This window comes from Nematostella vectensis, chromosome 2, assembly GCF_932526225.1.
Source record: "Nematostella vectensis chromosome 2, jaNemVect1.1, whole genome shotgun sequence".
In the NCBI taxonomy this organism is placed as follows: domain Eukaryota; kingdom Metazoa; phylum Cnidaria; class Anthozoa; order Actiniaria; family Edwardsiidae; genus Nematostella; species Nematostella vectensis.
The window spans coordinates 11,593,821-11,716,367 of NC_064035.1; the positions used below are offsets into that span (position 1 = coordinate 11,593,821).

The 122,547-nt window shown below is 39.5% G+C and overlaps 8 protein-coding genes across 31 annotated transcripts; 4 read left to right on the forward strand and 4 right to left on the reverse strand.

The window, feature by feature from the left end:
* Positions 1 to 2,497: 2,497 nt before the first annotated feature.
* Positions 2,498 to 16,539, forward strand: LOC5521114 (solute carrier family 23 member 1). Of its 3 annotated transcripts, none has more exons than XM_048724242.1 (12): positions 2,498 to 2,635; positions 5,608 to 5,700; positions 6,347 to 6,508; positions 7,301 to 7,458; positions 8,411 to 8,576; positions 9,639 to 9,795; positions 10,324 to 10,348; positions 10,441 to 10,561; positions 11,907 to 12,063; positions 13,005 to 13,258; positions 13,574 to 13,847; positions 14,080 to 16,539. In XM_048724242.1, exons 1-12 carry the CDS (start codon positions 2,633 to 2,635, stop codon positions 14,427 to 14,429), a joined length of 1,920 nt encoding a protein of 639 aa, XP_048580199.1. In that variant the 5' UTR covers positions 2,498 to 2,632; the 3' UTR covers positions 14,430 to 16,539. The 3 variants fall into 3 exon arrangements, with proteins under 3 accessions (XP_048580199.1, XP_048580200.1, XP_032222438.1); XM_048724243.1 differs by having other exon boundaries at positions 5,618 to 5,700; XM_032366547.2 differs by lacking the exon at positions 2,498 to 2,635 and adding an exon at positions 4,845 to 4,893 and having other exon boundaries at positions 5,618 to 5,700.
* Positions 16,540 to 17,375: 836 nt separating this feature from the next.
* On the forward strand, positions 17,376 to 36,542 carry LOC116604293 (ankyrin-1). 3 transcript variants are annotated; one of them, XM_048724140.1, is made up of 12 exons: positions 17,376 to 17,455; positions 17,535 to 17,641; positions 17,779 to 17,883; positions 19,210 to 19,305; positions 19,481 to 19,585; positions 22,080 to 22,172; positions 22,527 to 22,610; positions 22,793 to 22,876; positions 23,052 to 23,088; positions 32,088 to 32,169; positions 33,385 to 33,486; positions 34,314 to 36,542. In XM_048724140.1, exons 1-12 carry the CDS (start codon positions 17,452 to 17,454, stop codon positions 34,333 to 34,335), a joined length of 921 nt encoding a protein of 306 aa, XP_048580097.1. In that variant the 5' UTR covers positions 17,376 to 17,451; the 3' UTR covers positions 34,336 to 36,542. The 3 variants fall into 3 exon arrangements, with proteins under 3 accessions (XP_048580097.1, XP_048580098.1, XP_048580099.1); XM_048724141.1 differs by lacking the exon at positions 22,793 to 22,876; XM_048724142.1 differs by lacking the exon at positions 22,527 to 22,610.
* Positions 36,543 to 39,330: 2,788 nt separating this feature from the next.
* On the reverse strand, positions 39,331 to 65,428 carry LOC5500758 (gamma-aminobutyric acid receptor subunit beta-4). Of its 17 annotated transcripts, none has more exons than XM_048723420.1 (11): positions 65,374 to 65,428; positions 63,901 to 63,953; positions 48,375 to 48,463; positions 45,163 to 45,245; positions 44,812 to 44,879; positions 43,780 to 43,997; positions 43,341 to 43,423; positions 42,618 to 42,764; positions 41,729 to 41,943; positions 41,381 to 41,554; positions 39,331 to 40,804 (listed from the first exon to the last, which is right to left on the reverse strand). In XM_048723420.1, the coding sequence occupies exons 1-11, from the start codon at positions 65,411 to 65,413 to the stop codon at positions 40,514 to 40,516; spliced, it is 1,461 nt and encodes a 486-aa protein (XP_048579377.1). In that variant the 5' UTR covers positions 65,414 to 65,428; the 3' UTR covers positions 39,331 to 40,513. The 17 variants fall into 17 exon arrangements, with proteins under 17 accessions (XP_048579377.1, XP_048579375.1, XP_048579382.1 ...); XM_048723418.1 differs by having other exon boundaries at positions 45,163 to 45,248; XM_048723425.1 differs by lacking the exons at positions 63,901 to 63,953; positions 65,374 to 65,428 and adding exons at positions 57,979 to 58,026; positions 58,235 to 58,331.
* Positions 65,429 to 69,113: 3,685 nt separating this feature from the next.
* On the reverse strand, positions 69,114 to 76,877 carry LOC5521125 (tRNA (adenine(58)-N(1))-methyltransferase catalytic subunit TRMT61A). Its single transcript, XM_032366306.2, has 10 exons — positions 76,727 to 76,877; positions 75,824 to 75,931; positions 75,413 to 75,584; positions 72,063 to 72,165; positions 71,159 to 71,256; positions 70,706 to 70,764; positions 70,538 to 70,625; positions 70,200 to 70,279; positions 70,053 to 70,115; positions 69,114 to 69,351 (listed from the first exon to the last, which is right to left on the reverse strand). The coding sequence occupies exons 1-10, from the start codon at positions 76,784 to 76,786 to the stop codon at positions 69,148 to 69,150; spliced, it is 1,035 nt and encodes a 344-aa protein (XP_032222197.2). The 5' UTR covers positions 76,787 to 76,877; the 3' UTR covers positions 69,114 to 69,147.
* LOC5521122 (ribosome biogenesis protein WDR12 homolog) lies at positions 76,824 to 85,987 on the forward strand. The gene is made up of 15 exons (XM_032366305.2): positions 76,824 to 76,967; positions 77,188 to 77,282; positions 77,834 to 77,955; positions 78,613 to 78,719; positions 80,245 to 80,294; positions 80,517 to 80,582; positions 80,737 to 80,795; positions 82,179 to 82,274; positions 82,725 to 82,770; positions 82,865 to 82,956; positions 83,358 to 83,498; positions 83,821 to 83,926; positions 84,367 to 84,499; positions 85,237 to 85,309; positions 85,637 to 85,987. Exons 1-15 carry the CDS (start codon positions 76,918 to 76,920, stop codon positions 85,745 to 85,747), a joined length of 1,347 nt encoding a protein of 448 aa, XP_032222196.2. The 5' UTR covers positions 76,824 to 76,917; the 3' UTR covers positions 85,748 to 85,987.
* A 467-nt stretch (positions 85,988 to 86,454) lies between these two features.
* Positions 86,455 to 100,257, reverse strand: LOC5521118 (ATP-dependent translocase ABCB1). 3 transcript variants are annotated; one of them, XM_048723438.1, is made up of 27 exons: positions 99,850 to 100,257; positions 99,507 to 99,591; positions 98,888 to 99,249; positions 98,465 to 98,636; positions 98,064 to 98,163; positions 97,930 to 97,954; positions 97,453 to 97,569; positions 97,320 to 97,377; positions 96,362 to 96,586; positions 95,716 to 95,841; positions 94,370 to 94,573; positions 94,047 to 94,217; positions 93,046 to 93,207; positions 92,558 to 92,615; positions 92,324 to 92,466; positions 91,575 to 91,739; positions 91,397 to 91,504; positions 91,197 to 91,274; positions 91,038 to 91,121; positions 90,477 to 90,677; positions 90,175 to 90,275; positions 89,951 to 90,091; positions 89,495 to 89,651; positions 88,999 to 89,196; positions 88,352 to 88,558; positions 87,876 to 88,022; positions 86,455 to 87,146 (listed from the first exon to the last, which is right to left on the reverse strand). In XM_048723438.1, the coding sequence occupies exons 1-27, from the start codon at positions 99,948 to 99,950 to the stop codon at positions 86,934 to 86,936; spliced, it is 3,909 nt and encodes a 1,302-aa protein (XP_048579395.1). In that variant the 5' UTR covers positions 99,951 to 100,257; the 3' UTR covers positions 86,455 to 86,933. The 3 variants fall into 3 exon arrangements, with proteins under 3 accessions (XP_048579395.1, XP_048579394.1, XP_048579396.1); XM_048723437.1 differs by lacking the exon at positions 97,930 to 97,954 and having other exon boundaries at positions 98,039 to 98,163; XM_048723439.1 differs by lacking the exons at positions 97,930 to 97,954; positions 98,064 to 98,163; positions 98,465 to 98,636; ... (1 more) ...; positions 99,507 to 99,591; positions 99,850 to 100,257 and adding an exon at positions 97,821 to 97,903.
* Positions 100,258 to 102,407: 2,150 nt separating this feature from the next.
* Positions 102,408 to 106,450, reverse strand: LOC5514018 (EGF-like repeat and discoidin I-like domain-containing protein 3). The gene is made up of 4 exons (XM_001634219.3): positions 106,117 to 106,450; positions 104,897 to 105,008; positions 104,254 to 104,591; positions 102,408 to 103,424 (listed from the first exon to the last, which is right to left on the reverse strand). The coding sequence occupies exons 1-4, from the start codon at positions 106,423 to 106,425 to the stop codon at positions 103,281 to 103,283; spliced, it is 903 nt and encodes a 300-aa protein (XP_001634269.3). The 5' UTR covers positions 106,426 to 106,450; the 3' UTR covers positions 102,408 to 103,280.
* Positions 106,451 to 109,304: 2,854 nt separating this feature from the next.
* On the forward strand, positions 109,305 to 121,542 carry LOC5514013 (tRNA-dihydrouridine(47) synthase [NAD(P)(+)]-like). 2 transcript variants are annotated; one of them, XM_048721150.1, is made up of 15 exons: positions 109,305 to 109,556; positions 110,256 to 110,877; positions 111,334 to 111,375; positions 111,494 to 111,583; positions 112,990 to 113,052; positions 114,043 to 114,159; positions 114,509 to 114,574; positions 114,882 to 114,998; positions 115,298 to 115,394; positions 116,093 to 116,171; positions 116,993 to 117,040; positions 119,772 to 119,859; positions 120,531 to 120,583; positions 120,829 to 120,957; positions 121,185 to 121,542. In XM_048721150.1, the coding sequence occupies exons 1-15, from the start codon at positions 109,441 to 109,443 to the stop codon at positions 121,267 to 121,269; spliced, it is 1,812 nt and encodes a 603-aa protein (XP_048577107.1). In that variant the 5' UTR covers positions 109,305 to 109,440; the 3' UTR covers positions 121,270 to 121,542. The 2 variants fall into 2 exon arrangements, with proteins under 2 accessions (XP_048577107.1, XP_048577114.1); XM_048721157.1 differs by having other exon boundaries at positions 109,413 to 109,710.
* The last annotated feature ends 1,005 nt before the right edge of the window (positions 121,543 to 122,547 follow it).

Consider the following 122,547-nt stretch of genomic DNA (forward strand, 5'->3'; position numbering starts at 1 on the left):
AGGTTTATTACAGAGTTTGTATGAGCGTACAGAGTTTGTATGAGCGTACAGAGTTTGTATGAGCGAACAGAGTTTGTATGAGCGAACAGAGTTTGTATGAGCGTACAGAGTTTGTATGAGCGTACAGAGTTTGTATGAGCGAACAGAGTTTGTATGAGCGTACAGAGTTTGTATGAGCGTACAGAGTTTGTATGAGCGAACAGAGTTTGTATGAGCGTACAGAGTTTGTATGAGCGAACAGAGTTTGTATGAGCGAACAGAGTTTGTATGAGCGAACAGAGTTTGTATGAGCGTACAGAGTTTGTATGAGCGAACAGAGTTTGTATGAGCGTACAGAGTTTGTATGAGCGAACAAATCTCATTGAAATAAATATGCTGATTTGAAAATAAAACAGTAGCTTTACGTTGCTGCTTCTCAAACCCGCTATTATTTGCCATTTTAAGCTGTTTTAGCCGCTGCAAATTTTTCCCGGGCTACCTGTTAGTTCTCCTGTAAGTAATCTAATCGTTTTTGACAAGTTTGTCTTTTCCCACAGTCCCCCCCCTGCCTGTGTTCTAATTTATTGTTTGTTGTTGTTTTGCATGTATGTGTTTCACACAGTTCTCTATCCAAGTTTGAAAATAATAGGACAAATACGCAGTAAGATTCTAAATGTTTTGTATAAAAAAAAAGCTAAACAACTAAGAGAGGTATTATTTGTAATATTTGTAATATTTGCCAAAATTGCGTGTATATCGAGATGTTTTTCACACTTGGTGAATTATTATACTACCCTGGTTCCAGAGCCTCGAACTTCTCCCTATTTAGTGGCCAGCGAGCTCGAGGCTATAGAAACAGGGTATTGTTGTACCGAATATCGTCATAAATATCGAGATTTCCACCGATATATTTTTCTTAATTTTGCCGGCGCCGGACAAGAATAGCGTTATATCGGGGGTCCCACTGTACATACGACGTTTTTTCTTTAACCTAAATGAGCTAAGACATAAAAAACGGCCAAGGCTGCAAATGAGTCGTCCCCAAAAAACACTCCCAGTAAATAAGCGACTACGAATAGTTTAAAAGGCATCATTTTAAAGGCTTTAAATGCTTTAGATAGCCTATGGTTCCAACCTTTTAGTAAAAACCGGTACATAAGATGTTTTTTTTTAAATCTTTTTATTCTCCATTTTTACTTAGCAAAAATCATGATGAATAACCCTAACCACATTTTGTTCGAAACTAATTACATGAGTAGGACACCAACTTCACCACTAACATCTCGTTAAAATACCGTAACGGACATAACAGTTCACGTTTGGTCTCTGTTAGTACTTGATTCGCAATCATAACGTGAATATCAACAGCGATAATTGACATAGTTACACAAAATAAACGGATTTACGGTTTCCTCCCTGATGTGCACGGATAATATAATCACTTCCCGCCAAATTTCACCGCCCTTTACTATGCGTTTTTCGTGGAGGGAACGTTATAATCACTGCCCCGGTCCATATCTCATTATCCCAGTTGTTAAATAGGCAGCTTTTATATGGGGTTGCGTTGCGCTGTTGGTTGTCAAGGTTAAACAATCTTTGGTATTAGAGGTACGTTTCGATAGTATGTCAGTATTACCGCTGTATAATTAGGATCGGAATACAAGAGGTTACTGCTTGGGTTATTCCTAATCAGCCGCTCAGTGCAATGCGAATCAAAGGTGCGCTGAACGCACGGTATTGACATTAAAGATGTAGTGGCGGAGCATCCACTTGGCACTGCAGGGGGTCCACTCTTCGAGAAATCATTGACCCGCCCTTTATTACTTAAGATAACAACGCGACAAAAGAGGTACAAAAAATGTGATTCACTATTTTTCCAAACCCAGTATAAGGATTTTTATTATTAGCCAACGCAACCATGAAGAATAAAGGATTTTCTTGAAATCGCTTTCGATCGTCCAGATGACTGTAAGGGATTAAAGGACCGGCTATCTGACGGTTCCTTAACAACCCTTCCCCCCACCACCACCACTACCACCCCCTAAAAAGATTTTAAATAATTGAAAAATATGAAAAATAAATAAATATTTAAAAAATAGAAATTAAATAAATAAAATGCCGAATAATGATAATTAATGAAAAGAAATCGAGCGAGCGAGCCTCAATCTCTAAAACAGTGAAGAAGTCTTTGGCTAAAAGGAAAAGCGATATTTCAGAGGGAGGAAAAATAAACAGTAAAATGTAACGAGCCTCCCAGTCACATATCCATCGGTCTCGAAGGGTTTGTCTCGCGCGTTGAACTTTTCATTATTTTCACATCAGTGATAGCTATGAAATACAAGGGATGCGCGCGCTTAAGGGGGGGGGGGATGCATATCTTTATCCTCAACTTGAAAGTTCTCTAGAACCGCAGCTGTTGAGGGTTTTTTTGGTATTTCCGCCTCAATTACACGGCAAACCACCTGCTAAGTTTGTTAAGAGGCGATATATGATAAGGCAAAATTATTTGCAGCCCAATTTGGCAAGTAATTGATTATTAGTTATTACGTCACTCAGTCCGGTTTGCCTTATAAGTCCGCCGTCCTCCTGGCTCTTTCACTCACACGGTGACCACTCGACGCCCGTGCGAGACGACCCACAGCTCCAGCTATGCATGGTAAGTAAGGAGACAACCTCACTTTATGAAGTATTATTTGGATTATCAATATAAACTAGTTAACCGGGCTGGCGGCAATATTTTGAACATATCAATTTCATTGCTTTGTGTTTTGTCATATTGACAAACAAATTCAAACTTATCACTCGTTATCGAGTCACCTTAATTTTCTGGAAACTAGAAAAAAAGCTGTGCGGAATTGCGCTTATATGAGCAAAAAAAAAAACAATTTAAAAAAATGCATTTTCTGTTACACTTGTTTAGCATATTTCCATATCATGCGATGTCTTTATTTTGGTGTGATTCGAGCATACAAACCCGGATTGATGACGAGTAGCCGTTTTGACTAGCAATTTAGTAACCATGCCACGCATGCTTTCAATGAGTTTGGTCATTTGAAAAAATGAATACTCTAAAACTTGCCACTTGCAGTACGGTCATGGCTTTAGGTCCAACGTTGAATATCCATCGGAAAGATTGCTTTAACTTTGTTATCTATTGTGAGCACGTCTTCTTTTTTTTACAATAATTCAGTCGTTCGCCCGAAATGTTTAAATGTTATTAACACTAAATCGAACCATTGAGCATTTTGTAAATCGATTAAATGTTTTTTTGTTTACTGTTTTCTCGAGAATCCAATCAAAAATAACTGCCTATCCATTTCACTCTCAAGGACCTTGCTGAAACCCTCGTGTTATTTGTAAATGAGCAGGCCATTCGAAAATATATGTTGGCGCGCGCGGTTATACATTATCATAAATTAGGCGGTATTTTATCTCGCGCGTACCTCTACTCAGACGCAAATAGTAAAGGTCAGCTTGCAGCAAATTGTACGCATTTCCCAGGTCTATTAAGTTTAGTTTCTTGTAATGGGTTCCAAATGCTGGTATGCCATCACATTTATTCATATTAAATAAAAATATGAAAAAAGATATGGATAAAACCAGGCCCCCTCTTTGCGTCGTCGTATGAATTCATGTTCCGATGCAAAGAAAACGTTTATGTTGTATATTCTACTGAATGACATGACAGAGCAAGGTTGTAGGCCCGTACACGCGTAAATATAACCAATACGTGTATGTATACGCTATGTGGCCTCGTGTGACTACTGGGCCCGAAAATTTCAGATCTTCCAGATCTAAAAACATTTTCCATTGACTAATTGAGTAACTGTGGTATGCAGAATTAAATTGTTCCTGAGGTATCGGACCTACAGGGTTATTTTGCTTTTTTAATATGGGGAGGGAAAAATCTTTTTTTTTTTTAACCTTTTTAATCAATCTGTTAAGGTTGTTAACTATTTCCTTCTCACGTAAATCAGATTAAATCTACACGAATTTTTTTTTATATAAGAACCTTTTTTATAATAACGTCCAGCCTGAGATTTTACCAAATTTAAAGAACATGCTAAGAACATGCCGAGGCTCAGATATCAGAAAAATATTGCTTTTTATGCGTTCTAAAATTCAGAATCAAATTGTGCTCATAATAACACTCTTATATATTATTGCTATTGATCATTTTTAAAATTCTCTTCCTAATAATATTTCATTGGGTATTATACCCTAAAATTTAAGAACATCGTTAAGAACATATTCATCCTTAAAATGCTCCAAAAATATAAGAACGGCCCAGCCTCAACTGAAAATTTGACGTTCTTATAAAACTAAGGTTGTAATTGTCTAATTTAGCACGCATAACTTGGGTTTGTCACACACCCCTCCTGGTCACAGTGCCTGCTCTACAGACGAGAATATCTGATTTCTCAGGTAGACCAAGCGGTGTAGGGGTACTGAACAAGAATCTTTTCTTATATTGAGGACGGGACGTCATATTATTCTTCCTTTGTAAAATCCCTATCAACTTAAAATCAGCCTTGTTTGCTGTCTAAATATATCCTTTTAGATCCTACTATAGAGACATGTATCCCAAGAAAAAAGGAAGCGGTACAAGTTTGATAACAATAGCTTTGACTGTTCCATATTTTCGTGCTTATTCGTATCAAAACCGGGATTTCTTAATAGCCCAATGCTTTTGAATTGGCAAACTCAAGTTTTAAGAAACTGTCGAACACAATCAGCCATTCCCGCCGGCAACTTTGGTGTAACCCGCAGTTAAAAGGTTAAAGGTTTCGCGGGAAAATTATACTCTTTTTATGCTAAACGTTATTCTTTTTAAAAGTGAAGTCGAAGATTATTTTAAAACCTTGCCGGTCGGACATCATATGAAAAGGAGCAACGTTGAGATCTGCAACGAAGGTTAGCTAATGTTAGATCTTTAGTTTCTCTGCGATATACCACGATACAAAAACCCACATTTTGTCAGCTAATAAATCGTTCTGAAGTCAAGAGGTAATCCATAGAAAATCTTTGCTATGTCATGCTGTGCGTCTTAATGTGTTTTTTTGGGGGGGCCTAACTGGGTAACCTGCTAATGTAATATTGCATACTAGCTCCTTAAAAGTTAACTACGACTGCCTATTTATAAGATTTATAAATATTTGAATAAATTGTTGCTATATACCAAAATTACGTAAATGTCGAGCGTAGAATAAATAACAAAGAAATAGAGAGTGAAATTTAGATTTACCATTATGTGTGATTTTTTCTTGTGACCTATTCATGTATATCAATATTCAACATCGCGAATTAAAATAGTGACGGTTATTTCCCAAACTATAACTGGACTGATCTAGGGCCAAGAAAAACAATTTCAAGTATATATTTGCGTTAATGAATATGAAACAGTTAGATTAAACGCTGACCTTTACAATGGTATTGGTATTACAATGAATTTTTTTTAAAACACATATACCTATTATATGAGCAGCCTTTCTTCATTTTATGGCAGAAAAATCTAACGTTCTGGTTCATAAGTTAACAAGCGCTGCCTATAATACCACCTATGATATACAATCTATAAACCACCTGTTTTCTCCATTCATTCATTAATTCACTCAAGGTATGTTAAAGATCCTTTTAGTTCCAGTGTCTGACGAAGTCTGCAACGGGGACGCTCCCTGCGCGATGGCAAAGGAAACAATTGGGGCATCGAAACTAGGGAAGGTACGAGACCACCTATTCCAAATAAGGATGTATCCGAGAAGCTGTGTAATGCGCATGCTCCATTGGTAACAAAACAGGGCCGTAGCAGGGGCATTTTTTCAAAATGACCAGTAGGGCATCCTTGGATGCCAGTAGGGGCGTGGCTGTCTCCCCCCAATATTTTTTTAATGTTTCGATATTTTGCCCCCCCCCCCCCCCCCCACAATCTTACGTGGCCTGCTACGGCTCTGTCAAACAAATACGCAAAACGTAAATAAAAGCAACTCCAGGTTTAGAAAGTTGTAGGCGTTCTTGCTTGCGTTCTTGCATGTTTTATTCATATTAAACAATAAACAAAAGCCCTAAGAAGTTCAAAAGCGTTTCTTGGGGAAAAAAGTCAGGTAAAATTCAAACTGGATAGGAATTCCTTGTTCCGTTATGTATTCGTAGACCCGGCGGTCCGCAGTAGCTGATGGCTTTATCAAAGATAAAAGTCTTTTTCGAAGTTCGGGCTACCTGGATCTGTTTTCAAATGGGGTATAATGAAAATGCATTTCTTGCATTTATATCTCTAGACACATGCGTGAATAGTCCATACCAGCAAAATAGAAAATTAAACATCTAAACTTCAGGTTCAGGTTTTCCTTGTTTGTATTTTTTTCATTAGATTTCCCACAGTGACAATAAAGATGTTCTCGCTAAGGAGGAGCTTGTTCCGCAAGGAAAGACCAAGAAGCAGCTGGCGAAGGAGCGAAGGAAAGCCTTGGGGTTGGCCTACGCCGTTGATGAGAACCCACCCTGGTACATCTGCTTAATACTTGGATTCCAGGTAAACAACCCACAATGCCTTATTTTGAAATCCGTTTTCTTAATACTTTGTCGTGCTTCCTCTTCTTCTTCCCTTACCCTTCGACCACCTTCAGCCCACTTTCCTTCTTTTTTCCCTTTATTCCCCATTCCCCAACTTCCACCTCTTTTATTTCTATACTTAATTAAACTTTCTTATGTCCTTGATGTCGTTTGCAGGCACTTTTTCACTTTCTCTTGTACTCTTCAAATTCTTCGATTCCCCTGTCTATTGAATTTTTATACTTTTCTATATAAAACATATGACTGCGCATCCCCCCTCTCAGCCAATACTGGGTACGTGCCTGGTCCTCTTGTTTCCATCTCGTTCTTCCTACTCTCCCCCTGCCTCTTCCTTCCTCCTCCTCCTTCCCATGGCGTACCCAGGATTCGATCACGGAGGATGGGCAGTGTAATATGGAAAATTGATAGTTTTTGTCGATCCTTCAATAAGAATGACCCATTTTTAGGGGGTACGTGCCTGCTTCCCCGCTCAACCCGCCCTTCTGCTCCCCCTTTTTATCTCTCCCTCTCTTCCCACCTCATCCCCCTTGCTCCTCTTCCTCCTACCCCTTTCCCCTTGTCTTTCTGTCCCTCTCTCTTTCCCTCATCCCCCCACTGCTAGATCCCACATTTCCACCTTATCCCTCGTTCTTCATCCCTCCTTCTCTCCCCTTTCCGCTCCTTCGCCCTCTCTCCCCCTTCTACAACCGTATGCCAGCTCCAGTAACATAATGGTTATCCGATCTCTGTGTATTTGTTTGTTATTTCGTAGCACTATATGACCATGGTGGGCGGAACACTCTCTCAGCCTTTTATCCTCAGTGTTCCCATGTGTTTCTCCAATAACCCTCTGGCCATCGCTGAGGTTCTTTGCACCATGTTTTTTGTCTCGGGGATTGCAACTATCATTCAAGCTACCTTTGGTGTACGGTAAGATCGAGATTACCGGGAATAGATTCGCCTCCTGGGAAAAAGTTATCTTACAGTCAGGGTATGCTTGGTGGTGGGTTGGAAAGACTTAACATATATACAACAGGGCCGTTAGCAGGGGGTGGGGCACTGGGGGCATGTGCCCCTTCAATATTTCCAAAAATTAAAAGGAAATGACCAGAAAAGGCGTGACTGTGCCCTTTAATATTTTCTTGATGTTTCTGTATTGTGTCCCTCCAATCATACGTGGCCTGTTACGGCTCTGTACCATATGGAAAAAGTCAAATATTTGGCAATCCTTAATCAAGGAATGACCCACTTTCTGGCGATCGAGTGGGGGTTGGGGCGAGGGGGAATGTTTGACGCGCCTGAAATACGCACACCCCAATATTGTGTTTGTCCACAGGTAGCCCAAGCTCTATCAGTGAGTAATTTAGAATTATTTCTTTCTATAGTGGATGTGATAGAGGGAATTCTAAATTTCACCGAACAGCGCAAAAGTGGCCCCAAATGCGCTCTAAACCGCTTAAACGTGGAAATAATAGACAACTACAAGTACTACATCAAGTTGGATTGAATTTATTACATTTTTATGGAAGACTCCTAGCATAAAGTAACAACTCCATATGTTCTCTCTATTAACGGTCAATAAGCCGGTCGGTTCAAATTACTCATTGACAGCTTGGGCTACCTGTGGTTTGTCGCCAGCGGCTAGAGGATGCTTGATTTTTTGTGGCAAAATTTAAAATCCTACGCTTGGTTCAAATGTGGAAACAATTCAACTTGTGTGTTGCAAATCTGCAAGCTGCTATCGAATGTTGAGACGCTAATATTTCAGTAAAAATTCATAATCACCGGCATAATATGTTTAATTACCCATCGTATATTTAGAAAAAAAGCTTCTGTGTTTTTCTCTTAATCTATTTTTACGAGTACTTTGTGTCTTTTGCAGTCTGCCTATTGTCCAAGGAGGAACGTTTTCATTTCTTGCTCCTATCTTTGCTATTCTCTCTTTGCCGAAATGGCAATGCCATCCAGTTGCTATGCCAACGAACAGCACGCTGAGCAATGGCACGTTGGAATTTGGTGAGGTTGACTGGAAAAGCAGGATGAGAGAGGTGAGCTAGACATTTTCTTTTCGACTTGCCCTACTAGTTTACGACTTGCCTTCTACACTCCTAGTTTACGACTTGCCTTCTACACTCCTAGTTTACGACTCGTCTTCTACACTCCTAGTTTACGACTTGCCTTCTACACTCCTAGTTTACGACTCGCCTTCTACACTCCTAGTTTACGACTTGCCTTATACACTCCTAGTTTACGACTCGCCCTCTTTCCCTTCTAGTAAACGACTTGCCTTCTACACTCCTAGTTTACGACTTGCCTTCTACACTACTAGTTTACGACTTGCCCTCTCGCACTACAAAGTTGACGATATGCCCTCTTGGACCACTAGTTTACGACTTGCCGTCTTGCATTACAACTTGACGATATGCCCTCTTGGACCACTAGTTTACGACTTGCCCTCTTGCATTACAAGTTGACGATATGCCCTAGCTCTTACACTACTAGTTTACGACTTGCCCCTTTGCCCTCTTGCTCTAATAGTTATACGACTTGCCCCTTTGCCCTCTTGCTCTAATAGTTATACGACTTGCCCCTTTGCCCTCTTGCTCTAATAGTTATACGACTTGCTCTCTTGCACATCTAGTTTACGATATGCCCTCCTCTTACACTACTACGACTCGCCTTCTTATACGACTCACTCTCTTGCACTACTTGTTTACGACTCGCCCTCTTTCCCTTCTAGTAAACGACTTGTCCTCTCGCACTACTAGTTTACGACTCGCTCTTTTGCACTACCAGTTTACGACTCGCCCTCTTTCCCTTCTAGTAAACGACTTGTCCTCTCGCACTACTAGTTTACGACTCACTCTCTTGCACTACTAGTTTACGACTCGCCCTCTTTCCCTTCTAGTAAACGACTTGTCCTCTCGCACTACTAGTTTACGACTCGCTCTCTTGCACTACTAGTTTACGACTCGCTCTCTTTCCCTTCTAGTAAACGACTTGTCCTCTCGCACTTCTAGTTTACGACTCGCTCTCTTGAACTACTAGTTACTACTCCTATATGCCCGGTCTTGCACTTCTATTTTGCGATATGCCTTTTGCATTTGCAGATCCAAGGAGCTATTATGGTGTCTTCCTTGTTCCAAATCGTGATTGGCTTCTCGGGAGTGCTGGGGGTTTTGCTCAAGTTCATAGGACCAATCACGATCGCCCCTACAATAGCTCTAATTGGCTTGTCCCTTTTCCACGTTGCCGCTGAACATGCTGGTAAGAATATCCTACGTGATGCAAGCACATACTTGTAGTGTCACATGTCGTAATACAAGTAACGGGTTAAGCGTCACGTAAGGACATGCATATTTCACGTGTCTAGGCGTCACGTGATACATGTAAGGACATACTTTTCACGTGTCTTAGCGTCACGTAAAACATATAAGGACATGCATATTTCACGTGTCTAGGCGTCACGTAATACATGTAAAGACAAGCATTTCATGTGTCTAAGCGTCACGTGATACATGTAAGGACATACTTTTCACGTGTCTAAGCGTCGCGTAATACAATCATGTAAGGACATAGTTTTCACGTGTCTTAGCGTCACGTAATACATATAAGGACATGCATATTTCACGTGTCTTAGCGTCACGTAATACATATAAGGACATGCATATTTCACGTGTCTAGGCGCCACGAGTCATACATTGATGACAAACTTGTCACGTGTCCAAGGCTCTCTTACCATGTGAAGTTATCAATTTGCTGGCATAATAAAATGCTTCACTTGTTTTTTAATAGGAAGCCACTGGGGAATATCTATAATGTGAGTTTGAGTTTGCATTTTTTTTTTATTCTTTTTCTCTGACGCGTTCGGAAACAGGAACTTGTTGTAATAACCACGCCCCTTTTCTACAGGACGATAGCACTTATCACCCTCTTCTCCCAGTTCCTCTCCAACACCAAGATTCCATTCCCGTCATACAGTCCTACAGCAGGCTTTCGATTGGGAAAGTACCCCGTCTTTCGACTTTTCCCAGTAAGTGCACAATACTTCTCACATAACCCAGATCTATACACTTCGAGCTGCTATGGCAACCAATGTTTTGGAGGACATTGGAGTGTTAAATAGTGTACCGACGACAAGAGCGGGCATATCTCGCCTGAATCTTACTTGTGCGCTCTAAATCATCGATCATCTGCTATTGTTGTAAATCACCTTAGCCATCGTTGTATCATGAATCACTTGCACTATGATCGTTCGAGGTCATCTTTAGCTTTTGCTGTATTATGGGTCATCTGCCTTTTTAGCGGAGCTCCCACGCGCTGCGTGAGCGGAGCCCCATATTACCTAAGAAAAAGTGGTATATAAGAAAATATGGTAACAAACATTGGTAACCCATCGACTCGAGTTTTGGTGTTATGAAAACATTCATATCTCGTGAAAGAAACATTGTGTAACAACCAAACTTGGTAGGTGTCATGTATGTGTCAAGGGGGGTGCCAAGATATGGTCAGGTGATGCGCGACGTCATCGATTACGTCACTTTAAGCAAAACTATCCCGATGTCATATCTATATTCATATCTCCTAAACGAAACATCATATGACAACCAAACTTGGTATGTGTCATGTATGTGTCAAGGGAGGTGCATCAATTTAGTCACGTGATTGTGACGTCTTCAATGACGTCACTAGAAGAAAAACTATGCTAACGTCATCAAATAAAACATATTTGTATTTCACGAAGGAAACATAGTATTGCAACCAAACTCGGTAGGTGTCATGTTGGTATTAAGGAGGATGCAACAATATGGTCACGTGTTGTGTTACGTCATCGATGACGTCACTAAAAGCACAACTATTCTTAAACTATTAAACAAAAATATTCATATCTAATCAACGAAACATCATATGACAAACAATCTTGGTATGTTTCATGAAGGTGTCTAGTGGGTTGCACCAATATGGTCACGTGATTGTGACGCTATCAGTGACGTAACTAGAAGCAAAAATATGCTGACGTCATCAAAATAGAAAAAAATATCTATATTTAACATCGTATGACAACCAACCTCGGAAGGTGTCACGTATGTTTTAAGTGGGGTGCAATGAGATGGTCACGTGACGTCGTCGATGACGTCACTAAAAGTAAAACTACCCTGACGCCGAAGCATCGTATTTCAGCTAAACTTGTGTGGTGTGTGTTATGTGGGGGGAACGGGGTTTAACAAACTGGGCGCGTGATCTGTGAAATCGTTGAAATCGTCAAAAACAGAAATATGATAATAATAATTAAAATTATTAAGCGAAAATAAGCAAAGAATTGGTCGTTTGGAGCTGCGCTTTTAGGCAATGCCTAAATCTATATATTATCTTTATAGATCATCTTAGCTATTGCTGTATCATGGATCATCTGCGCTATTATCACGGTTGCTGGCGGTTTCCCCGACGATCCTTCTAATCCGGGCTATAAGGCACGCACAGACGCGCGAACCATCGTGCTGTCTCAAGCCGAATGGTTCCGATTCCCTCTTCCAGGTGAGGGCGTCATCGTACGAGATTAAAACCTCAAAGCGCGATAATAACACGATAACAGCATGATAATAACACGAGCCTGCGCAATAAACATAGTAGTGGAAGAATCCTTTTATTGACAGAAAGATTTTTAAAATAGATATATATGGGAGCTAGCAATTCCACACTTCCGAAAAACCCTCACCCCTGAACAATCGACCTAACATTGTCATTTGTTGCTCAAACATATGGGTTGATTTTCGACATATATGGTGTAATGTGTGAATGTTTAACGAAACCCGACAAACTTGCCTGAAGTAAAAAAAAATTCGAGTAAGCGAAGACCATGGAAAGAGGTCTGATGAAGTCATAATAGAGGATGACAATTTGTCAGGGCCGACTACTAGTTTGTGTTATATCATATTCATTACTTTGAGTCAACTATACGAACATTGCTTTATGGGTATAAAAAATGAGTTGACACTCGTAGTTAAAACGAATTCAAGTAGGATAGTCTTACAATGTGCCTCTAACACATGGTTTTCAGGACACGGATTTTAGCATTGATACACCTGTTGCACCCGCGAATCAGTGTATTATAACCCGCGATGGTTCTTGGGTAACGTATAAAATTCTGAATCCTGGTCTCTGAATGCCGTGTGAAAGTTAAGAGGTACATAACCAAGAATGCTGAAACTTTCTAAGCCTGTGTTTGTTTTTATTTACGCTTATTTTATTGTTTATTTGATACCCATGAAGCACTGCGGGTTACGCGGACACAGATTCTCTCCTCTTGCAACCTCATTTGGAATAGGTGTATGGTATTCATCATGCAACTCGTGTAACAACATATAGATTTTAAGAGTACATCCTTATTTGAAAAAGGTCTTACAGGATTCAGACAGATTTTGTAAATCCTGGTATTCTATCAATATTAAATTACTGACTCCGTTTGTTATTGACAGCGCAATGGGGAACGCCCACCGTCAGTGCCGCAGGGGTGTTTGGGATGCTGGCCGGTGTCTTGGCATCAATCATCGAGTCCGTGGGTGACTACTACGCATGCGCTAGATTATCCGGCGCACCCCCTCCCCCTAAGCATGCCATCAATCGCGGGATCGGTGTGGAGGGCATTGGGTGTCTTATCACCGGACTGTGGGGGAGTGGTAACGGAACTACGTCATACAGTGAAAATATTGGGGCCATTGGTATCACAAAGGTATGACAAAATGTTGCTGAGACTTTCAGCTGTTTTTCTCCATCACATAAGTGGCCAAACCTACTGCAACTTATGTATTCAGTGAAATATGAGCGTTTGGAGAAAATTGCTTAAAAAATGAATCATATTTTTTATGTAATGTTAGGGCACGCTAGGTGCTGCCTTATTTCCCATCGCTGATGTCTCGCCATGCTCTAGGCTGGCAGCATAACCACGCGTCACTTCCTCGTTTACTCGTGCTCTTGATTGTTTTATTACGCCACTACAACTTCTCCCTCTCTTATTATCTACCGCTTATGTGTGGTAATTACCTAGGTTGGAAGTCTACGCGTCATCCAATACGGTGGGCTTGTCATGATGTTGGTTGGAGTTGTCGGTAAAGTGGGAGCTCTCTTTACAACTGTTCCCGATCCTATTGTCGGAGGTCTCTTTGTAGTCATGTTTGGAATGATTGCATGTGTCGGAATCTCCAACCTGCAGTTTGTTGATCTCAACTCATCAAGGAATCTGTTTGTCGTCGGTTTCTCGTTGCTGCTTGGCATGGCCCTACCGTATTATCTCAACAATCATCCAGGCGCCATAGACACCGGTACATAGCATTATTTTGGTTATTAGGCTTATGGCTCTAAGTTTTTATTCCAAAAAAATCACCTGTGCATTTTTTTTGTATAGGCCCTAAAAGTGTCGAGAGGTAATTAACCTTGATCACAATATTGTTAAAAGTACTAATAAAACAACTAAATCAAAGAAACGTATTTGAGCAATCTTGTACTATGTGTTCTATTGTGTATTTATTTATAACTGGACATATCCCCCGACAGGTGTGAATGAGTTGGACCAGATCATCACTGTACTCCTCAAGACCAGCATGGCCGTGGGTGGGCTCACCGCCCTTCTCCTAGACAACATCATTCCTGGCACACCCGAGGAGCGAGGCTTACTGGTGTGGCGCGCGGTGCAGGACACAGAGACCGAGGCGAAAGACGCAGAGAAAGCCCTTGAACTGGCTTCCATTCACATCTACGATCTACCATTTTGCCTCAAGTATCTTAGCAAGTACACGTTTGCCAAGTACATCCCATTTTTGCCCTACTACTCTCCTAAAGAGGAACATAGGAATAGTTTACCGTTAGGTAGACTCAACGGGGGGTCTGGGGAAGATGACTTGTAGGCAGCAAAAGGAGGACAACTCGCGTTGCCCATAATGCATTGCTTGCCGAGCATTTTGTATGGTATTTACATCAATCAAACTTGTTTTTATATCGATCAATCTTGTTTCTATATCAATCAATCTTTGTTTCATATCAATCGATCTAGTTTTTATATCAATCCATCTTATTTTTATATAAATCAATTATGTTTCTACTTTTCTATATCAATCAATCTTGTTTTTATATCAATCGATCTAGTTTTTACATCAATCCATCTTGTTTTTATATCAATCAATCCTGTTTCTATAACAATCAATCTTGTTTTCATATCCATCGATCTAGTTTTTATATCAATCCATCTTTTTTTACATCAATTTATCTTGTTTCTATATCAACCAATCTTGTTTTTATACCAATCAATCTTGTTTTAATATCAATCAATCTCGTTTCACTCAACCATACAATGCATTCTGGAAAGGACGAGCTTGCCCCCTTTAAAAAAATTTATAACATAAAACTTATTTACGCAGCATGTTGCACGGGTAGTGGTTTTTGAGCTTAGAGTTTTCTTTTCTTTATTTATTAGTGGATTTTCTCTCGAAAGGACAAAGGGCAAAGAGAAAATAAGGAATGTAAAGTACCAAACCACCTTTTTCTCCCTTTTCCTCCTGTTCCTCTACGATCACACATCTCCTGTATTTAGATGGCGTATTGTTTAATGCAATTTTAATGTAATCGCACATAACCAAGAGCCCTTAGGGGCGATTGTAAAAGCGTCCCAAAACATGCTTCAATATACTTGTATGTAAGAGGGATCCCTTAAACTTTAAAACGTATTTAATAATGTACAATTCCATACGCTATGGAGGCCATCTTTGGCGCAAATAACTAATAAGTTGTGTAACTGCAGGCAGGAGTAGGTTATTGTCCCTCACTGCCTATTCGCCATTTTTACGTTGCGCGGGGGATTGGGTCGAGTCGATAAACGAACAGCATGCTGGGATGATTTTAGCAGGGTCCTGACACTTCAGTGAAGGGGGGGGGGGGGGTCCAAATCCCATTTTCCGGCCGTTATTTTGGCAAAATCCCGGTCCTGATATGTAAAATTCCGGTGGCTATACTGTATTACAATGTTTGGTTATATTATACACTGTATATGCAGCAAAATTTCCCTTAAAAGAGGGCCTAAATTAGAAGAGATTGGGAGTTTTAGGAAGTGAAATCCGCTCAGTAGTAAGGTTTGAGGATTGATGCTATTATAAAGCTCTTAAAATGCGAAAAATAATATAGATTAACAAATTTCTATAGCATAAGAAAGAAGAGATTTGAAAAATCCCGTTCACGTTGAAGCATGTTGATTCCCGTTCCCGGTAGACAAATCCCCTTCCCGGTAGACAAATCCCCTTCCCGGTAGACAAATCACCTTCCCGGTAGACAAATCCCCTTCCCGGTAGACAAATCCCCTTCCCGGTAGACAAATCCCCTTCCCGGTAACCCTAATCCCGTTTTTCCAGGCCAAAATAAGCCGAATCCCGGCTCCCGTTTTACTCCTTCAGGACCCTCTTTTAGGGGACGAAAATTCAACATGGCGTCGAACGATATGCCAATGTTGATGTTGTGATGCTTTTATTCAGCATCACATCAACTTGTTTACGACGCTCCACCAAACTTGTCCCAGCGTGCTGTTCGCTAATCAACTCGACCCAATCCCCCATTCAAAGTAAGAATGGCAAATATTATACTAATGAACTTTTTTAGATTTCCTTTTAAGTTTCTTTTTTGTCATTTCTACCTACGCCTTACCTACGTTCGTACAAACGGAAAATATATAATATAATACACCAAAAACTGGAATTCGACTCTGCCAAATTTTCACCTTTAATAAGATTTCTTCAGGGCAGACTGAAGAAGTCTTATTAAAGAAGAAAACTTGGTAGAGTGGAACTCCAGTTTTTGGTGTCTGGTGTACTGTATTCGTTCCCTTATTTTTCTCGTTGCTTCTTACTTTTTACGAGATTAGACTGTTTATATTTTATTTATCTATGGGCGCTTTTTAAGGTGAAGGGAGCATAGCTATGTGTGTATTATAGTGAAATAAAGTAGATAAGAATAAAAAAAACATTTCTATTTTTTACTGGAATATCAAAGGACGCTGGGACATTGACCGACCTTCTCACCCCCTACCTTCCCCACTCGCCGTGTCTGACATTTTCTTTCACTAATCAAATGAGACTGAAGGATAAGAAGAAGCAAGGGTTCTGAAGCCCAAATGGGTGGGGGGGGGGGGGGCGTTTTTGTCAACTTTTGTTCCCCGCTCCCGCCTCTCCTAGTGACCCAAATCCCGCTTCCTTGTCTAAGTTTAGGGTGAATCCCATAACCCCTGTGTCCCTGGCATGTGTTGTATTAATGAGAATTTGTGATAGCTTTACGGTGTCCCACTATTTCATGCGAATCAATGCAGGGTGAGGAAGTGGGGGTATCCATAAAAACAAACGAGGGCTATCGTCGGCAAATCAATTTTAACTAATTTTGTTTAAGGAATAGCACCTTGGATGTGGTCAACAGCAATTCATGCCCCTTGAAGATAGCACATTAGGTGTGGTCGAAAGAAATTAGCACCGTTTAGCACATCTCAATTTGTACAAAGAAATATAATGTACATAGGTGTAGTCTGAAAAAAAAATTATGTCTAGTCTAGCGTCTAGACTCGTCTAGGGTGACGAATCCAGAACGGCTATCTAGACAACTGCCTTGCCAACTAGACAAACCCCCAATCTTTGCATTTTGGATCACTTTTATCAGGAATTATTTGCCGCATTTGAATTTGCCCAGACTTAGCCTTAAAACCAAACTGAAACATAAATCACGAAATCAAATACCAGAGAAATATGTCCGTCCCAGCCATCTGCGACACGGGGCTCCTGTATGAAAACATGATAAGGCCTGGGTATGAGCACACCGCTGACCCAAAAAAAATCGAAATTACCTTCATTTCCCGGCATAAATCATAAAGAAGAAGTTAGTCTCCTAGAAACTAAACTCATGGGTATTTATTTTCCAGATGATAGGTATTTTCTTAAGTCGAATATATTCTTAATGATTTTCTTTTTCCTATTCCTTTATAGCCAGTAATCGCGAATGGCAAAAAGGTTTTATAGCTGCTATCCAAGAAGGTGATTTGAATAGTGTCCAAGAAGCATGTCAGGGAGATGTTACAGGAGCATTGAATACGGTAAGATAGTAGATAGACTCCAAGTATTGTCCAGCAGACCAGAAACTACACATGCCATTTTTTTTCTTATTGTATATAACATATAGAAACAAGCAATGTCCGAAGTTGTGACAATCATATATTTTTTTGTTTCGCAGCTTGGATTCCGTGCATTGCATTTTTTGGCGGAGGGGAAAAAATTTAGTCCAGAGGTATTTGAGTGGCTTTGCGACAAGGGCTGTGATATCAATGCAAGCACTAAAGTAAGTTCAATTTAAATTATTTCATTGACACTGTTCTTTTTTAAACAGTCACTAAAACTTGAAGTTTTGAGGTTTCAGTCCCGAAGCAACCTTTAAAATATAGGAGGGGCACAATATTTAAACATTAAGAAAATATTTGAGGCACAGCCACGCCCCTACTGGTCATTTCCTTGTGGTTTTTCAAAATATTGGGGTAGGGGGGTGGGGGGGGGCATGTACCCCCAGTACCCTTCCCCCTGCTACGTTCCCAGGTGTTCAGTTCACTGTTGCCATGGTTAGGCTATGGTTAAAGTTTCAGTCAACTGAACCCAGCTTGATCTTGGTTGACTTTTTGTGCAGTTGCACAAGCACACTCTACCTTTGATGTCAATAGCAAATAATCAAGGAGTCAATCCTTGTGTCGCAGGTTGCAATTGTCATGGGATCTAAAATGATTCTCAAACAAATAAGGATGACAATTGACTCCTTGCTAATAGGATATTCCTGCTATAAGTACACACACTTGTTTTTATTCAGAAATGCTGAGGCCGGCTACCACACCTACCAGATTGTATAGTTTGACGAATCTAATACAGTAACAGACATGCTGTGTGCGTGTGCATTTCGGCTGGAATTGCCTATTGGGTTTTGACATCTCAACTATGGTATCTAAAGTGAGGGTACAATATGAACCAGGATCAACCTGGGTTCAGAGTTAACTGAGACCTCGGTTGGCATCCAAGTGTAACCATGGCATATGTATTCCAGAGGGGATGGTTTTAGTAAAAATGTACTCAGCACTTTTCCCATCTTTTATTATTAATATTTTACCTGGTGTGTAGCTCTGTAGCTTCTTTCTTTGAAAAATTGTCTTGGAGCCCCATAAAATTATACTCAAATTGATTTTGCTACTTAATCACTCATTGAATAGGATATATATATTGAGTAGCAAAGCATTTGATAGATGAGAAAACAATTTTTTGGAAATGAAAAGATTTATGGAAGATTTTAAGGAATTAATTCAGAAGAAATACTGCTCATTTTCAAGCCAATCGATTGGCAGTTTAACCTCACAAGTAACAAATCCCTGTTATATTAGGATTTTAATATAAAAATTTCAGGATTAATGATTTATCTAGGCCTAAAATTATGTAAATTTTGGGGTGGCTCTCTGATGTGACTGCCACAGTATTCTTAGTGCAAGACCTTCCCGTAATGTATACTGTGTAGATAGAAGAATGTATTTCTTGTTTCATCTCTCTCTTTTATCTGCATATTTGTTCCCTTCTCTAAATATTATTTTCGCCTTTTTTAACTTGTCATTATGTTGTGTTTGTTTATTAACAGAAGGGTAAAACATCCTTGCATTTAGCAGCAGAGTCTGGGAATACAGAAATGGTGATGCAATTATTGCAAAAATGTGCTGATGTGAATAAAACTGATGTAAGCTTCTGATTACAGTGGGATAATATAACATTATTTTGCAATTATACCAAGCAGCTGTTTGTTATATCTTAACACATTAACCACACTATTTACCACATCTCCTACCATCTTTTACCAAAATCTAGCTGTTGCACAGTTGTGTTATTTACCAGTTTCTTCTCTTATGTTATAGGAGTATGGTAACAATGCCTTGCATTTTGCTGCAAAGAGTGGTGAAGCAAAAGTTCTATGCGAACTCTTAATCAAATGTCATCATCAAGTCAATACAACAAATGAGGTATTTCATTTCATTGTTGAACATTTGTCTTTGTCAAGGTCTCATGTGCTGATAAAAAAAGTATTTTTTTTATATTAAGCCCCCATATCAGACATAATCTTTGCTTTGCTGTATAGTAACAAAAATTTATTTTATTCTATTTGGTTTTATGGGTAGGTGTGTGTGGGCTGTATCCTCTGCCATAGGCAAGGATGTGTTTATCAATGCCAGGCAAATGGTTCATAAGTTTAAAAGAAGGACCTGCAGTATAAAAGGGGTAACCTGGTTGGAGTCGTCATTAGCCCTAGACAATTACAAATCTCTGTAAACATAGAAAAACTAGAGCCCAAGATTGCTTTAATCATTCCTTAGTTAAAAAGAGTGTTATGTAAGCATGGGGCATGACAGAGAGCTAGGGTGTATGGAATTCATTTTCTCCAACAACAACAACAACAACAACAAAAACAACAACAACAGCAACAACAACAACAACAACAAATATGTGACATTTCACACGAAAACCAAACTCGCGAGTTTGCTGTTTCACAGAATATAAATGAAAAATTGTGCTGGTGTAACGGAAAATATGCGCTGGCGTAACAGAAAGCACCCAAACCCAGAAGAAAAGTTTGCGCACACGTTTTATGATGAGATATAGTTCAAAACCAGTCTTCACTTGTTTGAATGAGAAAATGAAATGACATGATTGAACAACCTTCTGTCCAGTTCTCAGAGATGATTTTGCACTGTTAATGCTTTTGCAATTTTGTTGTTTTTATACATTATTTCAAACTTGATATTAAACACAACAAAATCTAGTGGGAATGAAAACCTTGCATCTTTGACAGTGATCAGTGGTTTATACCTTGTTTAAACCTGTTTAACCCATTGACTCCTGGCTATTTTTTAGCTGAATTTACAAAAAACAGACAGAAAACAGATACCACCCCCAAACACTGCTTTTCCCAGCCAGCGGTATTCTAGCTTTCCAACAGTGCTTTGCAGTCCCATTTTTAATCCCTTTTTTGCTGTGCTGATACGAGCACAAATTGATGACTGCTTGTATTTTTCATGTTTTTCAGAGAGGTTATTCTGCTTTTTTTTCCTTGTATGATTTGAAATTTGTCAAAAACCTGGGCTATTTTTTGGATGACGATTTATCCCTTAGACTGATGCCTGAGTACTGTATCTTCTTCTTGTGTGTCTTTATTTTGTATTTATGAATTTTTTGGGTTGTGGGTACTTCTCAAGGCTGGTACAGACCATGAGGGGTCAATGTGTTATGGTCAGGGTTATAAATCAGCTCAGCCTGTCAGCTGGTACAGTATTTTCCAGCCTTAGTCCCGGTTTTCTCAATACCACTTTTCCTGGGAGTGAATATAAATATATCTGCATCAATTTACCAGAATCCAAAGTTTGTGTTATTATCATGAGAGCTTACAAAACCTTTGAACGATAACAATCGATACGAACGATATATATATATATATATACCTATGCTTTCGCAATCATAAGTCCAGTATGAGAACCAACAAGAAAACATGTGAAGTCGCCAAGCACTTCAACTGCAGCAAGCATAATTTGAGTGATTTTGATTTCATTGTAATTAAAACAATAGCTAGGCAGGATCTGATTGGTCTAGACAGTGTTCTTCTCAATAGAGAAGCATACTGGATGATGCAATTATTTACTTTGGCTCCCCATGGTCTAAATAAACGCAGGGAGTATAAGTCGAAGAATCGAATTCATTTCAATAACACATAGCTTTATCAACAATTTGTAATCGCCATTAAAATGATGTAATTTAAGTACACTATCTTTAAAGAATTCACAAGTTGTAAGTATGTAAGGTTGTAATTTTTAGCCCATTGTATTTTTTAGCTTTTTAACTTATTTTATACTGAAAAAGGCCGAAGGGCCGAAACGTTTAGAAATTTTTAATAATGTTGGGAATCGTAGCATCTTTCTTCACACTACTATATTTATATTTTCGCTACTGAGCCCTGGTATCTTGGATCCTTTTAGATAGACTGGCTGTTGGCTGACTATATATATATATATATATATATATATATATATATATATATATATATATATATATATAGTGTTGGTTTGAGAAAAATACAAACTACATAGGTTTCCCTACAGGTCTGTTTCGTGGTTGCCCACTCATCAGGGGCAAAGTTTTTTTGCAAATCCCCTGATGAGTGGGCAACCACGAAACAGACCTGTAGGGAAACCTATGTAGTTTGTATTTTTCTCAAACCAACACTATACACCGCTCTACTTTCGAGTATTGAGCACTTTCTATGAAAGCCTTCAACCATCATTTTATATATATATATATATATATATATATAAATATATATATATATATATCCAGTATAAAACTTCAAATATTCAGAAAATTGCATCTTTTTTTTTTCTTGATGTTATCTGGTCAGTCTGGTCATCTTATCTGGAAAATATTAATTTTAGTTGCTAACACCTATTTGGTATTTTTTGGAAATTTCAGGATAGTGAAACACCTATGTTTTGGGCTGTCAAGTCCCTGAATAAAGAAAGTGTCAGGATATTAAGAAGTTATGATGCAAATGCAGATAAAAAAGTAAGTGTTATATACCTATTTCAAATAAGGTTGCATTTGAGCATCTATGTGTTATAACCCTTAATGGCTCATGGGAAATGTTAAATGGCTGAATCCTGGTCTTCTTGAACCATGCCATTGTTTACAGACACAAAAACAAGAATGCTACAAATTTCATGACCTGGATTTGTTTTTATTTACCCTCACATGTATCCTCATTTATTTGATACCCATGGTTCATGAAGCACTGTGGGCTGCGACTCATGGATTCTCTGAGTGCATTATTTGAAATAGGTGAATGTGTGTTATTTGCCTTTTATGCATGTTGTAATTTTTATTCAAGTGCATTAAATTATTTACATATTTCTCTCATAGTCTCTGTTGAAAGCAAAAACTGAAAACAGGCAGGATATCACGGAGATCCTTAAGTCCCCACCACCCCCTCGGCAGACAATTCAGGTATTTGTTTTTTTCCATTGTACTGTATGTTACCTGCATTTTTTACATTTTTGGCTGATCTAGAAAAAGACATCAGAGATAAGTCTCTTATAGTAAAAGAGGTGAATGTGTGTTATTTGCCTTTTATGCATGTTGTAATTTTTATTCAAGTGCATTTAATTTTTAACATATTTCTCTCATAGTCTCTGTTGAAAGCAAAAACTGAAAACAGGCAGGATATCACGGAGATCCTTGAGTCCCCACCACCTCCTCAGCAGACAATTCAGGTATTTGTTTTTTTCCATTGTACTGTATGTTACCTGCATTTTTTACATTTTTGGCTGATCTAGAAAAAGACATCAGAGATAAGTCTCTTATAGTAAAAGAGCATTGAGTCTTAATACTTTGTTACTATTAATAAACAGGTTTCTTTATTCTAGATGAAATGATTTTTATTTACAGAATCCAGTTTATCAAGGACCTGTGGCCATTGACCCAGGTATGTAAGATTCCAAACTAGTCTTATGGAAAAATCACCACTTAAAAGGCAGAGTGCAGAACAGGGTGGCAGTAGCGGATCTAAGGGGGGGGGGGGGGGGCTTAGAAGGGGGGGGGGGGGGGGTAAGTGTCCCTTTGGCTGCCTGTATTGTATGGAGGTAAAATAATGACAATCCTGGGTGGGGAAATGCTGAAATGGACTAGAGCCTTCAAAGAGTGGTTGTTGATTTTTCTACAGCATGCTTTAAAATTCTCTACATTTTGTAAAATATTGGTTAGATAAGGTAAACTAGAATAGTTAGGGTTATCTTTATGTGACCTATAGGTTGTCAGTGTGAATTCCAATTATTGCCAAATGGCAGTTCTATGGCCGAAAGGTGTTTATTGGAAGTAATCATTTGTAAAAGTAAAGGTCTGAAGCGATATCAGAACAATATTTTAATTATGTTAAACTGATAGTTGTACTGTATGTTTCATTTAATATGTTTCTGAATTCGGAACAAATATTATGATGTCCATCGGTCCTTTCGATCTTAGAACTACCATTTGTCAGTCACCATTTGCCGTTTGCAGTGACAACGTTTTTTTTTTAAAAAGGTGTATGTGTTTTGTATGTATTTTGCAATAGGTGTATACAGTACTGACGGAAAGTAATGCAAAAGAAATTGGCCGAAGTTCACCGAATTACGTCCTTTTGTTTTCAATCCGTAATTTCGGATGTTTTCGCCGAAGTTCGGTTACGGTATTTTTGGCTGTTTAAACCAGCCGAAATTTCGGCATACGAATTTCGGCGAAGTTTTAGGGCTATTGTTTTCGATTTTCGTTTGAAGTGAGCTCTTAATCTGTACACCGTACTTTCCTAAGGCCGAGACAGCATTCGAAGGCTCTATGTTATTTAGGAGAACAGACACATGGGATCATCGAACAACACACGATTTGCGCTTCAAGGCAAGTAAATTTAACTTAACGCAGGTCAAAAAGGCTAAAAACGTTTAAGCGTGGAAAATTTACTTCTTCGTATCGTTAATGTTAGCTTTATCATCGAAGCTCCACACACACGCGATCATCGAACAACACATGTGACATAAGAAATATGTTAACCCATTGACTCCTGGCTTTTTTTGAGCTGAATTTTCAAAAAACAGACTGAAAACAGATACCTCCCCCCCTATTCTGAGTTTTATACAGCCCGTCAAAGTCAAACACAGCTGCACCTAGTCAGCGGTATCCAAGCTTTCCAACAGTGCTTTGCGGTCCCCACTTTTAATCCCTCGTCGTTGTGCTGAAGCGAGCACAAGTTGATGGTTGCTTGTATTTTTCATAAAAATACAGCTATGAGCATATTAGGAGAGCGTCTCAGGACATCATGAAGTCTTTTGGGGCATAATTGAGTGCTTTGCTTATGGATATTTGCAAGCAAAGGTGGATTCATGATGATTTTTTCTTGTTTGGCTTTGCCTGGATGAGAAAATAATTTTCTAATGAATCACCACAGCTCTCCTAAATGATGTCTTTTCTGAAACCAAATTGATTCCAAAATTGTTTACACTGCTATTCTGGGTCTGTATGACCTGGAATTGATTTGTTTGGCTTTGGGGTGAAAAGACCATCTGACTTTGGGGAGAGAAGTGTTGACTGGCCCTCCCCTCGTGAATTTTCCCCTGGATCTCCCAGAATGCTTTGCAATCCGTAAAGACATCTTCGTGGTTGTACAAGCCTTCAAGTAGTGGACATTGTGTTTTGAGGCCATGGGAATGTACCTGGAGGATCAGAATAAAGGTATCTATTTGTGTCTTGAGCTGTGTTTGCTGATCTCTCTCCCTTGTGTGGTATTTTGAGCGTTTTATTGAGAGGGGTGATTCTGCTTTTCTCTCCTTGTTCGATTTGAGATTTGTCAAAGAACCTGTGCTATTATTTGGCTTAAGAGTAGATGCCAACACCTTGGTTGTATGCATATCTGCAAGACCATTTATCCCTTAGACTGATGCCTGAGTATCTTTATCTTGTTGTGTTTATTTTGCATTTATGAATTTTTTGGGTTGTGGGTACTTCCCAAAGCCGGTACAGGCCGGTTGAGGGGTCAATGTGTTAAGCATGGAAAATAGATTTCATTCGTATAAAAATTGTTCGGAGTTTGATGTTTACATGTGTATGTGACCGCGGAAAGCATGTCGCTTTTGCGTAGTCCAGACAATGGAAATGTCACGCATCTCAAGATCTTTACATTCATCTCGCTGTTCTAAAGCTTTATTATAACAATCATGTAATGTTAGCCTAAAGTATTTTGGTTTCCCCTATTCTAAAAGCTATCATACAGCTCGATGATATTTGCAAAACGCGGCTTGATATTTTCATGATATTTTTAGAACTCGCGGGAAGACCCGGGGAACAATAATAATAATAACTTTATTCCAATAAATACCAATACAGGTATATTAGGATAATATTTAAAGTAGGTTGGCTTATATGCCTATCCACTATTCATAATATTTAATTACAGTCATGCGTCATGCAATGGCGTCTAACGTTAGCTTCTGATAATTTTTTTTCTAGTTTAAAATTTGTCTTGATCTTGCAATAAGTGCGTAGCTTTCCACTATTTTGATTTAACTGTGCCTGTGTTTTCCAAAATGTTGCATAACTTTTATATAGTACTTTCTTAATATATTTTCCTAGGGTATGAATTTGTTGGCCTTCAACATCTATTTCCTGTAGTGTCTTTAAATCACACCAAGCAAATAGGGAATTGATAAACCTTACAGGGACATTAGATGTTGAAGAAAGGCTGATCTTCGCCGTTTCCCCCACTAAGGTGTTTTCATATATCCTACTTTTTATTCGGCACCAATATTTTGCCACCAGGGAAGAAATTTGTACTATTAGTGGGGCTTTTCCCAGTTCTCCATATATAGTTAAATTTGTAGTTTTTGAGTGGACTCCTAGTATACGCTTGAAAAACTTCAGTTGTAGTTTTTCGAAAGGGTGTCTACAAAACGAAGACCTAAAACCTAATACCTAAAACCTGTGACCCCAAAAGCTACGACCCCTAAAGCTACGACCCCCCCCCCCCCAAATTCAGTTATTATTTAGTCTACCTTTTGTTTCCCAAATGGCTACACAGCGCGAAAGGTTCATATGGAATCAGTGATCCTAATGAGGTAATTCAGCAAATTTTGTTGTGCTTTTCATGGAGGAAATATTCTCATGTGCGCGCCAATGTCAATGAACAATTTTAATCGTCGTTTATTATTTGTCCCATTAAAAATTGTAGTTGCACTCATTTTTCAGACACGCTCCTTTGCCCGAAAAATTATCCCCAAAACTCTCCCGGTAACCTAACAGACCCGGCAATTACCGGTTATTTAGAAAAATGCCCCCAGAGAAGTTTTCGAACTCCCTGGCGAGGAAGAGCGTTTATCAAAACAAAGCTTTTGCGTAGCGTGCCGATACGGGTTCCCGACATAATTTCCAAAGTTTAAGTTGTCTGTAGACAACTTGCACCCCAAAAATTGCTGTGGCATCGACATTTTTCGAAAGAAAGACAAAGAACAAGTAAATAAAGTATCATTTCGTAAAAAAAACTTGTAATAATTTCGCAAAGCTGTTTATATTTTTAGGCGCACTGTGACAGCTAAATGTCAAATCATTTGACAGAGATGAAACCTGATTGGTTGGAAGGAAATCCGATAAAATGATGTAAGCCTTGATTGGCCCACTTTTTCCGGGCAGTGGAATGGTTTTCTCTGTGATGAAAACTTTCTACATCTCGACACAACTAGAACATGAAGCGATTGTTGCGGACCAAAAACTAATACTTTAGATTTTTTCATATTAACTGTGAGCTTCCATTTATCTGCGTACATTTTTAGTTTCTGGAGGCAATTTTCGTCGAGTCGAAGAGTCGGATAGTATAACCAAATCATCAGCATAGAGGAAACAGTAAAGTTTTGATGTATTACCGAGTTTTACTGGGCCGCACGATGAAGAGAATATTTCTGGAATATCATTGATGAAGATGTTGAAAAGGGTTGGGCTTAGGTTGCATCCCTGTTTCACCCCAACGTAAGAAGAAAAGGAAGGCGTTATACCCTGGTCTAGCTAACTGATGATCTAACATCTGAATACATACTTTGTAAAAGGGTGATAAATCTTCCGCTTCACGCGCGGCTTTCGGGTTATTGATTATAAAATCGATCAACTCGAACTGAGAATTGGAAAAAGAAGTGTCATGGAGTGTTCGGTCCTGTTAGTTTCTTCATAAAGAAATATACCCGCAAATATACAAGAACAACGGTATTCTCAAGTCATTACGACCAGAGTGAAGTTAGTTCCTTATTCGCAGTTCCTTTTTCGTCTGTTTCCTTATTCGCTCAGTTCCTTATTCAAATCCGGGGGGGGGTACTTACATGATACCTTTTAATTCGAGTTGAAACAGTATTTAGGCATAACAGTTTATTCAGAACAAGTCCAACAGCATTTTCTTCGGGTAAATTTGGATGCTTTAACGTGCTCGCTGCTAAGCGGAGCTGTGAACATGAGACTCTATCTGCTACAAAAGGTCAAATTACGCTATGCGTGCAATCGCTTTCACAAATGAATCTAGCAAAAAAGAGGAAATCTACCTCTCATCTAATAAATGTATTTATATCTTGGGCTCTCTTTCCAAACGCATTAATATATTTAGAGGATAAATATTCACGCTTTACTTGACTACGTACGCGTGTAGAAGGAAACCACAATTTGACAGATAGTGCTTGTTGTCAATTAACACCTTGGCTACCAGATAAGGCCCTGTCAAAACAAATAGATTAGGGCCGAGACACGAATAGGGAACTGTTCCTTATTCAAGTTAGTTTTCGCGAATAAGGAAATGGAATCTCCCAACGTCCGATTTCGTTTTACCACTTATCCGAATAAAGAATAGACTATGAAGAGGATTGTCAGTGTTTGCTCATCATTTCTCAATAAAGGAAATGAAATTTCATAACGCCCGATTTCGCTTTAACGACTCCTTTCGAAAGAGTTCTCGAAAAAGCAAATGGTATTTCATAACTCCCGATCTCGTTTTAACTACTTATCCGAATAAGGAATAGACTAAAAAGAGGGTCGTTAGTGTTTTCTAAACATTTCTCGAATAAAGAAATGGAATTTCATAGCGCCCGATCTCGTTTTAACTACTTATCCGAATAAGGAATAGACTAAAAAGATGGTCGTTAGTGTTTTCTAAACATTTCTCGGATAAGGAAATGGTATTTCATAACGCCTGATTTCGTTTTAACTACTTATCCGAATAAGGAATAGACTAAAAAGAGGGTCGTTTGTGTTTCCTAAACATTTCTCGAATAAGGAAATGGAATCTCCCATTGTCCGATTTCGTTTTACCACTTATCCGAATAAGGAATAAACTATGAAGAGGATTGTCAGTGTTTGCTCATCATTTCTCAATAAAGGAAATGAAATTTCATAACTCCCGATTTCGCTTTAACTACTCCTTTCGAAAGAGTTCTCGAAAAAGGAAATGGTATTTCATAACTCCCGATCTCGTTTTAACTACTTATCCGAATAAGGAATAGACTAAAAAGAGGGTTTTTTATATTTTCTAAACATTTCTCGAATAAGGAAATGGAATCTCATAACGCCCGATCTCGTTTTAACTACTTATCCGAATAAGGAATATACTAAAAAGAGGGTCGTTAGTGTTTTCTAAACATTTCTCGAAAAAGGAAATGGTATTTCATAACGCCTGATTTCTTTTTAAATATTTATTCGAATAAGGAATCTACTTTAAAGAGGATTGTTAGTATTTTCTCACAATTTGTTTAGAGGAGTATATTCGCGCTTTAGTTGACTACGTAAGTATGTCGTGTGAATTTGACCTTGCTAACAAAACCACAATTTGATAGATAGTGCTTGTTGTCAATTAACACCTTGGCTACTAGATAAGGCTCTGACAAAACAAATAGATTAGTGCAGTGACACGAATAGGGAACTGTTCCTTATTCAAGTTAGTTTTCGCGAATAAGGAAATGGAATCTCCCAACGTCCGATTTCGTTTTACCACTTATCCGAATAAGGAATAGACTATGAAGAGGATTGTCAGTGTTTGCTCATCATTTCTCAATAAAGGAAATGAATTTTCATAACGCCCTTTTTCGCTTTAACGACTCCTTTCGAAAAAGTTCTCGAAAAAGGAAATGGTATTTCATAACTCCCGATCTCGTTTTAACTACTTATCCGAATAAGGAATAGACTAAAAAGAGGGTCGTTAGTGTTTTCTAAACATTTCTCGAATAAGGAAATGGTATTTCATAACGCCTGATTTCGTTTTAACTACTTATCCGAATAAGGAATAGACTAAAAAGAGGGCCGTTTGTGTTTTCTAAACATTTCTCGAAAAGGAAAAAGGTATTTCATAACGCCTGATTTCCTTTTTTCTAAAGCGCGAATATACTCCTCTAAACAAATTGTGAGAAAATACTAACAATCCTCTTTAAAGTAGATTCCTTATTCGAATAAATATTTAAAAAGAAATCAGGCGTTATGAAATACCATTTCCTTTTTCGAGAAATGTTTAGAAAACACTAACGACCCTCTTTTTAGTATATTCCTTATTCGGATAAGTAGTTAAAACGAGATCGGGCGTTATGAGATTCCATTTCCTTATTCGAGAAATGTTTAGAAAATATAAAAAACCCTCTTTTTAGTCTATTCCTTATTCGGATAAGTAGTTAAAACGAGATCGGGAGTTATGAATAACCATTTCCTTTTTCGAGAACTCTTTCGAAAGGAGTAGTTAAAGCGAAATCGGGAGTTATGAAATTTCATTTCCTTTATTGAGAAATGATGAGCAAACACTGACAATCCTCTTCATAGTTTATTCCTTATTCGGATAAGTGGTAAAACGAAATCGGACGTTGGGAGATTCCATTTCCTTATTCGAGAAATGTTTAGGAAACACAAACGACCCTCTTTTTAGTCTATTCCTTATTCGGATAAGTAGTTAAAACGAAATCAGGCGTTATGAAATACCATTTCCTTATCCGAGAAATGTTTAGAAAACACTAACGACCCTCTTTTTAGTCTATTCCTTATTCGGATAAGTAGTTAAAACGAGATCGGGCGCTTTAAAATTCCATTTCTTTATTCGAGAAATGTTTAGAAAACACTAACGACCCTCTTTTTAGTCTATTCCTTATTCGGATAAGTAGTTAAAACGAGATCGGGAGTTATGAAATACCATTTCCTTTTTCGAGAACTCTTTCGAAAGGAGTCGTTAAAGCGAAATCGGGCGTTATGAAATTTCATTTCCTTTATTGAGAAATGATGAGCAAACACTGACAATCCTCTTCATAGTCTATTCCTTATTCTGATAAGTGGTAAAACGAAATCGGACGTTGGGAGATTCCATTTCCTTATTCGAGAAATGTTTAGGAAACACAAACGACCCTCTTTTTAGTCTATTCCTTATTCGGATAAGTAGTTAAAACGAAATCAGGCGTTATGAAATACCATTTCCTTATCCGAGAAATGTTTAGAAAACACTAACGACCCTCTTTTTAGTCTATTCCTTATTCGGATAAGTAGTTAAAACGAGATCGGGCGCTTTAAAATTCCATTTCTTTATTCGAGAAATGTTTAGAAAACACTAACGACCCTCTTTTTAGTCTATTCCTTATTCGGATAAGTAGTTAAAACGAGATCGGGAGTTATGAAATACCATTTCCTTTTTCGAGAACTCTTTCGAAAGGAGTCGTTAAAGCGAAATCGGGCGTTATGAAATTTCATTTCCTTTATTGAGAAATGATGAGCAAACACTGACAATCCTCTTCATAGTCTATTCCTTATTCTGATAAGTGGTAAAACGAAATCGGACGTTGGGAGATTCCATTTCCTTATTCGCGAAAACTAACTTAAATAAGGAACAGTTCCCTATTCGTGTCACTGCACTAATCTATTTGTTTTGACAGAGCCTTATCTGGTAGCCAAGGTGTTAATTGACAACAAGCACTATCTGTCAAATTGTGGTTTCCTTCTGCACGCTTACGTAGTCAAGTAAAGCGTGAATATTTCTCCTCTAAATATATTAATGCGTTTGGAAAGAGAGCCCAAGATATAAATACATTTATTAGATGAGAGGTAGATTTCCTCTCTTTTGCTAGATTCATTTGTGAAAGCGATTGCACGCATAGCGTAATTTGACCTTTTGTAGCAGATAGAGTCTCATGTTCACAGCTCCGCTTAGCAGCGAGCACGTTAAAGCATCCAAATTTACCCGACGAAAATGCTGTTGGACTTGTTCTGAATAAACTGTTATGCCTAAATACTGTTTCAACTCGAAGTAAAAGGTATCATGTAAGTAACCCCCCGGATTTGAATAAGGAACTGAGCGAACAAGGAAACAGACGAAAAAGGAACTGCGAATAAGGAACTAACTTCACTCTGGTGTGATTACGTGTTTTGATTTCCCTTCGTTCAATGTACGGTATCCCTCCCTGCTAATAATGATAAAACCCTGTGTCGCTCTGCCAACAAACATTTAGTATCTGTACATTCTCTAGATTTTCTGCTGTACATATTAGCCCATCCGAAATTTGGGAAGGTGAAATACGGAGAAATTCGGCTAGAATGCGTTTGCCTTAGAATCGTCGCTCAGTCGAAAATCGCCGAAGATCGGGAGCGTGTAAAACAAAAGAATTTCGGCCGTGCCGAAATTTGCCGAAGTTCGGGTGTAGGTAATTCAGCGAACTTCGGCCAATTTCTTTTGCATTACTTTCCGTCAGTACTGTACTTTATGCTGTGTAGCATGCCAATAGAACCAAGGGTAAACCCCTCACTAGTTTGACTAGTCCTCACCTAAACCCATTGGTTCGTTAGTGACTGAGTATATCTTTGGTACTATACCCACAAGGTTACTCCTTCACTGACCATTAAAAAAGTTCAAATTTATCCAACAAACATTAATAATTTAAGGGAATTCCTTTACATTTTATATTGCTGCAGCAATAGCCCCTGGTACAGTCATCTACATTACTGTGACGGGCAATGCTACAGCAGCTATCGGAGCTAACGCCAGTGTCAGCATGTAAGTAGGAGAATTCCTCTTTTGTCTTCAATACTCCTTCTTTAGCTTTCCTGTACGGTGCTTATTAGGGGGTGGTGGCGCTTATTGTCTCTTCATTGTATGATCATCAAATGGATCCTATTGTCTTTTTTCTGTACATGCCAGCGTGTCATACATTGTATGATCATCAAATGGATTCTATTGTCTTTTTCTGTGCATGTTAGCGTGTCATACATTGTATGGTTATCAAATGGATCCTATTGTCTTTTTCTATGCATGAAGCGTGTTATACATTGTATGATCATCAAATGGGCCCTATTGTCTGTTCCTGTGCATGCCAGCATGCCATACATTGTATGATCATCAAATGGATCCTATTGTCTTTTTCTGTGCATGCCAGTGTGTCATACATTATATGATCATCAAATGAATCTTATTGTCTTTCTCTGTGCATGCCAGCATGTCATACATTGTATGATCATCAAATGGATCCTATTGTCTGTTCCTGTGCATGCTAGTGTGTCATACATTGTATGATCATCAAATGGACCCTATTGTCTTTTTCTATGCATGCCAGCGTGTCATACATTATATGATCATCAAATGAATCTTATTGTCTTTCTCTGTGCATGCTAGCGTGTCATACATTGCATGATCATCAAATGGATCCTATTGTCTGTTCCTGTGCATGCTAGTGTGTCATACATTATATGAGAATCAAATGGATTCTATTGTCTTTTTCTGTACATGTCAGCGTGTCATACATTCTATGATCATCGAATGGATCCTATTGCCTACTTCTGTGCTATTGTCCCTCATTGGCGAGATTATAAAGAAGGACGGTTTTTGCTTAAAGAAAGGTGTCTATGAGACATCTTTTTTATATTTGTTGGCTTTGTACTTTTGATGGGAAGGAAACTTACACTCTCGTCCAAAAAAAAAACTGTCTCATTCCATGAGTGTTTCAAAAGATGGCATTTCCCAAATTTTCAAATAGTGGTTAATCTACTAGATTACTGTAAATTTACTAGAGGGGGTAAGGGGCTTGTGGCAGGAGACCATGGCTGCCATAACTGGACTCATTACATGTTGTACTTGTACTGCGAGGAAGGGCTTCCCTCCACATTCTACTGTTATGGGTCTGAAAACAGAGAGGATACCGAAGTAGGGGCTGTATTTTAGGTACAGTGCTACCTTATATCCTGCTGATATTGTGCTATATTGTGATCATCAAAGGTCATCGTCTGAAGATAGAACAAGCAGAGATGAGAAAGACACTGCAGCTGTCGATGACACTGTTTCTCGTCGACCTTTACCCTCAGCACCGCCAGAACCTAGGTACAGTGACGACTGAAATTGTAGCCTCCTCCCACTGACCCAAAGCCTGCCCAAGCGACAGAGCAAAAAAAGGCAAGTTTTCCCAAAATAAGGTCTGGTTAACTTTGACAAGCTTGAATTTTTGCATAGAGGTTCCTTGTTATGTAAACCAACATATCAAAAAGTGTTTTTTTTCTTATGGATTCATCTTCGAGATATGAGACTTAAAGTGCAATTTTCAAATGTTTAAAGTATGTATTCGTTTTTAGGGAGAAGTCGGTCTCTGATCAGAAATAAAGCCAACTTTGCTCGCTATAATATCTAAATTTAATATCTTCTAAATTTCTTTAAAATTTGAAATTTAGCTTTTGGTCAGAGGAAATCCTTGTATGCGGAAATTTGAGCTTATATATTGAGAACTCGAAAATTTCATGCCATTTTTTTGCTCTGTCTCCCAAGCCCATGTGAGTCAACCTAAAAGGCTGGCGCAGCGATATCTTAAAGTTAATAGGAATTGAAGTGAAATGTATTGCAGGTTGTCAGCAGAACTTTAGCATTTTAGTCAATTTACCGCCAACTTATGCCGGGAGTTAATGATGTGTTTTGTTTAGTTATGAGTCAACAGGAATTGGCCCCTCCCCAATTGTAGGCGGGTCCATATTGTTTTCAGGATACTTTGGGAGAAGGTAACTCTAGGTATCGTCTAGGTCTAGTGAAAGGAAGTGCAAAAATGATTGGAATGTTGTCAATCATTGTGGTCACGCATAAAGATTGTCATGCGCACTAGCACGGCAAGCATGTAGTGCGTTACCTCCGAAGTCAATAATAATCGTATAATCATCATGAAGGTCACGGCAAGTCCAAGAGTAACCCACTGGCATGCCTGCGCTGGAAGGTCCTCCTTCGAACACCCATTGGCTGAGAACCTATTTAAACGAAACTAGATCTTGCACGCAGGGTTGACTGGGATACCTGAGATCTTGCCCTCAATGTGCTATCACATCAGGGTTAAATTTATTTTAACACCCAAAGTGAGTCCTATTGTATTAACAATGTAATTTTATTGAAATGTAAGTAACAAGTAAACAACAACATTTATTTATTTAGAATATCCAAATGGCTGGTTACTAATGTTTTGTTGGTTGATCTTTATAAGTACAGGGGAGTATTTCTAGAGTGCCTTTTTACTAGAGATTTTATAATAATTTCTGTCAAACCCCCAGAAATAAGGTAGAGACATCCCTTTTTGGGAACTTATGCACTAGTCATTTGAAACCCCCCACCCCCATGGGGTTAACGTGGGGGTTTAGAACACTTTTGAACAAGAAGCTGTCCCGAGGGGGTGGGGCAATTGACAGTTTTTTAATTTGTCCCCACCCTGGGGGTTTGGGAAAAGTGAATAGTGTCACAAATGTCATGTAAGTTTCTGGCTTGAACTTTTTTATCTTTTGTAGCAAGCAATTCCATGTATCAGCGTGTGGCCAGCTGCACGGCGAAATGTGCAAAAACGCTTATGAATGATAACTAATGCGAGATGAACATGATTTATTTTTTCCATCTTTTAGGTAACTGTTATTTTCATAGTTATTGGTACAAATGTACTCGCTGAAGTGTACTGGCTTTGAAAGATAAAGGCTTATTTTAGATGACTTGTTGTCGGATAGTTGCCCATAGCATCCTGAGGGGTAGGGGCATTTGACTCGAGGGGTGGGGGCTTTTCTCTGTTTTGTACAGGGTCGAAGTCTAATCCCCCCACCCTTCCAAAGGACCGTGGGGGTTTCAATGACAAAGATTATATTATGTAAAACCATATAAGCATAAATCAAACAGAAAGGACGAAATTATTATTTTTGAAGTTCCTTTTTGAGAGAAGCAACCATCATTTTCCTGGTTCTAAAAGAAGTGTTTAGGCTGCACAGATAAAATATGGAGATGTGACTTAGAGTAATCAATCCAAATAACCAGTTATTCGTGTTGGCAGAGTCGTGTTCTATTTCTTTGTGAACCTGACTCACAGAGTAATGTCAGTCTTATTGGGATCAAGACATACTTCGGTTGAGTCACTTATTGAACTTCGTACAGCGTACAGGAGTTCTGGAATCTTGTCGAATTGTGGTTCGAATTTCATACGGCGATTTGCTGTTTTCCGAAGTTGCCAGTGAAGTTTGCTTAAATAAATCAGTTGATAGATATATAAGTTGCCTTCACGCTCAAATTTGGCAATCTGTCGGCCAAATTAGATTCGGTAAATACTCTAGTGTCGGTCTACCTGTGGAAATGGGCCAGCCTCCGCCAGGGTCTTCGTCAGCTAGACGCCATATTGAAAATTACCCAGAAGACCCTGGGGACGACGTTGTTGCATTTTATGACTGGGCTACCACAGGTATCCCAGTAACTAAACGTTTTTCGGGGTGCCAGTGAAGGTCTCTCGATTGGGCTTGCCGTCATAAGAGAGCATACAAAAGGGATGCGGTACGATACCCCACTTTATCTTAAAATTTACTTGTGTAAAGTAGCTATTGTAACAGCGATCAAGTAAACCCGGTCCTGTCCCCACATCTCGTCTCTGTCGTTGTTACAGAAAGCTCAATAATATACATTTGTACCACATTGCAATGAACAAATAAGAAACATAAAAGTTACATAATATTTTATCAGTGAACCTTGATAGAGACAAAGTTCGGACCCTTTAATTAGGCCTCTTTTAGGCAAGCTAAAATTTTTATAGAAAACGTATGATACTTTTTCGCATTTATTTTGCCCCAGAAACTGTCCTTAAAAACGAGATGTCCTTATTGAACAGGTTTCTTTAAAGAGGTTTTACTGTGTAGTATTCCATTTTTTGCACGATGAAACGCTTTTTCTGCTCTTGGGCGGAGTTTACTACATGCGATTTTCCAGGAGAGATATGCTTGTTTGGCATATTAAACCATAAAAGCAGATTTTGGCAGACGCTTTATTACGTAGTCTTCTTTACAGCCGCTCGTAGTGGGAACTTTGGGTGACTCCGACACGAGCGGCTACGAAGACTATTTATTACGCGCATCGGAGATTAAAGAAGGCATATTACAACCAAATAAGAGGAAAGTTCGTTGTTTATTTTCAGAATTTAGGCTAAAAACTAAAACATGTAATGATGTCATGAAAAAAAAACTGACACCATAGTTAAAGGATTAGGGTGTTTCAGTGCTAAATAAGCTTAAGTTACGGTTCATGTTCACCCTATAAAGAAAAATTTTGCATACAATTTTGCATACACATTTGAAATAAAATAGCTCTTTAATGGAATATGATATGGATAAAACGTAATACCATTTTGATGAATTACAACGCTGATGTAAATAGGGCTTTTTGCGTTATTCTAGGCCCGCGGTTAAGGTACTAACATTTTCGCTAAAGACAACAGTATGGTTCAGCGCATTTCGGCTTCTAACTAAAATGAAAAAAATCTCGTGGAAGGAAAAGCCATGTAATATGATTAATATTTAATGAAATGCTCCGTGTAAGAACTAGGCAACCAAACAGTATGTGCACAACATGACAAGGGATATTTTGATAATTTTGGTTATAGGTTTATAGGTTACAGCTTTTTTATGTGGGGAATATAATGACTTCTTCAAGCTATTGTTTTTGCTTGCTTCCACTAGTAAGCTTTATAAGTAAACGATATGCACGTTTTACACAATTTGTTCAAAATCTTACGTATCTTGAGTATTTTAAGCCTGCCTTCAATGTGTTTTTCTTGCCTAGGCGCGTACTCAGGATTGGCTGAGGAGAGTTGCGCAGTTATAGGTACAATATGGCAAAATTTGAAGATTCCTTAACCCATTGACTCCTGGCTATTTTTGAGCTGAATTTACAAAAAACAGACTGAAAACAGATACCTCCCCCCCTATTCTGAGTTTTATACAGCCCGTCAAAGTCAAACACAGCTGCACCTAGTCAGCGGTATCCAAGCTTTCCAGCAGTGCTTTGCGGTCCCCACTTTTAATCCCTCGTCGTTGTGCTGAAGCGAGCACAAGTTGATGGTTGCTTGTATTTTTCATCATAAATACAGCTATGAGCATATTAGGAGAGTGTCTCAGGAAATCATGAAGTCTTTTGGGGCATAATTGAGTGCTTTGCTTATGGATATTTGCAAGCAAAGGTGGATTCATGATGATTTTTTCTTGTTTGGCTTTGCCTGGATGAGAAAATAAGCTGATCTCTCTCCCTTGTGTTGTATTTTGAGCGTTTTATTGAGAGGGGTGATTCTGCTTTTCTTTCCTTGTTCGATTTGAAATTTGTCAAAGAACCTGTGCTATTATTTGGCTTAAGAGTAGTTGCCAACACCTTGGTTGGATGCATATCTTCAAGACCATTTATCCCTTAGACTGATGCCTGAGTATCTTCATCTTGTTGTGTTTAGTTTGCATATATGAATTTTTTGGGTTGTGGATACTTCCCAAAGCCGGTACAGGCCAGTTGAGGGATCAATGTGTTAATAAGAAATGACCCACTTTTTGGCCGCCAAGGGGGGGGGGGGGGGGGGGGGAAGGTGCGCGCACCCTGTGTACGCGCCTGCTGCATATTTAGTATTAAAACCTATGGTTGCTTTTTGCCGCATGACAATAGGACTTTGCCTAGTTCTTGTATGGATGATTACTTAAATATGTTTGAAGGCCAAGCCTGATATGTTTAGAGTGTCTTTGTTTTTTAATATCTTGATCATTACATTAAAAAGAATTATCCATCCTGGCACCATATTTTGGTATTTTTATAGGGCAAACCTGGGAATTTTTGGAATTGGGATCCCCTAAATAATTCCCAACGTGAGAGGAAACTGCTTCCTTCTTGAACTTCAAAATAAATAAATAAACGTTTTTGTCCTTGCTTGGTGCTACTAATTGGTAAAGAACTATTTTTTTATTAAAAAAAAAAACACCGCTTTCGCTCCTCGGGCGTGCATGCTCTTCTTCCCAATTTCAAGCAAACATCTTTATAGTGCGACCCTCCGGGCCCATAACTCTTTGCGATGCGCGCGTGAAATCGAGGTCCGGCGACAAACGTCGCTATCTTGTTTTTTCTCCTGACCTGCGCGCGTCGCAAGGAGTTTTGGGAAAACATGGAGAAGGTGAATTAGCTTGCCTGGTTTGCAGTTTTAATTGGCACTCTGAAGGGGATTCCATCGTGTTTTGATGTACACGCCATTTCTTTGCAACGCTGGTAAGCTAGTGACGTTGATGTCAATCAGCACGTTTCTCGCATCCTTATTTGCTTGAATCACAAAACTGTTTTTTTTTTATGAGGCTACCTAAAAAATAATTTATTTCCTCAGGAAGAAAAGTAGATTTTTCACGTTACATGTTATTGCAAAGATCACATCAGTAAAAAAAATTCTTGACTAAGAACCTTTTCCGAATTTTTGATAACCAGCTATGGATAGCCATCTCATACATTTCCAGATGTTTAAATTTTTTGTACATTAAACAACATCTTTCGACAAGCCAATTATATTTACAAACTGACTTTCACCAGAAAAATGTTAAATATTTTGGAGCGTGTGACACTCTTTTCTACCAAATCCACTTGGAGCCCAAATTAAACTGCCTTTCTCGGGCACGCACGACTTCGTAATTGTGGAGAAAGTGGTAAATTTATAAAAATATCTTTTTGTGTTTTCTCTCCTGTCTGTGCGTGTACCTTCGGAGGATCCAATGGATCCGGTTTCTCAAAAAGGCCGACAAAGGGTGTGGTAGGGGGTCGGGGAGGGGTACAAGTAAGGGGTTAAGGGGTAAAACTTTGGCGTGACTTTTATGCATAAAGTAAATGTTACACCGATACACACTAGTTTTAAATACTTGACGTAGGTATGAAACGATTGCGTCGACAAAATGAACTTTAATCTCGCGTTGCGTTTTTACTAACAATTTTTTGACAAAAAGGCGTTGGTGCATTGTACCACCACCGTGCAGTTTTCATCCTCGGGGACCCAAGGCGTCGCGGAGATCGGGCAAACAGGGAACGCGCGAGAAGGAAAAAAGGAGTGAAAGCTGAGCGAGCAAAGACATGATCTGATATTGTGCCCAAGTTTCTCCCTGCTCGCGTAACCCTTCGCAGACTCAAGGCAAAATCTGATCGTGTGACTTTTACCAAACCGAGTAGGATTTGTTATTAAGGTGTTTGTAAAGTGTTACTACGCGCGAGGTCTGTTGTTTTTCTGGTTAACAAGGAGCGCTCTGATTGGTCTAATTTTAATTGAATTATAATGAGACCAATCAGAGAGCGAGTTAGCTGCAGTTTTTAGAAATAGCTTTTACAGAGCAGTTGCCCAGGGCTTCTTTCAGCCTGTTTCTTTATCGCTCCGCGCTCCCCGAGGATGTGCAATTTTTTTAAATATCCATCTCTTTTAGGAATAAAAAAGGTTGCTCATGACAATTCATGTGTCGTAGCCGGCAGTGGTTCATGTGTAGAGTATAAATGGCTAAAATCTTCTCACTGAATGTAATACAGGCCCATTATCGGATTCCAACTTCCATGGCCACCGTCCTGCTGTCTAGAGCAACCAACACCTTTTGTGGGGTCTGATGAGCATTTTTTTACGTTTATTTTCTTAATAATTTAATTCCCATTAAGCAATGCGGGTTACGACGGGTTATTCGAGTGCAACCTTTTGGAATAGGTGTATCACGCTTTTGCTATTTGTCTAAAAACTAGGGTCTGTATCCAGATGAATCACCAAACCTTGTCCTAAACGGCTTATGTTTCAGTATGAGACACGCCATACAGAAACATCAGGCACAACGTATGCAGGCCGTTTGCATGCAAAAAATTGACAGCGTTTTCAGTTGACCTTTGGGAGCGCCAGCAAAGACGCTGGATCCTCGGGAATGCAGTTAACTGCAAATCCACCATTAAAGGAGTGACGGCTAGCCTGAAGAATACCACACGAATCTCCTGTTTGCGCACGGTTCTCCTGATCTCAAACCTCTAAGGGATCCACGAAGAGTTTTAAATTCCATGCGCAGACTGGATGCGCAGATTATAATGTAAATATAGCCCCTTAAAATCAAGACCCAAAAATTTGATCAAATGACATGACCGAAAACCAATAGACAGCATTAAATATTACAAACGACCCAGGAAATAGCACGAGAGCATACTCGTCTACGTGTTGGACGAACGCTTCGTTGAGGAGAGTGCGCTTGATGGGCTCGCAGCGAATGCTGGGTTCCTGCGGTGATTGACATCTGATTTTACGGTGCCTTGGTGCCGCGTGCCGTCCATTCATCTCAACAACGACGTCATTCTCGTGGGGCATATCCATCAGCGCGATTTGGGTATTTCGATCCCCGTCGTACTGGTACAATGGAATGGACATGGACATTAGGCGGTGACCAAAAAAAAAAAACTATGTTAGAGGGACTAGCTAGAGGGATGAGATCAGACAGATTGACAGGCAGACAGACAGGAATGGACGGACAGATAGACAGGAATGGACGGACAGATAGACGGGCAGACAGACAGGAATGGACGGACAGATAGACGGGCAGAAAGACAGGAATAGACGGACAGATAGACGGGCAGACAGACAGGAATGGACGGACAGATAGACGGGCAGACAGACAGGAATGGACGGACAGATAGACGGGCAGACAGACAGGAATGGACGGACAGATAGACGGACAGACAGGAATGGACGGACAGATAGACGGGCAGACAGACAGGAATGGACGGACAGATAGACGGGCAGGCAGACAGGAATGGACGGACAGATTGACAGGCAGACAGATAAACGGGGGAACAGACGGGCAGACAGAGGGAGGAATAAAGAGTGGTCAGACAGGGAAGGACAGACAGAGAGATATACAGACGGACAGACAGAGATGCGGACAGAAAGATAGACAGGAATGGACAGACAGAGACAATCTCTCACCTGCTCATCGAAGGGGTGGGATTTCCCCCGGGATTTGCTCAGCTCTTCCTTTGCCTTGTTATACTTTTTGTAGGACTTTGTAAGCCATAGCACCAGGGAATATTCAACCAACGTAGCAAACACGAAAAGAAAGCAGCCAATCAAATATTTATCGATAGTCTTTACGTAGTTTACCTGTGAAAAAACAATACAAAGCATGAATTTAATGTAATGCCTTACTGTTTAAAAGGATTTACATTAATGCTGAAAGCGAGCATCTGATAAATAAGAGACCAGCTGACAACGTGTTCCTTGAAACAACCAATCTTTGGCTTTCAGCGTGTAACCATTTGTTATCATCGGTGTTACCTTGGGCATGGAGTTATTGAGCATGTTGAGAATAGTGACGACGGTCAGGACAGAGGTCACTCCCAGTGTAATACGCGCAGGCGCCTGTTCCTTTGGCAACAGGAACGACACCCACGACACTACTACGATGAGCGCGCACGGGCCGTACACGTGGATAACGAAGTAACTGTACATGCGCTCGAACGTGAACAACGCTTTGATGCCAGACCAGTTCCCTGGAATCACAAAACACAACTCACTGCGAGGTTCATTAGCTCCGTAATGTTGGTCAGCGTAGACAACTCGTTCTCTTCTTTACCCCGACCCTGCTTCCCCTTCGCCATAGGGCACATACACACACACGACTCCAACATCCGATAAAATAAATAGGTAACAAGGATTCTAAAAGCGGCTCCTTGCATGCATAAAGTTTCAAACCGGCTCTCTCGATCAGTTGAAAATAGTAATTTATCGCGAAGAAAGGTAAAGGCCACGTGATTACTAAGATAAGCCATCTCGGTGATCGCTTAGCCCTGTGTAGTTGAGAGCTGAGGACCTTTTCTACCAATGCAAGATAACCCTAGAACCTTAATTCTGCCATAGCAAACAATGGTATTCTAGTGATGATGAGTCTAGTTTATGGCCAGTCTTAACTTGGAGTTTTCACCTCGTGTTTTAGAGAAAAAATGCTGTATCAGACAAAGTCCATTTCAGAGTACATTTCACGTCTGGCCTTTTTATTCCATACCATCCTCGGGGACCCAGGGCGTCGCAGAGATCGGACGGAAATACTCTTTCTCGCGCGCTCCCTGGGTGCCCGATCTCCGCGACGCCCTGGGTCCCCGAGGATGGTTCCATACACAAGGATAAGCTTACGCAATAGACTTGCAATTGTTTCTATGCCCTTTACCTACTACATATTCGTTGTGAAGGGTACTCAAGTGCACACGAGCGAGCTTGTACTGTGGCAGCATTTTCAAGCTTTCGGGGACGAAGCCCAGGCCATCCCCGTCCTCAATCTCCCATTTAAACACGATATGGTCTGAACTGTAACCGTCTGTTGAATATAGGATACAATAGAACAATACGGTAATCTAGCCAATCTTGTTTTAAGCCTTACGAGCCGGCTTCTACACTTCTCAATAAAAAAGTAATTGTTATTGCTAATATTGGAAAATACAACGGTCGGATATTTGATTGAAAATGTATTTTATTTTTTGGTGTTTCTGACTCGGTATCGCGCGGGAGCGTAGAATGATTGGCCTTCTTTAAAAGAAAACTGCATAAAACCTGACCCTCGAAGACTAGGTGACATCACAATTGCTCTCTCGGCGTGGTTTTCACGCCCAAGAAATACATAGGTCTATTTGCTAGAGCATACAAACTCTCTGTGGTAGCTTATTGGACAACTCTTGCTTGTAGTTACAGCTTTTCAGATTCGTATGGCTTGTTATTGACTGTTTCCAAGGGAGGGGGAAGTTATGTGAGGGGAAATTCGCAATGCCTAGGACAATGCTTTGGATGGGAGAGGAATGAGGGTTTCGGAGATGGTTTAATTTTTTTCGCTTTCTAGACATAAGATATGTTATAAATACGCCAGTAATACGAGTATACGAGTACTGGTTGAACTTACAGCTTTCCAATGTAAGAGGACAATGTTGAGTGTCCATCGGGAACTTGCGTAAATTCATGGGGCACGAGGCGCGTATTGTAACCCTAAAATAATGACACAAATGTAACTGAGACAACATTTAGATATAAGGGATGCATTTAAGACGTTCAGGGGGAGTTGAAATACTCTGATAACACTTTGCAAAACGGGCAGAGATTTGATGCAGGCCTATCAAGGTAATAAACACAACCTCCTCCCTTCTCCTGTACCCCTCTACCTGGCATTGTGCTGTAAACCTCTCACCTTTTCCCCTGTATATGGAGCCATTGTATTGTACACGCCCATCCGACAGTATCAGCTCCCCCCTTTTTCCCTGTGTGCCCTCTTGTTCTTGATATTGTATAGTACTCGCCCATCTGACTGCATCACCTCCCCCTGCCCACTACAAACATTACTGTACCTGGCATTGTACTGAACTTGCCCGTCCGGCTGTATCATCACCATCATGTTGTCCTTGGTAACCTTGTGGAAGCTTCCTTGTTTTGCGTTGACAAAGTAAGAATCTGGAAGCCAAATCTTGTCCATGACGGTGTTACTCAGGAACATGGTGGTGTTAAGGTCATGGCTTAGCCTCTCATCGACCCACGACTGACGAAGAAAGATATCCAGAGTGTAGTCCTGCAATGAACGAGCCATTAAAACACAGAACATACATATTATAACAGGGCCATAGCAGGGGGTAGGGCAATGGGGGCACGTGCCCTCCAACCCCCCCCCCCCCCTCACTCCCAAATATTAAAAAATGTATATAAGGAGGGGCGTGGCTGTGTCCCCTAATAATAATGTTTTCTTGCGATGTTGCTGTGTCGTACCGCACAAATAATACGAGGTCTTCTACGGCTATGCATAAAAGCCCACTTTGACACACGAGCCATGAGAACACATAACAGAAATAAATAAACCCTACTTTAACACCACGGTTAACGAAGAAAAATATCCAGGGTGTAGTCTTGCAAATGAGCGAGCCATTAAAATACATAAATAAAGAAAGAAATATGAAGCCCCTTTGTGTGACCTCAAGTTACAAGTCGCCCCATGACAGGTTCTCCAATAGGGTTCTGATTCCGGAAAGTGTGTGGATTCCAGATAAAAGTGGGTTTTTACCCGTTGATTCCGAATTCCATTTTTGTTCTAATAAATTTTATAATCATTTTTGTATTCCGGATTCCAGCTTAAGTCTTGGATTCCCGGATCCTAGTGAGTGGATCCCGGATTCCAGTAGCAAGGATTCCTGATTCTAAGTCTCATTTTTTCATGGATTCCGATTACCTGTCATGGGGCGATACAAGAGCAGCTTACAACAGAGGGTTGGAGTTTAACGTAGCTAAACTGTATTTTTATCATTGAAATTATAAAGGCAAAACTTCAGATGCATTGGCTTTAATGTATTTCTTTTATGTAAGCAAAAGTAAAACGATGCGGTTATACCCACCATATCGACGACATTGATAGTATCAATGGATAAAACCCAGAATCCAACCGTCACGATCACTGGACCGGCTTGAAAACATGAAGGACACATAATAAACATTTATTTTGTGCTATCTCATCTGATTAAAACCAAATACCTAACAAAATAGAGAATTTGTATTTATTTTCACGTATTTTTGTTTGGGAAACAAAATCATTAGCAGATGTTTAAAAGATACCCTGTCTTATCACGGTAAGAACACATTAGCAAAATGGACTGAGGTTATCTGGGATACGTCTGATGGGGGTTGGCATATTATGAAGTGTAGTTATGAGATCTGGAGGTGGCCGTTAAAGTAATCAATGATCCTACCTCCGTAATTAGGGCGAAGGCGTTTGTCATACTTTTCAGCTGTTAAGATGCTATCGAGAATCCTTGATACTGTTTGATTACTGCTACTAGACAAAAAATCAAAAGTAGGCAAATGAGTAAAGAACAGATCTTATTAGTCTAGGACAGGCCCGTAGACATGGTTTGCTGAGGAAGGGGACAAGTCTGATTGGAAATCTATAAAACCTACTTGATTCTGAGCGCTGGAAGGATATCCTGAGATGCTAGGGATGTCATCCTAAGATGCTACTGATGTCATCCTAAGATGATAGGGATGTCATCCTAAGATGATAGGGATGTCATCCTAAGATGATAGGGATTTCATCCTAAGATGATAGGGTATCATCCTAAGATGATAGGGATATTATCCTAAGATGATAGGGTTATATCATAAGATGGACGGATATCATCCTAAGATGATAGGGATGTCATCCTAAGATGATAGGGATTTCATCCTAAGCTGGTTGGGATATCATCCTAAGATGATAGGTTTGTCATCCCAAGATGATAGTGATGTCATCCTAAGATGATAGTGATGTCATCCTAAGATGAAAGGGATGTCATCCTAAGATGAAAGGGATGTCATCCTAAGATGATAGGGATGTCATCCTAAGATGATAGGGTATCATCCTAAGATGATAGGGATATTATCCTAAGATGATAGGGATGTCATCCTAAGATGATAGGGATGTCATCCTAAGATGATAGGGATATCATCCTCAGATGATAGGGATATCATCCCAAGTTGAAAGAGATATCATCCTAAGATGATAGGGTTGTCATCCTAAGATGATAGGGATGTCATCCTAAGATGCTTCTGATGTCATCCTAAGATGATAGGGATATCATCCTAAGATGCTAGTGATGTCATCCTAAGATGATAGGCATGTCATCCTAAGATGCTAGTAATGTCATCCTAAGATAATAGGGATGTCATCCTAAGATGATAGGGATGTCATCCTAAGATGATAGGGATGTCATCCTAAGATGATAGGGATGTCATCCTAAGATGCTAGGGATGTCATCCTCAGATGATAGAGATATCATCCTAAGATGATAGGGTTGTCATCCTAAGATGATAGGGATGTCATCCTAAGATGCTACTGATTTCATCCTAAGATGATAGGGATATCATCCTAAGATGCTAGTGATGTCATCCTAAGATGATAGGCATGTCATCCTAAGATGCTAGTAATGTCATCCTAAGATGATAGGGATGTCATCCTAAGATGATAGAGATGTCATCCTAAGATGATAGGGATGTCATCCTAAGCTGGTTGGGATATCATCCTAAGATGATAGGGATACCATCCTAAGATGATAGGGATGTCATCCCAAGATGATAGGGATGTCATCCTAAGATGATAGGGATGTCATCCTAAGATGATAGGGATGTCATCCCAAGATGATAGGGATGTCATCCTAAGATGATAGGGATGTCATCCTAAGATGCTAGTGATGTCATCCTAAGATGCTAGGGATATCATCCTAAGATGATAGGGATGTCATCCTAAGATGATAGGGATATCATCCTAAATGATAGGGATGTCATCCTAAGATGATAGGGATATCATCCTAAGATGATAGGGATGTCATCCTAAGATGATAGGGATATCATCCTAAGATGATAGGGATGTCATCCTAAGATGATAGGGATGTCATCCTAAGATGCTAGTGATGTCATCCTAAGATGATAGGGATATCATCCTAAATGATAGGGATGTCATCCTAAGATGATAGGGATATCATCCTAAATGATAGGGATGTCATCCCAAGATGATAGGGATATCATCCTAAGATGATAGGGATGTCATCCTAAGATGATAGGGATGTCATCCTAAGATGCTAGTGATGTCATCCTAAGATGATAGGGATATCATCCTAAGATGATAGGGATGTCATCCTAAGATGCTAGTGATGTCATCCTAAGATGATAGGGATGTCATCCTAAGATGATAGGGATGTCATCCTAAGATGATAGGGATTTCATCCTAAGATGATAGGGATGTCATCCTAAGATGATAGGGATGTCATCCTAAGATGATAGTGATGTCATCCTAAGATGATAGGGTTGTCATCCTAAGATGATAGGGTTGTCATCCTAAGATGATAGGGTTGTCATCCTGAGATGATAGACATGTCATCCTAAGGTGCTAGTAATGTCATCCTAAGATGATAGGGTTATATCATAAGATGGACGGATATCATCCTAAGATGATAGGGATATCATCCTAAGATGATAGGGATATCATCCTAAGATGATAGGGTTATCGTCCTAAGATGATAGGGTTGTCATGCTGAGATGATAGACATGTCATCCTAAGGTGCTAGTAATGTCATCCTAAGATGATAGGGTTATATCATAAGATGGACGGATATCATCCTAAGATGATAGGGATGTCATCCTAAGACAATAAAAGGTCGCGCTACAAAGATTTCGGGTTTATTATTGTAGTATAGATAAAAACGTAATACACATTTCTTATAGCATCTTGTCATGTCCTTACGGGCCAAACATTTTTAAGGTAAAAGATTTTTTCGAGGCACACAAAAAAGAAATAAGCCCCGGAAGCTTGTAAGAGCTTTTACGCTAGTGGCTCGTCTAGCGACGAGTGGTAGGGGGAGGGAGAAAGGTGTTTTTGTAAGTACGATTGGTACTTCTTTAACCTCAAGGTCAATAGACTAAATGACGATCTATGTCCTCACTAACGAGGGGTTGTTATCAAGAGGGGGTTCTAAGAGATAATATTTAGTTTACTGGTGCGTGATGAGACTGATGAGACGTCTTAGTTTGCTAATAGTGCATCTTTTATATGAATACTTAACACAATATAATTAGTCATATAAGTTCTAAAAAAACTGAACTATATTGTTTAATCTTCACAATCAGGATCTCCACTTATCCTTCAAACTCAATATGGCAACTTTGTCAAAACAAATGATAACCAAACAGGTGACTGTAAATATTTCGGCAGAACATTTCTTAGTAACACGACACAGTGAAAGCCTACATTTAAAATTTAGTTGGGCTAAAATCTTGATAATCGTAAACCTAGAATATTTTTCATATTTTAGCAACGGTGGTCAAAACAAATTCCTGTCTAAAAAATCTTATTTCTTCATGATCCTATTTTGATTTTGTCAGAATTTAATGCACTACTAAATAGTTATGATAAATGCTGTGTACAACTTACTTTGGACTAGGATTACTGTAGCATTCCACCATATAGAACAATCCAAGGAGTAGGATTAATTTCATTTTGTCGCCTTTAAAAATCCATTCCTGCAAGAAATAACGTGTTTTTGACATACGGCAAGCCATGACTGTGGGTTTGCGAGCTGCCTTGCGATTTTCCTTGAACTTTATAAGACGACAAGTAACAAGCCGCCAACAGAGAAACGTGTGGAGGTGATAAACAGCACTTTGCACTTAAAATTGGCAGGTTTACTTTTATGAAGCCGCAATGGGTGGAAGAATTGACCATTTTTTAATAATTCACAACGCCTCGGACCTCCTGGATTACTCGGGGTTGTAAATAAACACAAGACAACCATTTATATAGATACAATATTCACCAGCGCTATTTAGTTCAATAGCTGTTTATTTTGCCGTATATCATTTAAGCTGTAAATCTGTTGGTAAAAAGTAAATTGAAATTATGTGATAACTGGCGGATGTGGACAATTAGGTTGGCAAACAATCTAACAGGGTGACGTTATCGTATCGGTACCTGGACCGCCTAATGGAATTAAAACGTTAACGCTAATATCATTAAGTGGCTTTTCATAAGCTCTAAAACGGTACACTTCAAAATAATAATTCAATTTAAAAAATGTATCCAATATAAACATACTTTAATTCTTGATAAACCGAAATTTATAATTTTGTTTTGCCAGTAAATACATTTTTTTTTTAACAAAAAAGTCGTAATTGGTTGTTACGTACAAAGACGACAAACACATACAAAGCACATACAAAAAATGTTTATAGTAACATACAGGTTTTGGAAGTAAACGCACCCGATATTCATGGAACACTCTTTCGACTTTGTGGTTTTGGTAAATCGTACCATCGAAACTTAATACAGTCCTTGAACATAAACCTTTTTAAGCCCAGGAATTTGTCATTCAGCCCTTTAAAGCAAAGGTTAATCTTCAGAAAACTAGCGTGACCCTTTTAACAGTAATCGGAAGTCGTCTCGTGCTACATACCAGCAACAGGCCTGGAAATAAAAAAAAACGGAGAAAGAGAAGTTGAAGGATATAGTTTAACCCGCTTGTGGATAATAAAATAGATGAAAATAAAATGCGGGTTCAATATAACGTACTGTATTTTTTTTTTCAATTAAAATAATGGCAAGATGAACCGCTAACAAGGGCCTCCCACCTTATGAGAAGAATTATAGCGTTAACACACAGAAGTCCCCCAGATAACCCGTAAATGACTTGCAAGCATTCACGGGTTAAAAGTGGAACACAAGTTAAATAACTTACAATAAAGCATAGCTTTTGTGTAGGAATTTTTTTGTAAAGGAAAACTGTTCAGTTGTTTGAATGCTACTATGACATCTGCTTCTCAGTATTGTTTTTATCAAGCAGGTTTTTGTGATAAGAAAAATAATAAAGATTCACAAACCTTCGAGCACAAAGAGATCCTAAATGAGATACGGCGTAAGACACGCACGCAGGCTCCCGGCTAAAAACGTTGATTATTGTGTTGGCGCGGAATAGGATTTGCGATCCTAATTTTACTTGTTAAGATAAGTCAAACATTTTCGAGCCAATAAGGTTGTTTTCGCGGTGTTTTTTTTCAAAACCGCATTTCATAACAATTCCAAGGAGTGGAAAATTGCTCATAATATTTTATGTAATAAGGAAAAAGCTTTCCATGCGATGTGGTAAAGGACACCTTAGTACACACATAAAAGTTTGGCTAAACGTGAAAAAATAATAAATAAAAACTTCATTCACTGCTTGAGGAAAGATGGCACAAAGAATTTAGATGAGATTGTACTCCCCATGTTTTATTAGCATAGTGGCGCTATGTAGGGGGTGTCAGTAAATAATGCATAATTATAGACCACTAAAATCAGAATCAGAATTCGGAGAGAGAGGAAGTTGAAACAATAACGATATACATATACTATTTTATGAAGATTTGTTCAACCAAGTTCTTATCCAAAATGGTATACACATCGAAGTATGAGTAGGATGACATACACTATTACAAAATGGATAATTATCGCTTTAATATGAAAATAATGGGAATTGTTGTTAGAATGGAAAGCCGTTGTAACGAACTTGCTCGGAAACTGCGGACATCGCCTGTACGTGTAACTATGGATGTGGAGGTATATCTAAAAGTCCAACGTTCGAAAAGATGGTTATAGCTTGATAGAGAATATCTGAAGGATTATACATTATATTCAATATAAAAATCTATAAACCAAGATAGATCGCGAGTGAGTTTAAAATACAAATTCGTTTAGGAAAAATAAAAGCTGAAAGTCTAAGCAAATTTGCTCGTTTATATAGTGCGACAGGAGCTTCCGTTTCCGTGGCCACCAATATAAAGTTTCAAAAAAGTTCGCGCGACAATTTTTGTAGGGCGCGACACGAAAATGCTTTTCAAGTATCCGAGAACAAGATTTGGCGCGTGCCACAATTCGAGGTGGCTAAACAAGTCGCACGCTTCACGTCGCACGCTTCACGTCGCACGCTTCACGTCGCACGCTTCACGTCGTCCGCTACATGTCGTCCGCTACACGTCGCACGCTTCACGTCGCACGCTTCACGTCGTCCGCTACACGTCGTCCGCTTCACGTCGTCCGCTACACGTCGTCCGCTTCACGTCGTCCGCTACACGTCGTCCGCTTCACGTCGTCCGCTACATGTCGTCCGCTTCACGTCGTCCGCTACACGTCGTCCGCTTCACGTCGTCCGCTACATGTCGTCCGCTTCACGTCGTCCGCTACATGTCGTCCGCTACATGTCGTCCTCTACATGTCGTCCGCTACATGTCGTCCGCTACATGTCGTCCGCTACATGTCGTCCGCTACATGTCGTCCGCTACATGTCGTCCGCTACATGTCGTCCGCTTCATGTCGTCCGCTACATGTCGTCCGCTTCATGTCGTGCGCTACATGTCGTCCGCTACATGTCGTCCGCTACATGTCGTCCGCTACATGTCGTCCGCTACATGTCGTCCGCTACATGTCGTCCGCTACATGTCGTCCGCTGCATGTCGTCCGCTGCATGTCGTCCGCTTCACGTCGTCCGCTACATGTCGTCCGCTACATGTCGTCCGCTACATGTCGTCCGCTACATGTCGTCCGCTACATGTCGTCCGCTACATGTCGTCCGCTACATGTCGTCCGCTACATGTCGTCCGCTACATGTCGCACGCTACATGTCGTCCGCTACATGTCGTCCGCTACATGTCGTCCGCTACATGTCGTCCGCTACATGTCGTCCGCTTCATGTCGTCCGCTACATGTCGTCCGCTACATGTCGTCCGCTACATGTCGTCCGCTACATGTCGTCCGCTACATGTCGTCCGCTACATGTCGTCCGCTACATGTCGCACGCTTCATGTCGTCCGCTACATGTCGCACGCTTCATGTCGTCCGCTACATGTCGTCCGCTACATGTCGCACGCTTCATGTCGTCCGCTACATGTCTCGAACGCTTCGTGTGGACGCGGAATTTTTTTAAAAAGGGAACAAAAGGGTTGCGTTTTCAAACGAAAACGGATACGTGGGGAAGGGTCTTCACCCTATTCAGACCGGGCTTTTGGAGGCTTCCTCTGACCTGGGGGGGGGGTGGGGGGGGGGGGGGGGGGTGGGGGGGGCTTTTTCGGCCCCGCATCCGTAACTTTTGAACTATTGGAGTTATTATTTTCAATAAATCACTATCTGACAAAAAGGACCAAAATGATATATTGTGTTGCCATAGCAATACAATATGACGTCATTTAAGGACATATTGTTATAAATAATCTATCTTTCGAAAACTTTGCATAGAACATCCAAAATCCAAATAAGTCATTATAATCAGTTCGTATTCAAAAAGCGACTGATATTCTTAGAAAAAAATGTCTTGTGACGTCACGATGGCGTCACTTAAGTAATAAGCAGAAACGGGCAATATTTCTGTTTTTTAGATGTGTATTTCTGTATGTCTTTTTTCGATAATCTTATTATCTTGCAGTAGACATATATTATTAGTGACACTGTTTCTATGACAACAATATATGACACCTGTGACGTCATTGATTGGCATGCTACCTTTAGTATAGCCAGGGGCTCATAAGTAGGGGCAATCATCTGTACATATCAAACATATTCCCCACATATAGTGTCCTTCGTATGTATTGCCTTATATGGGCATTGATGCCCATATTTAGAAAAGCTAAAGTTTTCCCGTTCCCGGTTCTCCAAAAAACATGGTGAAAAATGCTGGATTCCTGTCAATTTGAGACTCGCGGCCAAAATTTGTTAGATCGCTTGGTCAAATCTTTTTCTCAATGATCTTGAAAAGCCCTTAGACCCAGGCCTCCAAGAGGTCGGCCGAGTGGGTATGAAGGTCACCCAAATATTGATATGTATATAAATGTCACAGCGTTTCCTAGGATCAGGCTATTTTTAGACGCGCGCGCACGAACGGGCCAATCAGTTACGTTGACGTTGGTCGCGCGCGCGAGTGACGTGAGGCTGCACGCGCAAATTGCAGTTGGGAAGAATATATTTTTATCGATCATCCGTCGGTTTTGTTTGTTTATCAAAAGAATTGCAAGCTAGAATTCAAAGTCATAGGTAGGGTTGGATTCATATTAAAGAAGAGAGCAACAAAAAGTCAAAGTACCGAAGAGAGAACATAGCTTTTTGTCTGAGACTACGCGTGCAGTTGAGCTCAGCCAAAACGTCAACACAAAATTTGAATCTGATAGGCTCATCCGCGCGTATAAAAATAGCCTGATCCGCCTGATCGCCTGATTCTAGGAAACGCCGTGACACCTATATAGTACCAGAACATGGGGAAGTTGATTGCACCTACTTATGAGCCCCTGGTATAGCATAATTTTGCAACTGGACTCTTAATAAACACATTGACCCCTCAACCGGCCTGTGCCGGCTTTGGGAAGTACCCACAACCCAAAAAATTCATAAATTCAAAATAAACACAACAAGATGAAGATACTCAGGCATCAGTCTAAGGGATAAATGGTCTTGCAGATATGATTCCAACCAAGGTTTTGGCATCTACTCTTAAGCCAAATAATAGCACAGGTTCTTTGACAAATCTCAAATCGAACAAGGAGAGAAAAGCAGAATCACCCCTCTCAATAAAACGCTCAAAATACCACACAAGGGAGAGAGATCAGCAAACACAGCTCAAGACACAAATAGATACCTTTATTCTGATCCTCCAGGTACATTTCCTTGGCCTCAAAACACAATGTCCATTCCTTGAAGGATTGTACAACCACGAAAATATCTTTACGTATTGCAAAGCATTCTGGGAGATCCAGGGGAAAATTCACGAGGGGAGGGCCAGTCAACACTCCTCTCCCCAAAGTCAGATGTTTTTTTTATAATTCTTTTCACCCCGAAGCCAAACAAATCAATTCCAGCTCATACAGACCCAAAATAGCAGTGTAAACAATTTTGATATCAATTTGGTTTCAGACAAGACAGCATTTAGGAGAGCTGTGGTGATTCATTAGAAAACTATTTTCTCATCCGGGCAAAGCCAAACAAGAAAAAATCATCATGAATCCACCTTTGCTTGCAAATATCCATAAGCAAAGCACTCAATTATGCCCCAAAAGACTTCATGATGTCCTGAGACACTCTCCTAATATGCTCATAGCTGTATTTTTTTATGAAAAATACAAGCAACCATCAACTTGTGCTGGCTTCAGCACAACGACGAGGGATTAAAATTGGGAACCGCAAAGCACTGTTGGAAAGCTTGGATACTGCTGACTAGGTGCAGCTGTGTTTGACTTTGACGGGCTGTATAAAACTCAGGATAGTGTGGGGGGGTATCTGTTTTCAGTCTGTTTTTTGTAAATTCAGCTCCAAAAAAGCCAGGAGTTAATGGGTTAAAGTAATAATTTAAAAATATTTCCCAAATAATGTTTTTTTTCTACTTTTTATTAAAAATAGAGGAATATAAAGAGGATTTTTCCAAATTTAGATGTTAGTTTAAAAAAAAAAACACAATTTTTCGCTAATTATGTGACATCAACATCCGCCATCTTGGATCCGCCATCTTGAATCCGCCATCTTGGATTTAAGGAAAGTTATTTATTTTAATTAATAAAAACTGAGTGGTAAAATCTGAAGCTTCTGGACAATATTTAATATTCGTTTCAAGTTTTATTAATGATTTCAGGTAGATATGAATGTTTTTTTTTTATATTTCTACAAGCACTATTTCGAGAAGGTCAAAAATTGACAAAAAACACCTCCCCTCCCCCCCTGACATAGGGATGTAAATTTTTATTGTCTTTTTTTTCAAAACTTGTTATAAAACGTTTATATGACATGGATTTACGTTGAGCACGTCGTATTAATAGTTGATCTTAACGACTTAAAGCGTTTTGCCTAATTTTCATCAAACCTATGTCTCAAAACTTGGTTGCTAAGGTTACCAGGTTACACATATCAAAATTTTGTTTATAACAAACTGATCACAGATAAATTTCAGGAAAAGTCATCAAATTTCAATGCTCTAGCCCTACTAGGTCAAAAATTATTACCGGTCTGAATAGGGTTAAAAGGCTAGTTCTCACGTGCGACGTAAGCGTAAGCTGAGACGGAGGCGTGAGAGTCTTAAGTCGCGTGAAAACCGGATCGACGTAAGCATAAGCGGAACATTAGCATAAATTAACCAAACTCGTCGAGGAGATATTGGCATTTGACTACGAGCTGAACATGCGTTAAAACTTGCGCTTACGTCGAGCCGGTTCTCACGCGACATAAGTATCTTACGCTTCCATCTCCGCTTACGCTTACGTCACTCGTCTTTAGATGCGAGAATCGCCTCGCCTTTAGATGCGAGAATCTCCGTCGTGATCTTATGCGCGCTAAAGCTTGCAGTCGTGCTCATCACTGAAGTTTCTGTGAATCAGGAGCGACTTGGAGAAATTCTGTGGTAAAACAAGCGGCGATTTTGACGGCTATTGTACTGCAACTTCTTGCAATTTTTGGGCCTTCCTGCATCACCTTAAAATGCTCCAAAAATAAGAACGGCTCAGCCTTAAAGATGGACCTGCGGTATTAAATACCCATAATGTGCTGCACCTGCGGTATAAAAGGCCGTGCCTATGGGCAGATGGCGATTCACTCAAACCGTCAAGTAGTGCAGAGCTTAGTTCAGAACTGGGACTCTCTTTGCGCTCGACATTCTGGCTAGCGTGAAAAAGGGTCCAGTATTTATTGCATGCGCATGCGCGAAACTACACCACATATATGCGGTGTGGCGTGGCTGCCTAGTTCAAGATGGCCGCGAAAGGGACGAGCGAGGGTTTATTTCAGAAATGCTGCTCGTTCGGGTTAATACTTGATTGTCAATCTTTTCTGGGAACGTGACAGATGGTAATTGAAGTCTGAAAACGATATGTTATTTTCACGCGCGCGCTTTGTACAATAGCGCTATTTTAAACGAGCGTGCGCTGGTTCGAAATTTTATTTTCAATCACATTTTATCTCGTTGTTATAGAAAACAAATCCCAAGCAGGTCGCTGATATTCCTCACATGTATAAAACATTCTTTTTAACTTAGCAATGATCTATTTTCGGAGCTCTGCACTCGACAAGTAAATGTCGAGAGCAAAGAGTCCCATAGTCTGGGATATGCAGAGCTCTACTTACTTTCTCTCCTGTGTCATAAACACTGGAAATTGTCGAAGAAATAATAAGGGACACACATTCTACACACTTTCTACAAACAATCCCCGATCTTTTTGTGGTGAAAAAAGAAACAAATCTATAATATAAATGGATTTATTTTGAATTTTTGCGCGCGAAAAAATGCCGGCGTCTTTGCAAGTTTTTTAAAAATGCCTCAGCCACATTGACCTAAACAATGCGCACGGTTTCTGCGCAGTCGAGAAATTTGAAATCAAAATTTGCTGAACGAAGACTTGTTCTCACTCCTAGTCTTTTTTGTTTTCGTCCCGCTTGTTTTGAGCAGAATTACTTGAACTTCGTTCGTTTAAAATTTCAAATCGTGAATCTTGAATCTTGAAAAAGGCGCCTTAATACGGCAAAAAAAAAAAAAACACGCAAAAAGTAAACATAAACACAACACTAGACTACACACGTCTTTTCAACAAGTTCTTTTTTATTTTTTACTAATTTTGTTTTTCGCCCTATGTTTAACGTAAAATCAATAGGGACTAATAAAGAGCTTGGGCTACCTGTGACTGAAGTTCTTATAAAAAAGTTTTCAAAGAAAAAAAACACAGACCAAAATTTTGAATCGTGATAATTAAAATAAACAAATTTCGAAATAGTACCGATCCACAGGCTTAGTACACACTAAATTGATCATATCATATCCCCAGAATCTAGATTGGTTTGAACACTTGAAACACGCGAGACGGCGCCTTATTTTTGAAGATTTTTGCAGCATTTTAAGGCTGAAAATGTTCTCTTAAATTTTAGTGTATATAAAAATGTAGCACCCAATAAATAATTAGTAAGAGAATTACACTAACGATCGATAGCAATGATATTGAAGGTTGTTATTATGAGGCACAATTTGATTCTGTATTTTAGAACACATCACACCGGCAATATTTTGCTGCAATCAGAGCCTCGACATGGTCTAAGCATGTTCTTAAAATTTCAGGATAGACGTTCTTATAAAAAGGTTTTATAAAACAAAGAGTATATGGTACAATATTAAATGCTACACGGCACATAGCCTGCGTAGCAAGCGTTTTTGTGGAGTTTCAACGGACATAAAGAACAAAACCAAGTATGACCTCTTTTTGCGCTCGCCCCATTTTTCGCGCGGCCATACCTTCGCTCGCTCACCGTCGGAGCCTGAACCGCTGGCACCTCCATAAAAACCCATCTCCCCACCCCCCCCCCCCCCCCCCCCCTCCTCCCCTACGCTTTCTGGGGGTAACCGGAACCTGGTTTGGCTACAGAAAGGGTATAGAAATATAGAACATAGAAAGACGCACACAAACGACGTCTTCCTAGTAAATCAATTCATTTTTTTAAGATCTTCAATCTAGCAAAAAATGAACGTTATTTTACTTGTTTCTTTTATAAAATATCCAAGAATAAATAAAAGAATAATAAGGCAAAAGAATGGGGTTCGAAATTTACCCTCCACCACCACACCACTCTTAAAACATTCCTGTCCAACTAACAAGGAACCTAGTAACTTATATGTGTTTGGGTTCCGTGTTATACCTCAAATCAAAGATGCAAGAAGTTTGTAATTTGATAAAAACATCTACATAAAAGCACCCCAAACACTTATTTGACCGTATATTGCGGTCTTTATTTTGGCTTCTTCAAGGCAGACCCTAAGACTCGAAAAACTTAATATCCCTCCCCCCCCCCCAGCTATAAATTAGACTCCTGAAATTTTGGTCTTGGAATATTTGTCAAAACAACAAAATCGTTTGCATATAACTGCTTTAACAGCTGAAGTCAAAACTATATAGAGATCCTAATAGGCCCTTAGGCGACAAACGAGAGAAAAGAATCAACGAACGGCAGAAGTTATAAGACGCAAAAATAAATTTGTCTTAATGAAAAATTGTCTTACCTGAAATCTCAAAATCATCAGCTCGGATTATGATCAGGTATCAAGCGTCTACCACCGGAAATAGACCGAGGGAAATATGTCAAGAGCTTTGTTTTATATAGGGAGGGGTTTCCTCATATTAAAAGAAGCCGACTGGGAATGTCGACATAAATACAACCGATGACAATTAATACTTTATAATCAATTAACAAATTTATCGAACGATATTTACCTAATGTTTTGTATATTTTTTAACAGAATCTAACAATATGCTCACCTCAGATGCTGGATTTCACTGTATCAAACACCCTGCCCATTCTTATCCGTTGCCGCTATCTTTTTCTGAGCAGAATGGTAACCGAATGCTAAAATTCATAAGATCATGAGATCGAGGGCTTTGCCTCAGTTTCGACTTCGAGTCACATAACATTAACAATACCATACTCGACAAAGTGACAACTTATAAATATATAATCGCGATTTAAATTATTCTTCCCTTTTGTGGCTTACTTTGCATGGCTTTAAATACACACTTTAATATTTTTAATGATGAAAATTGAAAAAAAAAAGCTGTTGAGAAATATCTTATCCCTGTGTTACAGGGCACGCTATGAGGAACAGCAAAAACAAAAAACACCATCTTTGTGCAAATCGGTAATTCCTCTCAACAGGGTGTAAATGGGTTCTAAATACCTTTTTACTTACTCATCGTACAAACAAATCGTACAAATAGAAAAAAAAACCAGATTTATCGAAAATAAATAGCAGTTTCCCCTCCCCATTGTTTTTATACTTTCTGTTTAAAAATCGGTGGTGGTACTAATTAGTTGGTTTGCATTACAAAAAGAAAGGAATAGAATTCATCAAGACCAAAATGAAAGTATAATTGCACTTAGGATTTTTTGATTTTCTATAAATCTCTCTTTATATACATATGCGTGTATGGGTGTACTACAAGCTTCCCTTTTAAAATTATTTGAACTCGGGCAAAAATAGCATATCTGGGTTGACAACATATTTGATCTGGTTTTATTGTTTACATTTAACGTGGCAGAATTCATCGCTGTTGTTTGCTATCTAGGGAATATCATGTACGTTTATACGGAAACTCACCCTGCGATTGTGCTAATGATTTAACTGTAATTCTAGAAGAGAGTCTTAGAGTATGTTGGCCGTGCGCATTGGCAAGTCTCCCGGTCTAGTCAATCGTTAAAAATCGCTACCTATTCGGCAATCAATTGGTAAATCGATAAAAATTAGTTAAAGCAGATTGATTTTTATCGACTTTATCATAAAAAACCGACCGCACTTTAAAAAAAGTTAACAATTTTTATCGATTTCTCATAGTTAAATAGAGAGAAATAAAATGATCAAGACATTAAAAATCTGACCTCGTTTAACTATTTCCAATACTAAGGTTGTTTATCCGGTATTTAATCTGCTTTCCCGCCCCCTTCCCCTCGTTTTTCATTTTTACTCAAAATCCAAGACGGCGGCTACAAGTCGTTCGAGTCTGGTTTTCCGGGTAATTGCCTGCATTGCAGGCTAAAGGTCATTTTTTTTCTAGCCTGCTTGCAGGCGGTACTCGGTTATCATCGCGGAAAACCCTCTCCGTTCGATGATCGGGCGCCGGTACTCGGTTATCATCGCGAAAACCCTCTCCGTTCAATGATCGGGCGCCGGTACTCGGTTATCATCGCGAAATCCCTCTCCGTCCGATGATCGGGCGCCGGTACTCAGCCATATTGTATTCTAAGCCGCACTTTTGTGCTCGCCCCCAGGAACCGTGCGGCTTAGAATAAAATATGGCGCCCGATCATCGAACGGAGAGTGTTTTCCGCGATGATAACCGAGTACCGCAGGGTTTTCCGCGATGATAACCGAGTACCGCCTGCAAGCAGGCTATTTTTTTTCTCATGTCTCCTTCGTCATTTGCCTTTTTTGACTATCTGTGGATTAGAAAAAACGTTAAAAATCGATAAATAAATAAAAAATCGCTATTATCGATTATCGGATATATCGATAAAAATCGGTTGTTTTTAACAATTTTGCGATTATATACCTATTGAAAAATGTTTGTCATTTGACAAATGCCGATTGGCAAATGGCATTTTCAACAGAATGCCGGATAATATGGATAAGTCATACGATGTTTATCTCTGGCGCAGTTTGAGTTCATTTATATTTTTTTGGAGTTCATTTTACAACTTTAACTGAATTGGTACCCATAAGTCCTAAGTCTTGGAACTGTCAATTGTTATTGGCCGTTTGCACTGAATTTTTTTTAATTTAGGTGGACATTTAGCCAAATAAGTCACGTGAACTAAGCCAAGCTACGATATAACCAAGGAGGGTATTCAAGAATTTAGATTAGCAAACACGTATTAAAGTCGGCGACCTTCATCGAAACGCAATGCTTCAGTTAAATGTGTTGAAGGTTTATTGACGAACAGGTCGACGTATGAAAACCCATAATTCAAGCAGGAAATAATTTTGCCTCAATTGCTCGTGAGACGCGAGTTCGTACGACCGACGTCCGCACAATGTGCTTTCGGCCTCGCCGGATAGTGAGCTAAGTGAACACGTGAAATTTTCCTAACCGTGAATTTTTCCTAACCGCTTTACGGACAGGGTGTCCGGATAAGGTGTTCGCCTTGACGGACACCGTTATTATTGTATGATTTGTACAAAATTGCAGATGGAATCCTGTAGTAGTATAGCCAGAGCTGACTTAATTAATAGTATTTTCATAGACAGATTCATAATACATAACATTTATTAAACAATTATTGGATGAGGTTATAGTGATATCCATTGTTGCCCGCATTGTTGCCTTCAGATCAGCATTTATCGCTGATCCAGAATTGCTAGATCTGTTTGTTCACAATGCTGAGAAGTACGTTTCCACTTGCTTTGGCCAGACGAGCAAAACGACGACAACAATGTTGACCGCTGTCGGCCCTGTTTTCATTGGACCTTATTTCCTTGTTTATTGCGCAAGCGCGACGACAAGCTGTCATTTGTCATGGCCTTCGTTATTCGAGCAAGTTAGACAAATCCTAAATTCGGTTGCATCGGCTTACAATAGCTTTGGCATTTATACCGATTAAATTTGGCAAGCCAAAGATGCAGTTTTGGTTTTTCATGACAAATTTTTTTTTGTAAATTTTATCGTATGATACATAAAGAAAGAGGAAAATAAACTGCGTCAAACATTTCCCACTCACAGTACTTTATGTACTTTTGCCTTTCTCTGCTAACCCTAACAACGCCCTCCTCGAGGATGGACGATAAAGCTCTCAATGCTTCCCACCTCGATATTTTGTTTGATGTTATCAGAACATGCTTGTGGCTACATAGTTACATGATAAATAAAAAAGCGGACCAAACCCGAGCAAAGCCAGTAATTACAACGAAGCTGTGCGACACGGCTGCCCCATTGGCCGAAAATGTAGGAAGGTTTGCACTTAATGAATGCAGTGTACTTTTATGTGTTGTTTATTGGTTGTTTCAGGCAAGAAGGAACATTGATTAGTTTTACTGGTGTTATCAATGATAAATGATTAATGCCTTCATTACTATGTAGCTGACTTTGATTTGATAGAAGAATAAAATCTTCAAACTATGCTAAACAAAAACGATTTCGACGGTGATGAGGTTGGCACTGTCAACACTACGAGAAATGCGAAATCAATGGCATTCATTTTAAACCAAAATGTGAAATGGCGAAAAAATGTTTTGTGGTGGTTTAACGTTAAGAAAATATTAAATAGAAAAGTATAACTATGTAATTAATACAACAACAACAACAAAAACAACAACAACAATAAAACGTATAAAAACACTAAGCATTATCAGCTGTTTGTGTAGATCCATAAAAAGTGAAAGTTTAAAGGCTTACCTTACACAAATACAAGACCTGACTAGTTGTAAAATAGAGAATGAGTCGCGAGTTAGTGAAGATTCAGAACTGGAAAATCAGCGAGCAAGGATTAATAGCGGATGGAAAATCCCCTTATGGTGATCTGACAAAAATCGTCATGTGACTCATCGTTTCAGAATGAATTGGCCTAATCTCTGGCCACTCCTACAGACCCTGCTGTTTTACTCTAACGAGTTTCAACAAACCAACTCGCCATTTTGCGTTTTGTTGCACCGAAGTTCGTGCAGGAATCTATAAAAGTTGAAGCTTTTTGTTCCCGATGTTTGTTCGGGTAAGTATTTTTCATTGAACCAGGGATGATCCCATGTTAAGCTTCCTAGGAAATTTCGAAGAGCTCCATAACGCGCAAATTTAACTGCTCAAGTCAATCATCCAATGTTAAATTCACTGGGCTCTAGTAGAAAAATATTTTGTGACCTTCAGTTGAAGGAGATTTTCATAAGCGTTGGTAGCGATACTCCGGGACTCCCCCCCCCCCCCCCCCCCCCTAAAAAAAATGACACAAAAAATTGCTCGTTCTACGCCTTTATAAAATTGGCAACAATTTAGGAAAATATGGACGCAGATGAAGAGTATGACGAGCGGAGAAGTTCTTTCAGTCTTCCCTGCTCGCCCCGCTCCTCCGCGTCGTTTTTTTTTTTTTTTTCAAAATTGCGGCCTAAAGCATTTTTTGAGATGTCTAGCCGAATAAAAAACTCCAACGGGTATTCTAGAAAATCTGCTACCCACAGGAGGTGTGCTTGGTAGCTACCTTAGGACTTAAAAGCGCGAGGAAAAAAACATATTAAGAGTAACCGTCTCAGACCAAGAAATTTTTTGTTCAGAACAAAAATACCATCTTTTGCCAGGAGATAGCCCTTGATGACCTTAGTATTCTGTGAAAGTTTGAAACGAATCAGATAAATATTTTTGGCTTGAGAGGGGAAAATGTATTTTTCGAATATAATTAGCGATTTTTCGGTATTTTTCGGTCATCAAGGGCTATCTCTTGGCAAAAGATGGTATTTTTGTTCTGAACAAAAAATTTCTTGGTCTGAGACGGTCACTCTTAAGAGGCATGACCAGTAGGGGCGTGGCTGTGCCCCCAAATATTTTCTTAATGTTCCTTTATTGTGCCCCCATCACCACCCCCCGATCTGATATTGCCTGATACCACGGCTCTAAGAGGCCATGTCCCAGGTCTTGTTATATTAAAAGCGTTCAGGATAAAAACGGGCTCTAACATTGTAATTCTTAACCAAATATTTCCGCTACATCGTCGGTGAATGTGATTATTCATTCACATACTTCTATTTCATATTTGTATTATATTTTTCGCAGGAAACTCTAGACAGCGAGCTTAAGCTTTTTCTTATTCCATAACAGAAATTCCTACGTCAAAAACCCAGACTTTTATAAGGTGGGGCAGTGGAAATAATTACGGGCCGATAAAAATGTGACTTAAAAAAAAGCATATTGAGGTAGATCCGTTACATAAAGGATTCTTTTATATGGAGATCTGTTATATAGAGGTTCAAATGTAATTAGATAGACTTAACGGCGGGTCTGTTCCGCAATATCTCTTATAGAAAACCACTGGCATACCATCGCAATAATCCGAGAAACCTGCTTATCTGATTGGCTCACTTCTCACTATCTAATCCGAGGATAGATGTCTCCCTAAGCGTCAGACCACGGCGATTTGGTTTTTCAAGAAGATACACTATGGCGAATATGTTTTGGAAATATTTTTAAAAAAGAACCACGAGATGTCTTTTGTTTTGCCATCGCAAGGGTTTCCTAAAAACCCTTTACCTCCACATTATCAATACCCCCAAAGAGGTTGAAAAGCTGCGCAAAGCCTTTCACGAGAAAGCTAGATGGTACGACTTGTTGAAATGACAACATATGTTCTCATACCTGTCAGCAATAGATATAACAGGACGACGAGGAAGCTGCTAATTTTCGGTACTTTTAAAGGAATGTCCATATGCATAAAGAAGTTACCTCTCAGTACTCACTTCTCGCTTTTTATCTGTTGCTTCGAGTTTCCTGTCTTGCCGGCTCCTCGAGACTAAATAAGATAGAAAATAACAACTTGGTCAAAGATACCCCATTGTTATTTACCACGACCTCTAACAAATATCCGATATACCAATCACTGATATGTTAATAACAAATAATCCTCAAAATTATGCTGATCTACAGCGGAACAAAAGACGTCATGTGACGTCACTTATAGTTCTAGACATGACCTATTTTTCAAATCAGACAAAGAAATTTTAATAAAAACATGCTTTTCGCTTGTCCGAGAAATGCCGCCTACATAACAATAACAATAACGCAGAGAACAAGAACATGTATGTGATATTCTATGTTTTCTGCTTTGTAGGATCTGTTTGTGCTAAAAGCACTAGACCCAATTAATTTCTTCAAGTATATCTTTTTATAAGCCGCAACTGATATTTGTGTATAATTGGCTTGGAAGCTTGTTTTAAGTTCTCGGTAAGATATCCACTACCCACTATCATATATTACTTTAATTATCATGTTCGTCACCAATATCTGTAATTCAAACAGGTCATAACAACCCTCTGGCCGTTTACGTTTAAACGGTGATTTAAAATTGAAACAGCTTAGTGATTTGCGCACAAGAAGGCCTGCATGGGCATGTGATATTCTTCAGGCTGGCTTTCGCCTCTCCTCTTAAAGGCGGCTTGACGAGTAACTCATAAAAAGGTTTGAAAACCTCCTTGAGTAAACAGAGCCAACAGAATTGTAAACAGACTCAAGGAAAACTCATGACTGACAGCCCCTTTTAATAATAATAAATGAAATCACTCTGACGCGATCACACAGAATCAGAAATCCTTGTCTCGTTCATGAATAGCGCGTAGTAACTCAGAGTTTAAAGGTGGTTTGATTTGATTGTCTACGAGCTATTCCCAAACTAGATAAGGATTTTGGATTTGCGCGTAATGATCTTGAAAATGGAGAATTTTAGAGAGGGCAGTCGTTTAGTCAATAGAGGTCTCACTATCTCTCAAATTACAAGCATAGTACACCACTCCCCTCACCCGTCTTTTATGTAAAAAAATCCGCCTTAGCAAGCCTCATTTTCGCCCTATTGCTTATTCTTACATAATACAATATCGTCATCCTTCTGTTGACGGAAAACATGGATGGGAGAGAAAAAATATTGTTCAAGTACGCGAATGGTGTATGTTCTATAATTCTTCAAGGAAAATTTATTTTCTCGTGTTTTGGATTTTGGTTTATAAGCTATATAACGGCTTTTGATAATAACTTTGGAGATCAACAAAGCAAACTGGTATTTAGGGTTAGCGAGAAGTTCGTGATAGCGAAGCGGTAGCGTGCAGAGATGGGTGTGTAAACATGCCCAACAACACCTGTTAGCAAACACTATATAGAAGATGGTGACAAAGTCTGCCACTATTAGAAGGTAAGAAAGCAGGTAGATCAATTAAACTTACTCGAAAATATTTTGCACTCTGTAGTCCTCTGTGGTCGCATTTCGAAAACGTGATCATAATATGCTCTGTTATGAACTACAACGACCCCTAATCACCTTATCATAGCCTATCCTTGATACGTTATTACTGTATTGAAAACCATGCTGTTTTTCAGACAAAACTCGTGGCACTAATGTCATGAGATAGAAGTTCAAGTCATGAATTATTTTATAAACAGAAAAAAAACCGTTCGTTGTTACTCAACCAAATACATCTGTATCGCGTCTCTTGGGGTTCGATTGCCAAGACTTTGCCATTGCTGTGTCTTAAGTTAACCGTAGTGTTCCCAATTAAAATACAAAGGCGGGACAGAAGGAATCGCTCAAATAGCGTACGCGCTTATTGCACGAAATTCGCAGATGTGTCTGTCTGGCTTAGCCCACTAAACAACATCCCATCGCCAAACAACAGGCGGCTTTTCTAGAGACTGTGATACACTACATGGTTTCAATTACAAACAAAGAAGGGACCAAGCTAACGGTCTCTTGATCAAAAAGAACTAAGACTTAATTTCCCCCACCGTAAGATACGTAAACGTTTCGTTATTAGCCGAGCTAAACGGGGAAATTAAGTCTTCGAATTTGCAATATCGGTCCATTTACGAAAGTCGTGGATTACACGGATATCGCCCCAGATTATTATAATGCGATTTAAAAGGAGTGTCTGGACAAAGACATACAGTACATAAGCGATAATGTGTGGCGAAGGTTGAGCCGGCAAAGAGATAAGGCGACACTTTGTCAGCTCCACCTTAGCTCTCACTTAATATTTGAGGACAAATTATGTAAAGAAATCTAGAAACTTCCATCTACCTCATTTTACGAAATTCATTAGAAAAATACTCATATACCAAATGGGAAACAAAATTATTTCTCATACCTGGAATTTTGCCAGGATAACAAAAAATGGCGGCTGAGATATATACTGTATTTTGAGAATAGAATTGGCAATCGCACTTTATCTAGCGTAACGTGACCTAAGTTTAAGTCTGGCATCTTCTGCGTACTTTTTGCCTTTTTATTCATGGTCTCTTTGCACCGAAATATACAATTCCAAAAGACCCTAGAATTTCGAGGCTACGGCCCGGATATTGTGGTAAAGTAGTATATTGAGGTTAATCTTGATGGCCGATTTGACACCTGTAAGGATTTGGCGAATGTCTGGCCCCAGACTTTACCAAGTGACACACCACTATCATGGTCTGGATGGAGTTTTGCGACAAACGTACTAAAAATAACCCATCACAGTAGAACCTCGATAACAATACGGCAAGGGACCGAAATAAGTTTCTTTCTCTATATAACGATATTTTAGGGGGAAAAAGTAAAAAAAAAACGTATAAACGAGAAAATTTTTTTCCCTAGATGTACAGATATCCCCGTGCTCCATTTTGGTAGTCATTTTGTATGTTATTCGAATATCTTGACTTGACTATCAGGCAATAACACGACGAAAACTGCAGAAAACTCACGTAAAATTCATTCATTCACGAGAACGCAGAAGACTGATGGACTATATTCTGTTTTTTTTTTATAAGAACGTCTAATTTTCAGTTGAGGCTGAACCGTTTGAATTTTTGGAGCATTTTAAGGCTGAATATGTTTTTAACGACGTTCTTAAATTTTAGTGAAAATTTAAGAATATAATGATTCTGCATTTTAGAACGCATCAGGTCTAAAAAAAAAGGATCTGGTATCTGAGCCTCGGCATATTCTTAGCACGTTTTAAAATTTGGTGAAATCTCAGACTGAACGTTCTTCAAAAAAATGTTCTTATATAAAAAAAGAACGTAGGCCTTTAACTGGAATCTGGTGTTTAACAAATTCCCCCTTTTTAATGCCTGCTTGTCGTTTACTAGCCTAGCTGGACTCAACAAAAGGGATACATTTACTCTTACCAGCAGTATCAAGCTTTCACGTGTGTTCGTCTAGTGTTCGCCCCAATTAAGGACTGAAAGTCCTAAACGTTGTAATCTTTCGACTCCTGTTGTCTGCTTTACCTATACGTCATACGTCTTGTGTTTGATAACTCAAATGTTTTTTATTAGACCGTACGCCTCTCGTATCACAACGTTCCGGATTTGGCCTGAAATTAACGTATTTATCAAAAGATCATGTGAGCAGACAATAAACTAGTTGGTTCATCCTGAAAAAAATGTTTTATTTCATACAACAAAAATCTTACTATTCCCAGCCTAATGAGTATATAATATATAAGATGGCTGGGAATAGAGCCTAGGCTTCTAAGGGCATTTATGGCGATTACCTCTATTGTGGTACATATCGATATTTTTTCGTCCGGGGTTGAAGAAAACGATTCGAGAGGGGTGCGTAGGTTCAAAACACACACCATATTCCACACATGTACGATGGTACCAATATTTAACAAAGAGATCTCATTTTTGCGCGAGTCTGTCCTCTAATAGATGCAAAGATGACATCACAGCCAGTCAATTCGTCCACAAACCGATTCGTCCTCAACCGAGTTGGTCTACAAGTTGAGTCAACTCGTCTACAAGTTGAGTCAACTCGTCCACAAGTAGAGTCAACTCGTCCACAAAAATAGTCAATTTGCCCACCCATAGTTTTAACAAAAAGGTATCTTCGTAGCATGAGTGTTAAGGATTGAGATGAAAAGATTAAGGATTGTGTAGATATTTTTGTGCGATTTCAGTGATGCAAGTAAATATGAATAAACAAAATGTATGAAAGCAAATATAAATAAATATGTTGTTGAAGAAATCGTATTTCCGTGTTGTCTTCTTAGGGGTTCGTCTTATATTACAGGAATAACAGTTAAACGTATTTATATTAAACACTTATGCTACGAGGCTATTTTTTGTTAAAATTGTGTCGAAGAATTGACTCTACTTGTTGACGGGTTGACTCAACTTGTGGACGAGTTGGTTGCTATTTTTTTAGCATCGATTTGAAGAAAGGCCTCAATTTTTGTTACAGGGTTTAGGGGAGGGCTGAATTTTTTGAACAGGTATTCTGATCAATTTCCGAGCCTCCAAAAAGTCTGGAATTTCAAAATTTTTCTAAGGAGAACCCCAGACCCCCTACAAAATAAGTAAATGAATGTGATGCGCCTTCTGCTTGCACTTTCATGACTTTCGTTTGGCTGCCGTTGAAAATCATTTTCTCCTAAAGTGTGGCCTCTACTATTTCCATCATTTGCAGTTTTGGTTTTATAAACTTCCATCAATGAATTTACGAATTTCGATTATTTCAAACTTTCCAGATTGGTGGTACATATTTAAATAAGATTTCAGTTGGGAAGGAGCTAATGATGCTGTTTTCTATTTAGGCAAAATTTTCACGGGGGAGCTTGCCCCCCAGACCCCCCTATATATATTTACACCCCTGAAAAATGGGCTCAAAATCAACTTTTCTCCTGGTTTGGTGGTGTTTAAGCCCCTTTATGGGCATGTCTAAGTCAGTGCGCCCCTCTCCCCCCCCCCCCCCCCTCCACACACAATAATTTTAGTTTTTTTTTTGTTCTGGGGGAGGGCCTTAATTTTTGGTCGCCTTTTAGAGGGAAGGGTCACAATTTTTGTGCTTTAGATTGGAGAAGGGTCGCAATGTTTGAACCAGAAATAAATTCAACTTAGCAGCCCCCCCCGGTAAATAGTGACCTTTTCCTTAGTTACTGATGACCTAAAGGCAGAGGCAGGGTCATGACCAAAAGTCTCACCTCACTGTTTGTTTGTTTGTTTTAATAGGCAAATAAATATCATTGCACTTCAGGGAAGAGGGACGCAAACGTAAGAAAACCAGTGTGTCCTGGGGATTCCAGTAGAGGTCTTGCTGTTAAAACGTCCAGTTTATCGACACGGAAGTTTTCACTGCAGGTGTTAGTTGCCGTTTCCTGGCTTGAAGGTTGTGTATTGCAAGGTCGATTCGTTGAATCAGTAACATCGGTAGTGCTATCGCCCATCTGTGAAGCAGCCACATAGAACGCACCGTTACAGCACTCAGGCTGAAGATTATATATCGATATATAGGTTGCACACTGGGGTACAGCACAAGCCAATGAAGCCGCTGAGCTTTTCGAATATACCTATTCCTATTACCTATTAAAAGTAGTATACTTTTCGAATTTACCTATTCCTATTACCTATTAAAAGTAGTATACTTTTCGAATTTACCTATTCCTATTACCTATTAAAAGTAGTATACTTTTCGAATTTACCTATTCCTATTACCTATTGAAAGTAGTATACTTTTCGAATTTACCTATTCCTATTACCTATTGAAAGTAGTATACTTTTCGAATTTACCTATTCCTATTACCTATTGAAAGTAGTATACTTTTCGAATTTACCTATTCCTATTACCTATTGAAAGTAGTATACTTTTCGAATTTACCTATTCCTATTACCTATTGAAAGTAGTATACTTTTCGAATTTACCTATTCCTATTACCTATTAAAAGTAGTATACTTTTCGAATTTACCTATTCCTATTACCTATTGAAAGTAGTATACTTTTCGAATTTACCTATTCCTATTACCTATTGAAAGTAGTATACTTTTCGAATTTACCTTTTCCTATTACCTATTGAAAGTAGTATACTTTTCGAATTTACCTATTCCTATTACCTATTGAAAGTAGTATACTTGGGAATTCAAGACTAACCTGAACACAGCACTCATTCTCCAATGCTTCGAATTTCCTCTTTCTTGTTGGTTCTTCGGATAACTATTTGTTTAGAAAGAAATTGAAAAAAAAAAACGTTATCAACGCTTTAACTGTTCACCTGAATGTTGTAGAAAGAAATCTTACTTTTTCTCCAAAGTCTGGCATCTGATAGGATACAGTTTTCACATCAAAAGTTTTCAGAAGGCATTCCATAACCTGAATATCTTATAAAAAGAAAAATTAAAACGGCGATCTACAATAACTTTGAAACTAGGTTGATTAGCTAGCGATATTGAGATGATAAGTGCAGGCGTCCTGCTAGCGGTGGGTGAAAATAGCGTGCACCCTCTCCCCCCCCACCTTCCACCGGCTTCTCCTACTGAAGAACCACCCCTGTAATTCATAGACAGTTACAGCACAGAATCTCGAGAACAGATTTAACACAGTAAATTAAGGAAAGCAAAGAGGTAAGTAAGTTTTACCTCTAAAGCCATTATCTCGCATGACTCCACATGTCTTTTGCACTTGTTCGATACAAGGAGAAAAAGAACACAAACGGCCCCCTTCTCTCTGAAAGACACAGATACATTCTCACTTCAAAAAGTAATTTCATTGATAGCAACAGACTCTTAAGAACCTATTAAGGGTACCTTTAATGCCTTCTTTGAAAACTTGATAGCATCCCAGGGAGAAGGTAGATCTAGAAATACTTTAGCACGAAAACAAAACAGAAAACAAACAGCATATTACAATAAGATACAGTATACATACATTAAGTAAAACTGCATCCATTCAGGCCCGAATCAAGGGAGTGGGGGTTCGGATAAACCACCCCACTTGAATGGAAGGTCCGCTCAAACAAAATAATTTTGAAGAGCACTGTGGTTTAGAGGGGAATACATAAGAGAAAAAGGTCTGCTAATAACTGCTGAACGAGCACCTCCGCTCAAGGTCATGCATATGTACAATTCTAGTTACTGACAAACAAAAAACAACCAATCCTACATTTTATATACAGGTGAATCATTGGCCGTCAACGTTGATATGTTATAGAATAAGACATAATAGAGCTGATTATCCAAAAACATCAAAGTACTACTCACCAGCGTCTGCAATATTCTCCTCTAGGAAACCATCTGCAGTGACATTGCGATGAGTCACTGTGACTAAGTGGTCAACGTTGTGGTCTATAAACTCCTTCCTATCAGTCAAAATACAGTGGTATCTCTATTTTTGGGAGTTTGAATGGTGGCCGCATCATCATCATCATCATCATCATCATCATCATCATCATCATCATCATCATCATCATCATCATCATCATCATCATCATCATCATCATCACTCCAGAGTTTCCCTTGCCTGTTTTGACCTCTCATTATCATTAATCCACACTAGTATTTACCTTGCCAGTTTCAACCTCTTCTTCTTGTCCTCATTAATCAACACCAGTATCTACTTTACCAGTTTTGACCTCTCATCCTCATTAATCCACACCAGTATCTACTTTACCAGTTTTGACCTCTCCTCCTCGTCCTCATTAATCCAAACCAGTATCTACTTTACCAGTTTTGACCTCTCATTATCATCATTGATCCACACCAGTATTTCCTGCTTTGACAGTTTTGACCGTTTATTGTCACTCCAGAGTTTCCCTTGACAGTTTTGACCGTTTATTGTCACTCCAGAGTTTCCCTTGCCTGTTTTGACCTCTCATTATCATTAATCCACACTAGTATTTACCTTGCCAGTTTCAACCTCTTCTTCTTGTCCTCATTAATCAACACCAGTATCTACTTTACCAGTTTTGACCTCTCATCCTCATTAATCCACACCAGTATCTACTTTACCAGTTTTGACCTCTCCTCCTCGTCCTCATTAATCCAAACCAGTATCTACTTTACCAGTTTTGACCTCTCATTATCATCATTGATCCACACCAGTATTTCCTGCTTTGACAGTTTTGACCGTTTATTGTCATCATTATTAATCCACACTAATATTTACCTTGCCTGTTTTGACCTCTCTTCGTGGAACTCATAGGTATACAAGTGACCAGTGGGTGCTATTGATCTTATGAGAGCATGTGACATTGAAGCACTGCCAGTACCTTTATTAGAGAAAATAGACATTATTCAGGGTATGTACACGAAGGTATCCATTTACGTAATGTAACGTTTTGCAAACGATTTATTCAAGGTCTCCTCTACTCAACGAACAAGTCCTGCAAGCTGCATGAAAGGCGGCACACTGGGTCGTGAGCGTTACCCTAAATAATGCTCTGAGCGTGGTCCTGAGCATTACCCTGAACGTAGTCGACCTGGACCCAGGGAGAGGGGGGAATGGGTGGTTCTTCCCATGTCGACATGATAGGGATGATCGTCGTATTTTTTAGATGTCACAATCGGGCCTCAGGTATTTTTAAAAGGGGTATCCGAGAAAAAAAATAGGCTTTTCTCTTAGAAATGGTATTTTAGGGCTTCTGATGTATTTTTAGGCTCGTGCAGGTACTTTTTAGGGTTATTTTTCGAATTTTCCAACGAGCATCCCTATCACTTTTACCTTGAAGAACCATCCCCGGATATTACCCTGAGCGTTAACCTGCGCGTTGACCTCCGCAGGTATCTCGAGTGTTTATTGTACTTTTTCAGTATTTTTATGAATTGGGCTTCCTGTGGTACTATTCATGGAAAAGAGGGGACTGAGGGCGAGTTGAAACGGAACAGGAAGCCGGAGGAGGGGGGTAGGACAAATTCATTCCTCCCTCCCAGGCCTCCGCTCTTTCTAGATCCCGCCACAGTCCGAAATCGATAAAACCCAAAACACTTGAGACGCCTGCAGAGGAGGCTGGAAATTGTTAACTGCAGCGTGTACTTATAAGTGTATTTTAAACAAATTTTTTTTTTCATTTTATTTTCGAGCGTGGTCTTGGAAACTTGCTTATTGTACAATGGGTTGTGATTGGAACGGATTTAATAGCTTCTAAGATTAGAATCTCTTTTGTATATGATCATATTGTGGCTTCTGTTCCTGGGGTGGTTAGCGAGTTTCTAGAAAAGAAAGGGCCCTCGGCGATTACGCGTCCTGATTTTCGGGTAATAATCCATAGAAAAGAGGGCTGAAAGATTTGGAGATTAATTGCAGCATGTTTGTCAGGCGTCGGTAACACAACGCCCTGTTTTAACCGGAAGCTTAGCAAAAAGCAAGTGGTCATTATGACAGTCAGAGATAGTAGTCGTCGTTTTCTCGCTTCTTCCTCTGAGGCTTTGACATTCAGCGGACATTGTTGCTGAAATAAATTTCTTTAGCAATGCAAATGTAGCAGAATGTGATGACGATGAAGGGAATGAGGAAGAAAATCACTGCGGAGATCATCTGAATGACGAATTGAAGATGACTGCTTGGGAAAATAGTATCAGGGATCTTTTATCAGGGACGTAATTCATGGTGATGAAGGCAGAAGAAGAAAGTACGAACGCGGATGACCATATCGCGGCGATGGCATATCGAACTGCGCCGTCCCTCAACTTGAACCTCATGCACATCGGATGAACGATGGCTTGGTAGCGCTCCACGGCTAGCACGGTCAAGGTAAAGCTACTGGCAGTAGTAAGTACCACAGTACCACCGAGGAACGACTTACACAAGAAGTCAGCCAATGCGCCTTTACTTAGATCAAAGTTTAAGGCTAGCACTGGCGCAGCTAGGAGTGTCACTAGGTCCCCAAAGGCGAGATTCCCTAAGAGTGACGGGGTCGTTGTGCGCAAAGATGGAGTCTTGACAAAAACCACAAGGATCAAAGCATTGCCGGCTGCACCGATTGTTGTTACCATCCCGAATGCGCCATAGATCACGTTGTCAGTAATTTGCTTGCAAATATCCATAAGCACAGCACTCAATTATGTCCCAATAGACTTCATGTCCTAGGACACTCTCCCGATATGCTCAAAAATATTTTTTTTATGAAAAATACAAGCAACCATCAACTTGTGCTTGCCAAGCGAAGCGACAAGGGATTAGAGATGGCACCGCAAAGCACTGTTGGAAAGCTAGGATACCCCTGACTAGGTGCAGCGGTGTTTGACTTTGACGGGCTGTAAAAAAACTCAAAATAGGGGGGAGGTATCTGTTTTCAGTCTGTTTTTTTGTAAATTCAGCTAAAAAATAACCAGGAATCAATGGGTTGAACTGGCCATACGCTCTAAATACCACTCACATTCTCAAAGAAACTTCCAATAGACACACAGCTTTTACAATTTTAAATTTATGTTTTGTGTTTTCCGTTAAAAATCGGAGATTGTGACGTAATTGATCGAAAGTAAACTGGTGACAAAGCGGCTTTAAGAGTCAGTTCTAAAGTAATTTTAAAGTGCTCTTGTCTCGAGCCATTTTTGAATATCATTACATTTCCTCACTAGGAAATCTCAAAATATAATTTGTCTACATGTATATCCATTAAATTTCGTGCATTGAAGTTCGCTGTCTTTATTTTTCGCGAGTCTTAAAGCTCACGATTTTTTTCAATACATCATTTTAAGAGATTCACATGGATTACAGATTGAGTTAAGGGAAATGATACAGATCTGTGTGTCCTTGTGATACAACAAGCCCTGTCAATGCATGCTCGAAGCAACACTAGGGGAACAACTAGCAATGCCCAGGAACATACTGAACAATCAGGAAAACGCACCATCTATGCTCAGGGCAACATTCAGAAAGATTTTCAGTTCAGGGCAACACTCAGGTCAACGCTCAGGGCAATGCTCAACAATCAGGGCAATTGCCCTAATATTGCAAATGCTCAACACTCAGGACAATATAATATTATCCTGAGTGTTGAGCATTTCCCCGAGCGCTAATATTCAGGGCAAAGCTCAGTCAACCATCAGGGCAACAATCATATGTCAATGTTCGCGCAATGTTCAGAGCGACACTCATGGGTCAACATTCAGGTCAATGGTCTGCCAATGCCCCTGCCAATGTCAGCATTTAAAGTTACAGGGTGCTTTAAGCTCATGTGATGCAAGGAACACAATGAGTAGAGAAATATTGGACAATTATGTATGTCATTGGGAAGCTAAAAGAATGCTGAATAAGATAATCCTCTTTGTTTTGGATTTGGCTGAACTGTTTAATTTTAAGAGAGAATTTAATCACACACGTGTTTTTAGCCAATTTTTTCCCCTTATATGAATCTGCCCCAGGAGCCTAGTTGAGTATCATCCTGTGCTCTTAGCACAACCATGTACTCTACCATTATAGAGGGCTGGGAGGCAAGAGAATCCCTTGAATTTGCTTTGGAGGAGAGCCTAATTCTTTTTTTAAAATACTTCTTCAATATCAAGAGCAATAAATACCTGACTCCATGACCACAGCTCCCGGCTTTATGTCAAGCTGCATTAAGACCATACTTATGTCTGTACTGTAAAGGATCTGAGTTCGATGGGGGAGATTTATCGTCCACAGCTCAGGTGTTGGATGAAGGAGAAACAAGTACCCCTTTTTGCCTTTGGTGTTTGAAGAAAATACCTGGAATTTGAGCAAGTGATGAATCTAAAATATGTTGTGAATTGTTAGAAAGTAAATTTATCTAGATTATTTCCCAGACCTTCTATAAAATAAACAAGATAAGATCTTAGCAGATTCACATTGTGCATTGACCAACACTCTACACGCTCCTTTAACATATATACCCATTGCTGGTTTTCGTATTTGTCCTTATTCATAATTAAATATGTCAATGAGTTAAAAATAATTTAGGAACATACCTTTGATCCAAACTGCTTTCCAACCATGTCAGAGTGTGGGAATGCACCAAATTTTGTCTGATGGACCTTGCAAGCTGTGACCACTATGCTGTGCATATTGTTATGTCCCTATTACAAAATTTATGGTTATTGTACACATGGCATTAGCTAGAAAATTGTGTCAGAGGGGAAGGGGGAGGGTGGTAAACAATCCCCAGTCACTTTTAGTATTTGCTGGAAGAGGTAGAATAAAAACCAATTTTATAAAATCCTGAGTCTACAGCAGAGGCAGCTCCTCCTTTCTCCTTCACGACATGCTACATAGAAACGTGCCAGCCCCCTGAAGTGGGGTAGAATGTCAATCAACCTTGACCTTGGAAAAGAAAAGGATCAAGCATGTGACACTAATGCCTAGTGCACACTAGTGACATAACGACATAACAACATAGGCGCATGCAGTCTTTTCAAGCCCAACATAACAACACGGAAATAATGACATAAAAGAAAAAACATGTTTTTTTCTCTTACGTCGTTATGCCCATGTTGTTAAGTTGGGCTTATGTCAAAATGTTGAACCATTCACACTTGAACATATGAACATAAGGGTGCACATGCCTATGTCGTTATGTCACTAGTGTGTACCAGGCATAACTTTACAATAAGGAAACAAAACATAATAACAAAAATCTTGTTTGTTAAAACTGTTACTCCTATAGCGGCCAGGGGTCTATTCTCAAAATATAAGGAAATGACCAGTAGCGGTATGGCTGTGCCCTTAGTTTCGCCCCACCCCCCCCCCCCCCCCCACCCATTTGAGTTAGACATATAAAGCACAATCTACAGTAACGCACGTGTGTACATTTGCAGTAACATCACTGCATAACACACACAAATTTAACATCGAACGACCGATTCTGTACTCACCAGGTATAAAATAACCGTGTCTCCCTCGCATATGGTTGAATTATATTTAAGAAAACTCATACTAAAAATGATTAATAACGTTTTTCTTCTTTTGAAGAAAGTTTGTATGAATTTCCGCTGACTTTATTGTGGGCGGCTTGTTGACTGCGATATGTGCTCAGCGGTGACAACCTCCAATACAAAAAATCAAAATGGCGGACGTAGAACAAGTCCAAGTGAGATTTTTTACAAAACAAAAAAAGTAAGTAATCTATCATTCAAGGAAGCTGCAAAATGAGAATGTTTTCTACAGAATAGTTATATTTTGAGATATATGTTTTCGTAAGCGTAATAATTATGAATTACAGGACAATTGATATGCACGCTAAACCACGTGTGTGGACGAGATTCGTCCACGAGTTGTGTGTATGGTGGTTTTTGTTTATTTTTTAGTTATTCAGCACATTTGGATTGCTTCTCAGGTATGAGATCGCCGACACTCCGTTCTCATTATCCGCTAATATCGGACACGATGATCTCAATGACCTCATCAATGGCTTGCTTGGAGCAGGAAATGGTGAGTTACAGTATCATCATACAGGCCCGTACCCAGGGGGGTGCAGGGGGTGCGAACGCACCGCCCCAACGGCCCAAGGTCCATTTTCGGACGTGCTATTTGTAGACAAAACTTTAAAGCATAAGCTAGATCATTCCGGTATGAGCCGAATCCGACAATAAACGTCCGTGGAGATCCTGCAAAGGTATCAGAAAAATGCCTTTTTGTTTTTCGGGGGTTCAGATTACTATCAGAGAACTCACTCCCCCCGGTCCATTTTTTCGGATTTCGAACCCCCCCCCCCCCTCCCCAAGAAAACTCCTGGGTATGGGCCTGTCATATGAATTTCTAGTAAAAATGTGAAAGTTATGTATACTTGATATACAAGCTGATACAAATTTAATACAAGCTGATAAAAATTTACAAGGATTAATGCCTTTATCTGTTACAAATAGTATAGTCATGTTTACTAGCAGAAATTATTGTGTTGGGCAGGTTTTTGAACTCATGAATGCTTGCAAAGCATTTGGCTGCTGCATTTGTCTGCTGTATTTTATTTTAATATTTTGTAGAATCAGAAATATCAGGAACTGACAGTGAAGTTGGTCAGAGCATCCAGTTTGACTTCCTCATTGACAGTCAGTATTTACAAGACACCATTCAAAAACATATGAAGGCAAAGGAAATATCAGCTGTGAGTCAGACTTGATGATAATTTTCAACCTGATATAAATATTTAAATTTTCTTTATCTGTTTGATCACACGCTCCATAAAAGATTAATTTGAATCAATTGACCATTTACCAAAGTAACCTCAAATTTAGTCAATAATACAATAGGAAAAATTTAGTATTCTCCAACTTTACCCCTTCTGAACTTCCTCTGATTTGTAACTTTTGCTTGAGTGAAGATAAAGATAGTGATGCCTGTTATAGGGCAGTGCGAAAATAATTTATGCAGGTGTGTTAGATTATGGATTTAAAATTTTGCTCTAAAAAACTGAGTGGACAGCAAATCACTAATTCATCAATCTCTTAACACAACTGTCTTGTTACCTGTGCAAAAAAGATAGACAATTTTACAGGAGGCTTATAATTTGTGACTGCTAGCGTTGCAGTGTTCTGATTATGATTGCAAATTTGAGCCCGGGGGTGGGGGGAGCTTTCCCTTTTATAGCGGAACCTCATGTTCAAGTCGTATTTAATTTACGGTTTGAATAACTCCCAAGTGATTGGTTGGAACAACAAGTTCATACCTGTTTCCCGTGTTCACAGTTTTACTGCTCATGCTGTAAGTTATGAAACTTACCATTGTAAGTTGTACTGAGGTTAATCAATTACTTCTATTGCAGGAAAGTGTGGTAGAAATTGAATATTTAGAGAAGCACCCTGCCCCTCAACCAGATAACATCTTAGTTCATGATGACTGGGTTAGTTCAGTGTCAAGATGCAAAAATTGGTATGGAAAAAACTTTTACTTTTACTTTATATAGAGTATAAAATCAGATTCATGTCACAGCATCATCTACATAAAGATGCCATAAGATGCACACGTTATTTTTTCCTGTTTTGACCAAATAGTCCAATCAAACTATGGTTTAAGATTGTACTAATTGCAACACAAGGTTTTTCAATGTTTTTGTATTAATTAATTCTCCTTTTATAACATACTAATTTATAAGTCTAAAAAAATCAAAGCAGTCAAACACCCTGATGAAAAACCCCATTGAATCTCCCCATACAAGGCTCGTGTTTTAAAAAACTACAGAAATCCCAAATCATGAAAATCACGAAAAATACACACCACTATAAATGATAAAAAAATATATACCGTATTTCCCAGCTTATAATGCACACTTTTTTACTCCCTAAATGACCTAAAAAAACGGCTCACATCATAAGTGGAACCCATTGTTCTCAGTATGATAAAAAGCGGAAATCAATATGAAAATGCGGCGTTCCCATTGTAGGTGAGAAACAGTCACAAAATCGCTTAAAAATTACATAGTAAAAGGTATTCCAAACAAAGAATATCTTTAATTTCCTCATCATGTGTTTTGTAAGAAAATAAGCCCCAAAACAGGAGTGAACCCTTAACAGATCTTGAGAGGCCTCCAGGGCTGCAGCACATTTAGTGCTCCTGGCTCATAAAAATTCTAGTGTTTTCGCCCTACGGCCAATGCAAAGGGTCATTAAAATTCCCTCTCAATCAGTTCTTAATTTTAAAGAAATTATAAAAACTTCCAACATTAAAATCTATTTTAACAGAAAAGCGATATCATGAGAATGATTTTTTAATGTGTCCATATCACTTTTCTTGAATCAATGACATTATTATTAAGAGCCAATGAGCACCGTTTGCATGAAAACCTGTTTTCATCATGTATAGTCATTTATGATGAAGAAATGTATGCAAGATCAAAGTGGTGGTGACAAGGATAGCTAATAAAATCTGTGCATTTTACCCGAAATAACTGAACTATTTCAAATAACGTTAAGTTTTTACTAGAGAAATGTATTTCTCTAGTAATCTATAGTGGTATAAATTACTTTTTTCTAAAGTATGTATTTTTTTGTTATTTTCATGATTTGGGAGCCTTGTCGTTTTTCATACAAGCCTTGAATGTGGAAATTAGATCCCATATTTCGGGGTGTTTGCTTGCTCCAATTTTTTTAGACCTTTAGTATGTTATAGAGGGTTACTTTCTGAGCCAGAAACTGTTAAAAAACCGTAGATTGACTGGACTAAAAATCAAATCCTTAGGGCTCACACTTAATTTTTAAATGGTTTTCTAAAAATATTTCTATTCTATTTTATATTTCAATAAGTGGCAACATTGAAGTGTTTTTTATTCCACATGCACACACTAAGCACAACAAGATTTAAAGGAATTGAAAAAAGACAGCCACATCCTTTCATTGACAAAGTGACATTTTTAGGTTTATAAAGGAAATTACAAGGATTATATCATGTTTTATTTCAGTATTATCACTGGAAGCTATGACAACTGTGTTCAAATCTGGGATGATCAAGGTACACAGCATGTAGCAAATAGATAAACAGAGGACACATATAACTGATATTTATATACAGTATTGTTCTTTCTCTTGTTTGAAATTTCAAAAGATATAAATAACACTGCCATTTTTGTTTACCCTTTGTGTAGTTGCATCCTTAATCTGAACACTTTATTTCAAGTTGTTCAGTTATTGAACTAGACCCAGTCCTTGAATTATATCCTTGATGTTTGTGTAGGTTCATGTTTAGCCAAAGTCAAAGGCCACACTAGTCCTGTAAAAGATGTAGAGTGGGTATCAAAAGGTAAGTATTGTATTGGTACAGTACAATAGATAGCAAATGCACTGCTACCACCATATGAACCCTGTACTTTTACTTCAATTTTTATTCACCTCCTTTTAAGGCCTGTGCCAATTGTAAATAATGCATACGAAACACAATTTTGTTTTCTTAATAGATGAACAGAAAGGTGTATTTCTCAGTTCGTCCCAGGACCAGTCAATAAGAGTAATGGAGGTAATAATGTAATTGTGAAGACCATGTCTGTCCAATGTAGTACTGACTGTGCCTGTCCAATCTAGTACTGACTGTGCATGTCCAATGTAGTACTGACTGTGCCTGTCCAATGTAGGACTGACTGTGCATGTCCAATGTAGTACTGATTGTGCCTGTCCAATTTAGTACTGACTGTGCCTGTCTAATGTAGGACTGACTGTGCCTGTCTAATGTAGGACTGACTGTGCCTGTCCAATGTAGTACTGACTGTGCATGTCCAATGTAGTACTGACTGTGCATATCCAATGTAGGACTGACTGTGCCTGTCCAATGAAGTACTGACTGTGCCTGTCCAATGTAGTACTGACTGTACCTGTCCAATGTAGTACTGACTGTGCATGTCCAATGTAGTACTGACTGTGCCTGTCCAATGTAGGACTGACTGTGCCTGTCCAATGTAGTACCGACTGTGCCTGTCCAATGTAGGACTGACTGTGCATGTCCAATGTAGTACTGACTGTGCCTGTCCAATGTAGGACTGACTGTACCTGTCCAATGTAGTACTGACTGTGCATGTCCAATGTAGTACTGACTGTGCCTGTCTAATGTAGTACTGACTGTGCCTGTCCAATGTAGGACTGACTGTGCCTGTCCAATGTAGTACTGACTGTTCATGTCCAATGTAGTACTGACTGTGCATGTCCAATGTAGTACCGACTGTGCCTGTCCAATGTAGTACTGACTGTGCATGTCCAATGTAGGACTGACTGTGCCTGTCCAATGTAGTACTGACTGTGCATGTCCAATGTAGTACTGACTGTGCCTGTCCAATGTAGGACTGACTGTGCCTGTCCAATGTAGTACTGATTGTACCTGTCCAATGTAGTACTGACTGTGCCTGTCCAATGTAGTACTGACTGTGCCTGTCCAATGTAGTACTGACTGTACCTGTCCAATGTAGTACTGACTGTGCCTGTCCAATGTAGGACCGACTGTGCCTGTCCAATGTAGGGCTGACTGTGCCTGTCCAATGTAGGGCTGACTGTGCCTGTCCAATGTAGTACTGACTGTTCATGTCCAATGTAGTACTGACTGTGCCTGTCAAATGTAGTACTGACTGTGCATGTCCAATGTAGGACTGACTGCCCCTGTTCAATGTAGTACTGACTGTGCAAAAGCACAAACAAACAAGAACATTGATCCTTTGATGCGCATGGATTCTCAGTCTATGTAGGTTCTGTTTTCAGTAGTTGTATAGAGGACTGCCTGGGAAAAGCAGTCTGTGCAAATGATTTGATTGTGCTGGACTTGATCTAAAGAAATAATGGCATTAAAAACAGTCTTTATTTGAAAGATTTTGACAGTATTTTTTGCTAATTATGGCATTGTTTTTTTTTTTGTTAGTGGAGTATAGGGAGTGGTGAGGCATCATGTGTACATGTTTGCAAAGGCCATACACAAAGTGTGGACAGCATATCAATCAATCCCTCAGCTACCAAGGTATAACAATAACACTTCTCTTTTTTTGTTACCGTAAAAGATTTGAGCTCCTTTCAGTACATTTTTTATCCCCCTTCTCCATCAATCACTGTCCACTAGAGCCAGATTTCAAAAAAGCCTCCTCTTCCCCAAAAAGCCCCCCTCCCAAAAGCAAAAAAAAAATATTATATTTTTCCAAAAATTGATTCTTGGTTGGTCTAAAGTATAATTTACACTAATTTACACTAATTTACATAAGCATCCAAGAATAAGGGAGACCTACTGTAGTGTCAGCAAATGGAGAAAAAAAAAGTACATTTTTATATTAACCCCATTCTCTAATAAGCCACTCTAAAATTTTAAAAGTAGCAATATTATGCTTCACCCTATTGGCTATTACTCTGCAATTTGAATACTACTCAAATATTTGAAGGAAATCAATTGATAATGAGTTGTTTCTTTCTATTACAGTTTTGCAGTGGCTCGTGGGATAAGACGTTAAAGCTCTGGTCTGCGGGTGAGTTTGAAGCATTCATCAGCAAGCAAAGATAGATTGAGCTTTGTGTTTTTTTTTTCATACCTACAACACAATACTTTTCTCATACTTTCAGTTGTAAATCCTGAAGGTGGTGATGAAGGTGAAAATGGCAGTTTAAGCAAAAAACAGAAAACAACTGGAGTAAAGAAGAAAGCAACCACACGGGTACAGCTTTACTTTAAAGCTCAATTAACTTATTTGGTACAATATGATACATAATATAATAGATTCATGTGGTTCTTGCTGTGCAGTTAGGGAATTGACTATTCATATCCAGAGTTTTTATTCTATAAAGTTATTGCGGCTTGCCCTTTTTTGGGATCTAAAAAAAGTTAATGTTGCATATTTATTATAGAGTTTAATCACAATTTCGGCCATGTTATCTGAGGTACCTAGTGGTTACTGTAAATAATATATAAATATTTCTTGTACTGATGCACAGTATAAAGACTGTAAAGTCTTGACATACCAGCCAATGTATGCAAAAACCCACAAAAGAGAGCCAATAATGTGCAATTGCCTAATGTTTGCAATATGCTGACATGAGATATTTGTTTAATACACAGACACCCCTTATGACTTTCACAGGCCACACCCAGGCTGTCTCATCAGTAGTTTGGATGGATAGAACAACTATATGCAGTGCCGGGTGGGACCACTGTATACGACTCTGGGATGCTGAGTCTGGCGTCAACAAACAAACTTTGGTACTTTTGGTTATCTTTTATTACAATTCATTTATGACAAACAAAATAATATACAGGGTTTAGAATAGAAAAACATCTATCTACTTTTTTTAGCAGTATCCACAAGGGTCACTATAATTCTATGTCATGTGATGTGTAAACTGAATTTAAATGCAATTCACAAACAAAGTATAGTATATCATATGAAAGATCCTAATATTTAGATCTAAGGACTAGATTTATTACTCCATTTATTTAATACATCTTTATTGACTCAGAAGTATAAAGTTGTTACAGTTACATATCTATATGTGATATTTATGGTACATGTTCTTTTTTGAAGACTGGCTCCAAGGTATTTTGTGAAATTGCTTACTCTGCACTAAATCAATGTTTGGCATCTGGGAGTGCTGACAAGTATATTCGACTCTGGGACCACAGGGCTGAAGGTTGGTGTGAATACTGTACGTCCCTTGTGTCCCTATCTCAACATTAAAATAAAATGTCTCACATACTTCACGTAAATAGCAATATTCAGAATATTTGCAAAGATTTTCATTAGTTTAAGGGAGAGGAAATGTTAAGGTGGCAGATAAAAATGCTAGAGATTCCAAGGTCTGAGTCAGCCTTGCATGCCTGGTGATGTTGCCTTTCCAATATAACCGACTTTGGAAACCTGGTGAAAAAAACCTTTGAAAATGTTAATAATGATTTAAATTTATATAGTGTATTTCTCCTTACACATCCAAGACCAAAGGGTTTTAACCCAATTTTTTTTAATCAATCAATTTTTTTAATAGCCCATACTGCAGACTAAAATCATTTTTCCTTAGAGTTAATTGAATTAGTTCTGTTGTCCTTATGTTATTGTCTGTTAATATTTTATTAGATGGCCAGGTTGTCAGAGGCATATTAACATCACCCCAAGGATGGGTTTCTTCTGTCTCTTGGTCTCCTAGCAACCAGTTTGAACTCGCATCAGCTTCATATGACACAACTGTAAAAATATGGGACACACGCAGGTACAAGAATTTCAGCTTTGCTAACATTTTGAAACACTATAATTTGCATATATGTTGTGAAACTTAATGCAAATACAATAATTTCCACAACTGTAGTCCCAATGGGCCAATGGCATTGTTGATTGATGGTGTCCAGCATTGTGTGACAGAAACTAAAAGCAGCTACAAGGAGACTTTCTAGGCTAGAGCTTTTGGTTTTTCATTTTCTTTTTTGTTTAATGTTCGATTTTCCTGTTCTTTTTTGCTATTCGAAAGAGAGGAGGAGAGGTGTGTGAATACTGTCACTTCTCAGTATCTGATAGTACTAGAAAAAAATAAGATTTTTGTAAGTTTTGTCCTGGCTTAAGTATTTGTAAGACATTAACCTGATGAGCTAATCATAAGTACAAAATTACCACCTCAAAATAAGAACTACATCGTTTTGTCATCTTTTTGCCTTGGAGTAGTGGCATGGCAGAGTATTTACAGTAACTATGGCCAATTAATGACTATATTTTTTAGAACGATTTGTGGTAACTTACAGCGCAACCATTAAAACCATGAACACTTTCAATATGGAGTGTTTTTTTTTTGTCTGAAGAATCATACGCGACACATATAGATGAGATACTGGGACACATTCTTCTAGTTGACTGTTTGAATATTTCCCAAGTGATTTATCTTGGTTTCCTGTGCTCAAGATTTTACTGGTCGTGCTGTAATTCTAATTCTTATTATTTGAATGTCTCTGTTTGCAGCCCTTATACACCACTATACACGCTAACAGGCCATCAAGATAAAGTAATGTGTGTGAGATGGTCTTCTTCTCGTGTAAGTATAAATCTTTGTAGCCCTAATATCAATGAAAATAGTACAGAGAATGCATGCAATCTTTGTGAAGCTCCTAAATAATGAATTATCACAAACAGCCCATTTTCGAAGGAGGGGGGGAGGGGCAAAGCAAAGGGAAGTGGTGGTTGGTAGTGGATGTGGAGCCGAATATCCTAAAACCCTAGAAAAGCAATAAGACTAAAAAAGACCCTAACCCACTAACCCAGTGTGTGATGGAAACAAGATCAATACAGGTTTCAGTCTCTTCTTAAATTAAAAACCTCATCAGAATAGTGACATGCACTATATTTTGCTTCACTTTAATAGCATCTGATGAGCGGTGGGACAGATAACCAGTTGATTCTGTACCTGTGTGGCAGTAATGGATGGCGAGTCGAAGGGTCAAGTAAAGGGGATATACAAACAACAACAGATTAGAAGCTTATCAGAGAGCCATTCTTCTAAGCTATCCAACATAGATCACAAGACTTTTTTTAGTGATTTCTGAGAACTCATGAAATTTCTGGTTTCTGAGAACTCATGAATCAGACAAGCCAAGAAAGATCAATGGTGATTTTTAGGTCTTTGGAATTCTTCCAATCATGTTACAATAGATCTCACATAAATGGGACTTGTGATTTTTGTTTGTTTTATTAAAACCTTTGCAAATAGCACCGACATTGACAAGATGGTGGTTTAAGGGGGAGGGGTGGTTGGTGGTTTCAGGGGAGAGGGGTGGATTCAAATCCTATTTATAAGAACGCAGGGATTTTATACTGTTCAACAAATTTGTTGTCGGTTGCATATATACCACTTGAAACCCGTTGGTTTAACCCCCCCCCCTGCCCCTCCTCTTTCGCCGCCCCTGTGCTGAGAATCATCCAATGTGGTGTTAATGGCCTGTCGCTGTACTAGTATTCAAGTTTCATTTAGGTGAGTGTTCCATTTAGTTCCATGTTATTAGAAAGGAATGGTTGCACAGAGAAGGAACATTCTGCAGAGGCACAATATTTTGTTTAAAAAAGAGACCATGTACTTTTTATTGAAAAAACAGTATTAGACATTTTCTGAATGCAACATTTAAAACCGACAATAATAGGTGGTCTATTTTATGAGTAAAAAAAATATAAAAAAAGATCAAGACGTTAAAGCACACTAGCATTTTATTCACAACAATTTAATTACACATCCCTGAAGCTGAACTACTAATGAGTAGTCAGCACTCATACTTATACTCATTATAAACAAAATGAAACGTTTACTTAAAATATAAATAAAATATTTTAAATACTTAAAAGAAAATTTTGAGTACATCAGTTTCATAACTGTTTTAAATAGCTTATACATATCTTGAAAAATATATCTACAAACATTTACACTTAAAAATATTTAAATATTGCTCAAAACAACGTATACTGTAGTTCTCAGAAAGTAGACTTAATGGTGAATAATATGAGAAGTTCTGGGAAATGTTCTATGTAGTGTTATTGGATTACTTAAAGTATAAATATATTTACAAATACTTAAATACATTAAAAACCTGCGTAAAATTGAGGATTAAAACGGCTAACAAGTTTACTCTTGTTACTGTCTGCAGATGAGCTCGGCTTAGTATAGTCATATATCACGCGGGATTTTCTGTAGTGACCATCTGTGCAGTAACTAGCCCGGTGTATATTCCGTTCATGGCCATCAACTCCTGGTGTGTGCCATGCTCTGCTACGCGCCCATGGTCAATGACACAGATCACGTCTGCATTCTTGACGGTGGAGAGGCGATGTGCGATCATGATCACTGTACGACCCTCACTAGCAGCGTCCAAGGCGTCCTGGACAACCTACAAAGAAGATGTGTCAGGGATATTAACATCTACAGTGATACATCCTTTTTTACATGTTCCAAGTTAACAAGAACTGTGTTTTGTGTACTGTGCCCATGATGGCCATCCACGCTCTTTGTACAGTGTAGGTCATGATCTTTCCACGCTCTCTACATCGTAGGCCATGACCTTTCCACGCTCTCTGTACAGTGTAGGCCATGACCTTTCCACGCTTTCTGTACAGTGTAGGCCATGATCTTTCCACGCTTTCTGTACAGTGTAGGCCATGATCTTTCCACGCTCTCTGTACAGTGTAGGCCATGACCTTTCCACGCTTTCTGTACAGTGTAGGCCATGATCTTTCCACGCTCTCTGTACAGTGTAGGCCATGACCTTTAAACGCTCTCTGTACAGTGTAGGCCATGACCTTTCCTACTTGCTCTCTGTGTAAGGTGTGGACATGACTTTACGTCTTCACTCTCTGTGTACAGTGTGGACATGACCTTACTATCTTGCCCTCTGTACAGCGTGGTGATGCCCTAACCTTCTCGCTATCACCCTCTGGTCTCGGTGCCCAGTGTGACCATGACCTTACCTTCTTGCTCTCTGTGCCCAGTGTGGCCATGACCTTACCTGCTTGCTCTCTGGGTACAGTGTGGCCATGACCTTTCCTGCTTGCTCTCTGGGTACAGTGTTGACATGACCTTACTATCTTACTCTCTGTGCCCAGTGTGGACATGTCCTTACCTTCTCGCTTTCAGTGTCCAGTGCTGATGTGGCTTCGTCCAGAAGTAGTATAGGCGGGTTCTTGACCAGCGCACGCGCAATAGCGATTCTCTGTTTTTGACCACCAGAGAGCAGTGTGCCTTTGTCTCCAACTTCTGTCTCGTAGCCCTGAATGTACAAAATATCCTAATAAAAATGAATGTCCGGCAAAGCGGCATGCCACGTTGTCGCAAGAACCCTTGCAACGGACTCGTATGGAGGTCAACAAAAATACGGCAACCACACGTATAAAGCGTCCGCTACAAGAAGGTTAAATTTCTTTGTCAAAAAACAATAAAGGTGCACACTTCACCGCACTTCCCGGGATTTTATGTCCTTTTTTTAAACCCAAGGATGTGTGAAGAAATGATAACACCTGAAAAACTCCATCTGTTATCATCTTGAGGAATCAACTGCCAAATAAGATACGTACGTGCACGATGTGAAAAAAAAAATACCTTAGGCAGTCCACTGATAAAGTCGTGAATATTGGCGGCCCTGGCTGCAGTCTCTATCTCCTTCATGGATACCTCACGGCTGTTATCTCCATACGCGATGTTCTGCGCGATGCTGTACCCGAACAGGACCGGTTCTTGCGACACAATGCCGATTTTGGAGCGAAGCCACTTGATGTTCAGCTGGCGAACGTCCCTATTATCAACAGCCTAAAACACATGGTCAATATCAATTGAAACATTGAACAATCAAAGTAAAACATTACCGGTAAACATGGGCCAACATTGGCGAACATCAAACACCAGTTGAAAAAAAAAATCATGTATGTCAATGAAATTAAGCTTGCCGTGTGACACACACCTCAAGTTCAGCACTCTGGTAGGTGTATATCCCCAATGCCAACATCAAACAGAGTTGCCTACAACACAGTCTATTGTACTAATGAAATCTTGTACCGTAGGCTACACACACCGGGTAAACGTCAAGCACATAAAGTAAATAAACGGTGGTGTTTAATTGAGGGACTTCCCAGACCAGACGTGCGAGTTGCTGTCAGAATCTCATAATTACGGTTTTTATTGCACGATAGGCACAGAAAAAATACAAACGTTGAAGGGTGATTTTAAGGATGGACATATCTTATTCTTACCACTTTGCCCTCCTCGGGATCATAAAAGCGCTCTAACAGCGAGACGGTCGTGCTCTTTCCACAGCCACTGGGACCGACAAGAGCTAGCGTCTGTCCTTGCTTCACCTCCAGGCTTAAGCCACGCAGCACCTTCACGTCTGGGCGGGCAGGGTATCGGAACCGAAGACTTCTCATTTGCAATGTTCCCTGAACTGTGGACTGAAGGAAAAGATAGAGATTCGGCGCATGGTCATCATAGTGGGTGCGGTAATGCATCCTTCTCACTTGTCGTGCATTTCTAATTCTTCCGGTGAGTTAGCCAGACGCGGTGGCGGCGAAGGGAGGTGTTGACAAGGAATAGGGTCCGGTGAGTTGAGCCAGAGGCGGTGTAGGCAAGTTTTTTTGTTTTGTTTTTTAGCTTTAAAAACAGTTTCAAAACAACGAAACTGACCGTGGAAGCTTTACAGCAGGACCAATTACGTAATTAGTAATTATTTAAAAACAGACCACTACTTACAGGGGTAAGGCCCTCGTCGGATGCGCTATCAATGACTGGGATGCGGTCAACAAGCTTGAAGATCCTGGCACCTGCCACTTTGGCCTTGAGATAGTCAGGCGAGAAGGCGAAAAGCTCTCCAGCAACCATTCCGGCAATCATGATGCACATGACCACCCTGACGAAAAGAAGAATTCTCATTAGCTTTAGAAGTACCATTACAGCCATGGCGATTTCTCTTTGGACTTTATAGTTACGATTATGAAACTTCGGACAATGTCATTAGATCTTTATTTATGATTTCAATATTTGTCGATTGGAATGTAGTACCCTCTGATCTTTCATAGAATTAAAGTTTCAGTCAAAAGCTGAAGTCTGTTGAGATCAAATAATTCAAAGAACTCAACAAACAAATGAAATATTCATATCAGGCAATACCGTAGAGTCCAGATTATGTCTATAAGACTGTGCCCTTACTTCATAACTTCCTCCATGGTCATCTCTTTTTCGACCATCAGATGTGCACCGTACCGGAAACACGCGGCGAAACAGAAGTACATGATCGCTTCCGTCACGCCATACCCGGCACCAAATAAATGTGCACGGACGACGGCAGCCCTAGAAGGTAACAAGGATGATACATTAGTCTTTCTAATCTAGTCAATCTATCTCCTTTCTATGAGGCTAGACGTATCTCTCACCTATGAGGCCTGACTAGTGTCTGGGCGTATCTTTCGAAGAATGTTTTCTCCCTTCCCAGTATAGCGATCGTTCGCACGTTCTCAAAAGCTTCTACAGCAACCTAAAATATAAGGAGAGCAGTGATGGTGAATATGTTGTGCAACAGAGCAAGCTACGATGTTTTGTCGTTGGACTTACGATATGCTACCACGAGAGTTGTAATGTGCTATGACTTTATGGCACTCTTTATGGTGCCGCTGTTGCTACCGTAACAGTAACAGTATACTGGTAAATAAGATCACGACAAGACGGTAGAACAAACCTTCCCCGACTCTATGTAGTCGTTTTGACCTCCAGTATCTCCAGTGTACCCCTTGATCTCTAGAACGCCACCGATAGCAAGAAATGGTACAAAGGCGATCACAACGAGAGTCAGCTTCCAGCCGTTGATGAAGGCGTAGATAGCGGAAGCTATAACTGTTGAGATGCCAGTTGCGATGGTCCCTAAACGAGAGCCGGCAGCCTGGCGGATAGCAAAATAACGATTTGCAATGTGACGTAGTATTCGTAAAAATACAAGTTTCAAGTATAAAAGGCCCGTAGTTTGTAAGTAACAGAGAACTTGAAGTCTAGTGGATAGCAAAAATGATCGGTTAGTAGGGCGTCGTATTCGGAAGAATGTTGCATTAGTAAAGGTATTCGTTCCAAGAGCCTGTTAATAAAAGATAGCTTGCACTTAATCGCAAAAGTGACTAATAAACTCCTTAATAGTATGCCTTAAGAGGCTGAGTTCTAATGGTTCTGGGTGTAAAGGTCCCATTATGCTATCCACGTATCCGGCTTATTGAAGACTACACAACACTTGACTTTTGCTTTACTATACCCCTTTGACATCAGACGTATGGGTCGCCAGCGCTGTCGTGAGAGCCCCTGTAGAATGCAACGGGTCGTCAAAGAAGGCTATCTCCTGTAAAACGATGATAAAAATCTTGTTTTGGATGATTTTCTGCGCAATTGTCGGGGATAAGCCCACGGTACATACCTGACGCAGTAATGCTTTCAAGGACATGCGCCTAAGCCTAACAGTAAGCGCTTCGCCAGACAATGCAAACATGTAATTCTGAAAGCAAAATATATCTCAATTAGCACATAGGGCATAAAACTGTTTTGTGTTTTGTATCTCACAGAACATTTATGGATTTTTATTTTCTAGTATTTTCTAGGAACTGGCTTTAATTTTACCTGAAAAAGCTGAGTAAAAAAACTGATTCCTCCCATTGCCAGAAACATTAGCGCCCAAAATGTCGCTTCTTCCTTCGCCTTGTCCTTCTGGTCGGTTATGGTGAATACCTTAAATAAAAGAAAAAAACAGACGTCATATCTGGATTCATAGGTGACCTCAGACGAAGCGTATACTTACGGTAAGTATTTCACCGAGACAAAGCGCGAATCCGAGAGGCAGGAATCCATTTGCCATGGCGGACAGGGCACCAATCGCGATGAAAACCCACTCTGGAGAGTTTAGTTTCAGGATGCGTAAGAAGGGTGCTGGCTCCACTTCTTCCTCTACAATCTTCTCTTTTCCCTGTGGAGAAAAATCGGAGAAAATAATGAAACAGTTTACAGGTAAGTTGTATGCTCCAAGTCGCTTTTTTAGATTTTGCGTAATCGCGATCTAGTGGGTATTTGCACGGTTTCGATTTTAATAAGCATATTGCCGCGAAAAATAATGACGTTGATTTCTTCCTTTCCAATTTCAAAGAGCACGAACAAAGGACTTTGGAAATGTCTAGCTAACAATTTTTCATGGGATGGCGACAGACTTCGACAGAAAGGGAAGAACTAATGTGCAAAGTTTGTGTCTGAAGCTAAAGTTGATTATAATGATGTTGGCAAAGCAGATCAGACTCGTACCCAGTCGCCAAAATGAGAAGAAACTAAGAAGGAATAAGGGAAACATAATCCCTTCTAAGTTTCTTCTCATTTTGGCGACTGGGTACGAGTTTGAAGCAGATGACGTCCGTGCTACTAAATGCAGTCTACGAGGGATACAACTGACTTTTGAAATTAGAGTCAATTGTCCGAAGTTAGGCGTATTTAGGAAAATAAAACTTAACAGTACTTTTCCTAAAAAAAATTGAGAATTACGTGAAATCTCTCCCAACTGACCTTCTCACCGTGGCTAGTAGTCCGGCGCAGTGCAGAAGAAATCCTTTGAGACGCTCGAAGGGATACTCTGCGGTCGAGATGACTCGGCGTATCATCGCTATTGATGGACATACTGCGCACAAACTTGATCGCTGCAGTGGTCTCTAAAATATCGACAGCATCACACCATTTAGCATTTTTGAGATTTTGAATATCCCGCATCTGACATAAAAATGCTCAAGTTACATCTCTCACCTTTGGTTTTAACATCATCAACGTCTTCTGCAGCCTCGTCTCCCTCTTCTTCAAATGCCTAAAGTAAAAGGACCATACATGTATATTAATGTCAAACTCAAGACAAGACTCAAAGACATCCCGTGGGTCTCTAAAATATCGTGGGCCTTGACCTAAAACCAAGAATTGTGGGCCTTGACCTAAAACCCAAGTGTTGGCACTGCCAAACGTAAATTATCGTTAAGCCCATAGGAAACAGCGTCATTATAAGCCTCTGTTCTTGCGCTGTTTCACATTTATCACGTTTCATAAAGTTTTCATAGAGTTAAAAAGTGTGGGTCCGGTGTGTGCCTTGTCTGACACCTCTACAGTCAGAGAAACAAGCCAACAAAAATTAATTTTATAGATGACATTTTGACATTCTAACCACCCCTATGCAGAGAATTTAGCCTTTGTACAAAATCCACTTCAAGGGAAACTCATAAGAACGCGCATTTTGATTGATTTACCTGTAAGGTGACAAGTTGTCGGTAGACGCCATCAGTGGCCATCAACTCGGCATGGGAGCCCGTCTCCACCACCACCCCATTATGAATGGCAGCGATCATGTCTGCATTCCGCACAGTGGATAAGCGATGGGCGATCACCAGGGTAGTACGACCCTCACGCGCCTATTAACACAGCAGACGCAAGTAATCGCACTGAGCAAATAATCGCACTGGTCAGCATAGCCTCGGCCTGGTCACTTGTCTGGACTGACCTTGTCTAAGACTTTCTGGACTGAACTTGTCTAAGACTGTCTGGACTGACCTTGTCCAAGACTGTCTGGACTGACCTTAGACTGTCGGGACTGACATTGTCTAAGACTGTCTGGACTGACCTTAGACTGTCGGGGCTGACATTGTCTAAGACTGTCTGGACTGACCTTGTCTAAGACTGTCTGGACTGACCTTGTCTTAGACTGTCTGGACTTGTCTAAGACTGTCTGGACTGGCCTTGTCTAAGACTGTCTGGACTGGCCTTGTCTAAGACTGTCTAGACTGGACTTGTCTAAGACTGTCTGGACTGGACTTGTCTAAGACTGTCTGGACTGGCCTTGTCTAAGACTGTCTGGACTGACCTTGTCTAAGACTGTCTGGACTGGCCTTGTCTAAGACTGTCTGGACTGGCCTTGTCTAAGACTGTCTAGACTGGCCTTGTCTAAGACTGTCTAGACTGGACTTGTCTAAGACTGTCTGGACTGGCCTTGTCTTAGACTGTCTGGACTGGCCTTGTCTAAGACTGTCTGGACTGGACTTGTCTAAGACTGTCTGGACTTGTCTAAGACTGTCTGGACTTGTCTAAGACTGTCTGGACTGGCCTTGTCTAAGACTGTCTGGACTGACCTTGTCTAAGACTGTCTGGACTGACCTTGTCTAAGACTGTCTGGACTGGCCTTGTCTAAGACTGTCTGGACTGACCTTGTCTAAGACTGTCTGGACTGACCTTGTCTAAGACTGTCTGGACTGACCTTGTCTAATGCTGCCTGGACTACCCGCTCACTCTCAGTGTCCAGGGCTGAAGTTGCCTCATCTAGGATCAAGATGCGGGGATTGCGCACCAAGGCACGTGCAATGGCTACACGCTGTTTCTGTCCCCCACTGAGCTGAGATCCTTGCTCACCAACCACTGTCTCGTAACCCTGTGGAAGGACAAAAAAATAACCATGTTATCGTATCGGAGTGATCAACCTAACCTGCCTAAAAGGCTCTAAGAAAGACTAGGGGGAGTGGGAAATAAGGATTGAGACAAAGAAGATATATATATTTTTATTTTTGTTTTAAATTAAGTCACCTTTGGTAGTTTAGTGATGAAGTCGTGGGCGTTAGCCATTTTCGCTGCTTGTTCTATTTCTGCCTGAGTGACACCGTCCTGACCATAGCGAATGTTCTCTGCAATAGTAGTCGCAAATAGGGCAGGCTCCTGACTGACTACTCCGATGCGCTGTCTCAGCCAATGCAGGTTAAGTGACCGGATATCTGTACCGTCCAAGCAGACCTGAGAGACATGGGTAATACATCCTGTGATATCTAAATTTCACAATTGTTAATCACTCTCATTCTCTCTGTGTGTGTTCTCCCATTGGTTACGGACTCATGGATTCCAACAACATGTTGGTTTTCATTGCATGTTTCATGCCTCAGTAAAAATAGAGTGGTTTTGTTGACAATTCAAGCATTAGGCCTTTGTCATTTTCTCAAACGAAGGGCTAAACCTCGAAACGTCAGCAAAACCATTCTATTCTCACAGAGGCGTAACACATACCATTTAAACATTTTATTAATTTATTCGCCACCTAGTTATTCTACAGCTTGTCTTTTGTTTTTCTAGTCATACAGCTCTTATTGTCATCTTGTGGAAACCAGCTTTGATTCTTCAGTCATTGACACACCAAAATACTATCAAAATCAAACTGAGAGAGAAGATACAAAAACATGACAAAAATATGCAATATTGGTAAATGTGATCTAAAATGCATGATGTGTTTTGCAATAATCCTAAGGATAAGCAGGCAGAGAAGTAATGTAGACATTTTTTAAAGTAAGCTGGAAGTTTTGATATGGCTTTTGAACAGGGCTTTTATGGAATTACGCGGAAAAGACCTCAAAATTATGCGATTTTTTTGGCTAAACTAAGCGGAATTGCACAGTAATGCTTTTTAATTAAAATTTTCGCGATTCATTACTGAATTACGCGCTAATTACACGGAATATCAACTATAACGTCAAACTACATTTTGTACAGAAGGAAAACACGAAATAACTTGAAGCTCCGCTCGTCTGGCTGAGCATCACTGGACGAGAGAAGTCTGGAGATCCTGGTACCCAGGGAAAGGCCTTCGCAGCTTAATAGCAAAAGAATGCCTATCATTTTATTTGTTGTTTTCAAAATTCAGTTCGAAATACCGCACTCTTACGAAGAATATTTGTCTTTTTTACGAGGGTAAGAAACCTAAAAGAACACATCAGCTGTGCAATTAAATGATCTGTCTTTCAAAATTAAGCCAAATTAAGCGTTTTGTGGATTACGCAGAAAAAGCCAAATTATGCGCTTCCGCACAAGCGCATAATTCCAGAAGCTCTGTTTGAACATATGATATGCTTTTTGACGGTTAAACATTTCATGAAACGTTTACTTACAGATCCATTTTCTGGGTCATAGAATCGCTGAATAAGCTTGATAACAGTGCTTTTGCCACAGCCACTCTCGCCAACCAGTGCAACAGTCTGACCACTTCTCACAGTCAGACTCAAACCATTCAGCACCTGTATGGGCAACATGGTGTCAAGTATTATATTGTGCAGTACCTAGCCAACTACTATTGACACAACCATCAAACCCAATGCTATGAAAACTCAAACTATTCAGCATTTGTATGGGAAAAGTGAAATACTTTACCAAACCAAACTATCAAGTATGCCAAGCCATTTTTCTCAGAGATATTCAAAATGGCAAAGACAACATGATGGAAAATCACAATCAATTTGTTAAAGCTGCATTGTCACAAGTTAAACTTTTGGAGGTCCAACGGAAACCTCAACTGTTAAAAGACAATAGGATGAATGTAGTAAAATTTTATTAGAATCCGCACTATTTAACAGGCCATCTGCTAAGGTAAATTATCAATCAAAAAAAACTTCCAATTGACACTTTGCTTTCACAATTTTGAAATATTTTTTACATTTTCCATTAAAATCAACAGAGATTGTTAGGTAATCGACTGGAAGTATACTGGTGACAATGCGGCTTTAATCTGCTTAAATAATATTGAGAATACATGATTACCTTGACCTCATTTCGAGAAGGGTAGTAGAAATGAATATCATTAAATGTGACATCACCCGTCACATTACCAGGCTTGGCTCCCGCCTCAGAGCTGCTGTCAATGGGTGGAACTCTATCGATGATAGCAAAGAGCTCATGTGCTGCACCCCTGGCAGTGGCTATAGCCTCAATGTTTGGTCCTGCCTGTCCAAGCTGGGTGGCACCAATCATTACAGCAAAGAATACCTAGGAAGAGATGCATCACATAAATGACATACTGTAGCACTCACATAGATGAAATACAGAGTACTGTAGTATTATTCTTTACAATAACCTAAAAACACATGATCTGATTCGCTATCTAAGATAATCACAACATTATTTACAAATGGGATAATGAATGGGTGAGCAAAGTGGACACAAAGTGGCATAGCGTGTATTGTCTTTTTATCCACGAACGGCCCATCGAGCGTCGCTATCACTATCACGAATATTTTCAAATTAAAACGAAAGATCCTCGCCACTCAAATGGCAAAACGGGGACAAACAGACGATAAAAAGGTATGGTTGGAAAGTTAAATATGTGTGCTATGATTCTGCGAGTTTTTTTTTTTGCCGTGAAAGTCTGGATTTCCAAAGGATTGGTGGATTTGTTGAGCACTTTGGAATTTTGCAGTTGTCGGAGTTTGCAACCTTGTCTATTTTATATACAGAAGGCGACAGGAAAAATTTTCAGTGGCTAAAACAGCTTAGAATGGCAAATAATGGCGGGTTTGAGTAGCAGCAACGTCATGCTACTGTTTTATTTTCAAATCAGAATATTTATTTCAATGAAATTTGTTCACTCATACTAACTCTGTAATAAACCTACACTCGCCGTGAGCCTGAGCTACCTGTGAGTTCAGCGGCATGAAACATTCATGATGATGCAATAAAATTCTAAAAAGATAATTGATATGAGTAGATGCAGGACACTCACCACAAACAAATCACCACTATTAAGATTACCATCTACAACAAGAACTGCACCACCATACCTTTGAGAGAAAAACAGTTGAAATTATTTTCAGGTCTTAAGGTGTGACAACAATATTTAAGATGCTTTAGCTCACCAAAATGCCAATGCATAACTGCCAAACATGATGATGTAGAAAAAGCCAAAACCGAGGCCAGATGCTAGACCTTTTCTGGTCCCAAATGACCTGGCTTCATCAAGAAAGGAGTCATATCTACAGAGCAAAACCAATAAAAACCAATAAACCACATTTATAAAGACCAGAAAACCATCTCTGAGACAACTTGGGGTGCTGGAAAAATGTATAGGCTCCTGCCTATATATCAAAACTCCTTCCACCCCCTGTACCATTTGGCTTAGCAAGGTAGTCCAGTTGTTAGGTGTCCCTCTGTAGTGGCTGTGCCTCTTACAGGACATTGGTGGCTGCCTGAGGTTCTATGCCCTTTCTACAGTACTAACCCATACCTGATGTACTCCTTCCCTTCTCCACCAAATGCTGCCACTGTGCGTATAGATGAGAGAACTTCCTCAGCCGCCTGAGGTTCTATGCCCTTTCTACAGTACTAACCCATACCTGATGTACTCCTTCCCTTCTCCACCAAATGCTGCCACTGTGCGTATAGATGAGAGAACTTCCTCAGCCGCCTGAGGTTCTATGCCCTTTCTACAGTACTAACCCATACCTGATGTACTCCTTCCCTTCTCCACCAAATGCTGCCACTGTGCGTATAGATGAGAGAACTTCCTCAGCTACTGCTCCTGCCTTGGCATATGCATTTAGCTCTTTGTTTGTAAAGACAGTCATTACCTAGGACCATAAAAAAATAAGAAGAACATGGTTACGACCATAAACCACTATAAACAACAAACCTGGTCCCTCCCTCTTACCCCGCTTGCTTAGCCAGACCTTATGGAATTACTAGGAAAAAATATTTAAATGTATCAGTCTTTGAATTAAGCAGGGGAAATTATATAACAGAGCTCTATACTCAACAAAGTCAAAATAACAGGCATGCAGATAACAAAGGGTAAGAGGAGCTCTCCGCTGTACATGCCTGTTATTTTCATTAGTCTTGTTGGTTTTGGCTTATATTCTAAAAACAACCCACCTTTCCAATGATCATTCCAGCAATCACCATGAGTGGGGTCAGGGACATCATGACCAATGTAAGCTTCCAGCTGTACACAAAACCAATGACAAACGATGCAATGAAGGTGACGGTGTACTGGATTGCAAGGCCAACCTTGTGGCCAAGCCCCTCCTTCACTTTGCGCACATCCCTGACAGAGATAATCAGATGGCAAGGACAATCAGGAAGATGGAGATGTTGATATATTGTCCCAATACAAGGGAAAAAAGTTTAGGTGTTGGTAATGGTGACCACACACATACAGTGTCTCATATTGAAATGCTAATCACTAAATGGTCCCCTCCACTGCACATGTGTAACTTGTGCCTTGCCACTTTTAATCACTCTTTCACAGCCCTGTGACAGAGTAATTAAAGTGGCAATCGCACTGGGATTACTTACTCTGTTAGCCTGTTGTTTAACTCTCCCAAGTCATAAGTGTCAAACCATCCAATATCCTGACGCAGCACAGCACGGAAAAAGTTGCATTGAATCTTCTTAGCTTGTAAGACTGCAGTATATGTAAACATTCCTGATTGTAGGTACGCCACAAATAGTGTGCCAACAGCTAAATACACATAGTAAAGAGCCAATTCTATCATTTTGTCATTTAGGTCTGAGACTGTTCCTTTCTCAAAATTCACCAAGCTATCAATCAGAGCACCAAAAATGATGAACTGGATTGGTGCTGCAATTCCATGTGCAATAGCTCCAAATATACCAATGATAAGGAGAAATTTGTCTGTTCCACCAGCATACCGGAACTGTGAAAAAAAAAGATGTTTGCAATAAGAAGTGAATTCTAACTTGGAACAGCAAGAATTTTTAGCTTTTAAACAGGTTTTGTCACAAAACTTTGCCAAAGCACCTTACTCAAAAACCTATTAAAATGCCTATCAATTGGCAACTTTCAGCCATTTTAATTGCAATAAGATGTTTGCCTAGATAATTCTAACTGATCTATTTTACTTAAATTATAGCCTTCAAAAAGTATTCAGCAATTCACTCTATGAATCCTTACCAGTTGCGTAAGAGGAACTTGAACGATTTTCTCCTTTTTCTCCTCTTTTGCACTTTCTTTCTTTTTATCTTTGTTACTCCCATCACTGCAATGGAAAAATGGTTTCAAAATGATTTAATTTAATTTTTTTTCTTAGAGCCCACACTAAAGTATCGAAATTATTGGGCTTTTCGCTCGTTGACAAACATTTTGCGTGGGCAGTGATGTTTTGGTCTTATTTGCATAAAAATTTAAACACATACATAAATGCTGATCAAAGAAACAAGGCAAACAAACATACTTCTTATAAGTAAGTAAGTTATAATTTCTATTTCGTATTAGTGTCGAACCATGCAACAGTTACCCAGAAGTTGAAGACCTCCCGTTGATGTTTTCTGTCTCGGTTTCTAATCCCTTATTGACAGCAACTGTCATAGTCTGCTCTGCGTTTGGTGAGTCTTCCATGTTCAGTTCGTGTTATGAATTTTCCGGTTTACAGCCGCCATCATCACAGAAAAAGTTTATACTTAAGCTTATATCTGATTGCAACTGTGAAGACTTGTATGAATTTTTTACACGTTGAACGCCTGAACAACTCTCAAGTAATACGTTTACGTAGAATCATGTGATAAACACACTCGAAAACGTGCCTGTATGTCAAATTATACTTCGCTTCAAAAAGGGTGAAACGCGGGGGAGAAAAATACAAGGAAGACCAAGCTGATGACACTCGCTCTGTTTTGGTTTGGAAAACGGTTGTTACCAAGTACCAGGTAGCCTGGCCTTATTATATAACACCTCGTTCGGTTGGTCTTCCTGTGATATTGTAACACAGTAATCCCGAAAAAACAGCATAGAATTCCCAGTAAAGTAAATATTAGAAGGATAATCGAACCAGCCGCGTAGGGGTGGGCGCTAGAGGCTCAAAAGGCTATTTTCGAAAGTTTTGCTGAAGCCAAAAAGGTAACCCGAAAGGTCTCGGGTGACTGCGAGGTCATGTGAATTTCGGGCCCAAGAAGTTCGTGAAAGATCAAAATCTATAAATCTATAAAGAGGATCATCCTTCACATGAATCTTTGTAGTAAAAAACGATGTTTGACCATATTTCAACACATTAAGATACAATAAATTTTATAGGAATTAGCAAGCTTTTTAAATTTAAGGAATAAAACGTGTTCGGGCCCGAGAATTATCGGGTGTTTCGAGAAACGAGCCCCTCGTTAAAGAGAAATAGACCATAATTCCAGACAACGCTGAAACGTCGTATAGCAGCTATAAAAGCTTTATGGCTAGGCTGGTGATTTCGGCCCAAGCACCGCTATCCAGCGAACTGTACAAAACAAAGGAACCTGAGGTCTGGATCCCAGGCCTGTCTTATACTGTTACGCCATGCACAGTTCGCCCAGATGGATTAAAAATGATCGGGGTCTTTTTCACGCTTGTGTCTTTTGGGAATCATCGTGTTGCTATAGAAGTGTAGTAATTTTGCCGTGACCTATGTATAATATATTGCCGCCTTTAGCCTTTTGTTCTTCTGTGATAGTCGAGCACATACATATAACATATTTCGTGCTCAGATATAAGAAAAGTAAACAATGTAACAAAGTAACAATGCTGAAATGTGAAGGTGGTTCAGAATTGAAAAATGACAACAAAGAAATCAAAAGAAAAATAGAAATATATCAGAGAAAAAAAAGGAAAAAGAGGAAAGAAGTTGAAAAAAATCTGAAATATATTAAAGTAAAAAGGGGTGGGGCAGGGCAAAAAAAAAAAAAGAAAAAAAAGGGTTACGGCAAAATAATAGGTAGTGGCTAACTCGGGAGCTATGCTGGCTCGGCCACTCTATTCTTTTCTGTTTCTTTATTATCTTTATTATCATAACTATTATCTGAAAATATGTTATTAGAAAAAATAGTGCGCAATAAAATGAATCTTGACGTAAATTTACCGCGAAGTGTGCAAGCGGGCAGGCGGGCAAGTGTGCAGGCGGGCAGGCAACAAACTGGTGCCGCGGCACGATGACCACAAAAAAAAACGAAAAGTTATATACGGTGCTATGGTGCTTATCGGCGGCGGCCCAGCTGGGGTTCTATAAGGGGGGCACCGAAAAAAATGTTTTCAATGAAAGGGGGGCTCTGAAATTTTAAGGTGTCTTGAGTAAAAATCTTCCTTCCTCCCCCCTCGGTGTAATTAATGAGCACTCCCTTAGTTCATTGCCTTAGTATCTGCTGGTCGAGTGACACGTCACCATTTGTTCCACCATGAGCTGCTTAAAAAAAATTCAAGATCCCAAAGTTCTCACTTCACCGATTAAAGGAGACAGTTATTGACGAAAATGGGAATGAAATCACTCACTTGTATAACCCAGAAAGCCTTGAAGGTCAAGTCCGAATACAGTCAGGGACTGGGACGAAAACTCCCAGTGATGGAGCAAGAGGAGTATAGATATGTAGCGCTGTTCATGATCGAGTATTCCCCGAACGAGATCTCTCGTCTGATGTGAGCCATGTGGGACGAGAGCTGTCGCCAAGGGACTAACCACCTCACACCCGGTTACAAGCCGCGCGAAGAACGAACTGCTTTCTCCTTCGAGGACGAAGACATTCGAGCGCTCAGGCGCTCCAAGATCAAGACAGCTTGGAAAAGACTCCTTTGGCGCCAAGTTACCGCAAAGAAAAAATGACCACATAGCTGAGCCCAAAAGAGATGGCAACCGATGCGTGTAGCCCAAAACCTAACAATATGTGAACCGATTTTTGCTTTATTTTGCAGTTTTTATCGAAGTAACTACAAAACCAGAACATAATAATTAGACCATGTAATAGGTGACCAAGTTTTCTTGGTTCATTTCTGATAACTATAATTTTAGCTTATAACTAGTAATTTATTAGCGCTACTGTGCTACTTTTGCTTATTGTTTTCGCGATAAATCGGAACAAACAAGATCACATGACAGGTCAAGTTCAAATAACACGTGTCGGTGACAAACAACCTATATATATACGCTCCGAACGCCTTTTGCTCTCCGTATTTGAGTATGGCCTATTATCATGATGTTATACTTGCGTCACACCTAACACCTTTTCCCAGGGGGGATGGGGGTGTCCTCCTAAAAGAATGTCACACATGATCGTCCCATCTCTTAGGGTATAAAAAAGCTATCCCTTTAGGGCCCTCTAGAAAATCTGCTATCCCTTAGGGTCTTTTCGAAAGTCTGCTTAGACACAGACCGTGATTACCCCAATCCTCCCAGCAAAATTGCTTGCGCTCACGTCGAATTAAACACATGACCATCTGAATGCCATTTAGACGACAACCCCGTATTATAGACGCGACCTTGACTGACCCTAACGGCCCTAGCGCCTTACCCTTTTCAACAACGTGTAAAAATTGTGAGCCTCGTTTCCATGTTCCACATGATTTGCAACACACTATCGATTACATATAACATATTCTGTAATTCTGTCAAAAAATATTAAAGATATATATGTTTATATTATATATGTTTTTTATCAAACATTCGTTATATCCTGTACTTACAGTAATATTTATATAATATTTGCTGGATGGAGTGCGATTTGGTATAATTATTGATACCGGTTTTGTAATGGTTTGTAAAAGAAACATGTGTTATATCTGGTAATATCCTGTCCTTACACTTACATTTATATATAATATTTGCTGGTGCTGATGGAGAGTGGTTGTATAATTGATTATTGATTACGAGTGTTTGGTGTGACTGGTGAAGACTAACAATCCGGATCACTGGTCGGGCGGTCGATGATTGTCAATTGGTTAGCCATCACACCCGTAGAGCTCTACTTTCATCGAGATAAAAACGTTCCACGCCTTGACAACAAATCGAACATATCTGACTAGGACAGGCTCTGGAAGATAGACAAGCACCATTGTAACTTGATCCGTGTTTCCCTTGAACTCCTAAAAAATTAACAGGAACATTTTGGCTTAAACAAGAGCCAACTTTTTACTTGACTATTCAGAGAACGTGTATACCGTAAATGACCTAATAAACGCCCCTATCTAAAGAACGCCTCTGATCTAATTAACGCCCCCCTTAGCTTACAAGTTTGCAATGAACGCCCCTCTCTATTAAACGCCCCCTCCCCTCCCCCGCTCCCTTCCCTGCCAGCTTAAAAACAAACGACATAGGAATTCCGGAAATATAAGTGGTAATTTCATGCCATCTTGCTTAATCAACACTGGTAAGCGAGTAGCGTCTTGTTCAATGTATGTAAATTTCAAAATGAGGGTACCGCTCTCTTTCGTTTTGTCCTCGCAGTGTAGAGTCCAGGAATAACAAAGCCTACTTCTCGTTTCCGCATACTTGCACCATTAAATCATTGCATTCCTCGCACGGTAAACGCTTGCTACGCATGCTAAAATTTAAAATGTTTCTGGCTGAGACTAGAACCCTACTGCATTTGGCCAGGACCGTAGCCAGCATGAGGCAAGTGAGGCACTCGCCTCGGTAAAATTTCGAGGTTTAGTGTTTCACAATTGAAAAGTATGAGAAAAAACACCTGCTTTTGTTGGATTTATCATCCAGTGGCTAACTTTGCCTCGGTAAAATTTTGATTTTGGTTGCAGTTGGATTTGTTATAATATTTTCAGAGTTTGTAAAGAACGCCCCTCTCTAATAAACGCCTCCTATCTAATGAACGCCCCCCCTCGGACCATCGAGATTTAATAAGCGCACCGGGCGTTTATTAGGTCATTTACGGTAAGTTCATATTCAAACTGTGCCTACCTTAATGACGCCCCCCTCCAAGCAGAATGACCAAGTAGCATGATCTAGACTATGCTGTATCACATAACGCGTGACCCACTGATTATATTGACCATGAGGACTATTCGGTCTCCCTTGGGTCGCAACTTTGGTGATGGTGTTCTCTGAACCAAGGTCGACTTGTAGCCATTCATCGATGGTATTAGTTCTAGGTGACCAGGACCCGGCACTGCCGCCATCGATCATTTGATTGTTAAGACGCGCTTGCCACGGCTCATGGTTAGCCGCATAATAAGAGGAGGCAGTAATTTGTGAGTTTTGGATGCGTCCATTCTCCATTCCTAACGCGACGGCACAATCTATGCAAAACACAATAAAAATGAAGACATGAATTTAACTATATTTGTTTATTGAGTATTTTAAAAAAAGGAAACGGTTATATCTTTTCTTTCGAATAAGCACGTGTAGCAAGGATGTGCCGAGTGGAGAGGGAGAAACATCATGGAAAAAGTGTAATATTTAGACGATCTTCCAATAAGAAATTATCTAATATTTGTCTAGCTACGTGCCAACCTAAATCACCATTTTAGAACCAATTTATGTGTTTTCTCCGTTGCGAACGTTCTGAATTAGTCACTCGCGATAATTATTTCCTTTATGTCACCTTTCTCACAACGTTTCCCAATAAACCCTGGGGAGCAGGTGCAGTGGAATGCGTATCCATTTGTCTCCTGGCAGGTTCCATTGTTTAGACAAGGCTTGTGATGACACGGATTCTAAGAAATCAAAACTACTGTCGTATCCGTTGTATCGCGACGACGCATTTTCGAAACATCGATTTGTTTTTGTCTTTTGGGATTTTCTGTTCCGTAAGTCAAATTATTCTAAGCTAATCAGATCCTGTCCATCTCTCGCCTAGTGCAGTTGCCTGGCTTTCTGTCGCGACACTGTCTGGTTTTCGTCCAGAGGATAGCAAGGGAAGTGCACAAAGCGAGACTCTGATTGGCTCAGAATGGTTTTACTGACGGAACAGAAAACCAAAACAAATTGTGTTTTGAAAACGAGGGTACAACGGATTCGACAGTGAGGTATTTTAAGTATTTGTAACACTGATTTCTGCATCAAAATGTATTCAAATGATTATAAGCTTCTGTAGGATATAAAATAAAATAAAAAATAAAGAAAACCTCCCTTTTGACAGGACAAAAGTTTGAAAAGTGCGCTGCGGTGCCCTTCATAGTCCTTTCCTCCTCCCCACCTAGCGCGGCCAGAATAAAAAAAAAACGGGAAAAAAAAAAACGGTTAAACGCCTCAAGCAAGCCACCTATAGCCTGGAAACCAGAGGCTCTCAAAGGGATTTGTCTATTGTTTTCGTTTCGACCTCTGTGAACCCGAGTTTTTATTTTCAATCAAAGTGGATAAAATTGTAGAGTGACAAACTGTACTTGATATTACGAATGGGAAACCTAAAAAGAAGGCCTATTGTTTTATCAGAGACTCGGCTGATTTGCATTTTTCAGTAGCAAGCGATTTTGTGTAGGTAAATTTTACCACCTCTGGATGGAAAGGGGTTAATCATCAACTAGGAAAAGGCTGTTAGAATAACTGTTGACTGATAATTGCACACGTTTTTTAAGCAACTACTTCTTTTATTAGCCGAAAATGCTTGAGAATCAGAAAAATAACTGATGACACTGAGGGAAATTGCTCATTTTAGCTGTTAACCGATACCTAGACCTTCCCCAAACCATAAATCCATAGATCCATAGATCGGCTAGCCAGCAAGAAGAGCTGACGATAATCAATAACAGAAAATCAAAATCTTAATGCAAAAATGCAAGCAAGCAAGCAAAGCTGGCACACAAAAAAACAATATTTGCCCACCTGTATCGTGATAAAGTCGTACTTGGGATCGCTGACTTCAATAGCATCTTTTTGCTGCTCAACATCAAGAAGATGACACGAATGCATGCCATCTTTGCCTCTGATCTTGAGGAAGTTGACGGAGTGACACGACTCCAAGAGCCGAGAACACTCGTTGACGCACGCGAAATCATCATAAGCTCGAATCTTCCGATATATCTTGGCATTTAGCCTTTTGCCATTTTGTTTGGACCAGGTGAATGATCTCTGGAGATTACAAACGCAAAAGCCCAACATAGAAACGACAAAAAGCCATATCTTTAAGTACATAATCAAATCTAACGCATCGGGACAAGTGAACCATCGTAACTCATATTTGCGGTTTTAATGAAGCGCAGGAAATAATTAATTTTAAATCTCATTAGATAATTTAATCACTTTGATTTTCTTTTGAAGATGCCTTCGCAATTCATTTTTTTACGTACATGCGACGGTAGATTTCTTTAAAACAACACGGTTGCTTGTGCTAATGATAGAGCATTAGAAGGATAACATTTCTTCTCCTTTTCAAGAAAGCTCCAGTAAAATCTAACAATATTGAATTTATCTTCGGAACCACTAATACATCGCAGGATCTCAGCACGACCCATCTAGCCTGATGATTAAATTCCGTGCTTATCGACATTACATTTTTTATTCTTATGCAAGCAAGCAAGTAAGCAAGCAACGAGCGGGCGGGCGAGTGGATTGGGCAAGTAAGTAATTAAAAGTAAGAAAATAGGAAATAAAAGAGAGACGGAAACCGGATTTACTGAAAAATGCGCATTAGAATTGATTCGCAGATAAAGAAGCCGAAACAAAGCAGAAGCGTTGTCTTTTTAGTTTTAGTGGTTTGATTAAAATTTGTTATATTAAAAAAATGGTGGCTGTTTTTTCTGGGTTTGGACATCTGTATTTCATAAATTTCAGTTATAAATAACACTACTTGAATTTACACACGAAAAAAAAATATAATAAAAAATGAACAAAGGTCATGGCCTTGGCAAGCCAAGAAGTGAGGAAAAACACTGTCACGTTCTGCAAGTTTTTTTTTTTTAAAGAATCGGCCAAGGATGTTTTTTTGTATTTGCCATCCCCCCCCCCCCCCCCCCTCCGCAAATTTCTAATGGTCCACCCCTAAGTACACCTTTGTACATCAAACATTTACTCGCTCGTTCGCGAAGGGAACGAGAACTGTACAGGACCCGAAATGATCCCAGGACCCGAAACGATCCCCAAAAGTCCCCCAAATGATCCCGGGCCCCGAAACGATCCCAAGGAGTCCCCGAAATGAACCCCGTGGAATTACCAGAATGGACAAAGGGAAAGTGGAAGGAAATACTTTTTGAAGCATTATAAAAAAAAAATTAAAACAAAGGCCCGATACTCAGGCAATGTACACTTCTCAACCACTGACCTCGATGACGAGTGTCAATCAATTTCAACGACGTCATAGGTCACGTGACTTTAAAAAGCTTCAATATCTCCTATCCTTAAAACCCTGAAGGCCCGATACTAAGGCAATGTACACTACTCAACCACTGGCTGTACAGGACCCGAAATGATCCCAGGACCCGAAACGATCCCAGGACCCGAAACGATCCCAAAAAGTACCCCAACTGATCCCGGGACCCGAAACGATCCCCAAGAGTCCCCGAAATGAACCTCAAGGAATTACAGTAATAGACAACTAAATGAATGTGTAAGGATTGGCTTTCAGTTTTAAAAACATAGGAAACATTTAGCTTTGGTTGTGTTATTAAAAGGAAATTTACATTAACTAAGATTTATTTAAGTATTAAGATTTTTATATACGACTGCGGGGGAAATACAGTGGTTGAGTCAGAAATTGGGGTCAACTAACAATTCCTGTGATAGTAATTTGAGGAGCCCGGCGTGGATAAATCATTTTTACATAACAAGCCATAAAAGAAAGTCTTTACAGATGGGACATGCTGCTTTACATAGGAAGCGGAATGTTTTAAAGTTATTTTTTGGTTGTTTTTTTTTTTTGTGAATGAAAGACCCATCATATGAGATCATGCCGGGGTGTACGCACGACTACATGAGGAAATTCAAAACTCACATAATATTGCTTTCACATCCCCTTAATATTTTGCATCGGTAGTAGAAGGGTTGTTCGAGTGTATTACTCAGTGTGCTTTTGTCATTCCATCTTCTCGGCCAAACCGGCTGCCTAAAATGTGTCGGTAAATATTCGCTCGTGTGAACAAGGATTTCGTGGTGAAATACATGTTTGGTTGTCAGATGAATATTAATTTTTAGGGGTGATGTTTACCGGAAATGATATTTATAGTGTCGGAGTCATGTGTCGGAACCGCAAAATGTTAAGAGTGTGATGGAAGGTCAAAAGTTTGGTTGATCTGAGCAAAGCTGTGCTATGTTTATGCTATATTCCTTTCAGTAGCAATTTAAAGTTGTGTATTTGTTTTGGACTCTGTTTATGGGTTTAACGCCGGGCAATGTAATAAATAGAAGTATTGTGTTGGAATTTAATATTTTTATGTCATGTTGTTTAGAAATCGAGTCGCTGTTAACCCTTTATTATGCTTCAAGAATTGCAAGTATTTCTTCTGCTTTCCCTTTGTCCATTACCGCAATTCCTTGGGGTTGATTTCGGGGACTCCTCGGTATCGTTTCGGGTCCGAGGATCAGTTGGGGTACTTTTGGGGATCATTTCGGGTCCTGGGATCGTTTCGGGTCCTGGGATCATTTCGGGTCCTGTACAGAACAGTAGTCAAAGATGGGGAATATTGGCTAAGTAAATGACATAGCCGAAGTTTAATAAACATTAAGTATAATTACAATCTTTCTTGACATACAAAAGAACTAGCCCTGGGCGAAGGTAGGGGCACAAATACGCCACACCCCCATTGGGCCAAGGGGGTCGGGGGGGAGCCCTAACCATGTTGTCTTCAGATGCCTTTGAGATTTGTAATGTGGAAATATGTTATCATTTTGACTGGATTCATGGCCGCAGCAAAGGATATCAGGGCATCAGGGCACGTGCGTAAAACTTTTGAAATCCATAATATAATCTCTCTGTATCCGCCAAGCTGTTTTTCACTTTCAAACTCCGCCCCCCCCCCCCCCCCTCCCCATTCCCCCACAATATGGGCTATCATTGATCTTGACACGGTAACCCTGTGGCTTTGAAAGATTGAATACTAGTTCGAGGCGCCATTTTGTTGTTATGTTCTCGTATCGTCTTTAACTTTGCAATTCACAGCTTGGTAGCGTATTGCAAGACAAATATAGTCTGACTACAACATCAGAAGTATTATCATGGCTAGCGTTGTTCTTGAAGGAAACACGGATTTTGAGGGTTCGGTTGAAAAGTCCAGTGAATCACTGCTAAACAACCCCACATGTCGCCCGGGGGTCGCCCCCGTCAAACCACAGTAAGCTCTAAGCTTATAACAACAAGAACTCTTTGAAAGTCTCAATTTATAAGTCATACGAATTATGGCCCAAACCCCAGTTTCCAAGAAAATAAGAGCAGATAATCTTTATTTTATCTACTATTATTCTGTTAAAAACCACACTCAAATGAGGGTAAGGGGAAAGAGGACTCATATTGACTCTAATGACAAACTGCTTCTTATCAATCCTGCTTTTTGGGTAGATGATACTCTGAGTGCTCGACAAGCTATGTGTTATTTTAGTACAGATCTGCAGCTGATACAATAGAAGATACCATCACTCCTTGTTCAAAATCTAACAGTAAACTTGTATGATCTATGCCAGGTTTTGTTTCCCTTCTCGTTACCTATCATTCACCTAATGTAGGCGATTGTTCTCTGAGTAGGGCGATCATGCTCAACTGTGATCAGGGCGAAGGTACTTTGGGGCAATCGTTCCGCAATCCCAACTTTTTGTGGTCTTGCGTGGGCATAGCTAAAAAAATTGTTTTAGGGGACATGCCAAAGTCCTTTCTTTTCTGGGGGATAGATGCCATTTTTTTTTACATGTTCTTTGTAAAATCCTGTCTCTACTGGGAAGGGGCAGCTACTCAACTTGCCACCATGCTAGCTACAGCCTTGGCTTGTTTTTTCTTGTTTGAATTGACGTCACCATTCTGACAATCTGTTGCATTTTAGGTTTGTGAAAAAGAACGAAAAGAAACATGTAGCTATACTTGACAGCAATCCACTAAAAAATCTGGTGCAAGAGGAAGTAAATCCATTAAATGATACTCAAGAACATACTGATGGTCCTCCAAGGAAAAAGAAGAAGAACCGAGGCATGAACAGACAAAGGCCAAGAGAACAGAGGCCAGATAACTCAAGCAAACTGTGTTCCTTTGCAGCCCGTGGTGAGGAATGTACAAGGGGAGATAGCTGTTTCTACGGACATGACCCTCAGAAGTTTTTAGAAACTAAAGAGCCTGATATTGGTAAAGAATGTGTGAATTTTCTTAAGTGTGGTAAATGTCCCTACGGGATATCGTGCAGGTATTGGAAGCACCATACTACAGCAGATCTAAAGTCAATTATAAATGAAGAGCTCTTTCCCCATTACAAGGAAGACACTAGTAATAATCTCGCTAAAGATGTGCAGATCAGTCTCAGGAAAAAGAAGTACATGTTTCCTCGATCAAATGCATACTTGGAGTTGCTAAGCAATGCCCAGAATGTTAACACTCAAACTGGGGTTGTCAGAACTCATGGCTGTGTAACAAATGAAGACTTGATCAAGTTAAAAACTCAAGAAAAAAAAAGGGTAAGTTCTGTAGTAAAAAATCGTGATAATCGTTTTTAGTGTCAGCTCTTCTCATTAACTAGTGTGTGTCCTTTATGCCACCATTTTGACATTACTGCCAATTACAGTATCAACCAATTATCAATAGCTTAACTTATAAATTGGTAGACCAGCTGATGTCTCTCCAGTTATTCGACTTGCTATTGCGGAAAGAGAGGGAGCTGGGTGTACCACAGGTTTAGACAAATTTGCCCCTTCTCCCTTCCCCCCCCCTCCCCTATAACTAAGAGCTTGTGCACATAAATCAAAACCCAAGTACCGGTATGAGCAAGGAGAAAAAAAAAACAAAGTAGGAAATGGTCTGCTATGTATTATAAACCAAACTGGTGAATCACTTAAATTGCTATAAGCGGTACATTCCATTTTCAAAACTCTTCAATATCATGTTTTCACAAAATATATTTTTTTTATTATCAGATAGATTTCTCAGACAAGCTATATTTAGCACCCCTAACAACTGTAAGTATGAGGAAGTTATTTAGAGTAATTAAATTAATTATCTGTTTTATTTTTTTGGGAGTTACAACAATTATTAAAACTTAACTCATGATGAATATTGAAATTATCTAATTTGAAGATTGGTAACTTGCCATTTAGAAGAATTTGCAAGCAATATGGAGCTGACATAACATGTGGTGAAATGGCGATGTGTACAAGTCTACTCCAGGTATTAAAACATGAATTTTGAAAAAAATCTGATTATCAGGAATCATACAGTACCGCTCTCGAACATATGTACACTGTTTGTGAAACTTTCTCGAAAAACATTCGCGAAATTTGGAACATCTAGTCTGTTCGTGGGAATGCTGGTCGCTTAATATTCGAAGATTTTCGAATGTGTGTTAGCAAATACTTTTGAACGGCGGGAAGCCATTTATGTATTTGAGAAAGACTTGTATTAGACACAGGAGAATTAGTTTGGGGAAGGAATGCCGATCGCTTGATATTCTTCGAAGATTTTCGAAGGTGTGAAAACTGCTAGCGAATACTTTTGAACACTGAGAAGCCATTTATTTGACAAAGACTTGTATTAGACACTGGAGAATTAATTTGGGGAAGGAATGCCAATCGCTTGATATTCTTTAAAGATTTGAACAGCGGGAAGCCATTATTTGACAAAGACGTGTACTAAACACAGGAGAATTAGCTTGAGGAAAGAATGTTGATAGCTTGATATTATTTGAAGATTTTGGAATGTGTGTTAACTGCTAGCAAATACTTTTAAACAGCGGAAAGCCATTCATGTTTGTGAAAGACTTATTAGACATGGGAAAATTATTTTGGGAAAGGAATGCAGATCGCTTGATTGGCATTCCTTCCTCAAACTAATTCTCCTGTGTCTTGTTTCTGCTGGTCATTAACCGCGGCCATATTTACTCGGAGTGATACATACATTTACGTTATTTGTGAAAACATATAAATATGGTCACTTCTTTTTATCTGTCATAACCGTCCCTTCTAATTGAATATCCTGCTTTTGTTTGCTATGATAAATCATCATTTTCTCCGCCATCTTTATCCTGTTTATTTCTCAAACTTAAAAGTGTCTTGTCTTGATCGTCTACAAATCATTGAACTCGATGCATATCATATAACTGAATTTGTTGTTTCTGATTTTAACGATAACCATAGCTCTGAGCTGACGTTTACACAAACAATTTATTTGAATCGCTTGCAGAACTCCTGTATGTATTTTATTAGGTGAGTATCAGTACAGTAAGTCTTCGGTTACGCGTTACAAGTTCCAGTTTTTCAAACAGTTTGTCCCGGTCACTTCGCATTTGTGAACAGCTGTCAGCAGACATTGTTTTCGAATTTTGCAAACTATGTTCTCAAATTTAGCGAACATTCTTCACGAATTTCACAAACAATTTCGCAAACATATGTGCGCATGTTCGAGAGCGGTACTGTAAACTCTATGCTCTTGAAAATGTTTTTTTATGTTAATTATAACATTTAGTGTTCAGAAAATCTTCATAGCATGTTATTTTACAGAGTCCGATCCTTATCACCTTGTTCTTCATTGATTCAGTTTGTGTTGCTCATCTTTAATCACTGTGTTTATTATCCTAGGGTCAGCAGTCAGAGTGGGCTTTGGTGAAACGCCACAGCTCAGAGGATATCTTTGGTGTCCAGGTAAAATATGGTAACATGATGTGTTCCAGGAAAATTGACATAGTGCTTGATAAGGTCAATTATAAGGTTCTTTGCTAGTGATGGTAGTCTAGCAGTGGCCACAAAATATCCTAAATAGATGTGGTGGCATAATTCTTTTTCCAGAATCAATAAAAATGTCAACCAAGGAAAAGGGATAAGATGGTGTATCTCTACTAAAATAGTAAAACTACAAAAAAAGTCAAATCAAATGAATGGGATTCAAAGTTTGCTGTAATAGGTGGAGGCCATTAGGCCACCCATGCTTTTATTGGTTATTATCCTTATTTGTTTCTTGCTTTTACCAAAGGTTTCTTTTACTGTTCTTTAGTTTTAACTGCAGGTGCATTCCATGCTTCCATTAATTTTATACTTTATACTTTTCTCTTAGTTTGACCTAAGTTTCCTTTCTAGTCACTACTTCTTTTAACTGTGTGGTGGATCCCATGCTTTAAAAAGTGCCAATTTATGTTTGTACCTAGTTTAACTTCTACTTTCTACTTTATTACTTTTCAACACTTTCGTATCAAGAAAAGATGACAAAATATATATAGATGTGGTGGCATAATTCTTTTTCCAGAATCAATAAAAATGTCAACCAAGGAAAAGGGATAAGATGGTGTATCTCTACTAAAATAGTAAAACTACAAAAAAAGTCAAATCAAATGAATGGGATTCAAAGTTTGCTGTAATAGGTGGAGGCCATTAGGCCACCCATGCTTTTATTGGTTATTATCCTTATTTGTTTCTTGCTTTTACCAAAGGTTTCTTTTACTGTTCTTTAGTTTTAACTGCAGGTGCATTCCATGCTTCCATTAATTTTATACTTTATACTTTTCTCTTAGTTTGACCTAAGTTTCCTTTCTAGCCACTACTTCTTTTAACTGTGTGGTGGATCCCATGCTTTAAGAAGTGCCAATATATGTTTGTACCTAGTTTGAGCTAAGTCTCCTGCTCATCACTTGCTTTTAGTTATGTGGTGCATTTCCTGACACCATGACAAAATGTGCTGAGCTGCTTCAGAAGGAGACTGATGTTGACTTTATTGACATCAACACTGGCTGTCCTATTGATCTTGTCTTCAATAAGGTATAAATCACACAAATTTAAAAATCTATTGAATGATGTATTTTTTCCAAGACTTGTTGTTAACCACAATTACTTAGAAAATAGAGAATCATGCAACAGAAATTTGCAAAGAGGCAATTACCAGGCACCCTCACCTCATTTTTTGCAATTAATAGCATACAGCTTGTTAGAAGTTCTGTTTGCAATGTGCTTCCCTTGTCAGCTTTTTATACTATTAATGTAATGATAATGATTAATGTAATTGATACCGCTTGCTGGTTAATACTTGTTGCTGGTTAGTGTTTTGTAATGTACATCCCTTGCAAGATTTCTCATAATAATATTACAAACAACTTTTTGTTGTTGCTAGGGAGCTGGCAGTGCATTGATGGAGAGAAAGGGGAAGCTTCAACAGATAGTCCAGGGGATGAAGAGTGTGAGTTTAACTTCCAAATCCTAAATTACATTGTATGCTACTGATTTGATTAATCGACTGACTTATTTTATTTTTTTGTTTTTACTCAATCTCATGATCAAATTAAATTATAATCTGTTTGTATATAGACTAGAATTCCTTACAGTAGTTTGCAGATCTGAAATAACTAATAGAGCCCTTTGACTCTTTGTGTCCTTTTCCTAGTTACATTTTTGGGGACATATAGTTATGTTTTCTTTTTTCACATCATTAATATTGCTTATTTTTTTTAGTTTTAAGTTTTGTTTCCTTTCCCTTTGCATATCAGGTAATTGATATTCCACTCACAGTGAAAATACGGGCAGGAATACATGACAAGAAATACACCTGGAATGCCCACAAGCTGGTAGGGAATCTCAGGGACTGGGGCACTGACATGGTAACGGTAAGTGTTATATGTAGTGAGATGGCATTTTACCATAACAGTAAGTGTAATAAGTAGTAAGATGGCATTTTACCATAGCTGTAAGTGTAATAAGTAGTGAGATGGGATGGCAACCAGTGCGGTATTATAGGGCAGCAAAATTAGATGGACTACCACAGCCTCTTTTGTTTCTAACTTCTATTGTGTATTTCCCGTTTGACACACAGACCACCAAATTAACACATTTTTAATGTTTTTCTTTTTAATCATGATTATAACAAAATAACTCCTATTATTGAGTTATTTGTTTTTTTTTCCAGATCCATGGCCGTTCACGAGAGCAGCGGTACACCAAGAGCGCAGACTGGGACTACATAAGTGAGGTTGCGAAACTAGCATCACCTATGCCTGTCTTTGGTATGTCCTACTGCTACTGTATTTTTATGGAATGCTTTATTTTTTAATTGGTGGTAAGCTGGTGCATCACTAAAAAGGCTCTGAACTAGCTGCTTGCAGCACTGAGGGAGTGTGTCAATATCACACTCCAGTGCCCCTCTATAATGTAAATTAGGAAATGTTAATTTTAGGGCATGCTATGAATCCATGCCTGGATTCATGCTCGCTATTCTTAGAAATAGTGAGGTAGGCCATCATGCATATTTAGTAATAGGGTGTTCACAAGTTACATAGAAGCACGCTAATTGTGCCTGATCTACTTTTGCATGCTTAGATTGCATGCTTAGATTGCATGCTTAGATTGTCCTTCCAGATTGTCCTGGAAGCACCTTTTACGAGTGTTCCACTTAAGATTGCTTGAGATGGTAAAGCCAAGTAGCCTTGCATTATGAACAACTTCAGTAGGTTCGTTGTTGATACATAATAAACTGCTTCAAAGTAATACAGAGATTTCAATCGACTCAAAACTCGATGTCTGCTTCTTGAAGGCTCTGAAGCCCTTTTGTTTGTTTGTTTGTTTGTTTGTTGTTGTAAATTAAGATATAAAAAAAGAAAAAAACATCATTTTTATTTTGCCATCTGTCCATTCCCCATATTTTCTGCATTTCCCAATATTTATATAATATAAAATAGAGCATTTTCACTCTTTTGTTTCTCAGGAAATGGGGACATCTTATCGTTTGAGGACGCTATGCAGCATCGTAAGCAGGCAGGAGTGGCAGGTGTGATGATTGCCAGGTGGGTCGAAGGTCTTTATTGAGCTCTTATTTAAGATCGTCATGTGACAGGAAATGGTTCTATAGAACTAGAAAAAAAGGAAACCTTTACAATGGCAAATAAAGGGTGGCAAGGATTTTGGAAGAAATGTATGCGAGCTAAAAATCCACAGAACTAAAATGTTTAAAAACAAACAAACATCATCAAGCTAGGAATATTTTCCTTAAAACAAATTGATCAGAACTCTGAAGGGTTAGCTACTTGTTACATGTTTTAGTATATGATATATTCTAATATGTAGGGGAAAGCATAAAGACATATCCTATAATTTCCTGCTTACCGCAATGACTCGAATATGCGCCCGAGGGCGCGTCTTTCGGTGGAAAATACCAGCTTCTGAATAGATTGAGAACAAAACTTTATTTGCAATGAACTGAATAGCCTGTTAATGCGATCAGCCCGCAGGCTATAAACTGCGTACAAATGTTTTAGATTAATACACTATATTCATGGTGGGGGTTTTCATTGTTTATGATGACAATATCTTCTGCGCAGTCGTCTTCATCGATAACTAGATTTTCGGGCGCAGCATATAACGAGCTATACACCATTTCAAGATTTGCTTTTGATGAGATCTCTTTTTTAAAGAGGAGGGCGCATATTTTGGAGGGGGCAAAATTATTCCAAAATTCGAGGTCGAAGGGGGGCGCTTATTAGGGAGGGTTATTTATAGTAAGGCGCTTATTGGAATCATTACGGCATCATGCATTCTCAAAAGCTATAGCAAATCTGAATATTGATGTTAGTTTATAGACTTATTTCATCATTTTCTGCTGGTGTAGGGGTGCTATTATCAAGCCTTGGATTTTTACAGAAATCAAAGAGCAAAGGTACAGTAAATGACGGTAAATTGCTGGGCAGCCAAGCTACATGAGAGTAATAGCCATAATAGTTACACTGTGTAGAGTGAAGGTGTGGAGTGAAACAGTTGCCCGTGAACGCTTGTTGTTTTTGCAAAAATTCTTCCTGCTTCTTCTAATTACATGCCGTAGCACACTCATGAATATTTTAGAAAAAGGGACTTACTGTATCAAATGCAACAGGAGGTTAACAAAATCCTTTTAAACATTAGAATACAACCATAAAAATTGGAATTCGACCCTGCCAAATTTTCGGCAGACTCAGTGTAGCTATTATGTCTGCCATGAAGAAGTCTTATTAAAGACGAAAATTTGTTAGAGTCGAATTCCAGTTTTCGGTGTATTGTATTTTTTGTATTCATTCTTCTGGTTCACGAACACGACTATTTGGGCCTTTTGTATTTATTCTTTTAAACATGAGAATACGACAAACAAAGAGGAATACTCTCTTTCCGGAAATCCCATTCCCCTTTGTCTAGAAATATTAAAGAAAATCTCTGGAGCTCTGAACAATTTATTCTGGATTAGACACGTCAAACTTTATTATATAGACGACATATAATGTTTTGTTTTATTTTTGTCCTCGATAGTAAACAAGCGAGCAATTATTTCTAATAATTTATTCAATTTAAAAAACCTGGCCAGGATAACTGCTTTTTAGAACCGACAATGGCGTCTAACCTGATAATATTTACGCTCCCTCGAAGTCATGGGTTAGTCTAGACGGGTTGGATGACGCGAATAATCGCTCACTTATCGGGATAGCTTCGCTACATAATCGTGCACTCAACGTGATTATTTCTTCACGTAATCGCTCACCCGGGATAGTTGCATCGCAGGAAACGCTTGGAGCCACTCCCGTAGTTTTAATGTCGAAAATGTTTTTTAGCACTTTGCGTACATTTTTCATGTGCACGAAATAGATAAGAACATTGCAAAAACCACTAGCATAGCACGCCGTGGCCATTGCGAAGCGGATAGTACGATCTGTCGAAAAGTCGAATAGTGTTTTCCAAAACAATGAGATGTTTACATAGGTGGAGTACATAAAGAAGGGCAAGATCATCGCAAAAGTGACGGAAATAAGCATTTTGCTGCCTTCATATCGCCACGCGTGCTCCCTGCGCGAGGGCTGGTTTTCCGGTAGAACCTGTCTGCTTTTGCGACGCAATAATCGCGCGATCGCGGGGGATGTAACGGTGAGGACGATGCAAGGCAATATGTACACACACACACTAAACCCTAGGAATAAATTATAATGAGCGGGATCAGGTCGGCATAGCATTGTGTATGAATTGTTGTCGGTGTCTACTGGTATCACGTTGTAGGCGCTAGCTGCTAGCGGTAACACTACGCCTCCAAGCTGCGATGACGCATCGAACAGCAGTTCGACGACTGGGGACCCTTAGGGGGTAGAACGCGCATGCATACCTCTCTATGCCCATCACTAACAAGTTATTTACGGTGACTTCAGGTCCAACTATACCTATGTACCTAACTGCCTTGCACGCCAGATCCGTCTCTATGTTAAACCATCCCATCATTTGTGATACTGTCACCGGTAGACTAACAAGGCTTGCCAGGATGTCAGACAGGGCCAGGCTCATGACGAAGAATCTCATCGTGGAGCTTCTGATGATGCGGCCCCGAAAAAGAATGCGGACGGGGACGATATGCATGTCTTTTTTTTTTTTTTTTACTTGGCCTAGTTGTTTTTTAAATCGTTTATTCTTCTTTCAAACCCCAATCCGAGTCGTTTGCTCCAAAATAGCAAGATGAATGACGTCAAGGCGCCTTAAAGTAAAACGAAAAGAAAGATAACAACCAATATGTGTCCTTGAGATCTCGAACTCGATCATAGAGCCTTTGTTTTATAAGGTTTCGTAAGCTGTGAAACGCCAAAATTAGTCAAATCCAATCAAATTTGCTTCAAAAAAATTATATATGATTATTCAATGGAAGTTGTTCGAGGCGCGAACAGATTAAATAAAACGATAACGAGACATTGATAATAGATTATTTTGCTTCAAGTCTAGCTTGAGTACCTACGAAAAAGTGGCCGCTTTGAGTCGAACTACAAAGAAAATAAAAATAAAAAGTTTATAGACCATATTCACAAACATTAAGAGAAAATCGAGACTAAAATATTATCATATTTTTTCTGTTCTCGTTCCGTTTGCTAAGGCAATTTAAAATTGGATAGGATGTTTTCACGCAGGTACCAGTACCGAGTGTGTCGGATGTTTTCACGCAGGTAACAGTACCGAGTGTGTAGAAAAAAATAATTTGCGAACGGTTGGGTCTTTACTATACCTTCCGTTATGTCACGCATGCAAATAAAAGACAGAATGTATGCGCACCTGGGTATTTAGACTAAAATCCACCACTTACCTCTCACTTGGACATTGCTAACTCAATTTCTGCCCCCGGAACAAGTCAAATGGAAAAAGTTAATACTACAGCAGGGCCGTAGCAGGGTTTTGGGCACTGAGGGCATGACCAGAAGGGACGTGGCCGTGCCCCCAAATATTTCCTTGATGTTTCTGCCCCCCCCCCTCCCCCACCCACCCCAATATTTCGAAGCCTGCTACGGCTCTGTACAGTTATTTATGCTTGATCTATGTCTCTAATGTTTTAAGGGGAATGAGGTGAGGATACTGCCTGTCGTCATTCATACTTTTTCTTGCTTATTGCTTTGTAGACACTGGGACATCTCGTCCTCAGAGCGTCTCGACATCCTTCGGCAGTTTGTGAATGCAGGTCTAGAACACTGGGGCTCGGACACTCAGGTCTGACTTGGGAATTTCGGGGGTTTAGGAATTTGTGTTTGTGTGTGTGTGTGTGTGTGTGGGGGGGGGGGGTCATTTCTGTAGAAACTTAGATGGGAAACAATCAAGGATTTTTTTGGCTCTGCACCCAGCCACTTAGTGCTATTTATGGTTTTGCCTCCCTTTCGTATTATTTGAATCAAAACGAGATGGTAATCTAAGCCCGCACATGGAAGGGTACTCACACCACCACCCCTCCCCCCACCCTCACACCCCTGCCTTGGCCACAAAAATACAAACACAAATACATACTTGACATCCTGGTAGAGTTGTGCTGCTAGTTTGGCTGATGCTATGTACGTTAATACTAATCCACATTAGTTATGAAACATGTGTTAAGTTATAGAAAATAAATATATGCAAAGCAAGCTTAGTAGTTATTAAGTTATGTTGACTTATGTACTCATACAATGAAGATGAAATAATCGACTCGATTTATTTGCATGCATTTGCATTGAATACGACTCTTGAATAATACGACGTTTGAACTTAGCCTAATCTTCGAAGTTGGGTTTTCCTTTTTTATCCTTTCTATAAACAGATTGCCTTACCACAATGGCTTTCACAAATAATAAGCACGTTTTCCTCTTTATAGTAGAGCTTTTTCTAACGACTTTTAGATTTTTTTACAGGGAGTAGAGAAAACGCGGAGGTTCCTACTAGAGTGGCTCTCCTTCACATGCAGGTATGCATTCTGGGAGGATGAAGGCACTCAAAACATATTTTTTAAAGGATGGTTATAGTTTAGCTATAAAGTAAAAATAATAGTTTGGTGCCACACTCCACTAGAAAGGCTTTTTCTCTGATTTATGAAAAGCTTATATACAGGAGGTGATGCAATGCTAAAGTTGCTGGAGAAAAATTTGGTTAAAATGATTATAATGATTTGTGCAGCTTCTCTGACCACAAGAATGTATCTCATTCTTATAGATACGTCCCTGTGGGTCTCCTAGAACGACTACCGCAGCGAATAAATGATAGACCACCAGCTTATTTCGGTAGAAATGACCTCGAGACACTGATGGCAAGTCCTAACTGCGAGGATTGGGTCAAAATTAGGTACAGCAATTTTTTGTTGATTCGTGGTTCCGCCTGTGAGCAACGATAGTAAAAAAAAAACTAGCTAGGCTAGAATTAAAAAAAAAAACTTTGTCAGACGGGGTCCTGGTTGTTGTTGTTGTTGTTTATTTTTGTAAACCATCATTCTTTTTTTCATTGAGATTTATCATCTGATCTATGCGAGACAGGATCTCTTCTCATTCCTCTTTCTTGTGTTTTATTTTTAGTGAGATGTTACTTGGTCCCGTGCCAACTACGTTCGCGTTTCTTCCCAAGCACAAAGCAAACTCCTACACCGAAACAGAGGGGTGATCTGCACGGGAGTTTCGAAGGGTGGCTTGAGTTTCAAGCATATCGTAACCTGTTGAAGTGCGTTAGAGCTTGCGACTCCCTCTACGCCAATCCCTTCACACGCCACCACTTTCCTCTATCCCCCATTAGGGTTAGATTTTTTGGAAGGGGGATAGGGGTTGGGGGTAGGAACAATCCTCATGGAAGCATTGATAGTGATATGTAATATATGCTTTGGATATCAATATTGTTGTAATGGATGCATTTCGTAATAAATATGATGTGATTATTAAACCTTTGTGACACTATATCAGTATATGTAAAAGCATTTCCTTAGAACTTAGAACTTAGAACTATTTACTCCCTAATAGGTTTCACTAATTTCGGGAGGGACAGTCAGCACTGATGTTACAGTCTGCGAAGGTGACTGGGCACCTTAAGCTCACTTATCGCAGGTGCCAATGCCGACTTAAATGAAGGCAGGTCAGCAGCGTTCACTACCTCTGCAGGTAGAAGGTTCCAGGTGCGAATGGTTCTTGGAAAGAACGAGTAGTTAAAGGCCAATATATTGGCCTGTAACTGATGGTACGTCCGGGAGTGTCTTCTAGAGCTACGAATGTTCTTGGTGCGTCTCAAATCGTCTGGAGGTTGGCAGTGGATGAGATTGTTATGGAACTTGTAAAGTAGTGTGGACTGGTTGCTTAGCCTCCTGTCTTCAAGTGTGTCCCAGCCTAGAGTTTTAACTAACTGGGAGGTGCTTGTGGTTATCCGATAATCACTGCAGACAAACCGAGCAGCGTTTTTTTGCACTTGCTCAAGACGGTTCACGTCGGAGTCGGTATAAGGGCTCCAGGCAGAAGACGCATATTCAAGCGATGGTCTCACCAGTGCAAGGTATGCTCTCTCCTTTACCTCTTTCGAGCACGGTCTCAGGGTGCGTCTAAGTAGCCCAAGTGTTTTTCTTACCCCTTCATCCACCGTATGGAATGACAAATAACTAGCAAGAAAAACATTCAAAGTCTATGCAAACTTTAATTTAAAAGCTGTTAAGAGAAAAAAGAGATACAAGACTCGTGCTATACTTTGGCTGGACCTATTAGCGAAGAAGATACGTAACCAATCGTGTTTGTACTGAAAAAAGCCCCCAACAGAGGTCGCACGATAACACCCGCCTGAGGTAACATTTTTTTTCCTGTCGTATTAGAAAAAAGGCACCTTTCTGACAGTCTTATACGGTCCTTTCAACTTAAAACTTTCCGCTGTACCTGTGCTTGCAGCACAGGCTAGAGTGGGCACAGG

What these genes read in the sequence shown, in the direction of transcription:
- LOC5521114 (XM_032366547.2), top strand. Translation starts at nt 4,860, where the DNA reads ATGAAAAGGAGCAACGTTGAGATCTGCAACGAAG. An exon ending in CAAGCTACCTTTGGTGTACG is followed by an intron (nt 7,459 to 8,410) that starts GTAAGATCGAGA and finishes TGTCTTTTGCAG; the next exon opens with TCTGCCTATTGTCCAAGGAG. An exon ending in GTTCCGATTCCCTCTTCCAG is followed by an intron (nt 12,064 to 13,004) that starts GTGAGGGCGTCA and finishes TGTTATTGACAG; the next exon opens with CGCAATGGGGAACGCCCACC.
- LOC116604293 (XM_048724140.1), top strand. An exon ending in ATATCAATGCAAGCACTAAA is followed by an intron (nt 17,884 to 19,209) that starts GTAAGTTCAATT and finishes GTTTATTAACAG; the next exon opens with AAGGGTAAAACATCCTTGCA. An exon ending in CTCCTCAGCAGACAATTCAG is followed by an intron (nt 22,877 to 23,051) that starts GTATTTGTTTTT and finishes TTTTATTTACAG; the next exon opens with AATCCAGTTTATCAAGGACC.
- LOC5500758 (XM_048723418.1), bottom strand. Translation starts at nt 65,413, where the DNA reads ATGCGACCACAGAGGACTACAGAGTGCAAAATATTTTCGA. An exon ending in CTATCAATGTCGTCGATATG is followed by an intron (nt 43,998 to 44,811) that starts GTGGGTATAACC and finishes CGTTCATTGCAG; the next exon opens with GACTACACTCTGGATATCTT. An exon ending in TCAATAACTCCATGCCCAAG is followed by an intron (nt 41,555 to 41,728) that starts GTAACACCGATG and finishes GTTTTTTCACAG; the next exon opens with GTAAACTACGTAAAGACTAT.
- LOC5521125 (XM_032366306.2), bottom strand. Translation starts at nt 76,786, where the DNA reads ATGAGTTTTCTTAAATATAATTCAACCATATGCGAGGGAGACACGGTT. An exon ending in AGCTGTGGTCATGGAGTCAG is followed by an intron (nt 72,166 to 75,412) that starts GTATTTATTGCT and finishes TCTCTAATAAAG; the next exon opens with GTACTGGCAGTGCTTCAATG. An exon ending in TGCCAGACTTTGGAGAAAAA is followed by an intron (nt 70,116 to 70,199) that starts GTAAGATTTCTT and finishes CTAAACAAATAG; the next exon opens with TTATCCGAAGAACCAACAAG.
- LOC5521122 (XM_032366305.2), top strand. Translation starts at nt 76,918, where the DNA reads ATGGCGGACGTAGAACAAGTCCAAGTGAGATTTTTTACAAAACAAAAA. An exon ending in GTGTCAAGATGCAAAAATTG is followed by an intron (nt 78,720 to 80,244) that starts GTATGGAAAAAA and finishes GTTTTATTTCAG; the next exon opens with TATTATCACTGGAAGCTATG. An exon ending in TGAGATGGTCTTCTTCTCGT is followed by an intron (nt 85,310 to 85,636) that starts GTAAGTATAAAT and finishes TCACTTTAATAG; the next exon opens with CATCTGATGAGCGGTGGGAC.
- LOC5521118 (XM_048723438.1), bottom strand. Translation starts at nt 99,950, where the DNA reads ATGGAAGACTCACCAAACGCAGAGCAGACTATGACAGTTGCTGTCAAT. An exon ending in GTCTCGGTGAAATACTTACC is followed by an intron (nt 91,505 to 91,574) that starts GTAAGTATACGC and finishes CTTTTATTTAAG; the next exon opens with GTATTCACCATAACCGACCA. An exon ending in ATACGTCTGATGTCAAAGGG is followed by an intron (nt 90,678 to 91,037) that starts GTATAGTAAAGC and finishes GCTATCCGCCAG; the next exon opens with GCTGCCGGCTCTCGTTTAGG.
- LOC5514018 (XM_001634219.3), bottom strand. Translation starts at nt 106,425, where the DNA reads ATGTACTTAAAGATATGGCTTTTTGTCGTTTCTATGTTGGGCTTTTGC. An exon ending in TGGGAAACGTTGTGAGAAAG is followed by an intron (nt 104,592 to 104,896) that starts GTGACATAAAGG and finishes TGTTTTGCATAG; the next exon opens with ATTGTGCCGTCGCGTTAGGA. An exon ending in TGGAGGGGGGCGTCATTAAG is followed by an intron (nt 103,425 to 104,253) that starts GTAGGCACAGTT and finishes TTAATTTTTTAG; the next exon opens with GAGTTCAAGGGAAACACGGA.
- LOC5514013 (XM_048721150.1), top strand. Translation starts at nt 109,441, where the DNA reads ATGGCTAGCGTTGTTCTTGAAGGAAACACGGATTTTGAGGGTTCGGTT. An exon ending in GTCGCCCCCGTCAAACCACA is followed by an intron (nt 109,557 to 110,255) that starts GTAAGCTCTAAG and finishes GTTGCATTTTAG; the next exon opens with GTTTGTGAAAAAGAACGAAA. An exon ending in TGGCTCTCCTTCACATGCAG is followed by an intron (nt 120,584 to 120,828) that starts GTATGCATTCTG and finishes TCATTCTTATAG; the next exon opens with ATACGTCCCTGTGGGTCTCC.